The following is a 136,054-nucleotide window of genomic DNA, read 5'->3' on the forward strand; positions in this document are numbered from 1 at the left end:
AACTGTGATGTTCTCCATGATCTCTTCTTGAAATCCCTCATCTTGTATGTCCTCATCATCATTGACTTCCTCCACCAGCCTGTCCTCCTCCTCTGGGTTCTGGAGCACTGGAGTCAGTGTTTTGCCAGTCTGGTTGTACAAGTACTCCATTCCCAGCAATTCACCTACAAAAAGCAATATAGCACTTGTGAGAGTGGGGTTGGTAATGGATAATCCACCGGTGTTGTTCGGGCGTTGCCACAAGGCCAGAGGCCGAGTCGCGCGAGGTAACAACACAACAACAACAACAACAACAACAACAATTAACATTAAACTACATCCTCCGGCAACTATGTATGTCGCAAAAAGTATTAAAAAGCCAGAGTATAGTAAGTTGAAAAAAGTCATAGTATAGTATGACGAAAAAAGTCATATTATAGTATATTTAAAAAGTCATAGTATAGTATGTCGTTAAAATTGATAAGGCTTAGTATGTCGAAAAAAGTGATGAAAAAAAGCCATAGTATAGTATTTCGAAAACAAGTTATAGTATAGTATGTCGCAAAAAGTCATAGTTTAGTATGTCGAAAAAAAATTCATATTATAGTATATTTATAGTATATGTTGCTAAAATTGATAAAGGCATAGTATAGTATGTCGACAAACGTGATGAATAAAGCCATAGTATAGTATGTCGAAAAAAATTTATAAATAAAGGCATAGTATAGTATGTCACAAAAAGTATTAAAAGCCAAAGTATAGTAAGTTGAAAAAAAGGCATAGTATAGTATGTCAAAAAAGTGATGAATAAAGCCATTGTATAGCATGTGGACAGAATGACAAAAAGCCATAGTATAGTATGTCGCTAAAATTTATAAATAAAGGCATAGCTCAGTATGTCAAAAAAAGTGATGAAAAAAAGCCATAGTATAGTATGTCGAATAGTCATAACATAGTATGTTGCAAAAATTTTGAAATAAAGGCAGAGTATAGTATGTCGAAAAAAGTATTAAAAAGCCAGAGTATAGTAAGTTGAATAAAGTCGTAGTTTAGTATGTCAAAAAAAGTCACATTATAGTATGTTTAAAAAGTCATAGTATAGTATGTCGCTACAATTGATAAATAAAGGCGTAGTATAGTATGTCGAAAAAGTGATGAATAAAGCCATTGTATAGTATGTCGCTAAAATTGATAAATAAAGGCATAGCATAGTATGTCAAAAAAAGTCATGAAAAGGCATAGTATAATATGTCGAAAAAAGTTATATTTTATAGCAGGTTAGGCTGACAAAACCAAGACACATTTGCAGGTTTGGTGCATACTATACTATGACTTTTTGTAATTTTTTTTCGACATGCTATACTACAATGACTTTATTCATCACTTTTTTTTTCATACTATACTATGACTTTTTTCAACATACTATAATTTGACTTTTTCAACATAGTATACTATGACTTTTTTCAACATACTATACTCAATATATTTTAACAAGAATTTATCTGGTAGAAAATGATAAGAGGATATCAATGCAGCCAGTTTTGTTGTTGAGATCTAGTTGAAGAAGAATGGACCCTTGTTCGACGAGGATGGGATTCAAACCCACGCGCAGAGCATAATGGATTAGCAGTCCATCGCCTTAATTCTTACATGGCTTCTTTATACATAATTCTTATTATTGAACATTTCAATGACATTCGTAGAAATATAAACCCACTTCTCCAACTATTCTCACTACTTCACCCTTCTCCTCACGCACTATGCCAGCCAACTAGTTCAGCTTAAGCAATTACGCTTTTCAACATGTACAAGCATTTTCTGCAGGAATTGAAATTTCTAGTTCGATTTTAAGCTTTCAAACACAGTGTCAACCTTGCAATGATTCTTTTTTCAATTATGAATCGGACATAATCATCCCATACCCTGCTGTCTGCTGAGAGAGGTGTAAGAGATCGGCTTGAGCCTAGTTGTCCCATGGAACAGATAGCAACTGAGAAAACCAGAGAATGCCCGAGAGCTCCACGAGTGGCCCAGACAAGAATCAGCTGCCCCGGCCCCTCTACCTTAACTTGTCCCCTGGCCATTGGAACTGCCAGCTAAATTTTTACTTCTCCTGTGATATTGGGGTTGATGTTATCAGTTACTAAGAGTAATTAAGAAGAGTTAGGTCATTAGTAGAATCTCCCATCCATATAGTAATGATACTGAATTGATTCATGTGTGTACTTTGTGCTTTCCAATCTCTCAGCTAAATGGTGAAAAAGGTGCATGAAGTTAATTTTAATTGTTTATTGTTGATCTAATTAGTGGCCTTCTGTGTTTACACGCGTTAATCCATTTTACCAACATATCATTCACTGCTTTATCTGGTCAGTGGTCCTCCTTCAGTCATTAATTGTTCCTTGTTAGATTCATTCACTATTGACTTTAATCATCCATCCATCTTCGTCCGCTTATCCGGTATCGGGTCGCGGGGGTAGCAGCTCCAGCAGGGGACCCCAAACTTTCCTTTCCCGATCCACATTAACCAGCTCCGACTGGAGGATCCCGAGGCGTTCCCAGGCCAGGTTGGAGATATAATCCCTCCACCTAGTCCTGGGTCTTCCCTGAGGCCTCCTCCCAGCTGGACGTGCCTGGAACACCTCCCTAGGGAGGCGCCCAGGGGGCATCCTTACCAGATGCTACCTTACCGAGCTCCTCACGGATAACTGAGCTTCTCACCCTATCTCTAAGGGAGACGCCAGCTACCCTCCTAAAGGAAACCCATTTCGGCTGTTTGTACCCTGGATCTTGTTCTTTCGGTCTCATGACCATAGGTGAGGGTAGGAACAAAAACTAACTGGTAGATTGAGAGCTTTGCCTTCTGGCTCAGCTCTCTTTTCGTCACAACGGTGCGATAGACTTTAATCATGGCTGCATTTATTCATTCATTTGTATGTCTAGTCATTATTAGTTGTGTGGTTAGCTAGTAGTTCAATGAGTAGTGTCATTTATAAATAAATTGATTGGTTTATGTGCATTAAGTATTACTGCCACTGTTGACAGTCTGGTGGCACGTTGGTGCAGTGGTTAGCACTGTCATCTCTCACCAAGAGAGTTCCCAGTCGGCTTGGGCCCTTCTTTGTGGAGTTTGCATGTTCTCCCTGTGTTAGAATGGGTTTTCTTGGGGTTCGGTTAATTAAATAAAATTGCCTGTAGATGTGAATGTGAGCGGAAATGGTTCTTTGCTATGTGTCAGCCCTGTGATTGATTGGTGTCCTGTCCAGTCCTGAAGGGTATTGCCCCCCAAAGGAGGTGAATTTAATGCTAGGTAAACTCTTTGACTCAGTATGAATACTGACTACTTCTGAAAGCCCAAATTTACTCTACTTCATCGTTTGTACCAATTAATGTGTTTACAATTCATATTCTTGGTGACCTTTTGTGAAGCCCTATACCTCATGTTAACTACATATTAGTTCCTCATGCTTAATAATTATCGTTAAATATGTTGGTACCCTTTAAGGCATTCATGCTAAAGTTTGGTTTAAACGTGGTGGGGACATTTTTCCCTGACGATGAATATGTACATGTGTACACCAGCTCTCTAGCTGTGTGTGCACACAGGTACTATACACATATACACTATACACGCAGAATTTTTACCGCAAATCGTGAACTGTGATGAGCCTACTTTTTCTAAATCCTCCTGGGGTTTTCGGCCGATCTGCCTGACACTTTGCATATAGCATCTTCGGAAAGACCTGACAATAAATTATCTAAATCATTTAGCTGGGTTCAAAAGTGCGCAAATTACGAAAATGTTTTGTAGCTAGCGAACAGAACACACACATTTGCTTATCTCGTCCAAAGTAAATGCTGTCCATGCAAAACTTAGGATTCTTGTTTGCCATGCCACTCTGAGGCTCTCGACCAAATTTGTTGAACACTGGCCATTAGGGGGCGTTGCCAATATGAAAAATGTATAGCTCACGAAGGGCTCATGCAATTTTTATGAGATTTGGAGGCTACGATCTAGGTCCACTCCTGAGGCCAAGCCTACAATGTTGCACTGATTAGTCAAATGCATTGATGCTTTTAGAATGGATATATAAAATGAATGTAAAGGGGAAGTCTGCATTTTCAATTTTCAATTTACCTTGCAGCTCACAGGCTTCCTGCTGTTTGCCTCACCACCTTCACGCTTTGGGTTCGACTTACGCAGACTCCACGGGTCTTCAGGAGGGACTTGCACGGAGGCTTGGACCCCATCATAACGGCTTGCAGTTCTAGTTCAACATGTATTAGCTTATAAAACAGGCCATATAGCATGGGAGCAGTTGAACATCTGGTTACTGGTACATGTCTATAAATATGTCTCCAATAATACCATTACATTCATTTCACTTGATAAATAAGAAGCTCATTTGTAATATGGAGACTCACCGTCATAAACCTCCTGGGGATGTTTGTTTACAATAAACAAATCAAACAGTCAATACACAGACACAGGGTTACTTCTGTCCATTTAATGGAGACATTGTTGAGGTAACAGTACACCGGTGACTGTTGTAAGAGAGAAGAAGAGTAAAGTTTTTGTAATATTGCACACACCTGACACTGTATCTACCATACATATGCCTTTCACACCAATACACTGTTGAGGCTATAACTTCAAGACAATCAGTGATTACTGAATTATTGATTGTTTGATTAATCAAGTATTTAAAATCATTTCCTCTCTTCTAGCATTCTGTACATGGGATATGCAGAAAAAATATGAACAGTTTGTATCACTACAGTATTTACATATAATTCCAGTGAACCACAGTTTCTATCTTTAGGATACATGACACTGTACATTGATACTAGGGGTGGAACGGTACATGTATTCGTATTGAACCAAAACAGTACACATGAATTTACATGGAGAATACACGGTATAAAAATAAATAAAACTCACGTGCAAATTAATTAATGTAATGCGGAACGACTGTTAGATAGGTGCTTCTTTAGGGACACCTAAAGAAGCCCCCCCTTAGCTCTGAAGCTCCCGAGCTCCGCCTACAATACATCCATGCCTACCTACAAATGGCCTTCAGGCCCGTTTGCTTCGCTATTTGCTCCGCTGTTAGCTGTTAGCTCCCCGTTAGCTGTTAGCTCCACTGTTAGCTCTGCTGTTTGCTATTAGCTCGGCTGTTAAGCTAACGCCAAAACTCGTCAAATGCTCGGTGTAACCGAAGCTGCTTTTTTTAACATCCCTGCTCTGTGCATTCACATATGAGAGCAGCGCTTGTCTCCCATATCATACTAGCTGATTGTTTTATTTTGTTTACAAGTTCCAGATGGAGTCTGGAGATGATGTGGGGTACTTACTGTTTACATCTTACTTTATACACTCAGGCTGTTGCAGCTAGCTCAGGGGAGAGACTGTATGACACTAGGTGGTACAGCCTGAGACATGCACAATAAAAAAAATTGCCTTCTGCATTTTTGTTTTGCTTTTCCCTCTATTGTACCGAACCAAACCGTGATGTCTGAACCGAGGTTTGAACCGAACCGTGACTTCTGTGTACCGTTCCACCCCTAATTGATACATTGTTATTCTCTACTTCTGCATAGTGCTTTCAGTTCACATTGCAAATTTGTTCAGGCTGAAGTAGGACGAGCATGCACCAGGGCTGAGACACAAGCCAATCAAGAAAACAACTTACATAAACATCTTTGACATGGCTACCGACACATTGGAGCCACTCAGCCATGGTGGTTGCTGCTTGTTTGGAACTAGTAAAACACTTATTCATTTGCCATATTTGTTGTGATGCCATGTGAAGAAACTCCTAAATGTGGAAACTCAGTTTGTATTTTCTACATTTCTAGCCAGTTTCAACCAGACATATAATTTCATTTTATGGAACATCTTACTTGCTGACATGTGTGCAGTCACTACACAATTCATGGGCAAAAAGAGAATATGTTCACATGCAGTCTACTGCTCTGGCAGCCTCTGTGAGTGTGATGCTTTCCCAAGGCTCCAACCACTACTGTCAATGACCAACAGCCTTTCGATATATTTGGCTTTCAATAACTCACCAATGAATCTCAGGAAGCACTGAGATAACGCAGCTTACATATTAACATAATTCAGTGTACACTAGTTCACAAATATTGACTATGGTATGTGGGTGTGTGACACCTTGGGAAACACACTTGTTTTAGCCACAGTGGCATATGAAGGTATGATATATTTAGTCTAGTTTAGCACAAAGACTTGAATCGTTACTTGAACCGTTACTATGTTAATAGATGATTGTGGCTTTCTGAACCTACAAGTTGGTGTAGAAGGCCCTCTAAAACATATCTAACTCATAACCACTGAGAAGGCCCATTCAATCAAGTGATAACACTTGAAAGCACTGGAAACAGTCTAGCTGAATTAAAAAGGAAAGATACATCATTGTAACAACTTCATAGATGTCTTCTACAGGTTGAATCTAGTGGTGATGTGCACCAGTTGTGTTACTTTGACTTTGTTCATTCTTAAACCAGTTCAAAAACTGCAAAACCTTAAACATTTTGTACACAGTCACTGTGTCTAGCAGTTGGTTTATTTATTGTACTAACATTAAACTTTGTGCTAAGATAGACTGTACATGTGCCGTAGACATATGTGCTCAATGCATAGACATTAAAAAATGATTTTGTCAGCTGACTCTGGGGAGACAGCAAACAAGCAAGCTGTATTCACAGCCATAATACCAAGGTTATGAGTCAAAATTCTTCTAATGAAACCCACCTCTCCTAATCCTCCAAAATGTATCTCCGAACATACACACATATATATATATATATATATATTATATTATATATTATATTTTTCTAAAAATATATTGAGTCCAAAGAAATATAACTAACATTAAGGGCATGAGCTATGTGTCCTCAATGGTAACACAAAGCTAATACATGTATCTCTACCCTGTACTTCTTTATTTCACAAAAATATGTATTCATATCTGTTTTTGGATTATACCAGGCGTGGGTACGGCCAATACCATAAGTTGTCTAGACTGCTTCATTTACTAAATTAAATGTTGTCTTTTGATATTTATAAGATGATTTATATTTGAATCCCACTGTCAAAAAAAAAGAAGAAAAAAAAAAGTAAAAAGCCAGTCCAAACTGAGTGTAAGTAAAAGCTGTGTAACTGTTGATGGTCAAAGGTTGAGTTTTTAAACTAAAAATACAAGTCAGAACTGCAGCAGGTCATATTGCATGATATTCTTTGAAAACCTGGAGGTTGTGTATATAATGAGTGGAGGCCAGACACCACTCTGATGTTGAACACCAGAGCCCCCCATGGCAGTGTGCTCAGCCCCCTCCTGTTCACGCTATACACCCACGAATGCAACTCCAACATGGAGAGAACTCTGTTTACCAACGACATAGTCCCGCATTGCAAGACCTATCTCCACAGCGCTGCAGAGGAAGGTCTGGCTAGTCCACACAGCATTCCTGAATAAGAGGAAAATGTGCTTTGGTTTATTGGCATTTCTTTAACCCAATCACAATCGTCTTGGGCAGCAGTAAGCACCGGACGCAACAATGGTACCTCTGTAAAATAGCCTCTGGAAGGAACCTGTTTTGGTGGAACATGTGCATGTAGGTAGGCGAGCTGTGGAATTAAAAAGGCTTTCAAGTGTGTGATGAGAATTTTACTCAAAAAAAGATAAATATAGTTTGACTGTTGGTTCTAGCTCAGAGGATGTTTCCCGAATCGATCAAAGTTTAGAATGCCAACACAAAGAAAGCGAAAAGTGAGGGTCATCCGGCCGAAAATGAGGGACATCCGGCAGAACCGGAAACAATCACGTAAAGGAAATGTCACCGTTATAGACTACAAACGACACTACCATCATCGGCCCGATTACAAACAACGATGAGACTTCACATCGAGAGGAAATCACTCTGGTGCCTAGAGAACATTGTGCTGCTTAACAAACTTAGCAAAACCAAGGAGCTGATCGTTGATTTTTTTTTTTTCGTATTTGTTTGCACCCCAAGAAGCTACTGTCTTGGCTGGATTTCCTAAAATGTTGGACTGTTTCTAGAAGTAGGTGGAGTGTAGTGCAGTGGGATGGGTAGTTAGGTGTGTGTATACTCACACTTTGGCAAGTAGTCAAGTGCCTATTTGTGTGATGTGATTTTGAGTATTAAGACCATGAGCACATGGGAGTTTATCAGAGCCCACTGGGGCACGCTTGATTAAAAAGGACATCCCATTACTCACGCAAATACTGTACATGGCACAGTTGGGCTCAGATGTTTTGTTGGAACAAATAAGTAGGATTAACCATCCAGTATTACATAAAAACACACATTCAGGAGCTGAGAAGAGTAATACAATTAATAAGGCAATTAAAGCCACGTTATCTAGAACCACTCACGTCTGCTGTACATAAAACAATATTATTTTTATGTTTAAGTAAGGAACATATTATATCGATAAAAGGATATGATACTTAAAATGTATGTTGACGGTACCAGTTATGCAATATCAATCTTATCAGTCAGTGTTAATATAAATGAGTCCGTCCAGTGCCATGTGACCGGCTCACAAAACTTGGACCAAGCTGTCAAACAAGGCAAGGCAGTTGTAAAATAAAAACAAAATTCAGCTGTATCTAGCCTATTTCTCGCATAAAATGTTTTTAAGAAATGGATTTTGGTGGATTGGGGGAACATGGGACACTACCTGTAGGTAAATGCACATTTTAAGTCCTTAAAGAAACACTATTTAACTTTTCCCGCTTCGGTTCCCCTACAGGTTGGAAGCGGAATTGTCCATTACATTACATTGTCCAGGTCATTCGAACTACAGATCCACTACCCGATCTGGCGAACTTGCATAATGTAATGTAATGGACAATTCCGCTTCCAACCTCTAGGGGGGACATTTACATAGTGTTGCTTTAAGGTCAAACAAACAAGTGTCGAGTGCATTAAGTTTTGATAAAACATTTGCAAAGCCAAGAATTTTAAATCCAACATTGTTAACATCCATGTTTCCTAGCATGCAGTCTTCTTCCCTGCCTTTGCTCACACATTGCAGCATATCGTGACGTGTAAGCCCTACCTGTAGATCAGAGGAGTAGTGTGAATCCATTGGCAGGAATGCATACGACATTACTCGTCTGCATGTGCACGTGCATGTCTGTGCATCCTCATTCTAAACAAAACAGGGATCCACTGATAGGAAAGAACTGCTCCATAGAGCTAGCGGTGTCAAACTGTACAGGGAACTATTAAGCGCTCAAGACTGCAAGTGTAGGACAGACCCTCACTTTGGACGCAGTTCTTGCAACCGCCGTATGAAGTTTAACACTTTCCTCTTGCACCAAGTGTTTCCCTGAACGCCACCCAGCAGGCATCAGAAAAAAACTCATCAGGGGCCTCCGTTAAAATCATGTTTTTCAGATTTATTTTTACCAAACATTGTTCCTCTCTAAAGCTTGACATAAATCAAGTTCCCTTCTCTTTTCTGGACAAAACACATCATGGGTAAATAAGGCTAAAATTCTCATATCTGCATTTATGAAAGCAATTGAATAAAACTTTAGAGGAAGTGGTGCTACAAACCGATGCTGAGGAATCACATTATTAGATCATGATTAAAATTAAAATCAGAACATGAGAATATAAATAAATCTCGTAAAACATTTAAGTGTTGTTTGATTACATGTAATTAAAAATAACTATTTTATTAATGATTCTATTCTATAAAAGAGGTAATTATGTTTATAATGGGAAATATAATCTGTTGTCAGTGTATCTTAATGCATTTCAAGTGTTGCCAGCTTTACCTTGCTATCTACATGATATCAAAAAAGAAATAAATAAACCACAAACGCTGACTGAAGGCTTTCTCGTTAATTATCACCACGGATATAGTTTATTATACTAAGTATTGCACAAAATCCACCACAGTCAGTTTTTAGAACTGCCCACTAGCTGCTGCATTTCTATCAGATTTGTATCTTTTCCACTTACTTCTAGACAGACAGCTCGATTTGTTGACAGGTAGCTTGCGGCCCAATCAGATTTAAGAGTGATGATGATAACTCATTTCTCTTAATGCTGTCTCTACAAACACCTCATCCTGGAACTATAACTCAAATAACAGCACTAGGCTACATGTAGGCTACATCTTACTGATGTTTAGTGAATCTCTACCCTCCCCAACACATGCACAAACACACTCCTCGCTCTCATCTTCTACCTACCACCATCACTCTGTGACAGGACTACATCAACACAAAGACATCAGCTGTAAGTTGTTAAGTGTGACGTAATGGTATGAAGAGAGGATATGGTTTGATCTCACAATTCAACCATTTCACTGATGCTTTTGTCCAAAGTCACTTGCAACTTAGGACAGTGATGTTAGCAGGATGTAGAAAAATGAAATAATATGCAGGTTATGAAGGCTGATTTTGGATATTGGTTTGTCCACACGTGTTTAAAAGAGAAAGTCTGAGCGTCTGATTGGTAGAGGGCAGATTTGTAGAAGGACTGAGGCCTTTAATAGCTGAGGGCTGAGCACGTATTGCTGTCTAGTCGGCGTAGATGATGAATCCGGAGAAGGTGCTGTACTTGTTGTTGTTGCCTCCATGCGCTTTGCCTCCGTCGAGTTTAATGTAGACCTCGTCTCCTGGCTCCAGATGCAACACAGCGCTGTTACTGGCATAGTCATAGTTCTGGTCCGCATCCTGGGCGATGGCACTGGCACGCACCTGCAGGAATGCACACACAAACACACACACACACACACACACGCGCACACACACATACGTTAAGTAAACATCTCATAAGCACAAACAGTCTGAAGCCCCGCTTATGTCCATTCGGAGCTGATATTTTCAGTGTTGCACCCTATCTACCCAAGCCGCTCTCCAACGCAAAAATCTCCCTTTAGCTTCTGTATGGACAGCGCTGTAAGATGACGTAGTATTAAGAGCGACAACGGTAGAGTATGAAAGACCAAAAATCCGTACAAGGAGGTTGGTTGGGAACAACACAGGACTTTCACTCAGGAGACCAGGGGTGACTTTCACCCAAGAGACCGGGGGTTTGTGTCCTGTTCTTGTCCTGTGTGTCACTTAAAGTCCATTTTGTAACCCCACCCACGATCTTTTCCTAAACTTGTCCCGTTATTGTTCAGCATGTCAGTTAAACGTGCATTTCTTTTTAAAGAGAAACAAGGTCCAATGCACTCTTGTGAAAAGCCTTTATTTAAATGGCTATTTTATATCGAAATCTTACATAAAAAAGAAAACTGGGCAGCAACCCAAGCGTATCGGCACAAAATGACCTTCTTCGGGGTGTTTTGTGTCCCCTTTCCAAAAGAGCATCTTCATGATTTGTTTTGACCTTCCGAGCACTCCAGACCCCAGACTTAATTTCTTTTCTTTTTCTTCTTAAGGTACATTTTTTTTAAATCTGTCAAAAAAGTAAGGCCAAGAGTTCCGACCAAGCACGTTGTAAAATGACGCCAAAAGGGAAGCCCCAATGCATCTGACTGAGACACTAAATGCAAAAGGAGACTTTTTGCGTAAGTAACAAACACCAAAGGCACCTGACCATGCGTCACTTTTTGACGGCAAGCGGTTCTGACCGAGCGCTTTTAAAATGATGCAAATGATCCTGACCAAGCATCCGTATGTTGACGGCTTGGAAGCAATTATGTGTGGGTCTACCCCCGGACCCTCTCAGCCCCATTTGTCATTCAGCCGTCCAACAGATGTATGCAAGGTCTCAAAACATCTCGCCAAAGGACTAGAGTTGAAAACTAGCCAGCTGGCAAACACTGGCACATTTACAGAAATGTTGAATAAAGTGTGTTGTCCTTATAAATAAAATAAATTAAAATGCATGCAAGTACACGGACTGAGAGTTAAGGCTATGCATGCAGTCATAAAGCCTGATTGACAGTAGTATGTGGCTGAGCATGTGCACTAGACAATGACGACTACTTGCGCGGAGTGGACAAGGTCATCAACAAGTAAAATGGAAATGGAAATGGAAAAGGGTTCTCCGTGGAGGAGCCTAAATGGGCTCAGTAAATGTCTCCCAATCGGCCCATTAGATCTTGATATTTTTTGTGTACAACAAATAGGGGGAAATGCTGGAGGAAATGTCAGGTGATCAATACAATACAATATAAAACAGATATAAAAATTCCATTCCAGGTGACCTCATGTTTATGACTGCAACCTCCCCAGTTTGTGTCTGGGGAGCTTAGCTGTATGTCGTATATTCTCTCCATGTTTCCTGTCTGTTTCCCAGCTGTCACTATCAAAAAAGGCAAAATACCAAAATAAATAATACAGGAATGAAGAAAAACATCTTCACAGTCTTGTCAGTAGTGGACGAGGTGTCTAGTTGGTAATCAAAACTTTTTGGACAGACTTTTTTTCCTTCCACACATAAATTACAAGAATGGGGCCTCATTTATACAACTGTGCGTAGATTCTATTCTGAAAGATTTTGTGCGCCAAAAAGTCCAAATTTTCGTACGCAAAAACAAAATTCTGATTGCGGTGCACACCGGTACGCACTCTTCTCGTTATAAATACGGACGTGCATTACCTTATGCGGTCGTGCACGAGCCTCACGCTCCTCCCAAGGTCGTCCCATATTTGTCCTAATAAGGTCCATGTTAATCAATCAATGAATATTGAAGCCCTTGATGACCAATCATGAAACAGAAAAATGGGGAAAAAAACACGATTCAGTGATTGTGAGATCGATGTGCTCCTAACAGAGGTAGAACATCGAAACAAAATCCTTAACCCTTGTGTGGTGTTCATATTTTTGTTACACAGCCTTAATACTTAGCAGATTTAGCTCAATTACCAATGATATATACATCATTTATGGTTCATATTTGCCATTTACCCCTGTGAGATCACATTTACGATCATATGATCATTTTCATATAGTGTGAGAAAACAAGGAAATTCAATTATTAAAAAGGTAAAAAATAGAAACAAGATTTTTAATCATTATTGGTGCTTATTTCTTAGAACTTAATCAGAACAGATGAAAGTGCTTGAAATGTAACAATTTTGTAACTTTGTGTGGAAATAGCAGGTGCAGAAAGACAACATTCCCACACACAGACACCTACAATCAGACATGCCCACATACAGACGCACAGACACACACACACACACACACACACAGCAGGCCCAGTTAGGAGGACACAGTTAAGTTTCATAGCACCTACCATTATTATACTCGGGTCCAGTAGACCCGAACACCTCATATGTAATAGTTATGTGTAGGGGGGGTTGTACTGTGTGCAGTCATTGAAAATAAGTTTTTTTATGTTCTTCACAGAAAATGAGCTAAGGCCAATGAGTTTGAGTACGAAGAAATAATAAATAGCATAATATTTCTTTATTATTAAAATTTAGAGTGTACTCACATCAACAGATTCTCACTCCCATCTCGTGCCTTTGTCGTTCTTATTGACGCTAAAAGTCTCCTTTAGTGTTGGCTGCACGGTGTGGGAGGATCCCCTGCCTCTCCCCGTTGCTGGCAGCCCCTCGCTGGGCCTCACCGGCTCTGGGTCGGCTTGGAAAGAACGGTATTGTTGGGTTCAGGAAAAGAAAAACTGGGTTGGGTTCGGAAAAACGGGGATACCATCAGAGTTCACTAAAACGCAGTCTACAAAACCTTGGGAGCATTACGCATGATCATACGCATGGTCAAAAGGTTGCGGAAAACTGGGCACATTTTTACACATGGAAATTCTTTACAAATCCCAACTTTTGCGAGGAATGTTGCGATGGCAAATTTCACCCTGCTTCACGCAACTTTTTCTTGCATAACAGGTTTTTATAAATGAGGCCCCAGGTCATTTTCAAATACAGACACATTAACAGTTTCTCTACCTAAGGTAAGGGATAGGTCTGGCTGCTATGAGTAATGAGTAAGTTTGCAACACACACACACACACACACAGAATTAGAACTTAGCAAAACCAATGGTACCAAAGAGGTAGCTGCAGCAGTAAATACTGGATTCATGGTTAACCCTCATTAGCTCTTACCAGTGTATCACCGTTTGTACTTCGTCCACAGCAATCCCACCAATTGGTCCCAAAACGTCCCAGTTAGAGAGGAAATGCTGTAAACATATTCTTTGTAAATCTTCACAATAATTCCCAGAAAGAACCAAGCAGGCCTGCCTTGTTGCACCATCCAAATGTTCTTCAAAACTTGCCATTTTCAGTGTGTAGCTTGCTGGTTCAAATTGTGTTGTTTCCAGAAGAGAACAGAGTTTGAATACGGCAATACAGAGAGAGGAATGTGAGGGACATCCAGCAGGTGAGCCACGCGCCGGATGTCATTCAACTATCCTGGAAATGTACTTCCATTGATCCAGACTACTGGACACCTTCCAAGGCAGGCTGAAAACCACCACTTTCCCAATGGTTTAAAGAAATGCAAACAAGCCAGAGCTTTTTTTATCCCTGAATGATAAGCGCTGACACAACGCTGGAGTGTGGTCGGCTATGCAAGACTACTTGGAGGCCAACTCTCTTCACTTCACCCAGCAGCTGGGAGCAAGACATAGAAACTTTACATACTTTACTGGGTCTTGATGGAATAGGAAAACACAACGGCAAATATGAAAACACGACAGCAAATAGGAAAACACGACAGCAAAATAGGAAAACACGACAGCAAATATGAAAACACTTCAACAAATCATAAAACACAACAGCAAAAAGAAAAACACACTAGCAAATATGAAAACACGACAGCAAATAGGAAAACACGACAGCAAATATGAAAACACGACAGCAAATATGAAAACACGACAGCAAATATGAAAACACGACAGCAAATATGAAAACACGACAGCAAACATGAAAACACGACAGCAAACAGGAAAACACGACAGCAAACAGGAAAACAAAACGGCATTAACTTCTACCGGAAAAGGTAGGGCCTATCTAGCAGAGGACGGAGCCTCCTGATTGGACAGACGGACTGTCTCTCTGTTAAAATTAGGCGCTTTTCCGTGTTTTTCACCTCTCCTTCCTGTTAAAAGACAGACAGTCCGTCTGTCCAATCAGGAGGGTCCGTCCTCTGCTAGATAGGCCCTACCTTTTTCGGTAGAAGTTAATGCCGTTGTGTTTTCATATTTGTTGAAGTGTTTTCATATTTGCTGTCGTGTTTTCATATTTGCTGTCGTGTTTTCATATTTGCTGTCGTGTTTTCCTGTTTGCTGTCGTGTTTTCCTGTTTGCTGTCGTGTTTTCATGTTTGCTGTCGTGTTTTCGTATTTGCTGTCGTGTTTTCGTATTTGCTGTCGTGTTTTCCTATTTGCCGTCATATTTTCCTATTTGCCGTTGTGTTTTATGATTTGCTGTTGCGTTTTTCTATTTGCTGTTGTGATTTGCACTTCAGGGCCACCGTAGTTCTGAGCCAATCCACCGTCTCTCGCTCGACTCACTACGCTCACATTACCTACTCTTTAGTCTATATCCAAAACATTCCAATTCCGGGATTGCTCCAGTGCTGCCAGAAATTCAGCATTCCTCTTTCTTTGTGTTGGCGTTCTAAACTCTGGTGGATTTATGAGAACTATGGTTAACTTCTCTCTCTCTGCAGGGTAAATCCAGACAGCTAGCTAGACTATCTGTCCAATCTGAGTTTTCTGTTGCACAACTAAAACAACTTTTGAACATACACGTTCCACTAAAACAAATTCCTTCCAGAGGCTATTTTGCAGAGGTAGCGTGGCTCCGTCCGGCGCTCAGCGCCGGCCAACATGATTTTGATTGGTTTAAAGTAATGCCAATAAACCAGAGCACGTTTTTTTCCCATCCCGGAATGCTAAGTGGACTAGCCAGACCCTCGCTGTGGAGGAAGGTCTGGCAGCATGTGTGCACGTGAAGCCGACAGGCCCAGGTGTTTCCAACCCTCTGGTTGGTTAGATTGTGTATCATACATTCTTTTTGCTGTTTTTGCAATATAAAAAAAGTGGGTTCTATTAACTTGCGATATCAAATTGAATCTGATTAATTGTTCAGCCCTGAGTATAATAGGGATAGAGATACTATACAGGGCTTGAACCGACTTAGATTCTATCCTATTTTAAATTTTGATTAGTCTGATTAAAATCTGAGCAAGTCACTTTTACCACATTGCCATGCTGCTGTCATGTTTGGTAATCCTCTCAGAAAGATGTTCCTGACAGCCTGTTCTTGACCAGGTAACATCCCTTCCCAATAACACACAGGAAGCAATAAAGGCTCTTCTCTGACAAGCTTAGTTAGTTATTTTTTCAGGAATACCATTCTGTTAAATCCGCAATTATTTTTTACCAGCCGTTTGGTTTATAACAGTATTCTGTGGCTGATGAGCACCGAGGTGGTTTAAGAAAAAGTTTTTCCACAGAAGGCAGACCTTTAAATTAGTGCTGTAGCTAATCCATATCGATCATGGTGACCACAGTTACTATCCTTTTTAAAAGAAATGCTAACTTCTGCCAACTACGAGCAAATGGCGACAACAGTACTTGGCTAATAGCCGATCAAATTGCAGCAGAGCAACGGGCTAAAACACAATTTATAAAATCATGCCAACAATTATTGTTTTAATAGCTTAGTATTCTATGCACTAAAAAGGTATAAAGGCTTTAGGCCACCCACACGTTATTGTAGGCCCAGTTTAACATGCAACTTCACACATTTTAGAACTTCACTAAACTGATTTTTTAGGAGAAAGTTGATTATTTACCTCTGATCAGGTACCTATACCATGGCCACTTCATATACCAATCAGATACAGCTGAATACTTTGAGTCAGCCAAAGGGTTAGTCCTGGGACTAACTGTTATTATTAAAGCTAGTATATTACTAACACCAGCTGTGCTGATTTTGTTGCTGTATGTTTATTCATCATTAACTGAGCTGCTGATAAAGAATGGTGTCATTTTCAAAATTGAAGGACTCCACATAATCAACCGATCTACTCTCAAGCCTCGAAAACCATGTCATTACACAAAACCAGATTTGGGGATTTGAAACCTATACTTTATACTTTTTATACTCTTTTTTAAAAGATCTCATTATTTTGTTATTATAGTGAGTTTGTTGTGTTGGATTACAGAAAGTGTAGCTTAGTGTTATCTAAAAGATTTTAAATGTCATGGCTGAATATGTAGCTGATTTGGACAATGTGGAAGAGGCCACACGAGATTTCAGAATGAGACTTCTTCTCAAGCAAGACTTGGTTAGACACAATGACAATCAGACCAGATCAAGGGAAAATTGAAGAAAAAGGTTTTATTTTTCTGTAGGCTCCTTTCCGTAATGTAGTCAGACACTTATGATATCAATCTGAGCCTGTTCGTGGGAACAACAGCACTTTTAGTGGACATATATTGATGCTGCGCATTTGCACCGAAGGATTACATTGCAGACCGTTTCGTGGCTGCAGGCTGAAGATCTTTCGCTCAATACCGGACCAATTTCAAAACTTGTTGTCCCCCATAGTCACTTAAACACTAGTCTTGCATTGCCAGACCTTCCTCTACAGCGCTGCGGAGGAGGGTCTGGCTAGTCCACACAGAGGGAGGATTTTATTAAAAAATAAAATAAATATATATATATATATATATATATATATATATATATATATATATATATATATAAATTAAAATAAATATAATTTGATTGTCGGTTCTAGCTCAGAGGATGTTTTGCCAAATCAACCGGATTTTAGAATGCCAACACAAAGAAAGCAGAAGGTGGGACCTCCGGCAGCACCGGAACAATCCTGTCGATATAGACTACTTAAACACAAAAACATGGGTCCTGGTTAAAAAACACAGATGTTTCCCTTTAAACATTTGGCTATCAGCCTTTATTTCAGATGTTACATTTTTCAGTGCTGTCCAGAAGAGACGATGTCAGATGCAAACATCTCCCTGAACTCCTTGTGTAAAAGTAATCTGAAAACCTTCATCAGTGTTGTAATGTAACGAAGTACAAACACTTACGTTACTATACTTAAGTAGAATTTTCGCGTATCTGTAGTTCGTTATTTATATTTCCGGAAACTTTCACTTTTACTCCACTACATTTCCTAAGTGTAAAATGTATACTTTCACTCTGATACATTTCCCATAAGCATCTTAGTTACTCGTTATACAATATAAAATCAGAAGAACAAAAGGTCCCATGGCATAACAATTTCACTTTATGAGGTTCTTTTAACATTAAAGTGCCCATATTATGAAAAAAACACTTTTTCTGGGATTTGGGGTGTTGTTTTGTGTGTCTGGTACTTCCACACATACAAACTTTGAAAAAAAATCATCCATGCTGTTTTGAGTGAGATACGGTTTCTGAATGTGGCCTCCCTTCAGTTTCCGGGCAAGCTGTTCAAAATCTGCACAGCTTTCTACGTCACTAGCCGAGACGAGGGGCCTAGGGAGCTAACCGTTAGCATGCTAGCTCGTTCTCAATGGCAAAACACTGCTACAACACACACAAATTCACCCTAATCTACAAAATAAATTGTATAGAACTACTTACATGTCCCTGTTCTGCAGGTATTCCACGCAAAGTTGGAAGTGCGCCCTAGTTTAGAAGAAGTCTCCCGGCTAATCCTTGTACAGGCCGAAGTTGGAGCTAGCTCATGTAATCCTTACCTAGCTACTGCGCATGTGCAACTGACAACAGAGATGTTATAGAAGTTAAGAGGTCTCACTCTGTAGCTAAAACAGAAACCTGACAGAGTGTGAAAGGAGGAGCTGCAGCAATGTGCAGTAGAACAAAAATATGATGTTTTTTGAAAATTAAACCATGTAAACCTATTCTGGTACAACCTCAAAATACAATTATGAACCTGAAAATGAGCATAATATGGCCACTTTAATATGAGTTCCCCCAGCCTGCCTATGGTCCCCCAGTGGCTAGAAATGGCGATAGGTGTAAACCAAGCTCTGGGTATCCTGGGCCTGAAATCTTCCCTTTATGACGTCATAAGGGGAAAGGTTACCTCCCCTTTCTCTGCTTTGCCCGGCCAGAGAATTTGGCCCGTCCATGAGAAAGAGAGAGACATCATGGCTTGCAAACGAGCGAAGCATGGCAGTTGGTCAAGGCCACACTCCCACCCTCCACCTTGCCCCCCTCTCTCCTCCTCAATAGCATTTAAAGCTACAGACACAGAAATGGCACATCCTAAGGAAAGCTCATTGTGGGACTGGCTCTAGTGACTGTAATTCTGCACCAAGGCTGAATTTTGGGAAACAGACTTCAGATTCAGTATTAGGGGACCACAAAGGCCTATATAAAAGAGACTTCAGATACAGTATTAGGGGACCATTGAGGCCTCTATAAAAGCATCCAAAAAGCAGCATGTCATAGGACCTTTAATGCACGCTCCATTCCAGTTGGTGACGTAATGCAATGTTTGTTGCCAAGCGGAACATTGGCCAAAACTAAAGAAGAAGAGGAGGAAGCATAATAACTGATAGTGTCATGGAAGCACCTGGTGCAGGCTCTGCCGCCATGGTAACAACAGTGGTGAAGATAACATTACACACCTTTGGCCAAAAAGTTCATAATCAAAGTTTATTTTACTTTTACTTCTACTTCTTATAATTAAGTACATTTAATATCATAAAACTACTTTTGATACTTAAGTTCAGTAAATATCAGAGACTTTTACTCAAGTAATATTCTGAAAGGTGACTTTAACTTCTACCAAAGTCATTTTCTGGTAAGATACTTGTACTGTCACTTACGTATTACTTTCAAGTACTTTATACAAGACCGATTGGAATTCACTCTTGTTGGACATTGTGACTCCCAACTGTGAGAGACAGAAGATCCTTCAGCAAGCTTTGAAAGTGAACAGTTTTAGATGTACGTGTGCCAAAAATGTTTTAATAGTTCTTTAAAGCTTGTTCCTGTGTGCAGAAGGTTCAAGACTATGATTCCTGTATTTTCCTTTCCAACTCAGATGGATCATTTGGATCATCGTCACATTCCCTTCCCCATTAAACGCAGCACACCAATTAAGAAAAGCCTGTCTTTGAGACAGAAGGTTGTCATGTTCATGTACAACTCTTTTTGTCTCCACATAATCTACCCATCTACTCTCAAGCCTCCAAAACCATGTCATTACTCAATGCCAGTTTTTGGGTGTTAAAAACCTATACTTTATAACAGGGATCTTCAACAGGGGGTCCAGGACCCCTAGCGGGGTCCTCAGAGTCAATGCAGGGGGGCGTCCAAATTATTAAGTGTTTTCAAAAATGTGAAAGTCCTAAAATGAATCTAACATATTATTAGCAAATATAAATCCCCACTGATGATAGGCTTACCTGTAGGTAAGGTAGTAACAGATACATATCAAATCATGCCAATTATTACAAGGCTTCAGGCCGCCCTACACGTAATTGTAGGCCCAGTTTATTATGCAACTTCATTTTAATACAATCCAATTGGCCCCCATGTATCGTGAAAGAATCAAACTGTGACGAAAGTATATGGTCCCAGCCCTATGAGCTATTATTGTCTATAGCTTTCTCATTTCTTACCATGGACACTATGACTTTACATTCCTCTGGGCCTCCCCACTATTACATACATAAAAACATTTATACGGCCCAATGACATTCTGACTTGTTTTTCCCCCACTATTAAAACCTCCTGTTGTCTTTCCACTCTTGGTGTCTACCCTGGCCATTAACACGTCAGACTTTTCTGTTTCTGAATGTGGGATTCAAATACAAACCATGCTTTACTGTGTAGATTTTATATTAGGTACATGGTTGAAATATTTGTATCTGGTATTTTGTATATTTGTTGGCAGCACACCTTATTTCAACTGGAGTGTGAATGAAGAAAATACATGGCAGTAGAAAACAATTCAACTTAGAAAATGAAGCAGACTAGACTTCCACTTGCGGTATAAATCTGAATTTAAAAAAAGAAAATGTGTTAGGTTAGGGAGGATAGTTGGTTCAACAAAGTCTCTCTTTGAGTCTCTCTTTGAGAGACTTTGTTGTGTTGTGTGTGTGAATAATTTCTTTTGGAAATTGGTCCAGTTTTTAGCGAGAACGCTGTACCTTGCAGCCGCTAACCACACTGCAATGTAACCCTACAGGACAATGTTCAGTGTCAGCTAGCGTCCTCTTGAAGTTCTGTTTTTGCCGCCGACAGGCTCAGTCAGTGTCTGACTGCATTCTTTTTACACTGATTCTTTATATTTCTTGTTTTGGCATACTTTCTTTTCCTTTGTTTTAAGGTTTTTGTTGCTTTTTTGATTTTTGTTGGCTTTGTGTCTTTAACAAATCGCAAAAGACTGCAATTTAACTAAATAAGTATAAATAAAATATTAAGTATAAATATATTTTTTTAAAAGTACCCCGCTGTTTAAAAGTAACTAAGTAACTTTGACTTTGAGTAAATTAGCTAAATTAGCTACTTTTAACTTTTACTTTTAACTTTTACTAGATTTCTATACCGGTTATTTTACTTGTACTTAAATAAAAGTTAATCAAAGTAATAGTATTCAGTGGTGGAAGAAGTATTCAGATCTTAAAAGTACTAATACCACACTGTAAAAAATACTCTGTTACAAGTAAAAGTCCTGCATTGAAAATGTTACTTCAGTAAAAGTCTGTAAGTATCATCAGGAAAACGTAGTTAAAGTATTAAAAGTAAAGAACTCTCCTCCCATTCTAGAAAGTGGAAAGGATCTCAATGGTGTTTAAAGCCCCCAAAGTCGACTTCAAGGCAACGCTGCGACCGTCGACTTCAAGGCACCTAACCCCAACCATAACCATAACCTTAACCCTAACCCTAACCATAACCATAACCATTGCCTAATCCTAGTGCCTTCCAGGCAGCGTTGCCTGGAAGACGACGTTCGGGGCTTAAAACACAAAACACCGATCCAAACAGTTGTGTGTTTAATGGTCTAATCATCTCAGCTAGACTTGTAGGCCGTTATATTGTTGGCTAGTTTCATTTAGAATAAAACATCAGATTGCCTCTCCGGGAACCATCACCTTATCGTGGTGGTCTATGGTGACCGTGGTGGAGAGGTTTGTGTGTCCCTATGGTGACCGTGGTGGAGAGGTTTGTGTGTCCCTATGAACCTGAGGGCTGTGTTGTCTGGAGCGTTGTGCTCCTGGTAGGGTCTCCCAAGGCAAAGTGGTCTCAGGTGAGGGGCCAGACAAAGAATGGTTCAAAAACCCTATGAGTGACCGAGGAAGAGATGGAGTGACCCTGCCCGGAGGAAGCCCGGGGCCCCCGTCTGGAGCCAGGCCCAGATGGAGGGCTCGTCAGCGAGCGTCTGGTGGCTGGGTTTGCCACGGAGCCCGGCCAGGCACAGCCCGAAAAAGCTACGTGGCATACATCTCTCCATCCCATGGGCCCACCACCTGTGGGAGGAACCGCTGGGGTCGGGTGCACTGCTACACGGGTGGCAGTGAAGGTCAGGGGCCTCGACGGACCAGACCCGGGCAGCAGACGCTGGCTCTGGGGACGTGGAATGTCACCTCTCTGTGGGGGAAGGAGCCGGAACTTGTGCGGGAGGTGGAGCGCTACCGGTTAGATCTGGTGGGGCTTACGTCTATGCATAGTCTCAGTTCTGGAACCATACTCCTGGATAGGGGTTGGACTCTTTTCTTCTCCGGAGTTGCCCAGGGTGTGAGGCGCCGGGCGGGTGTGGGGATACTCACAAGCCCCCGGCTGAGCGCCGCTACGTTGGAGTTTAACCCGGTGGACGAGAGGGTCGCATCCCTACGCCTGCGGGTTGTGGGGGGGGAAACTCTGACTGTTGTTTGTGCATATGCACCAAACAAGAGTTCGGAGTATTCGGCCTTCTTGGAGACCTTGAGTGGAGTCCTGCATGGGGCTCCAGTGGGGGACTCCATAGTTCTGCTGGGGGGACTTCAACGCGCACGTGGGCAATGATGGAGACACATGGAGAGGCGTGATTGGGAGGAACGGCCTCCCTGATCTAAACCAGAGTGGTTGTTTGTTGTTGGACTTCTGTGCTAGTCATGGATTGTCTATAACGAACACCATGTTCGAACATAGGGATGCTCATAAGTGTACTTGGTACCAGAGCACCCTAGGCCAAAGGTCAATGATCGATTTTATAATCGTTTCATCTGATCTGAGGCCGTATGTTTTGGACACTCGGGTGAAGAGAGGGGCAGAGCTGTCAACCGATCACCATCTGGTGGTGAGTTGGGTCAGGGGGTGGGGGGAAGACTCTGGACAGACCTGGTAAGCCCAAACGGGTAGTGCGGGTAAATTGGGAACGTCTGGAGGAGGCCCCTGTCCGACAGACTTTCAACTCACACCTCCGGCGGAGCTTTTTCGTGCATCCCTGTGGAGGCTGGGGGGCATTGAACCCGAGTGGACAATGTTCAAAGTTTCCATTGCTGAAGCTGCGGCGAGGAGCTGTGGTCTTAGGGTCTTAGGTGCCTCAAGGGGCGGTAACCCACGAACACCGTGGTGGACACCGGTGGTCAGGGAAGCCGTCCGACTGAAGAAGGAGTCTTTCCGGGATATGTTATCCCAGAGGACTCCGGAGGCAGTTGCAAGGTACCGAAGGGCCCGAAGGGCTGCAGCCTCTGCCGTGAAAGAGGCAAAGCAGCGGGTGTGGGAGAAGTTCGGAGAAGACATGGAGAAGGACTTTCGGTCGGCACCAAGGTGCTTCTGGAAAACCGTTCGCCACCTCAGGAGGGGGGAAGCGGGGAACCATCCAAGCTGTGTACAGTAAGGATGGGACGCTGTTGACCTCAACTGAGGAGGTAATAGGGCGGTGGAAGGAGCACTTTGAGGAACTCCTAAATCCGACTAATACGCCCTCTATGGTAGAGGCAGAGCTGGAGGATGATGGGGGGGGATTGTCGTCAATTTCCCTGGTGGAAGTTGCTGAGGTAGTTAAACAACTCCACAGTGGCAAAGCCCCAGGGATTGATGAGATCCGTCCAGAAATGCTTAAAGCTCTGGGTGTGGAGGGGTTGTCTTGGTTGACACGCCTCTTCAACATTGCGTGGAAGTCTGGGACGGTGCCTAAGGAGTGGCAGACCGGGGTGGTGGTTCCCCTTTTTAAAAAAGGGGGGACCAGAGGGTGTGTGCCAATTACAGGGGTATCACACTTCTCAGCCTCCCCGGTAAAGTCTACTCCAAGGTGCTGGAAAGGAGGGTTCGGTCGATAGTCGAAACCTCAGGTTGAAGAGGAACAATGCGGATTCCGTCCTGGTCGTGGAACAACGGACCAGATCTTTACTCTCGCAAGGATCCTGGAGGGAGCCTGGGAGTATGCCCAACCGGTCTACATGTGTTTTGTGGATCTGGAGAAGGCGTATGACCGGGTGCCCCCGGGAGATACTGTGGGAGGTGCTGCGGGAGTACGGGGTGAGGGGGGTCCCTTCTCAGGGCCATCCAATCTCTGTACGACCAAAGCGAGAGCTGTGTCCGGGTTCTCGGCAGTAAGTCGGACTCGTTTCAGGTGAGAGTTGGCCTCCGCCAGGGCTGCGCTTTGTCACCAATCCTGTTTGTAGTATTTATGGACAGGATATCGAGGCGTAGTCGGGGTGGAGAGGGGTTGCAGTTCGGTGGGCTGGGGATCTCATCGCTGCTTTTTTGCAGATGATGTGGTCCTGATGGCATCATCGGCCTGTGACCTTCAGCACTCACTGGATCGGTTCACAGCCGAGTGTGAAGCGGCTGGGATGAGGATCAGCACCTCTAAATCGGAGGCCATGGTTCTCAGCAGGAAACCGATGGAGTGCCTTCTCCAGGTAGGGAATGAGTCCTTACCCAAAGTGAAGGAGTTCAAGTACCTTGGGGTCTTGTTCGTGAGTGAGGGGACAATGGAGCGGGAGATTGGTCAGAGAATCGGCGCAGCGGGTGCGGTATTACATTCAATTTATCACACCGTTGTGATGAAAAGAGAGCTGAGCCAGAAGGCAAAGCTCTCAATCTAGCGGTCAGTTTTTGTTCCTACCCTCACCTATGGTTATGAAGGCTGGGTCATGACCGAAAGAACAAGATCCAGGGTACAAGCGGCCGAAATGGGTTTCCTCAGGAGGGTAGCTTACGTCTCCCTTAGAGATAGGGTGAGAAGCTCAGTCATCTGTGAGGAGCTCGGAGTAGAGCCGCTGCTCCTTCGCGTCGAAAGGAGCCAGTTAAGGTGGTTCGGGCATCTGGTAAGGATGCCCCCTGGGCGCCTCCCTAGGGAGGTGTTCCAGGCACGTCCAGCTGGGAGGAGGCCTCGGGGGAGACCCAGGACTAGGTGGAGGGATTATATCTCCAACCTAGCCTGGGAATGCCTCGGGATCCCCCAGTCAGAGCTGGTTAATGTGGCTCGGGAAAGGGAAGTTTGGGGTCCCCTGCTGGAGCTGCTACCCCCGCGACCCGATACCGGATAAGCTGACTAAGATGGATGGATGGATGGATCAGATTTTATAAACTACATTTGTTTTGTGTGCAGAAACCTTAATGTGTAAAGTAACTAGTAACTAAAGCTGTAACAGATGAATGTAGTGGAGTAAAAAGTACAATATTTCTCTCTGAAATGTAGCGGAGTAGAAGTAGAAAGTGGCATGAAAAGAAAAGACTCAAGTACAGTACAAGTACCTCAACATTTGGACTGTAGAACAGTAATGGAGTAAATGTACTTAGTTACATTCCAACACTGATAGTGCTTTTACTTAAGTAGAATATTTTTCGACTATTTCCACCTCTGCTCTTACACAGCGGTGTGAGCAGCATTGTGATTATTGAAATAAAAAAAAAAGGTTTGGCAGCTCGCCTGATCGGCCCGTTATTCAGCCCTCATTGTTGTTTTTTTAAGGTTGCATGTTCCTGCTGTTCCAGTTTTAGAACAAAGGGAATGTCTGGAACACATTTTGATTCTTCCATGTCTTTAGCCTTTTTGTACTTCGGTCTGATTTAAGTCCTCTGGTTGTATACATATTTCTGTATGCACATTGTATAAACAGTTGTTTTAGTAATGCGATGGTTGAAGAACTATTGAGATCATTGACTGAAGTTAAAGTACCACAATGTAGAAAATAGTCGTAGAAGTCCTGCATAAAATGTATTTTTACTAACTTATTATGAGCCTAATTTACAATTAGCAAGAAGTCATTATGCAGCAGAGCTGTCATATTTATATTTTTATCATTTATATGATTGGAATTACGGCTGGGCAATAATTCAATATGACAAGTTTATTAGGGGTGCACGATTCAGAAAATGTCACGATTCGATTCGATATTGATTTTTAGGCTCAAGATTCTATTCAAATCGATTTTTGACTCAAAAACGATTCTCGATTAAAAAAACGATTCACAGTATGTAAATGTAGTTACTTTTCCCATGTGATTGCAGTAGACATACAATTAAAAAAAATATCTATATATATATCTATATATATATATATATATAGATATCATATATATATGAATCAATTTTTGGAATTCTATGAATACCCCTACCCCTACAAGTTATCATCTTACAATGGAATCATATCGTGATCATATCATATATCAAGATATGGTGATATACAATCAAGTTGTCTAAATTGACAATAACAAGCACATACTAACTCCGTTTTCTCAGGAAATCTGTAGTGAAACATATTGAGAGAATATTTGAAGAATTGCAGATTTGTTTTAACATCACACTATTTTGATAAAAAATATTTTGTGAAAGCACCAATAGTCAACCCTACTATTCTATTACTGTACTACTGTGAACCAAAGACTTTTGTAAACTAATTTCAGGCACTACAACAATGTTTTTACATGATTAGAGGAAATTCCAAAAACCAAACATTTCAGCTTTAGGGCCAAATTATCTCTTTATACATTGCTGTGGAACAAATTTGGGCTTCACTATACAGAAAGCTGAGTTTTTCCTAAACATTTTGATATGCAACACATGGGGAGCACATGGTAGAGCGAGCGTCCATATATAGACGTTTACTCCTCGACGCAGCGGGCCCGGGTTCAACTTTGCTGCGTGTCATTCCCCCCCTCTCTCTCCCCTTTCATGTCTTCAGCTGTCCTGTCAATAAAGGCCTAAAAATGCTCCCCCAAAAAATCTTTAAAAGAAGAATTTAAGAAGATATGTATACATGGAGAACGTGCCCTTAGACCTTCAAGGGTTAATATGGATCAGAACTCAAGGCAATGGGCATCCTGTCAATCATTTACACAGAAATGTGTTTCCCCTCTGACCGTGTTTTAAAAAGTGTCAGCAGCAGTATTCCTAATTGAAACGTGTCTTTCGGCAGCATCTGATTGGTCACAGTGTGCAGCCCTGCGGGTTTAATCCCACACATGTTTGCAGCGTTGCAGTGTGCTGACAGGCGGGGGGGATCTGCTCGCTGGAGCGACACGGCAACACCGCTCTGCCCCACGGATTAGATCTGCTGCTGACAGCCTGAGAGCGGGACAAACACACAGCACAGGAGGGTCGGGCATCCTTTTCATTCTAACCGGGGGGTGATTCTAGGATCAGAGCTTTAAGGGTGCCTGGAACCCTTTTAATGTAATTTTTTTAAACGTTATTCTACTGTGCTGACTGTGCATTTTAACATCATTTTGGAGCATCATGATAGGGGAAACACTGAATTATGTAACTAGAAAGGCACCAACAATTCTGAGAGAACTTCCTTTAATGCTGAGCCACAGGGCCATCAATACAAAGGTGAGGTGGTATTACATATGAAATCAGATATTTATCTATGGAAAAAAGCAGACATTTCCAAAATGCAGTATCAATAACTATTGAAAATCAGAGATTCATGTGTTATTTTGACGAATGGCTGACAAGCACTATTTTCTGAAAATGGCTCATTTCAAAAGCTGAACACACATCTTCATAACACACATAACAATATTCCAAAAGCCACTGAACTAAACTGGAATGGAGCAGCGTGACTTTGCTTAATGAATATGTGTGTGTGTGTATATATATATAGGGCTGGACGATTAATCGAATATTTCTCGACATCAAAATTCTGAAGCTGGTATCGACGTATTTTTCCCATGACGATAATTTTGATAATTTATTGCTGTTGATAGGCCTACTTTCTCCATCATTCGTTTATCGTTATTGAGGTAAATTGTGCAAATAATAAAATTATTTTTTTTATTTTAGGTCATATCATGCAGTGTATTTATTTTCTGCAAACATGCAACCATCCAGGCCAGGGGACTACCCATGACAAATAGCATTTTAGTTAATTCTGGCATTTGAAACCCATGTAAAATCATGCGTTTCATTAATTTGCACTGTCCCCCTTCTTAACCCATCTGTTGTACTTGGGTCAAATTTGACTCGTTTTCAAACTTACTTATTGAGAAATTTGGGTTTCTTTTAACTAAATAGCCCAAAAATAACTGAATGAAGTTGGCAACAAGCCTTGGTTTGGCACAGAATTGGTTGATCATTTATATATTCATATTTTACAAACCGGCAAGCCGAGGAAGACAACGGCTGTGATTATGTTGTGCCATTTAAAAAAAGAAATGATTTAAAAACAATACCCTGACTAGACTTTGACATAAACACGTTCCTCTGATCTCAACCATTAGTCAAATTAATTCATAATTTCTGCTTTTTCTTACTCAAATATTACGTATTATTATAAATGAGGTTTATTGACCGTGAATTCCAAAAAGAAGTGTAAAGCTAGGGGTAATACGTTGGAATGAAGGTGTTTAAGAAGGTGTAATCCATGATAATGCATACTTTATGCTTAGTACACAGGCAGAGGAGGACAACAGGTGCATGGTGGACAGGAAGACAACATGAGGGTTAAATAAACTGAATAGCATTAAATGTGATGCATTTCTCCAGCACACATTATGTGAGGTGGATACAAACTTACACCTCTGGTATTATGCGTCATTATAATGTATTCAATGCATAAATCATGTAGCTACTCTGGATTAGCGCTGCACATTATATTGTTTTTTTCATCGTCATCATCATATCAACCAGCGCAATAAACACATCTGGAAAGGCTGCGACATATCGTGAAAGACACTCGTAGTTGAAAAAAAATATCCGCAGAAAACATGCACTTTAGAATGTAATTATTCATTTAGTGCTGCCTTTTATGTTTAATTCAATGTTCAATTTGTTCAATAACAGAAAGTTGGAAATGATTTCCTTTCATTTGATTAAATCCAACAAGCAGTTTGTTGTATTTTAGCAGAACACTGAAAGCAGCAGAACTGAGAACACTTTCATATGTGTTTATTTATCGCAAGTAATATCGTTATCGCAATATTCAACGTTATCACGTATTTCCCTCATATCGTGCCATCCCTACTCTGGAAGGAACTCTTTTACATACTCAAGGACAATTCTTTATGAAGACCTCTTTACAGTCGGCTTACAGTTTGTAATGCAGGACTGACTTGAACTTTTTACATTTGTTTAAGGCCTACTGTGTTTCTGTTTCACCAAATTTAAAAAAAAAAATATGTTCACCGTGATTGTTGGGTGAGAAAGAGATGGCTACGGAAAAGATGGAGAGATGATGTCACAGATAAATTGCCCTTCTTGTTCTTAGATAGATAGATAGATAGATAGATAGATAGATAGATAGATAGATAGATAGATACTTTATTGATCCCCAAGGGGAAATTCAAGGTCCCAGTAGCTTAAAGACATCACACACAACATACACACACATCACAAATGATGTGATAATGATAATGATGATAAAATAACAAATCCACATGAATAATATGGACAATAAAAGAAAAGATACTAAATAAAAAATCCACATGAATGTACTAAGGGATGTATAAGCATGAGACGCTTGCAGTGACAGGGCAGGGACTGACCCTGTGATTCAGCATGCATGGTAAGGTGCTCTATGAGAGTGTGTGTCATGGTGGTAGTGCAAATAAGTCCAATAGTGCAAGGATAAAGTCTAGAGACCAGTATTAAATATGATGGGAATAAGAGAATAATGTAGACATAATAATATAAAAAAAATAACTATAGCAGTGCAAGGATAAGCTACAGAGGAAGCAGATTAAATGAGGATCATATATCAGATGCAGAAAAACCCACGGGCTCGTGCTACCCATGTGGGACTCCGTTTACAGAGAGTCCAGGGAACGTAATACTCCCCTCTGACTGAGTGCTGCTCACACTTCTCTCCGTGCAGCTTTAGTGATGGAGAAATCCAATCATTAGCCAGCTCTGCTTCACAGGCTCACCTCAGACCCATTTGTCCCGTTAAACCCACCAAGCTATGGTCCATGACCAGTCATACACACACATACACACACACACACACACACACACACACACACACACTGTCAGTTAGTTAATGACTTTATATCAGGCTGTCTGAATGGAGATATGTGTAGGCTGCAGGTGATTTAAGAGCAGTGTAAACTCCCTTAACTCACGTAAATGAGTTTCATTTTTTATTTTGTTTATTTATTTTTTACAAACAATGAATTGTTGTTCAGCTAACTGCGCGCAGTGTCGTCGTGTTTGCTGTGTTACCTGGTTGTTTTTGCACAGGTCAGCCCACATGCTCGTGCCGTCCCCTCCGCGCATCAGGACGTGGTAGGTGAAGAAATAGATCCCGGGGATGGAGCACGTGAACTTCCCGGTGGTGGGGTCGTAGTGGTTCCCCAGGTTGGTCACCACGTCGTCGAACTTGAGCAGCTCGTAGCCCTCGTGCTGCTTCTTCAGCCCTGCGTAAAAGGCGATCTTGGGCACGGTGCTGTAAGTGGCCGCGCTGATCGCACCGGCGGCTGCGCTCGGTCCCGGCGGGCCCGGTAAACCCGGTCTGCCCGATTCGCCTTTCTCTCCAGGTGGCCCCGCTGGACCGGGCAGTCCCGGCTCGCCGGGAGGTCCCCTCGGACCCGCCTTACCCGGACGCCCCGGGTCCCCTTTCGGACCTTGGATAAAAGTGGGCAGAGACTGCACGAGGCCGCTGTCCCGGACCGTGTCCGCCGCGGCGGTGCTGGTCGGGGACTTGGTTCCGTACGGGTCGCACACCATCCTGCAGGTGCCGAGCATCTCGTAGTGCGCCGCCGTGCCCGCGGAATTGACCAGCACCGGGATGAGGATGACCAGCAGCAGGACCATGACGACCCCCAGGACCCCCGCCGCCACCAGCCGCTTCCTGCCGACCAGCCGCGTCAGCGCAGCGCGATCCGGCTGTCTGCTTTTGGGCGGAATCTTGCTGGCTGAGAAGTTACCCTTTAAAGGAAGAAAAAAAACTGTAGCGGAGCTACACTTTGTTGGGAATGTTGAATGGACTTTGAAGCGAACAGAGCCCCCCTCCCCTCCCCTCCTCTCCTCTCCTCTCCTCCACACTTTTTCTGCTGATGCGCTGCTTCCTCCTGTCTCTCTCAAACTTCTTCACTGTGCGCTGATTTCCAAAAGCACTGGATTCAGCATCTCTGGGATCCAGACGTGGGGGGAGGAGGGGGTCTGGCCCCTCTTTGATCCACAGGTCCCCGAGCAAAGTGTTTGGACAGCAGCTGGACCCTTTAAGGTGGATCAGGGCCAGTTAGACCAGTCTGTCTGATATTAAGCCTCAGAGTCAAAGGCACAGATAAACAGCAGGAGCATCACAGAGACAGAGAGAGAGAGAGGGAGGGGAAGAGGGAGAGAGAGAGTAACAGAGAGCGAGAGAGGGAGGGAGAGAGAGAGATGATAACATAGGATCCTGATCTGTCCTCCAATAGAAAAAGGGCAGGGATGGGGAGATAGCATTTTATAGAACCTGAATTCAATTATTAATCCGCTTGGCCTATGGAATTCCTTATTAGGGCTGCACAATATGAGGAAAATATATGATACGCAATAAGATTGTTGAACATCGCGATAACGATATAACTTGCGATACATAAACAGATGTTAAAATGTTCTAAGTTCTGCTGCTTTCAATATTCTGTTGAAATACAACAAACTGCTTGGTAAATTTAAAACAAATGAAAGGAAACCAATCACAAAAAAAAAAAGAAATGACGTTATATTTTAAAGTGCAGTTTTTCTGCTGATATTTTCTTTCAACTAACAAAAAGAGTTTCTGTCACGATGTGTTTATTTCGCCGGTTATTGCGATGACGATAAAAAATAAAAAAAACAATATACTGTGCAGCCCTATTCCTCAGTGGTGCAAAAAGTGGGTATGCGCTATATGCGGCGCATAGGGGCGCAGCACCATGGGGGGTGCCAAAGCAAGGGCGCCAAGCGAGCAGGTACGAGTGAGTTGTCAGTGAGTTGTCGTGGAAAAAGATGGATAAACCAAAAAAGTTTTGGGGGTTGAAAATAGAAAAAGAAAGAGGGAAAACGAGATGACATGTCAAGGGATGCGACAGCAGTTAAATAAGTGGATGGTGAAAGGCAACAGGTAGGATTTAAAGTGTGACGTCTGTGCTTGGAGGCTTGCAAATATTCATGTTAACGGACCAGCTAGTGTTTGCTAACACTGGGAATGTAGCAGCCAAATGGGGGTTTACTAGCCTAGAAATCTAGACGCACCCTAGTGGCAGCAAATTTATTTTGCAGCCAGGGGGGTATAGGCACTCTCCGTTGGCTTGCGAGCTGCCAAACCAAACTCTGGTCAGGCCAATCACATGGTGTATAGAGTCGGTAGGCGGGCTTATGGCTGTTGCTGCTGGGAACAGCGGTCTTCTGGAAACTTGGAGTTAAGCTTTTCTTTGAGAACAAAGAATGGCACTGAAATCATTCTTAAAAAAGGAAGATGTGTTCGGCAAAAGTTGAATCTATCAACTAGCTCCGCTATCTTCTTCGTTGCTTTGCCTGGTTGTAGCGCTATCCTATTGCGTGCAGAGGGAATTTGAAAGACAACCGTTTATCCCATCCCTCGGATTGAGCTCCGTCAATGGTGAGTTCCCAGACCCAACATCTTGATGTGGGTCTGGCTTGTCAGGCTAGGGGTTTACAGCTAGCTTAGAATATGCAAAACTGAGGTTGCTGAGCTGAAAACTGGTAAATATAAGGTAGCATGTACAATAAATGACAAGAATCTGGAAAACAACAAATGCAATATCTGTGGTTTACCATGGAATCATGCATAGATTTGCTACAAAAATATTCATGTTAACAGACTGGCTATTGTTTGCTAACTTAATGCAAACCAATGTTGCTGATAGCTACATTTAGATTTTGGTTAAACTCTATGGTACCAATCCCATGCATGACATATCTCAATTTTATTAAGGTAAAATAACAACTGGTAAATTTAAGGTAGCATGCACAATAAATGACAAGAAGCTGGAAAACATAACTTATGCAATAGCTTAATCATTAATAGATTTTGTTTTACGTTAGCTGTTAGCTGTGCTGTCAAACATACAGGCTATAGTTACATCTGTTGGGTGACATGGAAGCTGTAATTACAGGGTCACATCGCTCTCTCTCTTTAAAGGTCTGTGCTATATTATATATATATATATATATATATGTGCCATATTTGTACTTTTTAAAATCCAAAATGTGAATGTAATTTCAACAGCAGCACAACCTTACTGCATACTAGTTGTCTTATCTGATGCCATCACTAGGCTGATTTAAGAATTGAATTTAGGCTGCTATATTTAATAGTGAGTTCATTTCATTCAGGTGTGAGGATGGTGGATCAGGAAAAGCAGGGGAAGGCAACAGGTAGGTCTAACATTAGGTGGAAGTGTAGGGGGAGCCACTTGATAACAACAGATTAATTTCTTAATATTATTAATATGGAAAAAGTAATATGTTAAATATATTACATAATGTTTGTTTGACAATATGTCCTAGTGGAGAAGAACACAGGCAAGGAGTAAGAGGGACAGACATGAGGTCGGCGATGGCATCAAGTAGAAATGAGACCAGTGATGACATCAGGTAGGAGTTCAATTAGACCATACAAAACTAAATGTCCAGTATGTTTTGAAGTTCTGTTGACCAACCTATTCACTGTGTCCTTTTTGGGTAAAAAATAGTGCAGACAGAGGTGGAAAGCCACTCACCATTGAGGAGGAATTGGAGGAGAATGTGGAAACGAGAGGTGAAGAAGAGGTGGAAGAGAATGTGGAACAGAGAGGTGAAGAGGAGCGGGAGGTGGAAATGGAACAGAGAGGTGAAGAGGAGAGGGCTGAGACAAGGCCTTACTCAGAAGATCCATCTGACTGGCCACCACCACACCAGATTGGGGACTCATTTAGGCAGCGTATGGTTGAGAATACCCCACAGAAATGTCCTGATTGGCCATATCCAAGAACAGAGAAGAGTAGGTGTTTTTTCAAAGCATACTGTTTTCGTTCAATGTCCAATGGAGAAAAAGTGCAGCGGGATTGGTTACTGTACTCCAAAAGTACGAATAAAGTGTATTGTTTTGCATGTAAGCTTTTTGATGGCCCTAGAGTTGTTGACACACGCTTTGTGGTGGGGTACAATAACTGGCAGTGTCTTTCAAAAACGCTGCAGCACCATGAAACCAGTGGTGATCACATCAATCCTTATCTGTTGTGGAAAGAATTAGCATCCCGCTTACACCTTGGTAAAATTATTGACAGCACATTGCAAAGAGCCATAGATGCTGAAAAGGCACACTGGAGAAGTGTGTTAACGAGAGTGATCGACTGCATACTCTTCCTTGCAGAAAGGAACTTGCCACTGAGAGGGAAGAATGCTAAGTTAGGAGATCCTAAAAATGGAAACCTGGGTGTCCTTGAGCTCATAGCACAATATGATGTCACACTAGCAGAGCATCTTAGAAAGGTAGCCTCTAAAGAAACCACAGGATATCTTTCCTGGTGCATTCAACATTAATTTTTTGATTCAATTTCAGAATGTGTACTTGGTCAAATTTGTGTCCAGGTCAAAGCCTCCAAGTACTTTGTGGAGTTGGATTGCACACCTGACATTTCAAAGCAGGAGCAGGCCTCAGTAATAATCCGGTATGTTCATACAGACGACAACGAGAATGCCACCATCAATGAGTCTTTTGTTGGCTGTCTTGAAGGACACAACTGGTAAAGCCCTCACAGAAACATTGACCTGGATAACCTGGGGTTGGAGTTGGCTAACTGTAGGGGGCAGAGCTATGACAATGGCTCAAGATTGTCAGCATGGAGTTCCTCATGTGCCTCTTGGTTTGGTATGATCTATTGTCAGAGATCACCTATGTCAGCAAGGAAATGCAAGCAGTGAATATATCTCGATGGACATTGCCATTAGAATGATAGATGACTCTCTTAAAGAATTCTTGCTTAAGTATAGAGTGGAGGGCTTTCAAAAATCCCTTGACATTGAACGCCGAATAGCCATTGAGATGGATGCTTCCCCTGAGTTTAGAGAGAAATGTTTCAGAAAGCAAAAGAGATTTCATGGTGATGATTCCAGCACTGGCCATTATGAACAGGAACCTGAGACCCATTTTATGGTGCATGGTTTTCAATGCAATTGTTGAAACAGTAATTCAGGAGTTGTCTGACAGATTTTGCAATCTTCAGCTTGTGTTTTAAAATTTTAAGTTCATCTTTAAAATGGAAAACATGACAAAAGCTGAGTTGAAGGAATCATTGAGAATATATATCCTAGCTACCAATGATGTTTCAAGGGATATCATTCAGGAAATTTACCCAGCGAGCCGTCTACTTAGGGCTCATGAAAAGACTCTGGATAAATTAAATTTCCTCCTACAGGAGAACCTTGATTTGGTTTTTCCAAATGTAACAGTAGCCCTGAGAGTTTTCCTGACAATGCGTATAACAGTTGCCTCTGCGGAGAGATCGTTCAGCAAGCTAAAGCTCATAAAGACATACCTTCGTTCCAACATGAGTAACCTAATTAGCAGTAATTTCAATTGAAAACAGTGTGGCACAAACTATTTCATTTGATGCAATACTAGATAAATGGACAAGTGCAAAGGCACGCCATGTTACAATCTAGTAGAAACTAAAGAGTGCCGTAGAATGTTTGGTAGCAACATTGTTACTAGGATTGGGCATCGAGAACAGGTTCCTACTTGGAATCGTCATAAAAATTCCAATGGAATCGTTTCCAAATTTAACACGCGGAAGCTTTGGTTTCCGTAGTGTCCAAGCACTTGTTGTGTTACAGCCATGGAACACAGTAAGCAGCACTCTGAAGTGTGGCTGAAAAAGCCCGGTAAAACTTTAAATAACCATTGAATCAAAATAAAATGTTCCTCTTATCTGTGAAATAAGCATATGACCCGTCTCAATTCCACCACTCAAAGAATCGGAATTGAGAATCGATAGGAACCGGAATCAAAAGGAAGATTCTGAATTGGAATCAGAATTGTTACAATCAAAACGATGCCCAACCCTAATTGTTACATTAACGACATCATAGTTAACATAGAGGGTTCTAAAGGATCTTTGTAGGCTTACTTTTGCATTTTAAGGCATTATGTTGCATTGATTATAATGATAATGTTAATGTTTGTCAATTTGTAACTGTTTATTATTTGTTAACAATAACAATAACTGCTAATAACAAATAATATATTTTATTTTTTAGGGGGGGGGGGGTGCCAAAATTGTTGCTGCATACCCCTCTGACACTGGGTAGTTGCACCCCTGCTATTCCTAATCATATCTTTAATTTGTTTATTAAGGAATCCACTCGATATATAATATATATATATATATATATATATATATATATATATATATATATATATATATGTTAACAAATAATAAACAGTTACAAATTGACAAACATTAACATTATCATTATAATCAATTGGCCCGCAGGAACCAGAACCCATCCCTACCCAAGTATATATACCCATTAGATTTTTTTCAATTCAGTTTAATTTTTTAGTTAGAGTTATCTCAGGACACTTTGCAGATCTTGACCATACTCTATAATTTACAAAGACCCAACAACCCCCCCCCAGATATACAGAAATATGATTCATAACAATTATAGCAGTTGGTATGATGAACAGTGGCAATTATAGTAACAATAAAGATAATAGAACTATGACTAGAAGTAATTAGTAGTCGCAGTACAGGCCGTAGCAGGGAGTAGCAGGGCGTTGAGCTAGGTCCACAGCAGCAGCTGCAACCACGATCCAGGTGCCACCACAATCCAAGGAAATCTGTGAGCCGAGAAAGCATAAGGACTCTGGGGAAGAAGCTCTCGGGAGCTAAGTTAGTAACAAGCATCACACTCAGCAGTGAATTGTTGTACAGTTTGATTGTATGTGGCAGGAATGATTTCCTGTAGCGGACCGTGTGACAGGAAATAAAACGAGCCGGATGATCCGCGTTGCTTCCTCACTGTGCGGCCCATAGAGCAGGCGCACTAGAGACCTCCAAAGGCCGAGCCGGCAACTTCCTGTTTATCCACTGATTTACAGATGTCGCTTTCACCATGTAAGTCTATAGGAAAGTGTTTTTGGGCCCCATGGCATCAAGTGACAGACATGAAGTCGTACTACCACTGTTTGGCCATCAAATGTCAAATTGGCTTTCGGCGCACTTCCTGGCGGCCTGCAGTAAACTCACAAACCTGGCAACTCTGCATAGAGGCACACTGTTTGGACTTAAAATGACAAGTTCTTTTCAGATCTGTAAGAATATTGGTCAGGACAATTCCAGCAGTCCAAGAACATGTCCCTACTGTCCATACCCAAATCTACGCCTATGAACAAAGTCATTAGTCTTGTGGATCAGGAGAACACAGAGGCAGTATTGATGCCACTAAAAATCAAACTAACCTCGTCTTCTCTGGCTTCATTAGGCTTCCAAACGTTCACTTATCGAGAGTCCCTGAAAATGAGCTGTGAAGGTAACAGGATCATTGCATTGGCACTTCACTCAATATCAGCACGCTGAATGATGAATTGCTGTGGAGGGATTATAGGAGGCACAAAACGGCGAGGGACTGAAACTGGACGGAGTAATAATAATGATAATAATCATTAACTTTATTCATAGAGCACTTCTGAAAAGAAATGTTGGAAAGTGCTTCACAAGGCAATAAAAGCTAGATAAATGAAGCAAAAGTAAAAACAACAGAATAACTATTCAAACAGTAGCGCCAAAAAAGATCAACAAAAATTATAATAGTAAAATATGAAAGTGGAAAGGCAAGGCGATGAAAAAAAAAATTTATATACACACGTGTAAGTAAATGCATACACACAGGCGAATATATATTTATCTTCTTTTTTTTCAATACTGTAGAATAATGTTATACTTTATTGCCATGTCAACACAGTTGATAGGAATTTGACACATTTATCAGAATAAAGCATAGACAATCTGCTTAGAAATATGGGAAATATTGGATAGGATAGAACAACACAAGGTAATTCTGCTAAATAAAACATTACATTCATTATTAATTTATTGGGTGATCGCAAGATGCCATAAGCAGTATTCCTCTCAAGGGCCGCTCCACATAATCCAATCAGCTTCTTTCTCCAACATTGATGTGTATCTCTGTTAGGGCTGCAATAGTCTCACACTGCCAGATCTTCCTCCACAGCGCTGCAGAGGAAGGTCTGGCTAGTCCACACAGCATTCCGTGATGGGAGAAAAACATGCTCTGGTGTATTGGCATTTCTTTAAACCAATCACAATAGTCTTGGGTCGTGCTAAGAGCCGGACGGATCGACAGTCTCGGAAAGGAACTTGTTTTGGTGGAACGTGTACGTTCAAAAGTAGTTTTAGTCGTGCAACAGAAAACTCAGATTGGACAGATAGTCTAGCTATCTGTCTGGATTTACCCTGCAGATATCTGAGGAGCAGTTAACCATAATCCACAGCAATTGTATGACTCGATCCAGAAAAACTGTTGGTGGTGATGGACGCTGCTATCGCTGAACCCATGTACAGAGCTAGCATGTTGTTTGAGTCATGTGTGTTTTCATGGACATGGATATTCCGGTTATGATGCTTATACCGTTTTTGATCATATTCGGGATATGATGTTTACATGGCACTCAGAGATATCGGGTTATTCATATCTCCATACAGGCTCATCAAGAGCAGGCTCGTCCGTCTGCGCATCCATCTCTCTTTTCTGAATTTCTACTTTTGCTTAAAACAACAACTTCTAGCCTATCAGGGTTTTACAAAACCCTTCAGCATAATACTTTCATGACCTGGTCATTATGATATGATAAAAGTATGCTTTGGGTAGGTGCACACTCGCATACACATAAATATTATAAGAACAGCTGATTTCTGGCGCAGTAAACCGTTTCAGCGGGCGGTTCTTGTGCGAACTACAAAATAGAATCCTGCCGGCGCCACTGTTACAAGCCGAAGGTGAAGTTTGATGGTGTGGGCATTTACCAGGCAGGGAGCCTGTTTTTGAAACTTGACCGGTACAGAAACTAAAAGCCCGGATAGCTTTACCTCTGCTGCACAGAATTTCTTTTTTGTTTTTCAAACTGTCTCTCGTGAGTCCTTTTTAAGTGCAACACTAAATCACTTGAGTGCCATAGTTTAGAAGTGTTGTTCTTGTGTAGCCTTTCATTTCCCATGACAACAGCGACAATCCAATACTGACAAGGATCACAACAATAAGACCAGCTGCTACTGTTTACAATTTGGTTTTTGCTTTTCTATATTTCAAAGCCCATGTAGAGATGGGTGCTGCAAAACTAGCTTGGGCTGTAAATGCAGTGGTATGTGGCATTGGTCCATTTATTTCTCCATATAAAAAATAAACATTCAATTAATTATGAGAGTCAAGACGGTGAACCAAATACTATTTCCTGTTTTCTTTGTATTAATCTCAAAAGCAATAATATCCTCTCGACCACTTTGTTTATGCCATGTGGGTGCTGTTCAGGGCTTCCCAAATTACCTAACAGAGCTTAAAACTGTATCATCAAAATTAGAGGCAGATATGCAAGTTCAGGTATAGGAATCAGTATCGGGAAGGAAAAAATGGTATCGTAGCATCTCTAGTCAAAATATTTTATGATGCATTGATTTGGTGTATCTGTACGACATCGTCGGTATAGAAAGTAAAAAACATGGCAAAAATCTCCCATTGTGGCAGATGAAAGGGTTTTGTTCACCTTTATGACTCTGTTAGTTGACACCAAAATGTTTGATGTGTTGTATTGAAAGCTGATGAAAAATCTAGAAAGAGGGCTCTTGCATAGGTGTTGGGTTTTTCTTAGTCTAAATCAACAACGTTTCATTTACAGGATAGTTCTGGTTTCGCCAGATGTCCCACATTTTCAGCCGGATGTCCGTCACCTTCCTCTTTCTTTGTGTTGGTGTTCTAAACTCCGGTGGATTTATGAGGACTATGGTTAACTGCTCCTCAGATCTCTGTAGGGTATATCCAGACAGCTAGCTAGACTATCTGTCCAATTTTTTTTTCTCCCATCCAGGAATGCTGTGTGGACTAGCCAGACCTTCCTTCACAGCGCTGTGGAGGAAGGTCTGGCAGTGCGAGACTAGGTTTGTCTGAATGTCAAGAGATAATATGAACCAGAGTGGCAACTGCGTCTTCTATACCTCAACCTTGCTTATGTACTAACATATGGATCAACTTTATCTTTTGTTGTACTGACAAGATGTTGGAGTAGAGTTCTATCTAGAGATCTGATCATCCCTAACGTAAGGGCTATGAGTCTAAAATCCTTACGTTCTTTTGGACATTGTAATTTGGGTAATGGTATTATGTGCAAGGTTTTCCATAACCGAGGAACAGTGTGTGTGTCTACATAGTCTATATCCTTGACGTTCCACTTCTGGGTTTGTTCCGTTGCCGCCGGAAAATCTGCCGGATTTCACTCATTTAGGCTTGATATCCGTTGCCTTTGGCTTCCTTTGTTTTGGCGTTCTAAACTCTGGTGGATTTATGAGGACTATGGTTAACTGCTCCTCAGATCTCTGCAGGGTAAATCCAGACAGCTAGCTAGACTATCTGTCCAATCTGAGTTTTCTGTTGCACGACTAAAACTACTTTTGAACGTACACATGTTCCACCAAAACAAGTTCAGTCCCGAGGCTATTTTGCAGGGTCACCGTGGCTTTTCTCCGGAGCTTAGCACCGCCCAAGACGATTGTGATTGGTTTAAAGAAATGCCATTAAACCAGAGCACGTTTTCCTCCCATCCCTGAATGCTATGTGGAGTAGCCAGACTCTCCTCCAGCGTGCTTTGGAGGAGAGTCTGGCAAAGCGAGACTAGTGTCTACGGAAGCATGAACGGTTGGTTGCCGCGCTGGAGCCAGCTCAGTTGCAAATTTCTTCATAAGAGAAAGCGCTGCACTCATCCGGCCCAGCTGCTTTCTTGGTATTTTATTAATTGCCCATTAACGTTACAGCGCAGCTTGTTTCGCCGCTGCCGACTGCAGCGGTCTTGCTTAATACTGGAACAGTTTCAAAGATTGTTCTTCCCATCAGTCATTTAACATTGGAAAATAGTGTCCAGGTAAAAACAAAAGGAAGTTACCCTTTAAGTCTAGTCATTCATGAGGTTCAGGGGTTTTGAGACGTGGCAATCTTTCATCCAAACATTCAAATAGTTCTCATATCAGTCTCACTCAAATCTGTTGGCTTCAAATGATTTGTCCAGAATTCAAATAATTCAGTTTTATTACAAAATGGGTCTTTGTTGGAGTCATCTCAGCATTATTCTTGGCGAGTACTACATATCATAATTGACAAAAACTATGAAAAGTTACTATGAAAAATACTTTTTTCAAAACCTTTCTATTATCAAGTGACATTTATGATAGTAGTTCTTTTTCAAATGATGGAGAATTGAAAATATAATTTCCCCCCAATAAATTCATAGGAAAAGATTTGAAGAAAAAATGTGAGAGCTGACTTTAGAATAAATGTTTGAAGACGGATGTTTATTTTAAATGCTTTGGTTGTTAAGTAAAGCAGCTGTATATTAGTGGCTCATGTCGCCCTGTGGGAGGCGGGGTGCTTGCTCCTGTGTCACTACCCTTATTAAAGCGCCACTGTGTAGCCCCCCACCCCCCTCCACCCTTACACAATCAAGCCTGCCCTAACACACACGCCACCTATAAATCACCTCGCCAAAATCAATGGGCTTTAGTTAGCCTGGGACTCATTGTGTCCTTGGAAAAAGTGTGAGATGAATTGAGATGAAGCGAAAACAAAACAGGAACAACATCCATCGAAACACCAGAGTGACTATTGTTGGACTGGGCTTTAGGGCGGAGGTGACAGTTGCTGATAGGTCACAAACTCATGTTTTAACACATTCTCACTGTGCGTCAAAAAGAATGCTTGGTCAGGTGCCTTTGGCGTTTGTTATTGACGCAAAAAGTCTCCTTTAGCGTCATTTTAGATGTGCTTGTTCGGGACTCTTGGCGGCACTTTTTGACGCTCTGGCTTGGGACGTACGTTTCACTGACATGCGGCACAAGAACGGGACAGTTAGGTTTAGAAACAGATGGTTGGTGGGGTTACAAAATGTATGTTTCAGTGACATGCGGGACAAGAAGTCCTGTGTTGTTTGACCCATCCACCCCCCAACCTGCCTCCTTACGCGGATATTCAGTCTTTCATACTACTCTCTACTGTTGTCTCTCTACATACTACTCTCTACCGTTGTCTCTCTACATACTACTCTCTACCGTTGTCTCTCTTAATACTACATCATACTTCTTCCATTGTGGTTTCTCAAAGCTGACCAATATCCCTCTGGCCTAATGATGCATTCCATGGCGCTGCTCATTTCCACCCCAGGCTTTGACTCTCAAACAGACTCTGATAAAACAATTGAAAGGCCACAGAGGATGAGTCAGGCTGCCATTATTACCTTTCTCTCAGAGATGGATGGAGGTGTTTAACTAAAGCTACCATATTGAATGTTGTTTTCTTCCAGGAAACCTTTGGACACCCTGCCCTCTGCATCTGCACAACTTTTCCAGAACATTCTTCCTGCTCTGTTGCTTAAACTGGAAAAAAAACTGCCTCATCTCCACAGAGCGTACACCCATCTGTGTGGCTATCTCAAAAGATGCACCTAGAGATGATGAACATGCACCTCCTCATAGTAAGTTAAGAAAAAGAAGCCAAAACAGCCGCAAGAGGAACTACAAACTTTCATTTAAGGTCTGCTCATTTTATTTCATCTTTTAACTCTTTATCATATTATTTCATGCATCACGGCTAATGATGTTTAATAATTTTATTTTTCATAATAACCCAATGTAAACCATAAACAAACAACATTGTCCTAGTCTATATCGACGACGTTTCATTAAGCCGGAGGTTCCGAAAGATGTCCCTCCATTTCCGGCTGGATGTCCGTCCCCTTCCTCTTTCTTTGTGATGCCGTTCTAAACTCCGGTGGATTTATGAGGACTATGGTCCTCAGATCTCTGCAGGGTAAATCCTGACAGCTAGCTAGACTATCTGTCCAATCTGGGTTTTCTGTTGCACGACTAAAACTACTTTTGAATGTACACGTTCCACCACAACAAGTTCCTTCCCGAGGCTATTTTGCAGAGGCACCGTGGCTCTGTCCGGCGCTTAAAAACGCCCATGACAATTGTGATTGGTTTAAAGAAATGCCAATAAACCAGAGCATGTTTTTCTCCCATCCAGGAATGCTGTGTAGATAGGTCTGGCAATGTGTAGTCTGGTATTGCCAGACCTTCGATGTGGAGGAGGGTCTGGCTAGTCCACACAGCATTCCAGCATTCACTCAAATTTTCTTAACATCGTTGCGTCAGTAGATGCACCTGATATTTCTGTGATGGAGGCGGGTGTGCCCAGCATCATGTAAACAAACAAAACAGAAAGACTTCTTATACGTCCCTGAAACAAAGCGAGCACTCAGGAGAATAGTAAAAGGTTTTATGGTATATGTTACATTATCACTGTTTAGAAACAAAAGACCGCTCCATTTTTTCTTTTCAGTTTTCACGGGTGCTTTTGCTTTTTCTTCTCCTCCAGGAAAACCACATTGCATTGTTGGATACGGTCAAATGTCAGGTACATCGTATGTACACTCAGATTAGCTGTGCATCGTGGGTATTTTATAGGGGACTACTGTATTTAGTGAATGAAATTAACTGCGCAGAATTCAAACACCACCTCAAAATAGCGAACGCACTATAAAGTGCACTATTTCAATGATAGGGAACAGTTTTGAAAACAGCTAGTGTGACAAAGTGAAAATAAGAACACTCAAAGTGATAATTATATTATTATTATGATATTCAGACCCCAAACATGACTGTAGCACAGACACAGCTTTCAAATTGCATGGCTTATATACAGTATTTATGAACAATACAAGAGAAGACATTGATTTTAATTGTTTTATTTGTAATGTATATGTGTTCGATACAGCGAGCACAATGAACTTTCAGTATATTTTGGCCTGTGATAAAAGCACAATGAATTTTATGAATGGATTATATTAATTTAGCTTTGCAAAAGGCTGAAATGTGACAGACACTTAGTGAAGCTTTGAAAAATAACTTGACAAAAAGAATGTGGAAGGTACAGTGAGTCACTTGCATCTCTTTTCTCAGCTGTGCTATCTTTACATACATACTCTATTCAGCAACACTAGTTTCTGCTTGTTTGTAAGCAAGAAAGAGAGCGAGGAGACAAAGGGAGAGAACGAGGGAGTGTAATATTCAGGAAATACAGACAGTGTGGAGTAGTATAGTGTTCAAACTGAGTGAAGTACAGTCACAAAGTATCTCTTAGCACATCTAAATGACGAAAAGCAAATGTGTTTTGAGCATGCGTTGTAAAACCATAAAAAGTAACTAAACAAAAAAATGCATTTTGTGTAGAAAATGTCTGAATACTGAGAGCTGAAATAAAGTGCAAAACATCGCTGAAAATGCAGAAATCTGAAAGCTATAGCCTGAAACATATTAAAGCTCAGTGCATTGACTGCACTGCTGAAAAAAACCTGGAAGCTAATCCTTTACCTAAAGAAGCTCAGAGCTGAAAAGCTGGAAGTTGAAATGAATTGTCTGAAAGAAGAATTGCTTTCTATTAGGCCTGCACAATTAATCACAGTTTTATCGCAATTTGGACTAGTATAAAATATTAATCACACATTTAACAATATTTGTTAAAGGCAAAATACCATTATGAGAGAAGTATTGTAGTGCTGTAGAGACAATCGCATTCTACAGACTAAAGAAAAAAAACTCTTTCTTTGGTACAAATACTCGCCAAAATTCTCGCCATGATCATTTAAATAGATTTTTCAATGAAAATGAGAATAATGATCGCAATTGCAATATCGGTCAAATGAATGGCAATTAGATATTTTCCTCATATCGTGCAGTCCTAGTTTGTATTAATATCAGACAGAGGAACTGCATTGCTAAACACTTTTGAACAAAAACAGCATTACCTTAAAGGAACACACCAACTTTTTGGGACTTTAGCTTATTCACCATATCCCCCAGAGTTAGAGAAGTCCATACATACCCTTCTCATCTCCGTGTGTGTCGTAAATCTGTCTGACGCCCCAGCGCTAGCTAAGCCTAGCACAGATCCTGGAGGTAACTGGCTCCAGCTAGCCTACTGCTCCCAATAAGTGACAAAATAACGCCAACATGTTCCTATTTACATGTTGCGATTTGTATAGTCACAGCGTATACAAATAGCAAGGTCACATGAGACCCAGCCATCTTCTAACCGTATACATACTGGGAACTACATTCTCAGAAGGCGAAGCACTGCTACTTCTGCTACTTGGGTGGAGTGATTTGCTCGCAGCACCTGAGAAGCCCCGTGGTGAGGAGCAGAGAGTAACAACGGTGCTTTTCAGGTGTTGCCCAAGTAGCAGTGCTTCGCCTTCGAGTTGGAGCCGGTTACCTCCAGGATCTGTGCTAAGCTAGGCTAGCGGTGGATGCGTCAGACAAAGTTAGCCTCTTTCCGACCAAGTAGTTACAGGAACGTAGTTATAGGAACAGTCCACTTCTAAACAGTTCTACTAACTACTCTCCCCCAAAACCGTTTTTACCATTTGCATTCGCACTGGCCAAGTGGCCATAGGAACTGACCTTTTGTTATTATAATCACATCCATCTAACCACCACTATGCGGGAAAGGGAAAAGGGAAAAGACCCTGCCCTGAAGTAGGAGCTGAAAGAGTTACAGGAACTGCGGCCAGAGGGACTTAATAATCCGCAAATTGGTCCAGTCGGAACAGGAGAAAAAAAGGGTTCTAGGAACATTATGTTCTAGGAACTGCAAAAATTCCTCCGGTCGGAAAGCAACTAATAAGACAAAGTCCCAATAAGTCGGCGTGCTCCTTTAAGAGCTGTGAGCTGAAATGTATTGTCTGAAAAGAAGGGACTGAACGGCACTGGTGAATAGATCAAAGCCTGGTGATTTTTTTAAAAGCAGATGAGGATCAGCGGGTGACATCACAGGTCATGTGACACACTTTAAGCAGGGCAATACACGCCCCTTATAAACTCAGCCATAATTCAAATACTTAAAATATACAGGAAAAACTGAAGTTTAAGTTAATTTCAAAGTCTTGTGATTGTTCAAAGTTAAAATGAAGTCTGTAGCTGAAGTAGTAGAACTTCAGAGTGGAATGGGTTGGAAGAGAACTTGAAGATTCCTCCCATTCACTTACAAAATGATGTTGAAAACAGCATAAAAAGGCAGAAGAGTTGAAAACAAGGATAAATGCACTTACAGAGCTGAACATTTTGTCTGGTTTTGAATGGTTTCCGTAGCTGAAAGTATACAGTAGTAGTAGCAGTCGTTCAAGTTGCGTCTCAAACATCTGTGAGCATCTGGACTCACCCATGTTAAATGTTCGCCTTTGGTATCATAGCAGTTCAATAGTTTCGCCCTGCAGGACGTCTTGATACTGATGTCCTACAATGTGAAGTTACAGTGACTCTGTTTGCCATCTGAGGCCACCAGCATATAAAGCGACTAAGGATGACATTATAATTAATTCTTAACATTGCTTCTAAATGACTCTAATCTGGTAGTTACGCAGCTGTTACCAGTAGTCACCTCTGTGTCCAAGCAGTTAGGTAAGTAGCACCAAAACCAAGACTTAAACTGTTCACAACTAGCCTGGTTGACACCAGACCCTTCTCAGTTGTAACTGAGAGTGGGTCTGGGCAAGCTTCACTCACAGCCCATTTCCAAAGGGGCGTCACCAACGGACGCCTCTCAAATGTCTCTGGGCGCAATTGGATAGTCCTTCAACCAATCAGACCAATGATCCGGTTGACGTAGCAGCAACAGCGGCATCAACGGGTTGCTGCGCTTCAGTGGCCGTCATGTTGAATGTAAACAAAAAGCTGCTTGCCGTTGCTGCGCTACCATCATCGTGTAAAGCCCGCCTCAACGGTTGGGATTGGTGCCTCGATTTGGAAAAATTGGAAATGGGCTTGAATGGGCTCTTGGCCAGACTGACTTGCAGAGCAAATCTCAAATTTGCCAGAAGTTGGTCAGGGTTTTCCCAGGCTAGTTCACAACAGTTGAAAAAAAACAGCATCCATCTATACTCAGGCACAGTGGAATACAGTCCAAACTATATGTAACACTACATATTTAGAAACATAATTCATACATGTCATTGTAATACAAAATGTTTATTTCTATACAAAATAAAAATAAAAGAGAAAAGAAAAGAAGGCACATGCAGTGAGTTTGACAGGCTGAGCTTGCATTTAACTCCATCCTCTATCTTCTCTTCATTTGTTCTTGGCGGCCAGCGGTTTGCGGCTGATCTTCTTACTCTTATCGTTGTTCTTCTTCGGTGGTTCGGGGTTGGCCTGCATGTGTCTGCCATAGAGACTGAGGAGGAGAGGAGAGGAGTCCCTTTATTAGACCATTTTCAGAGAAGAATTACAATCACAAAAATCTAAAACAAAGTCAAGGAAAGAAAAACATAAAAACACAACAAAACCTCCCAAACAAATACAAATGTGCTTTCTTAATCACAAATTAACCACCAACTCTCCATCCTCCCCCACAGAGCATACCACCTGTGTTTGTTCTATTCTATTTCTATTTAATATGTATTTTCTTCATTCTGTTGTGAATGTCTTGAGCTGCTGTAACAAGGACATTTACCCAGTGTGGGATCAATAAAGTCAAGTCTATCTTATATGTTTGGATGTGATCACGCAGAGGCAGAAACTGAAGCTCTGACTTCCTATTTTTCAGCCATTGGGGCACATGCACTGCCACGCCAAGCCACAGATTTCAATAAACAGCTGCAGGTGTCTAATGGGGTCAACAGCATCACTGGCACACAACCACTGGGATCCTCAGCAGCCAAAGACTGATGGATAGACAGTTTTCATGGAAACAAATACAGACAACACACACACACAACTTGTACTTTACTTGAGTCTTTTCTTGAGATTTTTTTTAAATGACCTGCTTCATGTAGTTCTACTCCAACATAGGGTCAGTTTCAGCAAATATGCTAGTTTTATAAGTCTTACTTAATGCAATCTCAAATATTGTACTTTTTACTCCACTACATTCATCTGTTACAGCTTTAGTTACTAGCTACTTTACACATTAAGGTTCCTGCACACTAAACACATGTAGTTTATAAAATCTGATGTTTTATTCTAAAGTAAACTAGCCAACAATATAACGGCCTACAAGTCCAGCTGAAATGATTAGACCATTAAACACACAACTGTTTGGATCCTTTACACTTTCTACAATGGGAGCAGAGTTCTTTACTTTTAATACTTTAACTACATTTTCCTGATGATATTTACTACTACTTACAGACTTTTACTGAAGTAACATTTTCAATGCAGGACTTTTACTTGTAACAGACTATTGTTACAGTGTGGTATTAGTACTTTTACTTACTGTAAGTAAAGGATCTGAATACTTCTTCCTCCACTGACACCCCCCCCCCCCTCCCTTACCTGTCACTGTTTCTATCCCATGGGTGTGTCATGCTCACAAGTGAAAGAGCTCATTGGAGTGGAAAAGACTTTTTCTTCAGCTCAGTGTCTCTGTGCTTTTCCCTGCAGCCTGATAATAATTGTCTTCGATTTCCATTCTCTTACTGTATTCATGCTCCGCCTGGGTTTAAAATAAGCTTACTTGAAACTGGGAAATGTTGGAGCATGTCAGTGACACCAATGACTAGGATCCACCGATCACATCATAACAATAACCAGCCAGTAGAGTGTATACTGTTTGTATAGATCATTGGTGGTAGGCCTAATTTTGTTCATCTGCTTTTTGGCAGTAATGAAGGTTTTTGTTAATTTTCAGAAAGGTCAACCCATTCTTTAAGGCCTATCTTTTTATCACCATCTTTTAACAGTTACAGCATACATGACTGGATTTAATGAAACCACAATTCCTCATTTTTAAGATTCATATCAATATATACTTTTGTGTAGAATATAATTTAGTAAGTTAGTTAGATAGTTAGGGATCGGACTATTTGTGGCTGTCATATTCAGTATTTTTAACATTATCAAAATCGCTATTTTTTTTTATTTTTATTTTTTTAAATCTGATTGCCGACAAAATAAATCAATAAAAAAAATGTGCTCTTCAGTTCTGATGCAGCTGTCCCTCTCTGTCTATACTTGCTCAATGCCCGGCCACAGCATTATCTGATTGGTTAAAGGTCCAAAGTAATAGCCTATCAACACTGAAGGATACTGTGCCACAGACGGGCAGAGACCAACGCAGACTGGAGCTGCTCCGCTGACGTCAGGCAGCAGATATAGCTCAAGTTACAGATGTTCCAATCCCATTTTTTCCTTCCCAATACTGATTGCGATACCTGAACTTGCGTAACGGCCAATACCGAGTACCAATCTGACACCAGTGTGGTAAAGAAATTTATATACATATATTTTTTTCTTCTTTTCTTGAGCATACACCCCTAGTATAGTATAGTATAGTAAGCAGGTGTATCAGTGTATCACAGCAGGCTGAGTAGGTGGCCACTTGATTTACCCACCTCAACGTCTACAAAAACGTATGCTTCTGCAAACATAGTGGCAAGAACACTAATATAAAAACTTCAACGCAAGGGATGGGTGATAGGGACGATATGCAATATAAACGATACAAAATTGGCCTACGATAGAGATTTTAATTATCGCGATAACTCATGTTGATGACGCAATCTACCTGCGAAGTTTAGAGCCACGAGCTGCAACGCATCATCGTCATCTTGAGTAAACATGACTGAAAGCGAAACAAGGGACTGGTGAAAAAGACCGGTGCAACATCCATTATTTGGACTTGGTTCGGATTTAAGCCGCTACAACGGACCTGTGGTCGAGCCGTACCATGGAGCCTTTCACCAGCCTGACAACTCACTATATAACGGACGATTGGAATCTTGGCAGCCGGTGTTTGCAGACGTCATACTTCCCCGCTGAACATACGGCCGTGTGTGTGTGTGTGTGTGTGTGTGTGTGTGTGTGTGTGTGTGTGTAGCGGCGGAGTGGGACCAAAAAAATGTACCGGGACGTTTACGGCCCCCACCGTACCGGTTGAGCAGAGGCTGCACAGTTTGACCAGCAGGCAGCGGCGCCAGGCCACCGGATGGTGTTGCTAACAACTTGCAATGTATAACTATTATCAGACCGTCCCTCCAAGAAAAGTCCCGACTCTCGTGTGTGTGTGTGTGTGTGTGTGTGTGTGTGTGTGTGTGTGCGCTCAAATGCGTTACATTAGGCTGCAGGTAAGAAACTTTGTTTGAAATATGTTTTTATAGTATCTGTGCATCTTTGCCTAATACTGAAAGTATTTTCAGTAAAGTGTGTTCCTTAACTAAACAGACCAGTTTTTCCTGTTCTCTGCATCTTGGGTGGCATTTAAGAACCAAGGACTTAAACTAACTAAGTGTAGTGCCTTTTAGAATGGTTTGCACTACAGAGAAGACACCCAATACTTTAAGCTTTTTCTTAGTCTCTGCAACTAGTGTACTTGAATGTTATTTATCTGCAACATTATATTGTATAATTACAGTTTTGTAATAAAAAATAAATTCTCAAAACTACATACTACTTTTCTTTCTCTTTAGAAAATAATAATACATTTAGCAGTTTGGCTTTCCTTAGGGTCTATGTAACCAGGTCTGAAATGGTTCTATTATAATTTATATATCGCGATATATATCGTTATCGCAAGAGGCTGCAATGTATATCGCAATATGGATTTTAGGCCATATCGCCCATCCCTACGCACGCCTTTCACAACCTGAATGGCGTATGACCATGCTTTCCTACATTCTATGCGCATGCACGCGCATGCACATACGCACACACACACACACACACACACACACACACACACACACATATTTACAGTACAAGTGGAAGTGTCAGTCTATGATTGAAGTGTCTTGTATTCTCCTCTCCTCTTTCTGCCCCCATCCCATGTCAACACTTACAACTGGGAATTAAATGCTGCCAAACCCCATAATATCTGCTGCCCATCAAACCACAGCAGGCCTACGGCAGAGGCAGGCAGAGACAGAGAGACAGACAAAGACAGAGAGAGAGAGAGACAGACAGAGAGACCGACAGACAGAGAGAGACAGAGAGAGATGGAGATACAGCCGGTGGAGGTTGAGTGTTGGCGTGCTGGCACTATAGGTGGCTGTCTTCTCTTAGCTCACACACATTCAGACTGTTCACCTTTGAAAAGCTCACCACAGCTGCTCTCCAACTCTGTCTAAGTGTTACATTACTGTCAGCCACCTAGCTTTATTTCCCAGATTCCTCTTACTTTGACATGTCTGCCAATTTGAACTCAAAGACACACACCCCACCCCAGCTCCCAGTGTGCAGGGATACATATATGACATAGAGAGGGGGTGAGACAGAGTGGGAGACTGGGACTCTGCAGAGCTGCACTCAGCTGGGCTGCCGAGTCCCAGAGGAGAGGGTGGGACAGGGGAAGGGTGCGGGGCAGCTCCCAGGAGCAGCAGAGTGTCTGGAAGCAGCCGGGCCTTGAGACGGTTGACAGTTTTTAGCCATGCCTGCTTGGCTCTGTCTGTCTGTTGGCCGGTCGGTCCACCACTTTGGCTGAAATATCTCAACATCTACAATAGGGATGTTAATGATTAACCGAAAGAAAGAAAAAAAAAAAGAAAAAAAGACTGATTAATACTATTAGTTAAACAGTTAAAACAAATTATTAAAACAAAAAAATATTAAAGTAATTTTAAAAAGTTATTTTGCGTTGTAAAAAAATAAAATAAAAAAGGTTATACAGTCTATTTCTTAACGGCTAGTTAGCTTGCCACTGCTGCATTGTAAGCTCTTTTCTGCAAATTTCGTGGCTCTCTGCTGGACAGCGCTCACAGCGGAGAGCTACGTTGCACACACGTTGCTCAGAGACTTGAGACTTGACTTGGACTCGAGCTCAGAGACTTGAGACTTGACTTGGACTCGAGCTCAGAGACTTGTGAGCATCTCTGGTATGTACCTGTTTGTTGAAATGAATGGTAAATCACAAGCAGCTAGCAATCCCCAGTCTAGCAATCCCTTGGCGACTTTGAGTGGCAAAAGTCACCAACATTGGTGATCCCTTAAAGGCCCCCTCTAGTGTATTTAGACATTTTTATAATTCATATTTCTCGGTCATTTTCTGACAATGTTGACTAACCCCACTGTTCATCAAATATTCTTTGACAAATAATTTTGTGCTCAAAGAAGGTTGCTGCTAAAATAATAAAAGTATGTATATATATATATATATATATATATATATATATATATATATATATTTTTTTTTAAATAGCTCCAATCATCTCAGGAAAGAGGGACAACTGTTGAGCATTACCCACACAATCTTATTAAAATGTCAGGGCAAGAAAGTGAACATTATTAATTTCCTTGTTTCTTCATGTCATTAACCCTTCATTTCCTAACAGTGGGTTTATTATTAGTTTCTACGTTTTGTCAATATGTGCCATGCCATTACGGCTGTTTGTATGTGAATAAGAGGCAGCAGGAAACAAGAGAAAGCAGAAGCAGATGGGATCAGGACTGTGCTGAATGATTGTGTACGCTCCCTTTAAGAAATGCAAGATATTTCATTTAGTCAATAAGTGGCCAATGCAGCACACTTGGTGCCATCATAACAAGCTAGTGTTAGCATAATTGTGGGTTCTGAGCATTGATGGATGAGTTGAGGAAAGAAGGATGTGAAGGGAAGATGAGGAGGGCAATGATCAGTCAGTGTGTCATAAAGGAACAAATAAATCAATGTGAAGAGGAGAGAATAATGCAGCCTAATTGATGATGGAGCGTTCACTCAAAAGTCAATGTTTATTCATGTTTTTTGAATCATTTATTTTCACCAGTAGTATGTATAGTATGTGTTGCTGTGATGTTTAGTCATACTCAATCAGCTGGGGCCCTATTTTAACGATCTAAGCGCACGCCGTGAAGCGCCTGGCGCAGGTGCGTTTAGGGCGTGTATGAATCCACTTTTACTAGCGGAAAAAAGGGTCCGTGCGCCGGCGCATGATTCAAAAAGGTTGTACTTAGTGTCTTAATTAATCATAGGTGTGTTTTGGGCGTAACATGTAATAAACCAATCCGAGTGTCATCTCCCATTCCCTTTAAAAGCCAGGCGCCTGTGTACCTTGGCGCATTGCTATTATGATGGAGGATTTGCTGAGCAGGAAGATTTTCAGGAGAAGAAACTCAGGGTTTCCTGCAGCACTTTGCAGCTTAGGCGGCTGCTTTAGCAAGACACGCCTGCCGCCTTAACTATCGGCACGTCGGTACTACCGAGGATGGATTCACTTGAAATCAAACTGTGCCAAATTTCGGTAACTGAGAGCGCATAAGCGCGAGCTTATCTGACGTCTCTGCATCTTGACATAGAGCGGAGCACCGACTGCCGACACACACACACACACACACACACACACACACACACACACACACACACACACAGGTCCCTGAGCTCCTCTCAGCCTCTTTCAAAGCATTGGCAGGTGAGACAAGAGAGAGGGCGAGGTCTCAGAGGGAGAAAGAAGTTCAGGAAGCACCTGAAGTTCCAAGATACAAATACACAACACCCACAATATGCTGACAGTGTTAGATTGGAACAGACAGCTGCTGTATGTTGAGATGTATGGGAGGAACATTTCTATGGCCTAACTCCAGGTCCCAGGATAACACTCATGTGGATGATATTATGGGTAAATCTCTTGTGTTCTGATGCACATACTGTATCAATCTGCAGTGGATGAATATGAAGCCAACTAAAATGGGGCCAAACTCACACACAAGTGAAAGGTGTTTTGTGGTTTTGACATGGAAATTGCCCTGCGTCTGCAGGTTTGAACGCAAACACAATTTCATGCCAAAACAATCACCAAAACTGCACTGTGCCACCTAATCAGCATAGACACAGCTCTACAATATTTTTACCATTTTCTGACATTTTATAGACCAAACCAGTAATTAAATAATCGGGAAAATAATCGACTATGAAAATAATCTCTAGTTGCAGGCGTACTCACCAAGGCAGAATTCTATCACCTTTAATTGTGTCAGTACAGTAACTCAACAGAACTAAAAGCAGTTAAATTGAGTCTAATTTCCTATAACCTGTTTCTATTCATATCATGTCACTGTGCATGGTGTATTTCGTCTTTGAAGAGCATTACCCTGTAACACATACTGTACATGTAGTGTCCTGTGCTGCTTTGTTGTCCTTCTGCATGACTACCCCTGTAACATGTGCACAGTCTGAGATCTGGAATAAGTGAAGGCTTCTTCTTACTGTCACTTAAACTCACTGAAAATCTCACACACACACACACACACACACACACACACACACACGTTTAATTATGCTTTTATACAAGCAATACAGAGCACTAACAGTTCTAGTTAAAGATCAACATAAAGTTTTCCCATTTATTTTAAGTGTGTGTGTGTGTGTGTGTGTGTGTGTGTGTGTGTGTGTGTGTGTGTGTGTGTGTGTGTGTGTGTGTAGCTCTGTGATGAACTGTTAGGGCCAATTAAATGCAGAAGAAGAGAGGCGAATGGATTCAGATTCCCAATGATGTCTTTATGGAGCTCTGCTATTCCACACGGCTTAATTAATCATGGCAAAGTTCTGTGTGTGTGTGTGTGTGTGTGTGTAAAAAGATTGAAAGTTGGTATTTTCTTTCCTTTATCGGGATGTGTGTGTGTGTTACAAAGATAAAAATATGTACGTGTGAGAGCGTGTGTGATAAATGCACAGGGAGGCCAAAGGCCATTGATCGGATGGAGGCCTTCCTCTCACAGCCACCTCATCATCACCAGAGCTGCAAAGCAATTTAGTTGCTTCCTTTACAGCCAGAGAAACATCAGAAGGGAAGGAGAAGATGGAGGAAATAAGGAGCTGTAAAGAGAAGGAAGGAAGAGCAGGGAGGGGAGGAAGGGGTAGAGGAAAGGTATGGGAAGGGAAGGAAGGAGTAGAAAATATCCTGATTACGATTCATGACAAATAACTAAGGCTTTTAGCCAGATCTCTGCCCTCACCATTAGTTAGTTACAATTCCTGCTGACTCACCCTCTCGGAGGGATGTGTGCATGTATATATAGTACTTGAGCACTATTTCATCCATAGGTGAAATCAACAAAATATTCTCTAACGCACACGCACACATGATTACAAACGTACCAAAAAAATGCATTTACTGTAACTTTTTTTTTTTTACACATCAGTGTTCACAGTGTGCATGCCACAATAACCATTCCACTTTGAGGGTTGGTGGGGGTTCTATAAGAGCATACATTTTGCATTTAGAATTTCGGACACTCCGGTAAAACGCGGGCAGTAATTCCACCATAACGACTTTTAAGAGCGGAGAGACTTTCCACAGTGCAGCATATTGAAGACACTGTCATGTGTACATCTTGAACATGTCCGCCTTAGGAACCTCTCAGTGGTAGTATCAACAAAGGAACAAGTAGTTTGATAACCTACCCACCTCATTACCTTGTCTGCATCTTACAGTCAGACCAAATCTCTAGGAAACCATGAAATATCACTCTTTTCTTTTTTAAAGAATTCATTTTTGTTTTTAATCAAAAGAAGGTCATTATAATTTAAGAAGGTTCTCCATCTTTGAAACTGGTAAAGTGAGGACTAATGTCAAATTTAGATGTGTTTCAGCTTTGGGGGTTAAATTATGGAATGAACTTAAGGTGCCCTGCCACACATATTTCATTAATTTGTGGTAATGTCTGAAGTTCTACCATGGACTCTAACATTTTTTTTGTGCCAGTTCTCATTAATATTCAACTATATGCTTGACTCTGATTGGCTAACAGCTAGCCAATGAGAGCCTGGCAATCAGCATCCTTTACCCAGTGCAACTGGGTGAGCTCATGAACAGTAATGAGCTCAGGCAACATGATGTCAGACTGACCAGCTTTTGTAATTGGCCTGATTTCTCCGCTTATTTCTTTTCAGTGGCTAGAGCTGACAGAGGAGGTAGCAGTTCATTTTCACATTCACGACATAACACAAACACATATGGACCTATCGTATTTCAAAAAAATACAAGTAAAAACGGTGTTGTGTGGCAGGGCACCTTTAATGATGAGTTGAAAATGTGTACGTCTCTGTTGAGTTTCAAAAAAGCTTTAACATCTAAAATAATTAAGGGCTATGAAGTAATTTCATTAAAACAAAAAATAACTAGGATTGCACTCAAGTGTTTAGTTTCATTTAGTTGTGTTGGATTTCTGAGTGATTCTATTGGGATAGGCAAAAATAAGCCTTGGCTTTAGCCTATTCCTTTTTCGGTTAGCTACGGTGGCAAATTGTGGAAAATAATTGTTTCTTTTATGTATGTTAACCGAAATAAAATTATTCATCCTCATCCTCATCATCCTGTACAAAGTACAGTCCATACTGACAGTAGGGACGAGCTGGAGACTCAAACAGCTGCTCCAACACTTACTTTATACAGTGACTTAGCACAGCGGACATCATGCAGGGAGGCAGTTATGGATGTAACAATCAATCGACTTATTTGCTGATGTTTGAAATATGTCTTTGGTGATTGATAATTGTTACTTGTGCTTTTGTGCCACTTGACAGTGACTGAATACGCTCATTATTTTTTAACAGTGCACGGACTGTTTGCATTATAGTGGTCTATTAAGGGACTCATTTTGGGCATTCCAGTAAAGAAAGTTGTTGCAAATCAGCAGAGCCTCTTTGAGTGACACCTTTAGAAATCAGGTATGTAGACCCGTAGTACATTAGCCGCTTTCCGACCGGAGGGATTTTTGCAGTTCCTAGAACATAATGTTCCTAGAACCCTTTTTTTCTCCTGTTCCGACTGGACCAATTTGGGGATTTTTAAGTCCCTCTGGCCGCAGTTCCTGTAACTCTTTCAGCTCCTATTTCAGGGCAGGGTTTTTTTCTCTTTTCCCTTTTCAGCATATGTACCTAAGTCAACGAGGGTCGGGTTTCCAGTACAGACAGACCAACAACGGGACAATTTTAACAATTTTCGTCACTTATTCATCACTAATTTCACTAATTAGTGATGATTTCTCGCCTAAACGTTTTAGGCGAGAAATTAACTGTTTAGATTTCGAATATAGGCAGTCTTGCGAAAATTGATGCCGAATTGACAATTTGCTTCAAAGTTTTTGGAATTTCCATGAAGTGAGGCGACAGCAAGCAGGCGACAGCAAGCAGGCGCCTGCCCAGGCTGCTAGCTCGTCGCTCGGCCAGTCGTGCTCAGAGACCCCGCTGGAGGTCTCTTAAATAAGAGGCTTTTATTTCGCCGTTGATGGTTCGTTTGTTTAAATATCACAACACATGTCCATCATAAGATTAACGGGAACCTGTGGTTAACTGTCTTTTTAGAGTTAAACTGCAGCTGGCCGGCCGTCTCACACACACACATCCACAGTGCAGCAGGCAGAGGCGGAGAGAGAGATTCCCGTTTCTCTTCGGGAGACTTGTTTAAATTATGACAAATATTCATTTAGATTTAGTTCATACTTTTTTTGGTGTATTTGTTTTCTGATTTTAACGCTATAAAGACCGTTGCCGTGCCTCCATCACTCCCTTACCCCTCCTACCAGTCCCTATGGCCACTTGGCCAGTGCGAATGCAATTGGAAAAAATGGTTTTGGGGGAAGAGTAGTTAGTAGATGTGTTTAGAAGTGGACTTTTCCTATAACTACGTTCCTGTAACTACTTGGTCAGAAAGCGGCTAATGATGGCATGATGAACGGAGCAGAAGATCACAATATCACACAGACACTCATAGATGCTAAAAGTAGCGTTTGATCACACCAGTGAAAGGGGATCCGGCGATTCACCACAAGGTTGTGCGGCAGTGGAAGGGTTAATGGAAATGCCCATTTGTGTGACGTCCTGTTGTGTTCTTTAACCCCACCAATGTTGCACAAGATGACAAGGTACTGTTTTCTGTCAGATCATTTAAAGATCTTGAGCTTTCCAACCGCACCGACAGAGGGTGTCACTACCCGATGTGAGTGGTGTGCAGATGTGAGTTGCGCAAGCGTCACTTTGCGACAAGCAGGTGTTGGAGCTTCGCAAAGGACGACTTGTGAGTCTCGTTCAAGTTATACAGATATAGCGCTCACATCTGCACTCCACTCACATCGGGTAGTGACAGTGTCTGAGTCATACTGAAATTTGTGAAATCCATAAAATAATAAACTTTTCTCATTACAAACTATAACAGAAGATGGAAATCATTTCAAAAACGTTTTAGCTATCTATGACTGTTTGATTGCTAACGTTAGCTCAAAACGTCATTCAATTAACAGCCTTTGTTGTGTTTGATTGCTAACTTGTAGCCAGCAGTGAACCAACTTCGTTATGTAGGTCCATTTTTATTGTATTGACATTACAAAAGTCTCTCGTTAGCAGTTTGCATCCGGATCCGAATCCGGATCCCTTGGCGTTATGCCGTAAACCGTTTAAATCTGCGCAACTTGGGTAGTGACAAGGGACTGAGGAAACAGTCAGCTGTTCCACAAACTCCCGGGCAGTTCAGTGCTTGTGTTTGACGTTTTAAAACGTTCTTGTGGCAGCGATAGAGGCAGTGATGTTTCCTGTTTCCTGTACGGGACTCTCACACCGCCTCAAAACACTCCACCGCAACAACACGTGCTCAAACAAACCTGCTCACAGCGCCGTTTCACTGTTCACCCGGGAGTGTCAGCTGACAGGAAGGCCACATTATGCTGCGTTACCGCAAAGTGTGGTGGGGGAGTCAACCCCAGAGCCTCAGAATCAGTCAGAGGCGGCCAGAAGTTTCCGCCAATGATGAGACTCCGCCAATGATGGTGTTGGGAAAGTTACTTGGAAACTATAATCAATTACCCATTGCCCATTACTCACTGAAAAAGTAATGGTATTACTTTACTACTCTGCAGCAAAAGTAATGCGTTACATTTCTCATTATTAATTTCCTTTCATCACTCAGTCCAGGTCCATGCAAACAGTGCATTTAAACAACTCTAAATCCTTCTACTTATTTTAAGTAATGTCACCGACTGTTGTTTAGTAGGCCTACCCTTAATTTTTATTACTTTCTTAAAAAGTATCGGTTCAGGCACCGTTAATTATGTATGCGATTAATTTCGATTAATTAATCACAGAGTATGTAATTAATTAGATTACATTTTTTAATCGATTGACAGCCCTAATAAAAACACAAAAGTTATGGGAAAACAACAAAATAGATTAATAGAATATCAAAACAACATCACAACAAGGGTTTATTTAAACTGCAACGTATTCTCATGAACAGGTCCGTATAATATCGTACGAAAATTTATGCACACCAAAACGTTTGATATCCTACGAAATTAGGAGACCGCCGGCTGGGCACGTGTACGCCGGCGTGGTGCCGGCTGGCTTCGAGCTCCATGACGCTGAGCTGCAATTGCTAGTTGTTTAAGCTGCTACAGAGCTTTGTGACGCCAGCTACAGACCTCCGTTGTATCAGCAGTAGTTGGTGGTTCAGTTACCTGAAAATAGGTGACTTTGAGCCAGGTACAGAGCACCGTGAGCTGCCGCTCGTTTCGGCAGAGATTGCGGTTCAATTTAGTCCACAAAATATGAGCATTTTGCCACCACGAAAGTTAAGATTAGGCACCAAAACGACCAGTTAAGATTAGGAAAAAGATTGTGGTTTAGATTGAAATACTGCCAAGGAATACGCATTTCCTGAGTGAAAGGCTTTTCCCCGGGAAGCGATCTCCGCTCTCTGGCTTGAAAGTCCTGTATGGTAATGCCCACCCATCCCCCCCGACCTTCCCCCACGTGGCCAGCTGTGTTCTTACACAGCAGTAGTCAATGTAGTGACTACAGCAACAACAACAAAAAACGTGAAATGCTTACGATTTACAGGGCTTAACTTTTCGTAGCTTTTTTGAATAAATGGTTCATGAGAACAGGCTGTAAACTGACAGTAGAACCTGAATAAATAAAGTTTTTTTTCGGGGCAGTACTATAGTGTCTTGTGGTGGTTTCTGAGGTGAGGAAAGAGGCTGGTTGTATTGCCTTTTATGCCCTGTACCACATTAGCTTGAGCAACACCTGTTGGCTTAAAGCCAAAGTACTTCCACGCTGGCGAGGAGGCATTCTTTTTGGATACTAATATTTCCTCTTCAATCTTCATTATTTCCTCGTCTCCCTGAGCCACATTCATGTTCTTACTTTTCTGTCTCTTCTTTCCTTTCGCTTCACACACCTGCTTCGCAGTTTGCACTCTCTCTTTCTGTCCTTTCGCTTTATTCGCTATCTCCACTCATGCTGTCGAAGTGTGCACATGTGACAGGGCAACTGGCCAAGAAAATATGAGGGCATATGCGCATCTCTCCACAAAATAAACGGAATATCACGTACTTTTCGGGACATTTTCGATATTGATATTGCACAACGTGATATTGCACAAACGATATTGAGTGGATATAGCGTGCACCCCTATTACTAACACAACAGGAATAAAAACAGATATGTGGTGTAAACAAATGCCATATTCAGTGTCTTTCTGTGGAACAATCCAGAGGGTTTTAATCAGGTTGCAATATCAGCCCTCCAACTGTAAGACCTGCTCACTGCAGGGCCCTGGTGCCGCCATCTCTCATATAATTAGACAGCAGAGAGGGAGGGACTGCACACTGCATCCAGCAGAACTAATCAGGCTAGCTGAGCAGAAGTGGCTAAAACATGACATGAAATGACAAGAAAGAGAGAAAACATATCTGCCTGTTGCCGTGAGGATGACGTAAACTGCAGAAAACTTTGCAGGCATTTTTTATAAAGCATGCCAGATGTTTCTAGATATGAGTACCGATACTCCTTGGAGGCCAGGGGTGTCAGTTCATTTCAGTACACTGTGAAAATAGCTTTAAAACTCTAACATTGTTCATCCATATTTTCCTACTGGCAGCAGGGAGAGTTGGAGCGAGTAAAATAAACACAAAAAAAAAAAAAAAAAAAAAAAAAAAATCATTCCTGCCACATTCCATAAAACTGTATTGTACAATTCACAGCTGTGTGTGAGAGAACTACCTCATTACCTCACACATTACACAAGATTGCACCTTATTATGCTACTTGCACACTGGTTACCTAATATTTAAATATTATACAGATTTAATTTTGTTACATATACTATGTATGTAGGTTGTACATTGTATTCTACACTTGTATATACATGTACATTCTTTTCAAGTATATTTTTTTCAGTAGTTCTAGCGTTTTTATCTTTGCTATCTTATTTTGTGTGTGTGTGTGTGTGTGTGTGTGTGTGTGTGTGTGAGAGAGAGTTTGGGGGGGGCTAACGTTATTCACATTCATATTTAGAGGCAACAAATAATATATCCATTCTGTACACACATTTTGTTTTCCCTAGCCGAATGGAGGGCCTAAGGACAGAGGGTGTCCTATGTTGTACGGATTGTAAAGCCCCTTGAGGCAAGTTGTGATTTCTGATATTGAGCTATAAATTACATTGACTTGACTGACTGCTGCAGCAGAGGAAATTACATTTCCCAAATGTGTTTTATCGGGCACAGACCGATACAGGGAGACGAGGAAACAGCCAATGATTAGACAATGTTAGCCCTATTTAATCAGGTAAAAAAATAACTTCACAACTGGGACGAACCGAAAAAAAAAAACGAAACAAAAATAGTGTGTGGTGTGCTGTTTTGGTTAAATTGTTGAACTAAATGGTTTTGGTTAAATTGTTGAACTAAATGACTAAAAAGGAATAAAACTGAACAGCTGACCGTGACCTCTGACCTGCCTCAAACACATTCATACGGTTTGATAAAGTACTGACTTTAACTTATCATTGCACTTACAATAACAATCGCAGCTGTCTTCAATTTAGGTCATCGTGTCGTCTCATCTCCTTTTTCTCCTGCATCCACCGTGTGTGTTGTTTGTGTGTGTGTGTGTGTGTGTGTGTGTGTGTGTGTGTGTATCTGTGTGTGTTTGTGTGTATGTAAGTGTCATTCGCAGGGGGAACGGAGCAGTAGCCCCGCCCGCTGCAGAGAGCTGACAGCCAGGATGGAAACGGCAGCAACTTCAGCAACTTTTAAATCGTTACAGTCTACATTGATGTTAAAATGTATACAGGTTGGCAGGACGGTCTGAAATGTTTTGCACGGTCTTTCGCTGTATGTTTTGTTGGTAAATGAGTCACACACACGTCTCGTCTTCATATCAAAAACAAGGAAATGATCAACCCCGTTCTCACTCCCGCTTGGTCATTGGCTCTCAGAGTGCACGTGGGACTGCTGTGATTGATTGAAGTCGCGTGAAACTTCAGGTTATTGGTCAAATGTGCGGAAAAGTTGCGGTGATTGGTCAAAATTGCGAGTCGCACCGAATTCGCGTGAATTGGCACGATCGCGACATCGCGAAATCCTGGAGGGACTGCCTATTGGCGCCACGTTTCGGTACCCAACCCTATGGAGGGGGCATGACAAAATACCATTTCTCTACCAAGAAAAATAGTAGAGCACAGTATTATTACTACTTTCACATTCAAGATACATCCCACTAAATTAGACAGAAACTGGAGGTGCAGACAGGCAGGTGTGTAGGTGTGTGTGTGTGTGTGTGTGTGTGTGTGTGTGTGTGTGTGTGCATTCACAGAGTTGGAAGATGAAGGACATTTAGTCAGGTGTGAATGAAGCTGTGAAGACACAAAGATCTCTTTGGGAAATTGTTTAACACCTGCCGAAAGACCGGCTGCTGCTAGCCGTGTGTGTGTGTGTGTGTGTGTGTGTGTGTGTGTGTGTGTGCCTTGTCTTTCACTGTTGCACTTCTTTCCATACACTTATACAGCTTTCTCACCCTCGCACGTTCTCACAGTCAGTTTATACAGGGCATATCTTCAGTGTGATGGCCATCATGACAGGAAGAACAAACTGAAAATAGCCAGTACTGAGGCACGTTAGTGTTCATCACTTCAAAAGTAGTCTTGTATTGCCAGACCTTCCTCCACAGCGCTGCAGAGGAAGGTCTGGCTAGTCCACACAACATTCCTGGACGGGAGAAAAACGTGTTCTGCTTTATTAGTATTTCTTTAAACCAATCGCAATCGTCTTGGGCGGTGCTAAGCGGCAGACAGAGCCCCGGTAGATCTGCAAAATAGTCTCAGGAAGGAACTTGTTTTGGTGGAACATGTGTACATTCAAAAGTAGTTTTAGTCGTGCAACAAAAAACTCAGATTGGACAGTCTAGCTAGCGGTCTGGATTTACCCTGCAGAGATCTGAGGAGCAGTTAGCCATAGTCCTCAGAAATCCACCGGAGTTTAGAACGCCAACACAAAGAAAGAGGAAGGGGACGGTCATCTGGCCGGAAATGAGGGACATCCGGCAGAACCTCCGAAGGCATCGGAACAATCCTGGAAATGAAACGTAGGCGACATAGACTACTTCAAGAGTTACTCAACACCACCTGAAAATCAGCATTGATCAGATCAGCATTGTGATCCCGTATCTGCGCTGCAAGTAAACCCCTCCCCGCTAATGGAGCAGAGTAGTAAACTGGTGCTGCCGTTTCTATGGGGATCAAAAACACGATCACAGTTGGCTTTGTGAGTTGTCAGTGTCAGTTTGGCTAGGGAGGTGTTCCAGGACTAGGTGAAAAGATTATACCTCAACACTGGCCTGGGAACGCCTCGGGATCCCTCAGTCAGAGTTGGCGAATGTGGCTTGGGAAAGGGAAGTTTGGGGTCTCCCTGCTGGAGCTGCAGCCCCCGCGACCCGATTTGAACCCAATTGTACGTTCGTCAAATCACATTGATGCTCTCCACATGATAAATATGATGTTGGAAACACCATGAGCTTCAACAAAACCCAGAGTTCAAACGCAATGGCTGTATTTATGGTCAGCAAGCATCTGTGATGCTAGCATTTGTTTAAATGTAGGTGTGATACACACACCTGTTACTAATTGGCTGCGACATGGGGAAACAGGCCTAGTGCGCTGTCAGATGTTCTATTGGCAACTGTGTGTCGGAATAACTCATATTGATTTAACAGCACTGTATGGAAAGATGTACACACAGAAAGAAGACTCACTCCCACACATTGCTCATACAAGTATGCAGACATAATATGGGGGGGAATATGGTCTTTTCTGTCTCACTCACACACAGTCACACACAATGCAGGGATCAGTTCCAGAGCCTGGCTCCGAGCAGCAGTTTGAAGCATTCACACAGAGGATTTGCAGCATCTCCTTCTGCCTGGAACAAAGAATTAATAGCAGCCTTCTGCTTCACAGTGCAGCCCCCAACACGTTCTTCTCCACCAGAGAGAAGACTGCTTACACTTAGATTTCTGTGCTCGAACATACACACGTGTTGAAAGCAGTCACCCTTGCAGGAACAACAAACATTTGTTCCTAAACACTCCTTTAAGACATTTGGTCGCTGGTGGAGAGCTTGAATTGTAAAGCAGCAACACAATGTGTTATGTTAACGTTAACAAACACTTCCGTGCAGCTAAAAAAAAATAAGTGGGTTCGTAATTGTAGCAGGAGCTCTCTCTCCCTCTCCCTCTCTCTCTCTCTCTCTCTCTCTCTCTCTCTCAGGTGTGCTCTCCACACGCAATTACAACTATCCAAACTATTGACTATTGGGGAAAAAAGTGACAGCCTGAGTGTCCACCTGCAGTTACACTCCCAAAATCCAACACATTGATAAAACTGATTTGTTACTTTATGACCATACAATGATCGCCATTAGCGCCACTGCAAACCCGCGCCCCGCTGTTGGTGTGGGTGGAGAGATGGGGGTTAATCACGACGTGCTCAGTGGTCGATGACTGTCAGCTGGACAAGTCCATCGCCCATCGACCTAACCGTAACAAGCAGTCTTACCTAGACTGAACGCAAACCCTGACATAATGAGAAAAGGTGTTCACCTGACTTTCTGCTATTTGGACATAATGTTCATTACCTGAACCATTGTGAAAATTAGATGTGTGTAAACATTGTTGCATCAGCATACAAAGTCTTTTACTATTTTTATTAAAGTGGCATCAGCAGGGTCTGTAATTGCTGCTGTTTAATAGAGGAGTGTAGTTTGCAAACATAAAGACCACCTACCATGATATAAATACGTAAAGCAACCAAACTGAATGAGAGATCAGGATATTGACATTTGGGAAATGCATTTATCGTATGCTTATTTAAATTGTATGGAAGTGCTCACCACATCATCTGTGACGGCTAGTTGCATGATTTTTTTGAGTCGGCACCTTAAGATTCCAAAGACTAATCGAGTTGAAGCCGCCACTTCGTTTGTTTGAAAAGTCCATGTGCATAACTGAAGAGAAGCTGTCAGTGTGCATGTGTGTGAGCGTTAGTACTTACTACTTATAAGTCTCGGAGCGCACGTATTCAAACACATGGGAGACGCCCAGCTGGAACTGGTCCGCAATGGGAGTGACCCAGGGATTATTCTCTGCTTTAAACACCTGCTTAGGACCGGTCAGATCCAGATTACCTGCAGACATGTAGACACACACAAACACATATAACAGAGCTGATTACACTCATCACCTGTTTATTTGTGTAAGGCTGGGTTCAGACAGGGAAACAGCAATCTGGCGAATTATCGCACTGTTGTGCGGCGGGGGGAATGTGACGTCCTCTTTGCCCAATGTAGACTAGGGCTGCAACTAATGATTATTTTCATAATAAATCTGTAGATTTTTTTCTTGATTCATCGATTAGTTGTTTGGTCTCTAAAATGTCAGAAAATTGTGAAAAATGTGGATCAGTGTTTCCCAAAAGCCCAAGACCTCAAATGTCTTGTTTTGTCCACAACTCAAAGATATTCAGTTGACTGTCACAGAGGAGAGAAGAAACTAGAACATATTCACATTTAAGAAGTTGGAATCTGAATTCTTTTTACATTTGTCGTAAAAAATTACTCAAACCGCGGCGATTAATTTAAGAGTTGACAACTAATCGATTAATCGTTGCAGCTCAACACAAGACAACTTTATATTTCAAAACTACTGTTTTCCGTCAGATCGTTTATAGATCTCAACATTTCCAAACGCACTTGAAGGCAGCTTCACGGAGAAAGAGAGAAAGAATAGAGACAATAATGCGCAGTTCACATTCACACAGGAGTAAAGAGCTGTCAGTGTGTCGGGCACAGGGAAATAGATTTAGAATCTCTGGAGTAGGTCTCCTCCGCATTTCACTGCACATGTTGAAAATATGATAAATAGATCTTTGAGCCTTTGAAATTTGAACCTACGCAGTTCATTATTTTAAACTAGCACAGGCAGTAGCCACTGGTTTGCAGATCTTAAAACACCCCTGCTGTAAAACCAACAGCCTGAGTGTAATCCTCTGTCCAAAAGAGATATTAGGTAGGTGTTGTGGATTTTGACTGGATTCCTTCAAGAGTTTGTGTTTGTGTGTGTCTGTGTGTGCATGGTCAGTACCGAGTTCAGGGGGTAGGACGGTCAGTCGGTTGCCCTGGATGTGAAGCTCCTTGAGTTGAGCTAAGTCCCCGATCTCCTTGGGCAACGAGATCAGATCGTTATCCCTCAGACTCAACTGGAAAGGAGGAAAACCAGAAGAAGAACAGGACACACTTGTTTAACACACAATATCTGACACTTACACAGGAAACAACAGCATTGTTAATTAGTGTTAAGCACAATGCTGGACTAACATATTCCTGAATGTTCCTAAAACACTTTACTACTGGGACTAAATGATTTTTCTTGTTTTACATATTTTGCATTATTGCATTTACACTACAAGTGGTTGGTATGTTTCATGCTTTCATTCGATAAGTCTGTTTCCATTGCACCTACTGATAAACTGCTGTTGGTACTGTGATAGAGAAACCAGCAGGAACTTTTCCTTCTCGCTCTCAATGCTTTACTGGTAACTTATGGATGCACTGGATTGTAAACTGACTTGACATTGTGTCACTTGCGTTGACATTAACTCACTATTTGCAGCTTGGTCAGCTTCCCGATGTCGGCGGGCAGGGCCTCGAAGTCGTTGTCACTCAGATAGAGAGCGCGAAGTGTGGCTGCAAAACAAGCATCTCCTTAGTCTGTGTGTGTGTGTGTGTGTGTGTGTGTGTGTGAGTGTGTGAGTGTTTATGGGAAAGTCCTAACCAGACAGGAATCTGATCAATAGCTGCAGTCAAGCCTGATTAATAATACTGCCTCACAAACTGGACAGAATCAATCCACACAGACCTTCTGCTGGTCTGCCACGACAGCAGACACAGCAGACAGCTTTGTCAACGTGCAGTGAACAAAGGGTCAGCCCTGTCTTGTGTGTGTGTGTGTGTGTGTGTGTGTGTGTGTGTGTGTGTGTGTGTGGGGGGTTCACAAACAGGAGCTGACAATGTGGTCTTTACAACACAGAGCCAAAAAGCTGCTTCTGCTGTGGAGTCCTTTTCATCTTTTAATGTGAAATCAATATTCCACTGTACATGACCAATGCAGGCTGAGGCCCAGCTCCCAGCACTGTGACCCCTTCACCTGTTAACCAACTGAGGGGGAAAAAAACACTGCGTGGGCTAGAAATATGAACCAAAACATTGTAGTTGGGATACAAGTTAAAACAGCGGAGCAGACCAGCTGTCCATCACTGTCAGCATGTGGACAGCCAGGGCTATGGGTGTGTGTGCGAGTGTACTCACTGAGGTAGAAGAAGTTTCCCGGCAGGGAGTTCTGGTCCAGGTTGTTGTAGGTCAAGTCCAACACTTCCAGAGATGGCAATGAACCAAATCCTCTGGGCAATCCGCTCAGACGGTTCATTCTGCGTACGCACACCCACGCACACGCACACACACACACACAATTATTCCCACAAAGCCACCACTGTAAAAATACACTTCATGGGACGCGTGGATAGCTCACCTGATTGAGCGGGTGCGCCCCATGTACTAAGGCTCAGACGTTGACCGAGGGGCCGCAGGTTCAATTCTGACCTGAGGCCCTTTGCTGCCTGTCATTCCCCCCTCTCTCTTCCCTTTCACATATTCAGCTGTCCTGTAAAATAAAGGCCTAAAATGCCCCCAAAAATAATAATAATAAAAAAAAAAACAGCACTTAATTTTAGCCTTCCACAGCTTTCAAATGCATCGCCTTGTTTCAAAATGTAGCCTTTCAATCAATGATCAATTCAATTAGGATTATTAGACAAGACGCAACCTTTTTAAATAGTATAATGACCATTTGATCACAATTTACTGACAATTCATCATTTATTTATTTCAGAATAGCTTTACTGCTGGTTTAATACAGACAAACCCAACAGCTCACAGAGCATGTGCTTCCACCCGGTCACTCATGAAATCAAACTAGTTCTTAATGAAGTCTCCATACGCTCACAAGCAGCAAGACTGTCCTGTCAACAGGGTTAGGGAAAATAGTTCAGCCTAGCAGATCTCACACTCTCACACTCTCACACACACACACACACACACACACACGGCTATCTGTACGGGTGGAAAATGTGTATGCATCGTGATTTCCAGCGTGGAGGTGAGACAGTAGACGGGGTTAGAACTTTTCTCTATCTTTTTCGATACGATTTCTGTCACTCTTCATAACAGTTTCATTTTTTATTCTGTTACTTTTGGTGTGAACAACCAAGTGCAGCACCATGGAGGTCTTCGAGGAGATACAGAATGTGCACCCCTGTCTCCATTAGCTTTCTTCATTACATCTCAGTCTTTGAGTCTGGACATCCAGAACAAAACACTTTTGCAACACTCCGTACAAACTAGCTGTAACCCATTTTTGGGATTTTCATTTGATCTATTGTCAATTACAAAAATGGAAAAATGGTAGGGCTGGGCTCGTGATTTTTTTTTTTTTTGGAAAAATTAAAAATGTGACTTTTTTTTAAACAGATTTGAATTGAATTTGAATTAAAAATCTTTTAATCAGGACAGAGACAAGGGCTGAGCGCCACAGCACTCTCCAAGGTGTGTGTGTGTCTGTCTGTCTGTCTGTCTGTCTGTGTGTGTTGTAACTGCTATGCAGAAGCCTAGCCCCAGATGAACACATAATGAGCAGAGTAGTTTGCTGCCTGTATCAGCATTAATATTATTATTGCACATTTTGAATGGCAGCATATAAAAAAAACTGTTATTGCAAGTTTAAGAAAATATAAATACTGTTATGGCATGCTTATAAATAAATACTATTTATGCAGTGATAGTCCACATGAGGCCCGCTGCAGGGGGTTATTAAAGGGGGGTTATTTTGAGTTCAGGAGTCTGATGGCTTGTGGGAGGAAGCTGTTGCAGAATCTGGCCGCTCTGCACCGGATGCTGCCAAGCCTCTTGCCAGAGGGCAGCAGAGAGAACAGTCCATGATGGGGATGGGTGAGGTATGTTGTGATGGTTTTGGATCGGGCCAGACAGCATTTGTGTGCGAGGTCCTGGATGGAAGGCAGTGCCGACCTGATGATCCTTTCCACTGTCCTCACCACTCTTCCGTACAGTCTTCACAGAAAGTGAAGACGATGCTGTGCTCTCCTCACAAGAGAGGCGGTGTGGAGGGACCATGACAGACTGTCCGTGATCTGCACCCCTAGGGACTTAGTGCACTTAGCGTTAGGGCTGGGCAATATATATATAATCGATATAATATATATATATAATATTATAACTATATAACTATATATATATATATATATATATATATATATATATATATATATATATATCTATATATATATATATATATATATATATATATATATATAGTTATAATATTATATCGATATTGAGATATGAGACTAGATATCGTCTTAGATTTTGAAAATCATAATATCGGGATATGGCATAAGTGTTGTCTTCTTCTGGTTTTAAAGGCTGCATTACAGTAAATTAATGTAATTTTCTTCACTTACCAGACTGTTCTAGCTGTTTTATTATTTGCCTTTACCCACTTTGTCATTATATCCACATTATTGATGATTATTTATCTAAAATCTAATTGTGAAAACATTTTGTTAAAGCAACAATTGTCAAGCCTACAATATCGTCGCAATATCGACATCGAGGTATTTGGTCAGGAATATCGTGATATCTGATTTTCTCCATATCGCCCAGCCCTACACCGCGGTGTTGTTGATGAGGAGTGGTGTGTGACTGTGCTTACATCAGCTTTAATATCTTGGAGACATACTGTAGTCCCTTGGTACCGACGGGGTTACAGCGCGTGCCACATTACTACAACATCCCGGGTTCAATTCCTGCTTCGAGACCTTCGTTGCTTGTCATACCCATCTCTCTCCCCCGTTTCCAATCTGCTTAAACGTTAAATGGTTAAACACTGCTTTGTTTACCGAGGACACCTCAACATGTGGACAGGAGGAGCCAAGGATCAAACCGCCAAACCCTGTGATTGGTGGATGACCCGCTCTACCCCCCTGACTAGTCTCGCTTTGCCAGACATTTCTCCACAGCAACTACAACGCTTATCTATTCTGGGAAACCGGAGGAAAAAAGGCTCATGCTTGTTTGTATATTTTTTTTTTAAACAGCTAACCCCTGGAGCAGCAACAGAGCCCTTGCTAAATAGATAGCGGAGATAGTGTGTGTGTGTGTGTGTGTGTGTGTGTGTGTGTGTGTGTGTGTGTGTGTGGGGGGGGGGGGGTCAGGCTTTATCCCAACAATGTACATCCGTTGAGCCAGACTAACCCCTGAGCCACAGCTGAAAGTAAGGTGATGGTTTAAGAACTAATGTCTCTTAGATTACAGTGCATGGCTGTGCTATAGTGGCATTTAGCTGACCAGTATTTTTTTGTTTTGTTATAATCTTCTATAATCAAATGTGGCACCATATTACTAAAATCAGGATCTTGTGTTTCCAAACTTGCGTTCGGGTCCCCCGTTGTTCCCGGTTTGTGCCGTTTGTTTGCTGCTTGTCCTTGTGGACTAACAATCATCCACATCTGTGACCAAATCAGTAGGAAGCAGCTCAGAGGCCTGGACAGGCAGATTAGCAGACAGGGAGGATAAGATGATGTCAGAGACACCAGCTTCAGTTTCTGCACATATATGGCTATGTGTTTGTGTGTGCACGTAACCGACAGGTCACAAGGACGACGCTTCTATTTCAATTCTATTATGTGTGTTTGACAAATGAGATTAAGCACTCGCGGTACACACACACACACACACACACGACAAACAAACAGACGATGAAAAGTGAATGCACAGTCTGAATAGCAGTGGGAGGCTTACACTATCCAGATGATGTTTGTCTATGGATCAATACACACCAAGGCTCCGCTCCTAATCCTCCTGTCACTGACACCCTGCCTGTGGAAGCCTGCACTCACATCTAACACGCACATAAAGCATTTCTCGCCAACAGGTGAGGAACTGAACCTGACCACACCAATTTGTTGCGCACATGCACAAACACACTTCCATATCGTTTTGAGGTTGGATTACTCTTAGCGTCAGTATGCTCTTTAATTGTTATGCATGTTTGAGCGTTAGTACTTTGCATACATTTATATACTTGATTGATACTAACATTAACAGTAGGGCTGCACGATATGAGGAAAATATCTTATTGCAATTATTTTGACTGATATTGCGATTGCGATAGGAATCACGATATTGGAGGGAATGATCATTTTTGTATAATTATTCCCATTTTCATTGAAAAAAGAAAAAAAAGATTGAAGTGTGAAGTTTTTTTTTGCGAGGATCTGTACCAAACAAAGATTTTTTTGTAGGATAGGATTTGTAGGCCGGGATGTCTCTGCAGCACCACAATACCATATTTTAGAACGGTTTGACAGATATTTTGTGCCCCCCCCCTGCGATTTGGATATTGCACTAGTTCATATTGCGATTTCGATAAAATTGCGACTAATTGTGCAGCCACATATGGATTTTAAAAAAAATTTTGTTGCTATAAAATGGAATAAATCTTGTTTTATTGTAGAGCTTCGCACAGTGCGTTGATTTGCTCAGCCCCTTCTTTCTCTCTCATAAAAACAAACGGGCCCATCTATGAACATCTACAGGAAGGGCTTTCACATGTTCACCTGGAAATCTCAAACAGCAAGTAAGTCTGTTTCTCTCCGTTTCTCTCTTAACTTACGATAGCTGACATTAGCGCTTGCCCCAGTGAACCTCTGCCAGACCAGCATAACGTCAGTTAACATCAACCTGCCCGGTTCTATGTGAAAAAAACACCTGCACAGAGAAACAGGCTTGTTTGATTGGAGACATGCTGTTTTGGAGTTCCAGATAAAATTGTGGCTATGTATGCTAGCTGTGTGCTGACGCAATGCCTCGGAGCAGCGGACTGTGGGTCCAGGAGACGGACGTTCTCTTCGGATTACTTGTAAATCACCCTTGGGCCGGGTCTGGCCGATATTTCCCGCCACCATCCTCGGGCCCTTGATCAAGCATTTGTGTTTTTTTAAACATTACTTTATTAGCCTATTTGGGTGGGGAGAAAGCTATGCAACAATAATGCGCAGCGTCTCCTCCACTCGCACGCATCACACCGGGCCAACTGTGCTGTATTGTGTAGCTTAAGTGCAACATGGAGCTTGAAGATGTAAAGAAAAAAATAAAAACCGGAGAATTAACTTTGAGCAAGTTTGGAGGAAAGTCGGAGGTATGAAACCATTTTAAACAAGTCGTGGGCAGTGACAACATATGTCTTGGCTTTGTCGAGTGCATTAAGTGCGGCACGCTGCTCGCCTATGACAGCAAAAAAAAAAATGGGGACTTTGATGATGAACAGACACATGAAGCAGGCTCGCCATGGCAGAAAGGATGATAGTCAGCCTTCAACGTCCTCTTTTGTTACTTCTCCAAGCATACCCCTTCTAAACAGATTTCTGCAGTTCAAACAATTCGGAATTGTAGTTGAGAACGTCAGTTATAACGGCCCACATATAAAAAAATTGTCGGGTTTAAATCGGGCTCGGGCTCATAATTACAGTTAATGTGTCGGGCCGGGCCGTGCTCGGACACAACGTGCACGGGCTCGGGTAGGGTCAGGCTTGATTTTTTGGGCCCAATCTAAGCTTTAGTCTGTACTGAACACAATGCTTTCTCTCAGAGACCCAACTTTTCAAATAAGCAAGCATGTATTGAGGCTAGCTAATATAGCTCTAGGTTAGCGTTATAATACAACTTATATTTGGTATTATTTAATAATGAATTAAAGAAAGCGTGGGTGTGCCTACTTCTACGTGCACACGCTGGAGTGCGTCAAGCTCTATGACCCATTGATGTCATCTAGCCTTATTAAACAAATGTAGCAGAAAAGCTCTGATCTGCAACCGTCTTTCAAGCCCACAGCACGGCAGTTGCGACTTGCGAGTGTTCGCGAATGCATTCAGTATGAAAAAAAGTGTAAAAGGCTGGTCCAAAGTCTGCGCTTTTTCAGGGTTTTTTCAGAGGACTTGCTGTTAGCTGTGATGGGAGCTTTGCTTTCAGGGCCCGTGAAATAAAGTCGGAAAAATACATATTTGACCGACCCACAATGCGTATGACAAGTATGACAACAAAAATCAAATGGCTAAAGATAAATATAAATTTTACTAATACTGGAACAATAGATTTGATACATTACAAATATGGTGCAAAGTGGATGATTTATGCTATTCAACTGAACTAGTTGAGACATGTAGAGCATGTTGTTTTGCTACGGCTCTTAAAATGAATGTGAAACAGCCTATTTACATGTCCCAGGACCTCCCTAGATAGTAGGTGGAGTCAACTTCCGTGTTTTGGTACAGTTAGTTTCTACACCTGATGCAAACCGTGAGGGAGAACACATCAACTGTAAAGACCACCTTTTCAAGTGGACTTTGGCATGGATGTGTTCACAATTCACTTCATCAAACGAGCAGAACTTTGGGGTCAACTTTAGGATCCGGGCCCTGATGTAAAAGCCCCCTTACTGCCATATATTCCATTATATTTTTATATTTTGTATTGACACTTGTAATTTTCTTCACATAAACAAAAGGTATTGCCGACATAAATTGGTGCATAAGAAATGATCAAAATGCAGAAAATGTATTTGACGCTGAAAATATTCTACCCCCCACTTTTATATGTTCCCCCACAAAGGCACATTCTGAGCCAGGAAAAAAATAAATAAATAAAAATAATATATATATATATATATATATATATATATATATTTATTTATTTATTTATTAGGGCTGTCAAAATAACGCGTTAATTTCGACGTTTGCATACAGACGGAAATCTGGTGCCACTGATATGTCTGCGCTTCTCTCTGATGCTCTGAAACGGACGATACACAACACAAACCCCGCTGCACGTGACGCTAGTTAACACTATACTCGACAGCAGCTAAAGTTAGCCTACCGCTAGCTAGTAGCTGGATAAACACGGTTACAATCCTGACAGCTAACGCTAAACGGTGTAAAGTTTGACTGTGTTTCACTGCAGAGGATTCAACACCAGTATGTAACAATCTGCAGCTGCCGTCGGAGAAACAACACAGACGGTGCGTTCAATGAAACTGGTAAACTACAGCCTCGTGGTGCATTTGAAGTTATTGTAAATGTCCTTTACCATCTGGAGGTTGTTTTTGTCGTTCAACAGCAATTTACTAGAGAAATAAGTTATTGTTATACATTATTATTAAACGTTTAATTTTGACCATATGGCCTTAGCAATAAACAAGCCGTTCTTTAATGTCACCAACTGTTGTTTAGTACCCTTTTTTTTTTTCCTTTTCTTTTTTTACTTTCTTAAAAAGTATCGGTTCAGGCACCGTTAATTATGTATGCAATTCATTTTGATTAATTAATCACAGAGTATGTAATTAATTAGATTACATTTTTTAATCAATTGATAGCCCTAATATATATATATATATATATATATATATATATATATATATATATAATAAGACTACACTCCTGGGTGGAGATCTCAACCCCCCTAATGTTAAACCCAAAGGTACGCCATTGCGTGCATGCGTGCATTTATGAAGAAAACAGGAGAATAATCAGACAGTAGACAAGCCTGGCCTCGGAGCAGCAGTAAATAAACAACAGTGTGTGTGTGTGTGTGTGTGTGTGTGTGTGTGTGTGTGTGTGTGTGTGTGTGTGTGTGTGTGTTAACCAATTTAGAGTGGGACATACCCGAGGTTGAGGTGTTTCAGCTTCTGAAGACTGCTGATCTGGGTGGGCAGCTCTTCTATCTGGTTGTTGAACATGTTCAGAACCTCCAGGTTCTTCAGCTCGGAGATGTTAGCAGGCACCGCTGGGAGACACACAGAGGAAGGAAATGAAAAGCATATCAGACACACACACACACACACACCTTCAAGATGTCTGTACCTTTCTACAGTGTCTACAGAGTGTGGTTAGCACTCATCAACAGCCCCTATTCCTGACAGTCGGCGTGTTGTCATTAGCTGCGGGGCTCTGACAAACCCGCTGTAATTGATGAGTCCATTAGCAGCTGCATGCTACATGTTCCAACGGCACACATATTGCACTCTCTCTCTTCACTTCCATCTGCAGTTTTATTGCCCCGTGGTCTGCGGCCACAGATCAATGGGCTGATAACAAAGAACACAAAGTTTATCGGATTATCACACTGATCAATGGAAGGAGAGAGAGAGGGAAGCAGTGGAAGACAGGCGGCCAGGCCCTGACCTGAATGCTGCCAGGAGAATGAGTGTTGGAGAGGTGAGGTCTGGGCATACTGATACTGTATCAGTTGGACCTGGGTGTGTGTGTGTGTGCGTAGTAGAGCTGTAATCGGGCCTTAAAAGTTAGGCCCGTCAAGGCCCAAGCCCGACAGAATTCGGCCCGAGCCCAACAAGTACGTTTTGATTGACAGCTTTTTAAAAGCCCGAACCCGTTTACAGCCCGACATTATTCAAATGTGCGCACGTACACAGCTCTTTTGTCAAGAATGAGTCATTTATACATTTTTTAACATCATTAACATCAGCCACTTAGAAGTTGGAACAAAGAAATAAAATAAGTCCTCCAGAGGCCAGCCTCCGTTTCACCTCCTCAGTATCCATTTTCACGCCAATCGAAACGCATGACCTGATCGCTCATTTACCGTGCAACCCGGAGCGCCAGCCTGAGCCCAAGCCCAGCCTGAGCCTGTGTAAAATGATAGAAATGAAGGCCGTCCAGGTCCCCTAGTGCGTAGATCACACCACAGATTGTTTAACCTTCTGGGTATCGTTCAAAATTGTTTGATACCGCTACCAATACCATGACTTCGATACCTGTTCCTGAAGCATTTTTTTTTACTTGAGTTTTTCCTGCGTGTCTCTACGACGTGTAACGTTCTCACATGAACCCTAACTCTAACCATAACTTGTCATGACAAAAACCAAATGACACTTACTAAAAGTAGTGGCAGTGGTGGCCTGAAGGTTAAAGAAGCAAGCTTGTGACCGGGAGGTCGTCGGTTCAATTCCCAAAGGTCGTCGGTTCAATTCCCAAACCAACAGGATAAAATCAGGGTGGGGAAAATGAAAAGAGCAGCGCTTGTCCCTCCCTCATTACCACCACTGAGGTGTGTGTGTGTGTGTGTGTGTGTGTGTGTGTGTGTGTGTGTGTGTGTGTTTCAACAGACCATCTTAGTACACACACTACGACACGATCCACCAGTGTTGATGTCGCAGTATCAGTACATGGAGTGGAACAGGGACACGATGCCAGTGCTTAGAGTACAACAATCAACAGATGGACACTCTGCCATATGTCTGAGGGTCAGTAAAGACTCGTCCTGGTTTTAAAAAAGGTCCCACGGTTCACGGAGGATGCCAGAAATCAATTTCATGTAGCCGGCCTCCTCCCCTCTGTGGGCCACTGACAACAGCTCAATCAATGGAGCACCACAACCTCCGATCCAAGTTGACGGACCGACAGTATTTATAAGGTCCTCCGTACTATATATGATATTGATTTCCATATGGGCTCCTCTGGCTTGTTGCGTTAGTGTGACCAGGGGGAGCTGCGGGAGTATCGTGTTATATGCTGGTTTGTTTGAGGAGGAAAATCCTGCAGCCCTGCGTGAAGACAGTGACACGGCAGGTGGCATTTAGGGTGCTTTTAAAACCTATAGTTTGGACAACTCAGTGCGATTCAGGGGTGAAGTTGCAACATTTTTCAGTTGGTTCAGTTTGTGTTCACACTGCGCTTTGTCAAACACTAAACATTGTAAACAAATTTCACGTGGAAAATGGTCACTGGTCTGTTGGATTGTCACTGGACAGAATATCTGAGTGAAACTCGCCGACACTTCTGCTCATTTTAGAAGAAGGCGAACAATGAGCAGCGGACAGACAGCGAGTGAAAGAGAGGGTGGCCATGATGAGAGAGATGATGTTGTCACACAGACGACCAGCGATGTGTGGTCATATTAGAATTGTAGGCTAGTAAATGCACTGTTTTTTGGTTCACTTCCTGTATTCGTCAGGATGGTTGGGATCACGTTTTCACCTAAAGGCCCGGACACACAGAGCCGACGGCCAAACGTCGGCAGAAAAGGCAGTTGGACTGATCCGTCTCCCCGAGTTGGTCAAAAAAGTCACACCAAAGTGACGAGACGTAATACGTCTCCCTAACAGCAGGCAACGCTAGTCTGTATTGTCTCCCAAAAATGAAAACCGGCAGCTGATTGGACGAACGCGTCACATGGGTCTGGTTTCTCCGGAAATTCAAAGATAGACTGTCATGGCGGCTTGTTCAGAATACAATCTCATATTGTACTAAAGTAGTTCACCGAAACGTGTTCATGAAAACATTTTAAGCGAGAAATAGGCCATGCAGCTGCTGAATCTGTCTTCATTTCAGATCAACAAAGATCAGTTTAAAAGATTTTCATCAGATTTTGAGAGACTCTAGTCACGCTCATTCCGCTCCCCGTTTCTGGGTTAGCACTCTACCAATCAGATGGGTCACTTCAGTCCGACTGCCAGCAGTGCCCGCCCCACCGATTATACACGTCAAATCGGCCAAAATGAAGGACGACAGCCCCTCGGACGGACGACGGAACCGAACACACCGAACAGTCACTGACCTCGCCAGACTGTCCAACGGCCGATTATCGGCTCTGTGTGTCCGGGCCTTAAAGGGAACCAAACCCTATTGCACTTGGAAGCGAACACAGAGTCCCAGCGGAAGCTCTCCCTCTCTCCCCTTTCCAAATTTTACTGGAACTCTTGACCAGGGCTGGGTATCGTTCAAAGATTTTCCCATATCTGTAACGATACCAATACTTTAGGTCTTTATAGACCAAAAAGAAATTACAGCAATACACATTATGGCAGAAATCTTTTTATATATCTTTCAGCTCCTACTACGTGAGCCGTCTCTGTGTAACGTAAAGTTTTTCCTGCGTGTCTCCACAACGTGTAACAATAGGAAGCCAATCACAGACATTACTAGATCTTGGTGGAAGCATGCTGCGTGCTGATTGGCTCAGTGACGCTGATGAAATTTGCTCCTTAGGTATTGAATGACGAGGCACTTTTCGATACTCAATACTTATAGAGCAGGGGTGTCCAACTCAACTTCACTGAGGGCCACACTGGATAATAAGAATCACATCAAGGGCCAGACCCAGTATAGTTCATTGACATGCTTTTATTTCATCGATATAAGTCAAACATCTTGGGCGCCCGGTTAGTTCAGCTGGTAGAGCAGGCGCCCATATATAGAGGTTTACTCCTCGTCACAGCAGGCCCGGGTTCGACTCCGACCTGTGGCCCTTTGCTGCATGTCATTCCCCCCCTTTCATATCTTCAGCTGTCCTGTCAAATAAAGGCCTAAAAAGATTCTTTAAAAAAAAAAAAAAAAGTCAAGCATCTTTGACTGTATTATTGCATGTCTCATATAGTCTTCTCACTTCCAGTTTGGTCGACTTAAAGCCCCAAAAAAGTAACTTAGCCAATCAAAGATAAAAGCGACAAAAAGTGCCAAAAACTTCCGAAAAGGCGATAAAAATGTTGAAAAAGCGAGAGAAAAAAAAACTAGGTAGGCCAAAATTTATTATGAACCTAAACTGATGTGGGCCGGATTAAATTCTGCGAGGGGCCCGATTTGCCCCAAGGGCCTTGAGTTTGACACATGGGCTTTAGAGGTAATTCGGTTGGTGCCTAAAAAGTATTAAAATTCGGTTCCCAGCTCTATTCTTGATTACAGAGCAGCAGCGTGCAGCCCCGTCCTGTCTGACACGGTGCAGCTGTGTCTGTAGGATCAGACTGCTGTCCTGGCAGGACAGCTGAGAGTTACCGAGCATACCTTGAGAGTGCCTGCAGGTGGGTAACTACACCAATTACGTTATCGCCATTTCTGTCTGATCTGGCCTATAAATAACCCAGATTGTGAGATGTGTCTAATCTTTCCATCTCCAGCAGCAGATTAGAAAACACAGCGGAAGGTGAGCATGTCCCCGAATCAGCGAGCACTGACGAAAACGTGCATGTCAAATGTTGTTTTATACATACCTGTTGAAAATCAAAAGGTCAAGTTAAAGTGGCAAACCATTTATTTCTAAAGTTCATGTTCACACTTTACTACCAGAAATTATTTTAATACATAAGCGAAACGTCATGTGGTTATTCAGTTATTTAAATGTTTGCTAACAGTTGAAACCCAGGTTAGTGTGAGAGTGTTGATGGGGGTGTGGTGACATCTGCTGGTGCAAGACGCCATCGCATCCCTTCCAATCGGCTGCTGCTAAACATGTGCACTCGACCTGTACATTGTTCCCAATCCAGGAGTAACACAAGTCAACTGGGACTTTCTAACAATTCCAAAATGTTGCTGTACACTTCACTGGCTCAGAAATAAAAAGGCGATTAACAATAGAATCGCTTCTTTCATTCAAATTTAAAAACATTCATTTAGGTATGACTTTTTCAAACAAAGTTAAAAGTTTTGAATGAATCCCAGGATCCATCTTTTGGTTATATCCCTGTCATGTGACCCAGATAATGTAATGACACAGGTACACACAGGGCTGTAACTTTGGTTTTAGAAATGTGTGTGTGTGTGTGTGTGTGTGTGTGTGTGTGTGTGTGTGTGTGTGTGACACACAAACAGCGGGTCTGGGGGTCCTCCGCCAAAAAGATATTTTCAATTTGAATCCCATTTCCATCATTTCTCCATACATGTTTAGGAACTATGGTGATACAACATCCAGGGAGTAATAAAAGTTGATGACAATGATAAATTCTTCCAGAAAGAATAGTACTAAACTACGTAGAAGAAAAAGCCTTCTTACTGTCTGTAATGTTTAAAATAGGGGCCAATCACCCAGAATTATAAATAAAATAATATCAAAACGAAGGTGGAGGGGACACTAACTGGATTTTGAAAAGTGTGGTAATCACACCCTAGAGTACACAGCCTATGCAGTAAACCACGCCTCTTTATTATCATAAAAACATTGAATTCTTTTCTTAAATGAACATAAAATTGGCAATTACCATAGGACCTGCATGTCTGCAAATGGCTTCCACTGCACCAAATTACTGCTGATTCTAATGCCCTGCATAACTCTCCATGCATTTCTCTTTTTTTCTGCCTTTTTCTTAAACATTAATATATTCATTCAGCATAAGGGTCAGGGTTTGGATGCTGACATTATGTAGCTAGTTACTTACAAACCTATTCGGATATTCATTCGTTGGGTAGATATTCAATTTGGGGATTTGAATATTCATTTTTTGTTCAGTTTTTTCCTTCAATACTCTTAATAAGTTGCGACAGATTCAACTGTTGGAGAAACGCAACCCCACGTCACGCTGCGGCGGTCAGTCATGTAACCGGAGATCAGACTTGTCAGTGTGTTTTGAGGCGGTGTGAGAGTCCCGTACAGGAAACAGGAAACAGGAAACATCACTGCCTCTGTCTCTGCCACAAGAACGTTATAAAAACACCAAACACAAGCACTGAACTGCACGGGAGTTTGTTTAACGGCACCTTCAAGTGAGCGTAGACATCTCTAAACGATTAGGGCTGCACATTATATCATTTTTTATGGTCATCGCGGTAACTGGCGCAATAAACATCGCAATAGGCTGCGACAAAGACACGCAGAGATTTTTTTTGTTAGTTGAAAGAAAATATCAGCAGAAAATTGCATTTTAAAATGTAACCGTCATTCTTTTTTTAGTGGTGTCTTTTATAGAGTTCAATGTTCAATTTGTGCAAGAATGTCGGAAATGATTTCCTTTTGTTTGTTTTAAATTCAACAAGCAATGGGTTGTATTTAAGCAGAACACTGAAAGCAGCAGAACTGAGAACACTTTAATATCTGTTATTTATAGTAATATAGTAAAGTAGTATAGTAAGTTATATCGTTATCGCAATATTCAACATTATGGCATATTGCATATTTTCCTCATATCGTGCAGCCAATAATTACGAAATATAAAGTCTTCTTGTGATACAATTGGGGGGCTTAAAGAACACAACAGGATGTCGCTGAACTGCGAATATTCCCTGTTGATTAGTCCCGAAGATTTGAAACACAAAAAAATGGTATTGAGGACAGCCCTAAAAAGCCATGGTTAGAAACAACAGTTCCACATTATTACTAGTCTCGCAGACCTTCCTCCACATTACATTACTTACAATACATTACTACTGACAGTGTGTGAGAGGCTTACCTGTGAGCTTGTTGTGGCTGAGGACCAGCTGCGTGATGTTAGACAGAGTGACTGAAACGACATGGAACATCCAGTCAACACAACAGCACTGCAACTCACTCGGCACTATCTTACTTGTACACAACATTTTAATAAAGGACTGCAATTAATAATACACTTTTTTTTTTTTTTATTTAATTTATACTTGTATGTGGAGTAAAAAGTGCAATAGTTCTCTCTAAAATGTAGAGTAGAAGTAGAAAGTGGCATGAAAAGACTCAAGCAAAGTACAAATTTGTAACCTCCTGTTGTCCTCATTTTCAAAAAGTTTCTATATCCGAAAATTTGGGTTTCTTTCAACCACATTGTCAAAAAAAATTAAAATAACGCGGATGGTTCCGTAAAATATATGATCAGTTCACTACTTTCATTGAATTTGGGTGTTTTATTCAATTTTATAGCATTTTGAAGTAAACAAATGATATAAGAACATTGAAAAAATGGACAAAATGTAAAAAAAAAAAAAAAAAAAAAAAAAAAAAAAAAAAAAAAAACAAAAAAAAAACACAACATGACAAAAATATCAGAAAAGTGACAAAAAAACTTGGAAAAAAGTGACAAAAATGTCGGGAAAAGTAAGAGAAAGTGTCGACCAATTTTGACCCAGAAATACAAATACAGTTGCAGATCGACGGGAAGACAACACAAGGGTTAAAGGGATACTTCACCGATTTAGCATTAAGCTTTGTATCAGTAGAAACCCGGTAGTATTTTTGAATGACCGTGCTTCCCTCCCTCATGTCCCCCTGAGACGAGAGATCTCTGTATTGTGGGTCTGGAAAAAAGCCTCTTGACGCAAAAATTCATTTTGCGTTATAAGAGGCTTTTTTGCCTCGCGTAGCTTAGTGGCTTCTCAGCATCAAAACTTTAGATAGATTTATTCATCCCGAAGGAAATTTTAGAACAACAATTATGTGCATTCAAACTACCGCACACGTGTACCAACAGGATACATTGGTACAGATCGAAGAATATGCAGGACACTTTATTACAGACCGAATACTCGACACAGCTTCGCCTGCCTGCTATGGAGACCAGCGGTGTTGCTCAATGCCTCTGGTCTGAGCTGTGTTAACACGGACTGCCTGGTGCAGAAATGGGGTGCTTGTATCCAACTAACTGCTAACTGCTGGTGGAGTTTGTGACTATTAAATGCCGACCATTCTACATTACATGCAAATTTGTATACTCGGTGATACAGCCCACCAAGCGCTAATGCTAGTAGCTAGCTATGTGTTAGCTGAACTTTACGGAGCATATCATGTGTGTGCACTAAATGTATCCTGTTTCGTATGTCATTTTCATATATTTTAATTGTGTAACCAATTGAGCCACGGTGAAACGTTGTTTCGTGTATATGGTTGAAATGACAATAAAACACACTAAAGTTGAGTTGACTGTCTCACTGTCTGTCTGTAACGGTAGGCGTGGCTTGGAAGTAGACGCTAAAGCAGCGAAGCAAGTGCATTCTGGGATTTGGTGTGTTTCATCCACATGAGCCAAAAACACATTTTCTGGCTTTTCTCGGCCTAGAAGCCACCAATTTCTAATTTTTTTTTTCTTCACATTTCTACTACATAGGTGACCCAATTTAAAGACATATTCATCTTTCCAATGGTGAAATATCCCTTTAACAGTAGCCTACTTGAGTAAATGTACTTAGTTACATTCCAACACTACACCATGCCTAAATACATTCATAGATCCAGGACACTATGCATCCTGATAAAATTCCCTTGGCCTTTGGAATTAAAATAGCCCCACATCATCACATACCCTTCACCATACCTAGAGATTGGCATGGGGTACTTTCCATAAAATCATCTCTCAATGCAAATCAGGCTTATTAGGCTAACTGAAATAAAACCATGTCAATCTCCAGGTATGGTGAAGGGTATGTGATGACGTGGGGCTATTTTAATTCCAAAGGCCAAGGGAACTTTATCAGGATGCATAGTATCCTGGATCCATGAAATAACTGGCCTTTAAAAATATAAATCTGCCTGCCTCTATGGGAATGTAACATAGGGGTGTACTTACTTATGCCCCCTGTATTTTAAGGAAAAACATATTTTTTATTTACAATACATTATTCATTCACATAGAAAATTGGTGTTCTCAAAGGTTGGATTTTTCCTATTTTTTTCAATTAAGGCATTAAGATCAATTTCCAAAAGATGATTTTTTTTAATTCCTCTTTTTAGTCAACTTTAGCAGGGGTTCCAATACTCAATACTGAGCAGCACTGTAATTCGTTTATAATCAATACTGATCGAAAAGGTGGAGGTTGAAGCATTTGCTTCTTACACTACCCTTTTTACATTCTACCTTATTCTTATTTTGTTCTTAAGTCCCTCAGGATATTATCAATTTATATAAAATGTATTATCATTAATTTCTGTATTTTATATACATACTATCACACATATGTGCAGAAGTAAAAATAAACAAAGCTAAATACATTCCCATTCATATACAGTAGTAGTAGTAGTAGTAGTAGTACACATTGCCATTCATGCCTGCTTTTATATTTGTTAATCATCCTACTTTTTAGTATTTCTTTTAAATCTTTGTAGTGTGTAACACATTTTTACTTCCTCATCTAAAAAGGTTCCACGTTTACTCCTTTTGCTGATATACATCTTTGTTTGACATTTGTTCTAATCTTTATCTTTGTGAACATGCACGTTCCCCTCAGTTCATACTTGCTCTCTCTAATCTGAAACTGCTTCTGGATAGACTCTGGAACCATTCTATTTGAATGAATTTTGGTGGTGAAATGGAATAAATATATCTTACATAGTCCTGGGATGTCCAGCATGTTGGAAATGCCCCTGTCGCACATCTCCACCTCTGGAATGTTCTTGTCCCGACTCTCCTCCACTATCTTCTTCAAAGACTTGGACATTTTTTTTTCTGTAATCACTGAATCAAAAAAAAAAAAAGCACAGCGTGTAAGTTAACGTTAGTTGGAAAGGTTACATTGTAGCGTTGAAATGAGAGCCACGACAACAAACCAGCAATCACACGGTTAGCGGCGGGAGAATGTGAAGGCTCGGCTGCTACGGCGACACGAAGAAAAACACTGGGATGGGGGAAAAAAGGAATGAAAAAGAGAAATATACTGGCTTTGAAAATTCTGATAGAGACTTCGCTTCAAGCTGACACCCAACCGGAAGTTTATGTGAGAGACACCATTCCTTAATAGGATACTTCCGGTTCCTTCAGCCACTCCTCTCTCTCTGTCTCTATATTTTTTTATCTTTTTTCTTAAAGCAAAAACAGAAATACGATTTGCTGGAATGATTTTATAGCCTACAATATTGCTTGTGTGCCAGTGTCTTGAATAATTATCTGACGAATATAGGCTAGATAGTTGAAAGTCTTATATATTTCTTTTATCATACATTTTGTCTAGTTAGGTTTTGACTTCAAATGTTTTCTCATGTATTGGGAAGATGCACATTTGCTCATAACCTTAATCATATTTTATTATTATATATTTTATGCAAAATATTTTCCTTAAAAATATATATGTAAATGCATATGGTATATGTACGTGAAACTATGACTGTAAATAATCCCTACATTGTGGCAGCAAGATATTTCAGGAAAGTTTTTTTCTGTAACAATGAATTAACTTGTGTGCATGCAAAATGTTGCCATAATAATGACATAGTGTTATTACATATTCACTTATGTATAATTATTTACCTAAATGTACCTATTTATTTATATATTTATTCCTGTGTTTCAAATGTTTCTCTATGCATTGCTATTTGGTTGTATAGTCCCTGAGGCTAGGTGGACCTAATAAACTGACAGCTGCATGGGTGCATGTTACAATATAATAATATATATTAATATTATATTATATAATCCCACTCCAGTCTCCAGACCAGAAAGGGGCGGTAATACGCCATTTCGTTGTTGACAACCTCCATGAAACATCACAAAGAAGAACTTGTCAGCTGTTTAAATGTAGAAGAAGAAGAGGAGGAGGAGGAAGTGTCAGCAGTGACGTGCCATGGAGAGTGAGCGGGTGCCATGGCGGGTGCTCGAGCTCTACAGTGGGATAGGAGGGATGCATTATGCTTTAAAGGGTAAGCTTTGTCGTCCCTAGATTGGTCTGAAGGTTTAAAGTAGTGGTATTTCTTCATAAGTTCCAAGCCGTGACAGTTCTCTCTGCCACGGTGTGTTGTATTGAAGGGGACTAACGTTAACAGTTATCGTTACCGTGAACAAATCCTAATGTTCTATGTTCGGCGGGTTGTCCAAATGGTCCAAATCCACATGGAGCCTCAAGCGGACTTTCTATGGCCAATCCACAATCCATAGCGGTATACACGTAAAATATTAATAATCACTATTTATTTTTTTAAGACTTGCTTCGTCAGTCTTGTTGAACAACATTGGGTGTATTAAAAAACAAAACAAAAAATACCCCTTAAGACCTTAGCTAATGTTAGCAATTCATTTGCTTGATTGTGTATACAAATATTGACAATTAGACAATTATGTAATACTTGTTACAGGTCTATGTATGTACAGTGGGGAGAACAAGTATTTGATACACTGCCGATTTTGCAGGTTTTCCCACTTACAAAGCATGTAGAAGTCTGTAAATTTTATCATAGGTACTCTTCAACTGTGAGTGACGGAATCTAAAACAAAAATCCAGAAAATCACATTGTATGACTTTTTAAGTAATTAATTTGCATTGTATTGCATGACATAAGTATTTGATACATCAGAAAAGCAGAACTTAATATTTGGTACAGAAACCTTTGTTTGCAATTACAGAGATCATACATTTCCTGTAGTTCTTGACCAGGTTTGCACACACTGCAGCAGGGATTTTGGCCCACCCCTCTATACAGACCTTCTCCAGATCCTTCAGGTTTCGGGGCTGTCGCTGGGCAATACGGACTTTCAGCTCCCTCCAAAGATTTTCTATTGGGTTCAGGTCTAGAAACTGGCTAGGCTACTCCAGGACCTTGAGATGCTTCTTACGGAGCCACTCCTTAGTTGCCCTGGCTGTGTGTTTCGGGTCGTTGTCATGCTGGAAGACCCAGCCACGACCCATCTTCAATGCTCTTACTGAGGGAAAGAGGTTGTTGGCCAAGATCTCGCGATACATGGCCCCATCCATCCTCCCCTCAATACGGTGCAGTCGTCCTGTCACCTTTGCAGAAAAGCATCCCCAAAGAATGATGTTTCCACCTCCATACTTCATAGTTGGGATGGTGTTCTTGGGGTTGTACTCATCCTTCTTCTTCCACCAAACACGGCGAGTGGAGTTTAGACCAAAAAGCTCTATTTTTTTGTCTCATCAGACCACATGACTTTCTCCCATTCCTCCTCTGGATCATCCAGATGGTCATTGGCAAACTTCAGACGGGCCTGGAAATGCGCTGGCTTTAGCAGGGGGACCTTGCGTGCACTGCAGGATTTTAATCCATGATGGCGTAGTGTGTTACTAATGGTTTTCTTTGAGACTGTGGTCTCAGCTCTCTTCAGGTCATTGACCAGGTCCTGCCGTGTAGTTCTGGGCTGATCCCTCACCTTCCTCATGATCATTGATGCCCCACGAGGTGAGATCTTGCATGGAGCCCCAGACCGAGGGAGATTGACCGTCATCTTGAACTTCTTCCATTTTCTAATAATTGCGCCAACAGTTGTTGCCTTCTCACCAAGCTGCTTGCCTATTGTCCTGTAGCCCATCCCAGCCTTGTGCAGGTCTAAAATGTTATCCCTGATGTCCTTACACAGCTCTCTGGTCATGGCCATTGTGGAGAGGTTGGAGTGTGTGGACAGGTGTCTTTTATACAGGTAACAAGTTCAAACCGGTGCAGTTAATACAGATAATGAGTGGAGAACAGGAGAGCTTCTTAAAGAAAAACTAACAGGTCTGTGAGAGCCGGAATTCTTACTGGTTGGTAGGTGATCAAATACTTATGTCATGCAATAAAATGCAAATTTAATTATTTAAAGATCATACAATGTGATTTTCTGGATTTTTGTTTTAGATTCCATCTCTCACAGTTGAAGTGTACCTATGATAAAAATTACAGACCTCTACATGCTTTGTAAGTAGGAAAACCTGCAAACTCGGCAGTGTATCAAATACTTGTTCTCCCCACTGTATGTATTTATGTTAATAAAAATCTTAAGAAAATCTTCCACCTGTTGCTTATTATCTATTGTTTATTTCTCCAGAGAGTGGCATACCTGCCCAGGTAGTGGCTGCCATCGACATAAACACCACGGCCAATCAAATCTACGGGCACAATTTCCCTGACACGGCCCTGTGGAACAAGACCATTGAGGTGGGTGAGAGTGGATCTTTTGGATTCTAACTAGAGAAAATGGAGAAAATCAAACATCACGATATTTTTGACCAAATGCATCCATGTTGATGTTGTAAGGTTGACTATTGGTGCTTTCACACAAAAAACTACACAATGAGAGTTTTGATAAATAATCACCAATGATGTGGGTACATTGACTTAGTGGGTAAAGGCAAATAACTAAAGGGGCGCTATGCAGTTTGGGCAATTTTTCCTCCTGAAGCACAGTGCCATCTCATGTCAAGTCCGTAAAAAAATGTTAAACCGGGGAAAGGCAACATGTCATATTAAGATATCCAAAATGTAAGACAATATTGAGTCTCGTATATCGATATAATATCCATATATTGCCCAGCCCTAGTTCAAACCTCTGTGATCCTGAGCAGGAATATTTAAGATGAAGCAATGGATCAACACATTAATTTAACCACACACACGCATACATATATATATATATATATATATATATATATACACACACACACACACACGTAGAATGATTCACAGATGAACCAATCCTCTGGGCTTTATTTTTAACTTTGCCATGTTCTAACTTTTGAAACCTTGAATAGTTTTCCTTCATTTCCAGGGCATATCACTAGATGACTTCAATAAACTATCTATTGACATGATTTTGATGAGTCCTCCGTGCCAGCCTTTCACCAGGTAGGTTGGCTATGTTTTGTGTGCACTGAGCAGTGGTGGAATGTAACTAAGTACATTTACTCCAGTACTGTTCTTCAGTCCAAATGTTGAGGTAGTTGTACTTTACTTGAGTCTCATGCCACTTTCCACTTCTACTCCGCTACATTTCAGAGAGAAATATTGTACTTTTTACTCCACTACATTCATCTGTTACAGCTTTAGTTACTAGCTACTTTACACATTAAGGTTCCTGCACACTAAACACATGTAGTTTTTAAAATCTGATGTTTTATTCTAAATGAAACTAGCCAACAATAGAACAGCCTACAAGTCCAGCTGAAATGATTAGACCATTAAACGCACAACTTCACTTGTAACTTTTACAGTGTGGTATTAGAACTGGATCTGAATACTTCTTTCACCATTGCGATATGCAATGTAATCCAACAAGTTATCCAAACTAGTCAGACAAACCTTTTTTGTGGAGTTTAAATGTTTCATCCAGGTTCTCTCCGCACCTTCTAAAAGAAATAATTTGGAACAAGAAATTGTCCAAATGCCGGGTGCCTGGGCTTTTTTATGTTTAGGTCTTAGTTAGTGGGTGCCTGTGTCATTTGACTGAAAACTATACATTAATACTTGATTTTGGACCATAAACAAATAGCTAACATATTTGTAAAGAAAGTACACTCTTTAAATGTATTTATCATAATAAAATTGTGTTGAAAGGAGTAACGAGACATTTTATAGTAATAAACGTTTTTCAAATCAAGTAAGTTACAACAAAGCCTAACAAACAAGAAATGCAGCAAAGAACCAACAATGTATAAAATGAAAATGTACCAATTACAATATAAAAACTCCTAACAAAGATGGTGTAGGGTTGGAAACTGTAATAACAAAACGGCAGAAATGGGAAGTCATACGACCACACTGCTCTGCAGCTCTCTAACAGAAGCTGGAGTTACTGACCGAGGTTATTGGCATATGTCCCAACCGTGTCACTTTCTGCGCCAGCTCAGGAAGTTTGGTGTAGCTAGGTATGCAATGCTCCAATTTTACAGTGCCACAGTGGAAAGTGTGCTAGTCTTCTCCATCGCTGTCTGGTATGGTAACTCCACCTCTTCAGAGAGGAAGCAGTTGGAGAAGGTGGTGCACACCGCATCCAAAATTATAAGTCATGCTATCCCATCTCTCTCCCTCTTATCTACGCTTAGTTGTTTAGACTGAACAGTCGAAACAACTGTTGCGTCACACCTAAACCCGCCTCAAAACCAACGGTGATTGGTCGGTCGTTTGGCGAATGGCTCAACATTTTCTTTATCTAAAGATGCCAGACTGATCTGCGAGTGGAAAACTGGAGCTCGCGAGATCAAGACGGTCTCACGAGGCTAACGCGGACCAGCCATAAAGCGCAGAAAGTGCTAGACGACCCCTCCCACCCTGCCAGGACCCTCTTCCAACTACTGCCCTCTGGAAAGCGAGTTCAAAGTCTCGGAGGCAAAACATCCCGCTTTTGTAACAGTACTTACCCTGCCACTATTAGGCTCCTTAATGCTCTGGCACCTTGCAGAGTAAACCTGTACTAAATGCACCTTATTCAAATGCACTTTATAGACTGCACGAGACACTTTATTTTTATTATTTATTTTTTTATGTACTGTATGTTCCTGTGTATGTATTGCCTTTTTTTTTAACCTGATTGGCACCAAGACAACAATCGACTGTGTTGACATGGCAATAAAGTATTGAACTTGAAGTATAGGGAACATTTCTCTTAGTTTGTTCTCTGTGCAGGTTAGGACTTCAGGGGGACATTGCTGACTTGAGAACCAAGAGCTTCCTCTACATCCTCGATCTTCTGCCAAGGTCTTTCATCTCCACGTTTTGTTTTTATACTGCCCTCTGGTCGGCCTGGACGAAAACACATTTTCATATTGGAATCTCAATTTGTAAGAATGCAATTTTCTAGCCACGCGCTGTTTTTTTGTTTTGTTTTTTTCTTTCCCGAATCGAACCCACGCCAGCTGCAGCAAGGACTCAGCCTTTGTATATGGTGCGCACGCTCAACCAGTTGAGCTTCCCAGGTGCCCCAAATGTCTGCAGATTAAAATAGGAACAGATTTGTGTTTCAGTATCAACTGCACAATAATGCAGCCGATAACAAGGTGGAATTAACATTAGCAAAGCTCTTCTTCAAACTTCACAAAAAGTTTTCTATTGTGAAGTTTGTAGCATACTATATACTATGACTTTTTGACATGCTATACTATGACTTTTTACAACTCTATTGTAAGCAATGTTAGCCTGGCTCCGCCCTCCTACGAACTTCCACTCAATTTTCATTTTCCTTCAGTACTCCGTCTGGGTTTGTGGTATATTCTTGGGTTTTGTCCCAGGGAGTGGCTGAGAACGATGACGTTGAGGTTGTGCGCTAGTTTGAGTTGTAGTTCTGTAATGGCGGCGGAGAAAGATGCGAGCGAAACCATTCGGTCCGTTGTGGCAATGCTGCAGAATATCCAGAAGTTAAAGCCCGAGCAAGAACGAGTTTTGTTGGTGGCCATGATGTTGTGGCCCTCCTCCCCATTGAGTTCGGGAAAAGTTAGATTTTCCAGCTCGCTCCGTTAGTGGTGAAGGAGTTGGATAAGGCGAACACTAGCGATGCTAAGCCGACGTCACGACCAAACGTTAGCGATTGGTTATGGCAGATCCAGAGTGGCTCTGGGCAGATCCAATAGTTTTAAACTTCAACAGAGTACCCGCCTTCAAGGAAGTTAACACTTGTCAATGGAGAGTGGCCAGACTCTCTGTACAAATGAAATGTAGGACCAGGCTACTGTACCAGAGTCTGGTAGGACCAGCCTACTGTACCAAATGGAAGTTTGAATCATTCAATTAAAAACTATTACAAATGTAAATAAAACATTGAGTCAATAAAGCCTCTGATCCCTTCTTCCCTCCATGTGATGGTGTGTGGCCAGGCTGCGCAGGCTGCCGCGTTTCATCCTGCTGGAGAACGTCAAAGGCTTCGAGAGCTCCTCTGCCAGGTAACCATGGAGACAATGCACGGTGCATTCAAAAAGCCTGAAAGGTCACTGTGCCAGTAGGCAGGGAGTATTGAAATCATCTGTATTGAAAAATGTGCACATTTTCTTTGCTTTTAAATACCAACAAGCATACTTGGGTCAAAATTAACTCTCTAATGATTAGTAGTACTAAGTACTGAAGTCTTCATTTTATAATATTGGACATTTTACGTGTAAGTCATTTTGTTTTTAGTTTTTTCTCACTAATGATTTGGAATGACTGTTAAAAGCACTGCAAGGTGAAGGTGTTCCTCATATTCTTCTTCTACTCTCCAGGGAATGTTTGGTGAAAACACTCGTGGAATGTGGATACACTTTCCATGAGATCATGGTCTCACCCACAAGTGTAAGAAAGAGCCACTATGACTCATTTCAATAAATACATCTGCACTGCAAGTTCTATTTACATCACTGTTCTATCCATAAATCCAGGTCGGGATGCCAAATTCCAGACTGCGTTATTTCCTGATTGCCAAGATTTCGACAGAAAACTTCATCAGTTCAAAGGTGAGGCATGCCAACAGTAATCCTGGTGTCATGAAATGTATCAAAGAAACATTTTAGCGCTAGCTCTCAGTGTCAGCCGAAGCTGCAGTTACAATGGTAATATTTCATATTTTTTCAAATCCTTTTGGTACAAAACCTTGTGACAGTCTGCCATTTCTGTGTGATTAGTTAAAGTTAATTAAAATAATTTTGTAAGTAGTAAAACAATACAAACGGGGCAACATTTTAAAGTTTAAAAACATCTCCCAACATGTTTTCACTGGTTACAGAAAATGAGTCGGCTGGTTAGCTAGTTAGCTTGGTTGCTAGAAGGTTCGGTTCTCAGTTCATCTGTATTAGAGAAAAGAATCACTTCATCTGATGTTTAAAGTAGGGATGCACTGAATCTTGGATTCGGCCGAATATTGGGCTTTTTGACGGGGATCTGTTTCTGCCAAACCTTAGAATTTTTTCCCACCGAACCCTACGCTTGCACTACGCTGGTCGATGTAATGACGCCGCCGTTGATTACAGGAAGGTGTTTACATAGGTGGACCGTTCAATGCAGTAGGCTGTGAGAAAGTGAAAATGGAACTCGTGAGCAGAAAAAGTGTTGTTTGGCAGTACTTTCAGTCAAAAGAACCATTCAAGTCCAGCTACATGTTCAATTTGCAATGCTGATTTGTCTCGTGGTGGCAAGGACCCTAAACAATACACAACATTGTTAAAACATTTGGTATGAAACATCCGAAAGAATATGAGTTGTGCATGAAGGAATCTACAGACAGCAGCCAAAATGCTGCAACTTCAGGTACAAAAAATACACTGCTGTGGACATTGTTTACTTCATTAATGTGTTTACTGTGTTAATGGACTGAGGATGGCAGTAGGATTCAGATTCGGCAGAATCTTAACCAGTGGATTGGGAATTCGGTGCATCCATAGTCTAAAGTGAATGAAACCGTTCGCCAGCCTACTTACTGGTGTCCTCTACAGCTGTACTATTTTGTATGTATTATCTGTGTCCCCTTAAAATAGCTCTTGAGAAATTTCATATTTATTGTCTCCCCCCCCCCCCCCCCCACCCCAGCTGGTAGATGAAATTTACGCCCATGCCCAAAGGCTGACGCCCACAAACGTCCCGCACACAGCACAGAAAGAAGAAAAGAAGATACAGACACCACCACACACCTCTAGTGGCTCATAATGATTGAGAGGGATTACTTTCGTAGTATGTAATTTTGTGTGAGTCTATATTTTAGTTTTTGAGGAACACCCTACTCATGGTGCCTTTTTTAAGGAGTCTAGACGGATCGTTTCTGACTTGCCTCTATTGGTACCTACAGTAGCCATGGAAACAGTTTGGGCATATTTGTCCTGGTTTTAAAATGTCTGCCTCTACCCTAATGTTAGAGAGGGGAATTGGATTTCAGTGAGCAGCAGTTGCTCCGGATAATCAACAGAACTCCCTAATTAGAGATGGTCCGATACCATTTTTTGCTTACCGATACCTGAACTTGCGTATCGGCCGATACCAAGTACCGATCTGATACCAGTGTGTCATATTTTATTTTGTTTTAACAGCTGTATACTACTATCCCTGATGTGATATTATTTCTATCTTTGTTGTCAGTCTGGCTCAGGTTAAACTCTTTCTGAAACATGAACAATGAACACCCCCAGAACCTTCTTTTATTCTGCAGTTTGACAATCAGTTATAACGGAAAAACAACATAAATAAACTACTTTAACGTAGATTTTCTTTAGGGCTTTATTACGTGGTATCGGATCAGTGTATAAACTCCAGTATTCCCCGATACCAGCGTTTTAGGCAGTATCGGAGCCGATACCAATACTGGTATTGGTATCAGAACGTCTCTATCCCTAATGAACTGTACCAAAGACATTGTCCCGATGTAATGTTTGTTTGTAATTTGAGGAAATCAAGTTTGTTGGGTCTTTTTATTCTGTTAGGACTTTGTAGTACTGGTACTGCAGATGTAAGGCTTTTGATACAGTATGTCATCTTAGATTTTAGATGCCTTCCCACATCCCGCTGAGAGGGACTTCCCTGAGCCGCCCACAGTGTCGAGCCCTCCCTGCTCAGGTACCTGGCAGCCAGAGGAGGGAAAGCAGGGGGGTCAGGTTCTGTATAAGCTCGAGACCACAATGGATGCCCAGAGGAAGAGGAGTCAGAACAACGATCTGTCTGTCAGGCAGGTCCAAGACTTCCTGCAACCACAGACGGAAGTAAACATGGAAGACTTTCTCCTTCCTCCTAAAACTCTGCTGCGATATGCTCTGCTCCTGGACATAGTCAGGCCCACATGCAGGAGGTCTGTGTGCTTCACCAAAGGGTGGGTGCTCTTCATCTCCCTGTCGCTATCTTCACTTGTCTCACTAGTACTGCAGTTTTGCACAAGAATAGTAACATAGTAAATGCAAATCGGAGATGAAACCTCAGTGAAAATTTCTCTTTTCTGATTTGTGATCAGAGCTGTAATTGTCACCCCTATTTTCCACCGGGCGCGTCTGCACTGCGTTCCTGAGGCGCCGCGGCCCACATGGCCATTCAAGACGATGCTTGATATTCCACCAGCCGCGCCACGGCGCGTCCCAGAAGCATGCGTGAAGCGTGCGTGAAACTGGAAATGAAACCGCGAGAGCATCCAGTCAGTTTACCAAAACACCCCCCCCCCAAATATTGTATATAGGCTATGTCTCCTTAACAACACCACTAACAACAAGTGGGATAGTGGAAACACATAACTGACATCACAGATTCTTTTTATCAGGACAACACCAGAAAAGAGAAGGCATGGAGTTTAACTGTAGGAGAGCTTGGAGTGGAAGATGGATACTAGCTTAATAAACACCTGATTGTTCTGTAAAGTACTTGTAGAGACAATAAACTCTGCGAGTCGGGCAGCAAGACTCTGCTTCTGAGACGCTCCCGGTGTGGTATGGCGCATGTTGGAGGACAGAACAAAACCGGAACGCAGCCTGAACGCAGTGCAGATGCCCTTGGTGGAGAATCTGGATGACAGTCAGCTCGGAGACACTCGCAGACCACACAGCCCCATGGCAGGAAAACCTGACCATACTTGACCCAATTTATACAGAGTATAATCAAAGAATTTCTAATAAGGGAAGAAGTTCCACTCTCTCGTTTCTTCCAGCTTCTGAACTGGTTGCAGTTCCACTCTTGATCCATATAGCTCACAGGCGAGTGCAGAATGAATGGGACTCTATGGAGCTATACCCCTCAAAACTATTTTTTGTGTAGTAATTTGAATGTTGCATTCGAAAGGGGAGGCTAAGAAAATACACACTGCAGGTTGTTGATTTTTTTTGTTCTAAAAAGCCTTTTAAAATGTCAATGACGTCATACACATCGTACGGCAAGTTTTGAGTCACTTCCTTTTTTCTCTCAAGGCATGGACAACACAGCTGACAGGTTAGGCTCTCCCTGTCAATACACGTGCTAGAAAGATCTATATGCTATAATCCATGTTGAACTTGCAAAAACTACAATCAAATCTGAGATTTCTCAACGCCAATCAGGCGGAAGAGACAAATTTAGCCGTCTAGCTCCATAGACTCCCATTCATTTTGCACTCACCTGCGATCACCCCCAGTGGAACTCTGGTGGAACTGCAACCAAATTCGGTACAATGGGGCTGAATAGGGAGCTTTCCGTAGACCGGCTTTGGTATAATTCAGACCAGTCCAATGTGGGTCCTGGGTCAGGTCTTCCTCTGATCTGAGCACTGTTGTTTCTCTGTCTGATTGGTTGATCATTCAGTAATGCTGTCATGTGATTGTGTTTCGTCCCTAGCTATGGGCGGTATGTGGAGGGAACTGGCTCAGTGCTGCAGTGCTGCATGGAAACAGAGGTAGGTTGGAACGTCAGCACAGGCATCAACAAGACTAACCAGCCAAGGTAACGGTCATGTGCGCCCAATGTCCGGCTGCGCTCCAGCTCAGTCGCGGCTCCGTCAGAGTTTTGAGCCAAAAGCGATCTCCGTGCACACGCGTTTTTATCTCCAGTAGAAGAACGTATCTCTGTTTAAACAAACACGCATAAATCTCATATCTCAAAATTCTTGTATACTGGGCATAAACAGGAGGCAACGTGGAGACTCCACCCGCTGCTAGTAGTTGCCATGGTAACGTTAGTGGCTTAGTCTCAGAACGAGACGCTGTGACCGATAAGACCTAATCAGGAGGAGAAACGTTAGCGTCAGTGCCAACAGTCTCCGTTTGTGGCCGTTGAGAATGCAACACAACCCCGCAGATTCCAAACCAAAACGGGTCAGAAGTGTTTCCAAATGTCTCTGGTTTAGGGGCTCGGAAACGCCAGAGCAGGGGGAATGAGAGGGGGAAACGTCAGAGCAGGGGGAGTGAGAGGGGGAAACGTGGCAAAAGATATTAGTTTTTAAACCAAAACGTAGCAATGTGAATGTAGCCTTAGTGTGATGAACAATGCCATTCTGTCTGTTAGTGTGTTGAAGGCCTTTGCTGTGTGTGCTCTGCAGATGGACCATGTGTTTGGAGGTCTGGACCAGTGCTCTGAAGAAGAGAAACTGCAGCGGCTGTTGAAGCTGAAGCTCCGTTATTTCACCCCGAGAGAAGTTGCCAACCTCATGGGTTTCCCCCAAAGCTTCTGTGAGTCACACATCTGTCAGCCCGTACGGCTGGATCAAGTTCTGTCTCCTCCATGCCCCTTTTTCTCATCCTGCACATCATGTGCATCCTTTCCAACTGCCTATCTTTCAAAACTCATGCTGGGGCCCAACACTGAGCGTGCTAAACAGGAAGTAGCTAACTTTTTTGGCTCCATGCACCACTGAGCAACTCTCACACAAATGAACAAGGCTCTGCATCCAAGTTTATTTTTATAAATCCATAGTAGGGCTGCACAATTAATCGCAATTTTATTGAAATTGCGATATGGACTGTAGTGCAATATCCAAAACGCAGAGGGGGCACATTATTTGTTAAAGGTAAAATATGTGTTAAACCATTGTGAATTAAGTATTGAGGTGGTGCAGAGTCTTCCTACAAAGAGACAGCCTACAAAAATCACACTATAATCCATTTTCAATGACAAATGCGAATACAAAAATGATCATTCCCTCTAATATCGTGAATCATATCACAATTGCAATATCAGTCAAAATAGATATTTTCCTCATATCGTGCAGCCCTAATCCATAGGGGCATCTCACTTTCATTGAATTGCATCCTCGACTCCTCCACTTGCCTCCCTTCCTTGCATCCCACCAAGGAAACGTGGGAAATGATGCGAGGAGAGAGGAAATGTGTTATCAGAGGGATGAGCCGTCCTTTCCATTGAAGCATCACGTTAATTCATCAGCTGTGTGGGCGGAGTTAGCAACGGCTTTCAGCTGCACGGCTTCCAAGAAGGCTGCTCTCTGTATCCTCGGTTATAGCTCCTCGTTGATCCCTCCTCCATCTTCTCTCCTCGGGGATCTCAATGTTTCCACAAGAATATAACCTACCACACCACTTTTTAAGTCTATTTGTCTGACAGTTTGACAGAGACTTAAGATTTCCATTGCTTCATCTTTCTTTTCCCAATTCTAGTCTTAATGTGATATTGAGCTTTAAATATATTATTGGATGGATTACATACCCACAAGTGTTAACTGATTTTCCTAATCTTTGAATGTATGTTGCAGCCTTCCCGGAGCAGATCAGCACCAGGCAGCAGTACAGAGTTCTAGGCAACAGCCTCAACGTTGTGGTGGTGGCCAGACTCCTCCAGCTGCTGGTCTCCTAGCAACACTCTGAAGGAAGATACCATCCCATTTGTCACTGTGGATTATTCATGATAATATATGTATAATGTAAATGCATATTACTCTCTGCCCAATGGCGGTGCTTCAAAATGTATAGTCTACTTTTTGTTGGGGATGTTAACTGGCCAAACGTTGCACTAACTTTTAAGTTACTTGTTTTATTACATTTCACTTCAAACTGTACAAGTCCTTTTTTATAAGCATAAAGTATAGATTTTTTAATATACTAAAAACGTACCTGTAAAGCACATTGTTTTGTGTTTGTCATGTTTTTACCTGATTGATCATTTAGCATTTTTTCCCGATTTTATTCTTTTTCAGCACTATCTCAAACTATTTATTTTTTTATTCAGCTCCTGCTGAAATGTGGAGGTGGCACCCACACTGGTGTTTGCATTTATAATTGGAACTCCCAAGTAACAAATAATGTTGGGCTGAATGGAACCTGGGTCCCTGCACTCTGACATAGGTTATCATGTATCCAAGTCCAAAATTCCTGGGGCCTCATGTATAAACGTTGCGTACACACGAAAAACTTGCATACACTGGTTTTCACGGACACTTTGATGTATAAAAAAATAACTTGACGTGAGAATGTGCGGGCCGTCACGCAAACTGTTGAGCAGTCGTGAGAATGTGCGGGCCATCCCCAAAGTCTTTTCTGTCTCTGTAACGTGGAGAATTCTAACTGAAAGGTGCTGAAAATCACCAAACTTGACAAAATAAAGTTTCCACTACAGTTACTGTCATTCGTCTATGACGTTGACCATTCAAAAACATAATTACCACCGCTAATAAAAGTTTGATCATTGATGTGGATGATTCACATCAGAATGCCAAAACCCAAACGGGAAAATATATAATCTGCCACCACTTAATAAGTTCTGTTGAACTTGAGGGTGTCAAACAAACGACCCTCAGGAAATGCATGTCACCCTCTGTATATAGTTAATATTGCACGCAACACGGATTATTTATCACATATGAAATATATACTCGCTGTGCAACTACAAGACTGGCATGTGAAAATGCAATTGGCTCTGTGAGCCTGACTCGGGCTCATACATGAGGCACGTGATGCTCAATTGATCTGTGGATTATGTGTAAATAAGTGAACAAGGTGTGGTAAATTAGGTGTAGCCTATAAAAGGACGCGTAAAAGATATTGCTATACTTGATGCGAAATGGCTGCTCTGGCACTGCTTGAAGACATCGCAAATAGGAGAATCCGGAGAGAGCGTGTATTCAGAGACCAAACTGATTTGCTGGCCCACGATGATGACTGGCTAATGAGTTGATTCAGGTTGCCAAGGGCTATCTTGTTGGAACTCTGTGCTGAGCTTGGGCCGGCTTTACAACGTGAGACAGTAAGGAACCACGCGTTACCTGTCCCCTTGCAAGTTCTTACCACGCTGGGCTTCCTCGCAACGGGGGCTTTCCAGAGAGAGCTGGCTGACCGATCAGGCATTTCCCAACCATCACTGAGCCGCGCCATGCCAGCTGTATGGAACGGTATCATCCGTATGTCACCCACGGGCCACGTTACAATGACCTACATACTCGGGCTCAGTCAGTGGTGGAGCGGACCATAGGGCAGCTGAGAGGCCGTTGGCGCTGCCTGGATAAGACTGGTGGCATACTTTCGTCCTCACCGATGCTGTGCGGCAGTCACAAAATGAAATTGTGAACACAATGACAGAATTAAGACGAATACATGATGGTCTGACTAACTTATGTGACGCAATAAAAGACCTCTAAAAGGAAATGCATATTGTCTTGCCTTTTCACATTCTTTGTATGACCTCCAACCGAAGCTGTAAGACTGCTGCATTGGGCCTAATGTTCGGTGGCCCCGGGTCGGGTTCGTCCATCTCTGCTTCGGGCTGTGGCGGAGGCACACCACGTTTGTTCGCCACATTGTGCAGCACACCGCATGCCAGCACAATGCGACACACCTTCTGTGGACTGTTTCCCGTTTGGGTTTTGGCATTCTGATGTGAATCATCCACATCATTGATCAAACTTTTATTAGCGGTGGTAATTATGTTTTTGAATAGTCAACGTCATAGACGAATGACAGTAACTGTAGTGGAAACTTTATTTTGTAATGTTTGGTGATTTTCAGCACCTTTCAGTTAGAATTCTCCACCTAACAGAGACAGAAAAGACTTTGCGGACGGCCCGCACATTCTCACGTCAAGTTATTTTTTTATACATCACAAAGTGTCCGTGAAAACCAGCGTACGCAAGCTTTTCGTGTTGGACGCAGAGCTCTCCGTCCGCCGGAGCTCTGACTGCTGTCTGTCACGGTCTCACGTCAGTTTGTGAAATGGTCACGTTATTTTTAATCTATTGATTCATGTACAAGGACACATTAATCTTGTTTATTTCGTGGTGGTCAGCACGTAATGGGAAGCATCTATACGGAGGTTGGGTTTAGGAAAAGAAGAACGGGGAAAGTTAACGTTGCACGTGGGACACGATCCCCGGTCTCCGGGGTGAAAGTCCTGAGTTATTTGACCCATCCATCACCCCAACCAACCTCCCTGCCCGGATTTTCGGCATTTCATACTACTCACTACTGTAGTCGTGCTGTGATCACGAAAGATGCTTCCCATTGAAATATATTAGTTTAAAATACGTGTTGACCACCACGGAGAAAACAAGATTAACGTGTCCGTTTACACGAATCAATAGATTAAATAACGTGACCATTTCACGAACTGCCGTGAGACCGTGTTGGTCTGCGCGGCGGGCTACACTGCCGTCTATCAGTATTACATTGAGACAGTTTCATAACCTGTAAAAATTAAAATGTCTTGTATGTCGCGTTAAGTTCTTTTTCCCATGTCCCATGTTTTGGTACAGTTGATTTTAACACCTGATGCGAGCCATATGGGAGTAGCCTATGCATGAAACTCAAAGCTTTGAGCGCTTTAGCGACATTGACCTGACTCCCTGAATAAGCTGCAAAGACGTCGTCTCGCTCCTCCTCTTCGCTGAGCTCCGTTCATACAGTAACATTTAAGTTTCTTTTTTTGTCTTGCATGCAGAAGGTCACAAAGAGGTGAACAGCATCTGGCTGTTAAACATAATTGCAACTTGTGGCATCTTTTGTTTTGTCAAAGACAAATTTATATTGGTTTTGTTTGCTGAAAGATTACATTGTGTGCTGTAACTGCCCCTGCACCCTTATAGCCTTGAGAATGGGACTGTGGACAGATTGTCTGTTTAAGCTGTTATACAAAGTTGCCAAAAATATTTGCAGTACAATTTACATAAGAATTCTGCACCTCTTTCCACGCGTGGACCCCCCACCCCCGGGTCAACTACCACCGCAAATAGAATCTAATTCTGTGGGAAACACTGAAGTTTATGATCATACATGATGAAGAAAACAATCAAAACTTCATATTTGAGAAGCTGGAAGCGGTGAATATTTAGCATTTTTGCTTGCAAAATGACTAAAAGGATGAAGTGATTATTAAAATAGTTTTAGTCCGCTGATTGTCACATCTCTATTCTGGCCCGTTAGGACTCTAAGGAAAGAAACACACTTCTCTCTGATGAAAATAGACGCAGCGCTGATTACAGCTCATCCTTCTTCTTCTTGTGGAATACTTTTCCATCGGCCTGCTTCCTCCAGCTCAGTTTGATGTTGTCGTCCAGACCCTGGGCCTTCAGCTTCTGTTTGAGCTGAGACACACAACTCCTCAACATCATCACTCACAGAGACACAGATCCCATTATTATTATTTAGATTGGACTCATCTGGGAGCTCTCGAAATATATTACATACAGTATATATTTAGACTCTATATATTAGAGCTTGTGACTTTCTTCTCTTGTACATACTTTTCTCAGATTGCTGGATTGTATTTGTACATTATTCCAGACAGTGTTGAATCATAATTAGTCCTTATTCTCCCTCAATAAGGCCTGCAGAGAGCCACGACTAGACTCTTTACTTCTGCACATGTCATGTATATATATGTATATGGCCATAATGTGTATAATGTAATAGCTTTTGAATTCTCTTATTTAGCTGTATTTATTATTTTAAATAGTTTCCTCCTCAGACTGTTCCTTGTTCTGCTGGAATGTGAATTTTTGCTCTGATCAAAAAAGTTTTGTCTTATTCTCTGGTCTGTTTTTGCATAAAAGTATAAAACATGATGTACCTGCTTCAACATGGCCTCCATCACAGCAGGGTTGTTCAGATCCAGGGAGTTCTTCTTCTCCAACCTCAGTCTTATCACATGCTTTGAAGCAGGCACTTTAAAAAAAAAAAACTCTATCAGATATAACATTTCTGCTTGAATAACAAACAGCATCCTGCTCATGTAACATTGGCATTCCTCATCATCAGTTTAAACAATGGCAAGGGAAAAAGTGGTAGTTCACTGCATGCTAACTTTCCAAACACTTTAATAAAAATGATCCACATCATGAGTGTTTTAATGTATTATCCAGAGCCTGATGTTTTGTTTTGTTTATTCCCATCCAACGCTGAAGTAACCCTGAATCTGATGTGAATCACGGGTTAGCACTCACCTGGACCAAAACAAATGAATGCTCTCTTTATTTCACAGTTCCAGTCTTCCCATTTTTCAGATTGACTGAAGGCTGCAGCCACACAAGTCTCGTTTCCATCGTTGTTGGGTTCCCCAGTGTTCCAGTACCTGAATGAGGAAGTACTTCCATCCGACCACTTCCAGGAGTCTCTGAAAAGGCCGATCCAGACTGATCCTCCAGTAGGTATCAGCTCCTGCACCTTCTGGTTCTCTGTGCTGTTTCTCACACTAGCCAGGTCTGTGTACTGTTCTCTGCAGTAGCTCTGGGCCGCAGGCCACGTCATGGAGATGTTAGTGAGGATAAAAGTCACATCTGGCCCTGAAAATAAAGCACAGAGAAGAGTAGAGGCCTCCCATCCATGCCACATCTGTGGCAGGATTTTCCACAATAATAAGAAATGTCTTAAAATTTACAAAACAATAGACATTATATTGTTGCTTTTCTATTATGAATATTTTTGACTATATTTTAAGCTGTGTGCATATGAACATGCACTAATTTCTACTGTTTTATTATTTGCCTGTCAGTCACCTTTAAAGCACTTTGAACGGCTCTAACCTAACTACCTAGGCCCAAATAATACAAACAAAGAGGCAATGAGGAGCAGAGAAGGGAAACGTCACTAGTTAATATTCTCACCTCTGACATGTATGCAGACTGCCTTCTTGGAGCTTTCACAACTGATGTCGTTCCATAGCCCATCATCACCCATCTCTGTGCATTGTTCTTTAGTGAATTTATTATTCGGTTTCCCAGTCTGCCATCGTCTGAACTCCGTCTCCCCGGGTTTGTAGAAACTTGTGTTCGTCAGTGACCACCGCCAGCTGTCCTCGTCATCGTACAGTCCTATCCAGGCTCGCTGAAAGCAACATTTGATTGTGATATAAAGAATTAGACCCTGCTCTAGCTTTTGTTCAAGCCATATTTAACACAAACTATTTACAGATTTGATACTAGCAGTCTGATCCGCAACGACTTACACACATAGGGTTTTAGGATTACTTTGGCTCGACTTTAACAACAAAGTTTCAGTTTGTAAAACTCTTAAAGGACAGGTTCACAATTTTTTTTTCAAGTCCATCTAAAAACTATTTTCAGGCGCCCATATGAGCATTAAAACAGGTATGCTCTCTGTAATAATTTCTGCTGTTCATTAAGGGTGTTGAAATTAATTATGGTGCATCGTGATGCTGACATGGACGATTCTGCCTACGATTATTGCCTACTGATGTTGCTTGTTGATTTTCCCAGACTCCGCTACATTCTGAAAGTGTCTTTCCTAAGAGCAGATACAATTAAAAGGGGAGTTCATATATATATATCGATGACTGCTAAAATTTGTCGAGGAAAACTTTGTGGAGCAATATATAATAATATTGAGGAGGTGACACATCGTGATGTATATTGAATCGTTGACAGGATAATCGCAATCGAATCATGACACCAGTTAAGATTCACACCCCTACTGTTCATATTCAATATTAAAGGCCTCGACACACCAAGCCGACGTTCTGCGGCTGCCTGAGAGGAAATAACTCTCCATACCAGCAGGCCCCGGAAGCGAATTTACGAATCCTCCTATGGCCACGCCAAGACCCGCCCTTCAATAGCAGCTTGATTGGTTGGGGATAGGCATTGACCTCGAGTGGTTAAGGTTAGGATAGCCGATTGTTCAGGGGATAGGACCTGTACAAATTGGGTTACGTTACCTTGCGTAGGCATGGGCGTCTGGCCAATAGTAGTGTGCGAAGGGCTGGTCTTGGCGTGGCCATAATAGGATTCGTAAATTCGTGCCCCGGATACCAGACCCGTAAGTTGCTATGATACCAACTACAAATAGCGTTTTGCTCGAATCAGCAGTGGCACAACAGAGCAGAGCCTACGGTCCGTCTGCTTCAGTCCCCGCTGGGAAGACAGCGGACACTCGGAGATGGCTAACCAGACTGTGCCTCTGCCAGGCTGTCATCCGTTCTCTCTGCAAAAATTATCCCTATGGTGGGAGCGGGGCGGAGGGACCAAATCTGAACGGCCTGCCGCTGGCTAGTTAGCTAACGTTAGCTTCATGCTACATGGTTTACAGAAAATTAGCAGAACAAAATTGTCACTCATCTGGCGGTAGCAATGTGCTTTCCTACGATGTGACAAGAGTGTGTGAATGAAACATTAAGTTAGTTAGTTAGATTTGACTAATTTAGAGGCTACTGTAGAAATGATTATGGGTGCAACTTCTGGTGAGATAGCGGAAGTAGCCATTTCCTAGTTGTTGTTTTGTTTTTTTTATTCACTCATTCTGAATGCAAATATACGATCAAACAAGGCATATTTACATATCCACTACAAAAAAGAACGAAGCATATATATAACAAATCGACAAAAAGATTTAAAAAAATTTAAATAAAATAAGAGAAAATAAATAGAAGGGCCTATCTCAAATTAAATTATGAGTTTCAAGTAAATCAATCAATTCAAGGGCTTTTTTTATCCTTATCTCGTTTCAATGACTTACAGAAAAGATTTAACTCATTCTTCCAGCCGTTTCCTAGTAACGTTAACGTTAGCCCCAGCCAGAGTGATAGAGAAAGATATGGCTCTGTCCCCAGCCAGCCGTCAACCGTGTTTCTTTCTAAAGTAATTTCAACTATAGCTAATCTAACTAACACTGGTTTGTGTTTTAACATATGTTATTATTATTGTTATAAAATGTCATTGCGGAGCTCTGGTACCTGTTGCGCTGTTCGTGGCTGTACTAACAACCAGACTAAGCTTAATCTGTGGCTTCAACAATGTGTTGAACACACTCCCGCAACAAAAAGGGATTGTTCTTGTGACAAACGGTACAGTTTCCATTGCCTGCCAACAGATGAGGAATACAAACGAATGTGGCTGAAAAACCTAGCCTTGAAGAAACCACCCAAAACCCTGTATGTGTGCTCATTTCATTTTGTGGACAAAAAGGCCGATTGAGGAAAACCCGCATCCTACTTTGTGGTTTGGCTACAAAAGCCCTCCACAGAAGAGACGTCGGGTCCTCAAACGGATTGACAGCAGTGCCAGGAGAACATCAGGTAGGCTATGATTTGAGGTGTACAGATGACACAGCATTGTAGTGTTTGTTTGGTAACGTTAATGACAACCAGTTAATTACTGTTTTCTGTACAATTTAAAATGTAAGGCAGTTCATGGTACGAAGTGCAGGGCAGCCTTAAACTAAAAATAGTTTATTATGATTATCTGTGTGTTGAAAAAAAATCCAGATAGTAGCCTAACATTAGTTTTAAAAAAAAACTCTCCCCAGATTTTTCATATAGCCTATCCTCAGAAACTAAAGCTACAATAGGCTACATGTCATCAAAACTAAATAGTATTAGCAGCACAATCCAATAATGATAGTGCTAATGTCTCATACCCAAATAATTGTGAACTGTATGGTTACCCTCAGAATGGATCGGGATGAGGAGCCCTCTACATCAAAGCTCTCCTGTGATGCCCAAACACAGTGGTCAGACCCAGAGATGGAGGACCACATCTATTCAAAAAGCCCTACCATCACATGCAGAATGACTACTACATCACCCCCAGAATTACCTTGTCCTGTTGCAGATTTGATTTTGGAGAATGATGCAGACTCCCTCTTGTATACAGGGATTCCACTCACTGAGTTTCACACCCTTGTATCCTGCCTACAACCATTTGCCCCGACTTCTTCATCCATGCCTGTTGTAGACCAAATCCTAATGACCTTAATGAAGCTAAGACAAAATTTTGTCATGGCTGATTTAGCACGACAATTTAAAACGTCACAAGGTCAGGTCAGCAAGACTGCTGGAATTTGGAAAGACATAATGTCTGAACACACCAATGACCTTGTTATGTGGTTGCCTCGTGAAACAATCAGAGCAATGTTGCCCCAAGCTTTTAAAGAACACTTTTCAAACATAACCTGTGTAATTGACTGCACAGAGACTGTCTTACAGAAAGCCAAAAATCTGAACAGTAGAAGTGAATCATACAGTCACTACTATGCCAGCAACACTGAAATATTTAGTGGCAATTTCTCCCTCTGGAGTAATCATGTTCATTTCAGATGCTTATGGTGGCAAATGCAGTGACAGGTACATATCACAGAACTCTGGGTTTCTGGACTATTTGCGTGCTGGAGATGAAGTGATGGGTGATCGTGGTTTCACAGTTAGGGACTTGCTGGAGGAGGGTAGAGTGAACTTAATCATTCTAGCATTTACACGCAAAGGTTGCCAGCTGACCAATGAGGAGGTCACTCATACACAGCGCATTGCTCACGCCCGCATTTATGTTGAACGTGTAATTAGGCGTCTTAAGGTGTACAGGATTCTTTCTCAAACAATGCCAATCAACTTGGTCCCAAAAATTGATAAAATAATCAAGATCTGTGCGGGTCTAGTGAATTTAATAGGTGAGCTTATTTCAAGTGAAAAGTAAGAAGACATTTAATATATTGCACTTCAACACACACACACACACACTTCATTAATTTAACATTTCAAACTGTAATTAAGTACAGCTACAATCATACTTATAATACATAACAGGTACAGTGCTGCAAATTCCTTTACTCTAAAAATAAAAGAAGCTTAAACAAAATGTAATGTAATATACTTTTCTAATGCCTGAAGTTTTTTTATAATAATACAGATGTCTTTTGATATAGCTTAATGTATAACTTATTCTGTTTAAACTGCCTTCCTATGTGTTTTATTAAATGAACCTGGTGTGATTGAGAACACTCCTCCCTATATTGGAGCATGCCTGTGTTACAGTATATTCATTTATTGATTGTTGAGCTGTTGTATACTGCAGTGCCCTAAATAAAACTGTTCTTACTTTACTTTTTAGTTTCTACTACTGCTTTTCTACAGCACTCTTGGTGTTTGTTGTGTGCTTACTGTATTTCCAACAGATTCAGGTATTTGGGGCAGAGCTTCAGCTTTTTTTGCAACAAAGTCATCTACTAATCTTGGAAGCATGTGTGAAAAATAAAACTTGCAAAACTGCATAGTCTTTGTCAAATGAAATGTCCAACTCCAGGTGCTCAGTTGATGTCCAGATAACGAGTTTGCAGCTCTGTAGCCCCAGGAACATCACTGTCAGCTGGATCTGGAAGAATAAATGAAAAAAAGGCTCATTCATGTTTTAATGAAGGTTCACAAATATTTGTTGCATTAGTTCACACATAAGTAACAATATTTGTCTACCCACCTGGAGGTAGTATCCACTTTGCCCATTGGGAAGAATGAGATAATGTCCATCACTTAAGCATGACTCTTTTGGGGACACTTAATCTCAAGGAGCTTTGCTGAGTCCAAAATTCCATCTGGGCTGGCTCCAAACCAGGGATGTTCAGGACAAACTACCAGGCTTTCCTCTCCACAGTGTGCCCTTGAGCCTCCATGTGCTGTATGGCTATGTGCTCATTTTCTTTTCCCTATTTAGTTGCAGTATTGCCAGTAAAGGTGGGATGCAAGTGTTCATTTAGGAATTTTTGTGGGTTAGTAGTACCCCTTTTGGGGCCTCTCTTTGCTGTGTTCACAGTCAGTCGCAGCTTCCTTGCATCATGCCACAGTTGTGATGCACTCTGTACCTGGGTCTCTTCAGTCAACTTCTCCACCTGAGCAGGACTTAGTTGTATATAGGTCTCATAAAAAGTAAGACATTTCTTACAGGTTAGTGTTGTGCCGTGTTCTGTATGTGGTATCTGTAGATCACACGGGCTCTGAGTAGACTCATTCTCTATATCTAATCTGTAACACCGCTGAAGGAGACCATCCGTCTGTAGCTGGAATAGTGGGGCCATCACAGAGGAACTGACATAACTTTTAAATTCTGAGTGATCCTTGAAACGTTTGGGGCAGCCTTCTGTAGATGACACACTTGGTGATGATGTTGATGAGCCTGGATGAATGTGGTCTGGTTTGTGACGTTTGAAATGTATATGCTTCACCTTTTTCTGCTCTACATTCTTCCTTGTGCCTGCATTCCACTTCCTCTGCACATCAGTGCATGATATCCCTGTCTTTCCCTGTCTGACTGCATTCTCAACCTACATTAGAAAATTGTCCATTATAAAATAGTTGTTAGTTGCAAACTAATATTACAAAATACATTGGAAAAAAAGAAAACTATCAAAAGAATCAACACTTTACCTTCCAAAGTATTGCACCTGCATGGCTGCAGGATCGCCCTGGTCCAGCAACACATGAGCACCCAGCTGTTTGTATTTCACCTGACGGTGAAACTAAAACCCAGGTCCGGTGATGCGAGACTTTAAGGCTCTGACTATGCTCTATGTCTGCTTTAAGGTAGACAAGGTTGTGTCTCACCTCCTTTATTAAAACGCGACCGACTTTATTGCTGTGGAGGTACCAGAGATGGGGACTCGAGTCGCACAAACAGCTGACTTCAGACTTGACTTGCGACTCGACCCAAAAGACTTCAGACTTGACTCGGACTCGAGCTTCGAGACTCGTCAACAACCTGTTTTCATGCAATTATTGCTTTTTAAATCAAAATGTATTCATGTATTTCTATTTTCTTTTATTGGCGCATATACGGGGAAACGTATGACGAGCTGTATGTCCCCTGCCCTTTGCCATAATGTGCAACGTAATGCATGCGCCTATGTGCGCGCACTCACATATCAAAAAAGGCATTGCCGATGGCTACACCAAATCCTCCTGGAGTTGTGCCTTTTCTCATTAGTTTTGCTTTCAATAACTTCGTAAAACAGTGGCAGTAATCTAACAGCTACATGCAAAGTGTGTGGCACCAAGATAAATGATGCCGGATCAGCAACAGGCATCTCAAAACGCACCTAAATAGGTCAGTCACTCACACGCTAATGTGAAAAGAGACGTTACATTTAGCATATATCGTCACAGGTAACAAGCTAACCATCGCAAATTGTTGTGCTAATTCTGTGAACAGGCAAATTGTATCTTATAGTTAGTGGTTGCTGAGGCTAAGAAATCCATGGCGCACAGGAGGCGGGATGCACGGATCCATCTCCCCAGGAACAAACGCTGTGTCGGGTGGGCAAACTCATGTGATGCGTAATTGATCCCGTGGATGATTTGTAGGCTATTAAGTGAACAAGGTGTACCTGGTCCACCAAACACTGGGCCGTCTTGACTGTCTTAATTCTGCACATAATTCTGTCGCTGTAGTCCTATTTACTATTTCATCCATGCGTGGCGCAGCGGATCCGTGCGCACTGTCACCTGCCGTGGAGACGCTGGCCTCATAAACCTCTCCTCCTCTGAGTCGGATCTCCCTCGCGCTGGACTCAGTTTCACTGAGCCTACTAACACTTAGAAAATAAATGGCATTACATCAGTGAGTTCGTACTGCTTATTGTGCGTAATTTGGACTGACACTGAGATGCATGTTCTGTAACTGGTGTGGCGCTGCCACTATTCTCTTGATTTCCACTTCGACATTAGACATTTTTTTGAGTGAAAGAGACGTTACATTTAGCATATATAATCACAGGTAACAAGCTAACCATCACAAAGTGTTGTGCTAATGCTGGGAACATGCAAATTGTATCTTTATAGTTGTATCCATATGATGTAACAGACTTAGGTTAATATTTCACCAGGTCCGAGGTCTAGAGGGATGTGTTAAGTAGACCCCATAACGTTATCCTACAACTGATTTTGATACTGTACTGTCTGGATGGTAGCTACAGGACATGTTTTGAATTCATAAGATTTAACAATACAGTGTTAGGGACAGATCAGATGGCCGAGTCTCAGACTCGAGTCCCCATCTCTGATAATCACATTGTCCCATTTGAGGTGTAACAGCCGACTTCCAGCGAGTCGCGGGGCTGAGGTTTTGTAGCAACGGACAAACAAGCCGTGGAGTAGTAACGTTATGGGGCAGAGAGCCAGCCGCTAAATGAGTCAACTTAACTCAATGTTTCATCCACACAAAGCGCATTGCTCTCGCCATGGGTGACAGCTTAATTTGGCTTGTTTTCTGTGAACGACGTGGTAAGGGGGTAAGGTGGAGTTAGCAAGCCAACACTAGCGAACTAACACATTGTTCACCTGCTGGCTGGTTACGCTGTGCGGTCACGCTGCATCGGTTACAGAGAATGAGCTTAACAGCTGGCTGGGTCAAACGTTAGAGGTCCTCTGACCCACTGCCGCTGGGTCTAACGTTAGCGGTCCTCTGACCCACTGCCGCTGGGTCTAACGTTAGCGATCCTCTGACCTACTGCCACTGGGTCTAACTGTTCCTCCTCACTCCCTGCAACTCCAAGAACAGCACAGTTTACGGCACCACTCGCGTATTGTCACCGTGACAACAACAATCGCCATTTTGTTGTGTACCAATCAAATGACCACGGTAAACAGTCCAATTGTTACGATATGCGGGGAATAGTGGACCCAAATGCAGAGAGCAGGCGGAAGTTTCGTTGCTTGTCGATTTATTAACGGAAAACACAGTTGACATCAACAAAAGGAGTCCGAAATGCAGAGGGCAAAAACTTATTCCAGAGTGTAGAGCAACCAAGAGAGCAGGGAATACAAAAAGCAAAAGTAGTCAAAAAAACCAGGAACTTGAGACAACAGGAAAACCAGGGAGCACAGAACTGGACTTGACAACTAACACACAGAAACAACGATCTGACCCAAGACAAAGGGAACACAGGCTAAATACAAGAGGTAACAAGCAAATAAGGGACAGGTGACACAACAGGTGAAACACATCAGGGCGGGGCAGAACAATCAGACAAAACTAGCAAAACTAGACAAGACAAGACAGAAAACCAGACTATCAAAATAAAACAAGAAAAAAAGGAAAGAGAAACATACCCCATCATAAGAATTATCAAGAACAGGAAAACAGTAACATACAAACATCATTCACAATCAAAACAGGAAAACAGAAACCTACACCATCCTCAGAATGATAAAAAAAACTACAGGAAATATACAAAACAGGAAACAAAAATATAAACAACCACAACACCAATGGCCTTTCTATCCATTTTATTTCTATGGTGTGAATGCTATTGAAGGGTGGGCCTTGCCTCGAAGTTGCATGGGTTTCATAATTGCGTGGTGCAGAGAGAGGGTCCATTACGGTCCTTATATTAAATTTCACGGTTTAGGATATTAGTTTATTAACGTTTATTTTTTATGTGAAGGTATGTAGATCTTTTAAAAGAAATGTTATATAAATAATAATAATAATAATAATAATACATTTCAATGAGGAATATTGTACTTTTTACTGCAACACATTTAGTTGTTAGTTATGTAAGGTGAGGGTTCGTTATGTGGTGTATCACTCTAAATAAAGAGAAACAGCTGGATAGAGACGGATAACTTTTTTAAGCAGCACTTTACTGTTCTTCCCACTTTATCAGCTCCACAACAACAACACTTATTTTACAACAACCCATTTGTTGCAGAACTCTGAGGTAAATGTGAGGTAATCCACAGAAGTAGATTCTTAACTGCTGATAAATAAATTGTAAATATGCAAGTACTGACTGTTTAAACACAAATATGTAAATAGTTACCTGCATAAACATTGTAAATCCATTTTTGTACATTAACTTAAATATATGAATTAACTTGTAAATGTTACAGTTACTATGTAGGGTTTTGCCCCACCTGTCACTGACATGATTGTCGAAAAAGACTTTGAAATGAAAGAGAGAGAAACGGGAACTCACATAGCTGTAGTATTCTGAGTAGTAGTAGAGAGAGAAAAGTGAACTTACATAGTAGTAGTATGTTTGGTATCCTGGGTAGACCATTTTTCTTGAATCTGCCATGTTATTCAGGGTCTTCACATCCTCCATGTTGTCTACAGTGGCCAGGTCTGTGTATTTCTCTCTGCAGTAACTTTTTGCTTCAGTCATGTTCTTCTGCTCATAGACAAAATGGTACTGCCGTCCAGCGTGTGATGACACAGCACTCAGCCCTGTGGTGACAGACATGCAGATTGATTTTTAATAACTTTTCAGCGGACCCCTGACCCTCTAGGGGTGTCCGGGGGTATGCTCCCCCAGAAGAAAATTTTGTACATTATAAAGTTAAATGCATCAATCTGCTGCACTTCTGCTACACACAAATGAAAAGGCTAGATCTATGTAGAATTAGTGATCTTGTAAACAATGTTGTGTTCTTGTAAGCAATTTAACCATAAACATATTTTTGTATAGCATACATTTGAGTCATCAAAAGAAATTAAACAAACAGGATTAACTGTGTTGAACTACTATTTTACTGATGCGCTTTTAAAATAACAATGAAATGCTGCGTTATTGACTTTAGACCAGGTTTTTGTTGGTCAATGGCGCGATCACTTCCCAAGATAGCAATAGGCCAAGAATGCACCTGAACACACCTCCCTGTAAGACTAGCACGCCCATGGGCGCACAGATGGGCGCAGGTGTATTTGCTATTTAAACGACGTGGGCGCTGGACGGTCTTAAAATAGCAAAGACACTTGCATCGGGCTTTGTACCGCGCTGCGCCGGGTGCAAGATAGGGCCCTTAATGTTCCTGGGCTTTGAGAAGAACAGCTCTAATGCCCTCTGGGCTCGACCCAGTGATGGAGACCCTCAGTCAGGCAGGCAGCCAGCTGCTCTCCTTGCAGCCTGTTAAGGCATTATTTGACAGAACACCTTAGAGATGTAAAAATATTTTCTGTTCATTATAAAACTGTGGCCGGACCCACCTACCCCCTCAAATATTTTCTCATCGGATCTGCACAAATCACTTAGATGACCCATTTTGGTTTTAAAACGGCAAATTTTGCCAAAAGATAAGGAGTTTGCATGCCTGATCAGGGCAGATCTACCAGGGGCCAACATGCCTGAGGGCCCCTGCATGTGAAGGAAAATAAAATACAATCAGGTCTTTAATCACTAGTATTCATTAGTGTAAGTATAAAAGGCAACCCAGCAGTGCATAACACAGACTCTGCTACATTTTCCTTCTTTTATCCCTAATTTAATTTCTAAGAAAATGTGAGAGCTGTGATTGGTTCCTGCTTTTCTTTCAGACAGATCAGTGTGATTTTTTTGTTTTTAAAGTCAGTTTGGAGGTCTTTATCCAGCCATATATGGATGTCATCAACATAAAATAACCACTGTATTCAGTTAGAAGTCTGTAAATCAACTATAATAAAACTGAAGTGCATCCTAATAGTGTTCTGCCACAAGGATGTATCAATGTACTGTAATAGAAGAATATAAACATTTATAATATACACTTGCCTGATGCAGCCATGATGAGCATCTTGTTTACTCTCGGTTCGTCTTAATGTGTGACTTCAGACTGGCAGCTGCTGATATGGTAAAATTTCCAACGGCTTACAGAAGATCAGTATCAGTTGACATCATGGAAATGTTATTTTAAAATGATTTGCATGTAAGGCAAATGAAATGCATATAGTTCCTCTTTGTCAAAAACATGTTTGATACCGTTTTTGTTGGACTACAGCCAAAAACAAATAGAAACCACAATCTGTAGTGAATGATCATTAGCCATTTCAAGGCAGTGATATGTCCATTACATTCAGGGGCGAGTCCATTATTTATTTTTAAGGTTTTTATAGCATTCTGTAGCTTCCCAGCAGTGTTCCTCATGGATTAAAATGCCAACATTCACATTTTGGTATTTATCAAAATATAAACATACTGATAAATTGTATTTATTAATTGTCATCCGTACACAATGTTACTGTGTTTGAATCTTGCTAGCATAACAGCTTTCTGGCTCGTAGCTGAACCAAAGGGTTCTACGAGCGGGTGGGTGCCATGAGCGGCAAGCAAGCCGGTACGATTAGTGAGTTGTCGTCTATGGAACAAGATGGATAAATCAAAACAGTTTCAGGGGCTAAAAATAGAAAAAGCTTTTTGTTAAATTAAACTTCAAGCTCAAACCATCTCCTCCAGCCTGCCTGTCTCTCCCTGCATTTGGGTCCACTATCCCCTGCTCCTCATCTCAATATTGACTTAATTTCTCAAAATATTGACTTAGTATCGCAGAATATAAACTAAGAATCTCAAAGTAATAAGGAACTTTAAAATATTGACTTAGACTCAATATATATTGACTTAGTATCTTAATATATTGACTTAGTATCTTAACATATTGACTTAATATCTTAATATATTGACTTAGTATTTCAATATATCGACTTAGTATCTCAGAATATAAAGTAAGAATCTCAAGTAATGAGAAACTTTAAAATATTGACTTAAAATTTCAATATATTATATATATATATATATATATATATATATATATAATATATAGTATCTCAATATATTGACTAAATATCTGAAAATATTAACTTATTATCTTAATATATTGACTTCATATCTGAAAATATTAACTTATTATCTTAATATATTGACTTCATATCTGAAAATATTGACTTAGTAACTCTGAATATTGACTAAGAATCTCAAAGTAATGAGAAACTTTAAAATATTGACTTAGAATTAATATATTTACTTAGTATCTCAATATATTGACTTAAAGGAGAAATCCGGCCAACTTTTACCTGAATTTTGATCGCTAGATGTATCCGAGTACTGTCAATGGGAAAAAAAAAATCGGTGCTACAGTGAGTTGTTAAAACCTTTCTTTTTAGTAAACTCTGTGTACACAAACAATGTTGTCAATGCTCGAGTTCATGTGTAGAGCCCCTGGTGATACTTCGAGCAAAGTTTCATGTTGTGTCGAGCCTTCTTAGTGTTTTAAAAATAGTGATTTTGATGCGATCATAGTAGTGCCCCTAGCACTCCCACTCACTCAAGGCCATTTGACCAAAAACGAGAATACGGTAAATCTTAAAAGTGGCGATTCCGTCCTAATTATGCTTTTAAACGAAAGTTTGACTCGGGTACATTCACAAAAAGACCTTAGGTTGGGTGTTCAGAGGCTTTTTAACTCACTCAATACAAATGCAATACCAAGGGTGGCCCACCAGATGTCACTATTTGTCTATATCAAATACTTGCAACACACCTTCTGGCATGCCTCTCAGTGAGTCTGTGCTTTCTCCTAAAGACAGCAAGATTACTAGTTAGTAGCATGCAGAACCGCCCACCACCTAATCTTAATCAATACTATTCTGACTTATGAAAGTAACATGCATGGGTTGTTGATATTGTGTCAGCTGTGATCTGACAGCCAGGTTATTCTCTATCAGAACTAGTTTGAATGACTTGTTGACCTCATTAGAAATCAAGTGTTTAGAGCTGCTCCGCACTGATAGACTGGAAGGCTGAGTGAAAAGCCAGGCCATAATGGTGTACATTCTCAGACAGTCTCTCCTTGAAGACATTCATAGTGGTGCAGTCAGTTGTTAGGGTTAATTACATGAAAAGTGACAGAGCAAGTTGTGTTAAAAAATAAAAAAGAGCTACAGAGATCAATGGGTTCAAACCCATCGTTTTCAGAAAGTTGCAGAAATGGTCGGACACAAATAGACTATTCAACTGTTATTCATAAGTTTTGGATATTCGCGTCAGGTCATCTACCATGTTGGAGGGACAGTTAGAGTTCCTTCTGAGGACGCTGCTGAAGAGAGCGAGAAAGTGAGAGGTGTGAGCGATGGAGCAGAGGAGAGTATATGTTTACCGATGAAGATATCAAGCAAAGGTACAGTAGCTTGAGTCTACAGTTTGACCACAAATAATTGCTGCAGCTCCTCAAAACCACCAGAGGTGTCCTGTTGTGTTTCCCCGGCTGCTGAGTGGAGTGACATGAATTGTCTCCAGAAACTCCAGCTTGTCTTTGGTAAACTCTGCCTTTGTCAAGGGACAAATGGGACAAAGGTTGGCTCTACCAAATATAAAAAAACAGGGTCTTCCAGCAAAGACATTGAATCTGGCTCAATGGAATGTCATCCGAAAATACACTGCTGTTAATTAAAAGTTCCAGGGGCCTAAGTCTGCTGTTTACCATGTAATGTCCAAGATGGACGATAAAATTATTGTAGTTTGAGTCGTAAAATCCTGTCTCATTGTATTATAAACTGCAGTGCTTAGGCATCTGATAAACCTTCAAACTCTGGATCCCCTTGTGTTGTCATTTCAGATTTCCCTGTTTTATGTATACAATAAAGCCTTATTAAGAGAATGAGAGCTTTTGTGCAGAAGTTAATACTTCGGCGGAGGAGGTGAATCAAATTGGATGTCAAATTGAAGTTCACCAAAGCTGAACTCAACATGAAATATTTGTGGATTTACTCTGACTGCTGATGACGGCAATCAGTTTAAAAAACTGAAAAGTATTGATTTTGCCGAAAAGATGTTTAGTCTTTTGTACTGTTAATGTAGCACTTTTGGAATGTTATAATGCAGACTACATTTAAAACAAGGGTGAAAAAATAACTAATTTGACTCATATCATAAGTAGGCCTAGTATATAAAGGCTAGTTGTAGGCACATTTACAGGGTATTTAATATTCTAAAAAATAAGGCCTTAAAAGTCTTAAAAATTGTTCACAAAGGTCTTAATTTGTTTCTTGTCCTTGTCGTAGGGTTAAATAAATACTGTAATGTCATAAATATTGTGTGTGTGTGTGTGGGTGACTTTACAATTTACTTAGGTGTGGGTGTGACTTGGATGTTATATGACAGTACAGGTACGTTTATGTCAGTCTTTTTGCTTTAAGCTCTTGACTGTGGAGTGTGCAAGACACATGGATGTATAATAATAACGGTGCGACATGGTCCTTTATTATACATCCACGTGCACGTTCAAATGTTGTTTTAGTCGTGCAACAGAAAGATTGGACAGATGGTCTAGCTAGCTTTCTGGATTTACCCTGCAGAGACCTGAGGAGCAGTTAACCATAGTCCTCAGAAATCCACCGCAGTTTAGAACGCTAACTCAAAGAAAGAGGAAGGTGACGGACATCCGTTAGAATTTCCGGCAACACCGGAACAATCCCGAATGTGGAACGTCGTGGATATAGACTAGTCTAAAGAAACGACGGAGCTGGAAGAGCCATCTGCAAGTTCCTGATCAGCTACAACAACAACGGAGAGAGAGTTGTGTAACTTTATAAGACGAGGACGGTGTGTTGGCGTCGCTCCACCGTTGTAGGGGATGTGAATGGAAACGCATCCAACATGCTAACGCACATTCGATGCTGACGACGTCCCCTAGATGTTGTGATCACCGGGACGAGAAAACAACAAACCGGAACTCGACTCCTTATCCCCGGTGCTTTCAAGCAGCCTGTAGATGCAAATTGGCAATTGGCATTTACATTGGCTTATTATGCTATATTACATTACAAATTTGTTAGGTAATATTTATATAGCCAAGATTAAACTAATTGGACACATTTTTTTATGATGCTATTTTGTATTTTTTGTTTCATAGCATGAGAGCTCTTAATGCAACAAATATTTTATTTATTTTATGTTGTGTATTAAATATGATTGTGGACTATTATAATATCTTTTATTAAATTCAGGTAATGTTACTTGGTAAATAGTCTATATGCACGACGTTTCACTTCCAGGATTGCTCTCGTTCTGCCGGATGTCACTCTTTTCAGATGTCTGTTTTCCTCTTCCTTTGTGTTGGCGTTCTAAACTCTGGTGGATTTCTGAGGACTATGGTTAACTGCTCCTCAGATCGCTGCAGGGTAAATCCAGACAGCTAGCTAGACTATCTGTCCAATCTGAGTTTTCTGTTGCACGACTAAAACTACTTTTGAACGTACACATGTTCCACCAAAACAAGTTCCTATTTTGCAGATGCGGTGCTACTTTGCACCGCCCAAGACGATTGTGATTGGTTTAAAGAAATGCCAGTAAAGCAAAGCACATTTTTCTCTCATCCAGGAATGCTGTGTGGACTAGCCAGACCTTCCTCCACAGCACTGTGGAGGAAGGTATGGCTATGCAAGACTACTTGGTAAATAATTATTTATCATATTATATATTTATAATTATTTCCCATACTATGGCTGTGAAGTTGGCATTACATTTTATCCTAGGTGGTGATAAAAAGGTTTTAAAAAGTCTTAAATTTAACTTGAATCTTTGGGGTAGCCTGAGTTTAGGAGCAGTGCCCTCAAAATGACCTGTAACCATAACAGATTTACTGTATGTAGTTTGCTGCACTCGTTTTAAAGACATTTTCCAGACATAGTGAATCACAGAGTTGAAATTGGAGAGAGCATCAGGAAAGACAGAAGAAGAAAGTCACAGCTGTTCCGGTGAACACTGTTAATAGAAGCAAGAAGCAGTGACTCTTGCACACGTGTTGTGGCAGAAGGAGAGCACCCATCCCCCCTTTACACACACAAGCGCACACAAATCCCCGTGCATTGAAATGTGTATGATCTGCCAATAGCCTTTATGGCCCCACACTAAATCAATGTAAATGTCGTCCATCACATCCTTCTCCAGGAGGGACACACTTCTCTACCATCCTCCTGAACGTCATCAAAACATCCACATAATAGCAATTCAACACATTCCCACCCATATTTTCTATAATGCTGATTAAAGAACACACTCATACAAGCCGTGGGACTCAGTGAGCGGTGACATTCCCATGGACTTCCAGATGTTTTACAGTGTGTGGTTTGTCAGATCAGATCAGTCTGCTATTCAGGCAGAGAGCTGCACACAGAGCAGCTAGGCGTAAAAGGCCATCACCACACACCATTAATCAATAATAATGAATTAATGCAGGGGTCTTCAACATTTTTTAAGCCAAGGACCCCTTAACTGAAAGAGAGATGCAGCAGGGACCCCCTACTACATATATTGTACAAAATGAAGTTGCATATCAAACTGGGCCTACAATAACATGTAGGGCAACCTAAAGCCTTTAAACATACCTTTTTTTTTGCAGAGAATACTAAGCTATTAAAATAGCCTAATAATTGTTGCCATGATTTAATAAATCATGTTTTTTTTTATTTATAGATTTTTTTAACAGAAATGTGTCAATTTTCCATCATATTATCTATACATTCAAGTCCAGATTATTGTCCATTCCCAAAAGTTCCAGTGGCCTCTTCCACTTATGCAGACAAATATGAGTCCGTTTCTTGATGTAGTGTCCAAGTTTTTCCAAAGTCACAACCTCTGAAATAAGAGATTTCCACATGGAAACAGTAGGACTGTCATCACCGACCCACCTGATCATTATGGCTTTCCTGGCTAGCATTAAAAGTGACTGAATCACATCATCTTTTTTTAAGAGAGACAGGAACCTTCCCAAGCAAGCAAAGAAGTGGTTCTACTGATACCTGCTGACCTATTGCTGTACTGACATCTGTGCATACCCCCCTACAAAACATTTGTTGCATTCCCACAAACAATGCAGCCTGGTACCTACATGAGATTTACATTTGGGACAATTTGGTGAGGCTCCAGTTGTATACTTACTATAGATATATGGTGATATGTAGACCCGATGCAAAATATTGTAGTGCAACTCTTTATATTTGTTGCAAATCTAAATTTTGTATCTCGTCCCACTCATCATTATCTATTACACAATTCAGCAAAGTACACCGTCAACCATAAAAAAAACACTAGCTTTTTCACTTTTTTTCAACATTTTTATTGCTTTTTCTGATGTTTAGTCACGTTTTTTCCGACTTTTACAATGTTTCAGGCGCTCTTTTTGATGTTTTTGGTGCTTTTTCATAGTTTTTGATGATTTCTTCCGTTTTTCTTTGTCATCGTTTTTGTCGCTTTTTCCAATGTTTTGTCATTTATTTATTTTTAACATTTTCGGCGCTTATTTTGAGGTCCCATATTGTCTGATATGAATTTTTTTTGAAAACGGGTCAAATTTGACCCAAAGACAACATGCGGGCTAAACATGTACGTTTACCTAGGTTAAAGCTTAATATTTCAGAATATAACTTGGATAGAAAGTTATCCCCCCCCTGCATTAACTGTGAGGACACCCTAGGGGCTTAGTCTATCTATCCCAGAAGAAAGAAACGTTGGTTTTAGGTCCATCAGGGGACAAACACAAATAGACAGCAGTCAGCTCACACTCCATTCAGGCCTATGATTATATTATTTGGACTGTGACCAATAAGAACCATGCAGAATGAATGTTTTCACAACAAACAAGTAGAAATTAGTGCATTTTAAATGATGTATTTATGGCGTCTTTTTATGAGTCTCTGTCTCATTTGAGACCAGTGGACTGATGTTGGCAGCCAGCTCCAGTAATCAATATTTTTATATTAACAGTGGATCAAATAATGTGCATGTGTAAAGCGTTGCTCCACGTTATGAACCCGCAGAGAATTATCCCCAGCTCTGCAGTTCCGCTCAGCTCTCCTTCCACTCAACTCATCTGTACAGCGATGTTTAATCTCTTAGCTCTTTTCTTTCCTTTTCCGATCTCAACGCCATCGTCAGCAGCAGGCAGTTGTTTTCAGTTAAATAACCCACTGTACACTACCACGGAGAGAAACAGAGACTTACTAGTGAATATAGTGGACCATTTATAAGATGAAGCGATAGACCAAAAACAGTAGTGAGTGTCATGAAGCATTTTCTTTATTTTATGACCTCATAAGGATCAAGATTCCAGATTGGCCCATCTGAGCTTTCATTTTCTCAAAGGCAGAACAGGATACCCAGGGCTTGGTTTATATCTATCACCATTTCTAGCCGCTGGGGGACCATAGGCAGGCTGGGGGAACGCATATTAATGTTAAAAAACCTCATAAAGTGAAATTGTCATGCCATGGGACCTTTAAACCTAGAGTGCCATTTAGTGGGGTCAACAAACACAACTAATACTGTCCGCACTACAAAGCAGAGCAAAAAGGATATTGGACTTATACATTGTACTATGAACTGCAAAAGAAATTGACCTCTGTCATGGAGAAGTGCAATGGAAGGGTCATTTAAGTCTGATAGCCGGGCAAGATCCATGTAGCCCAAATTTGTTGACATAAACACACCTGACGTCACAGCAACATGGCGGTTCACAGTGAACCGAAAGCAGAATGACCGTTTCATCCATTTTTTCTGTTTGCCGTGTTTGTGGTGGGATTTTTTCAAAGTTTTCTAACAGTGGCGGACTTGTTCAACGGTGCTAACACAGCCTCCCTCTTTCATTCCTGCAACCAGCTTCTTGAAAGGTCAGCGTTGCAATGTTTGTGCATATCGAAAAACCTGTTAATATCCAAGTCTTTGATAATGTTTAGAAGTAGCTGTGTTTCTCCTTTTCTTTTGGGCCTGCATCGCTACCTCAGCCCTGGAAACTGTTGGCTAGTTGGCTTGTGTACAGTAACCATAGCAACGCACAGAGCTGACCGTAAGCTGTACCCAGTCAAGAGGCCATAAACCTTAGGAATGATTGAATAAAGAGATGAATGAATGATGGCGTTGGGTAAGTGGATGGATGGAGCTGTGTTTTAAATAATTCCTCTGTGATGCTGAACAAGCATTCAAGATTCATTCATACATCGCACAACTCAAGCTATATATACACACTGTGCCTTAATTTGCATTGTTTCTGGGTCAACCTACTTTTAAATTAAACATGACTCCTTTTTTGGGTTATACGAAGTAAAGAAACAATTCTGTTATTTCCTGTACCATTGCTATGTTAGGTTAGGCCCTGACACGCCAACCATCCAAGTTGGATGGTTAATCCAGTGAGTGACGTCTTGAAAACGGCTGTTAAGCAAACAAACGACTGGGAGAGCGCACACAGAAGTCTCTTCTAATTTTTCATCCAATACACGTAAGAGCTGTCAAAACTGGCCAAAAATTACGTTTGAATGTTCTTTCTAAAAAACACATAGGTTCAAACGATTACAACCTATTATTATGTTGAATATCAGCAGACTATATCAGTTATTTATGCTTATATTACACTCCTCACATTCTGAAATGAAATGTACAATGACATGTGAGAGATATAAAACGCATTCTAATAACACCTAATATAACCCCAGGTTCTTTTCCCTCTCCCGTAATAAAGGAAACTGTACTCATTTGTTTTGCAATGTAGAATAGAATAGTGCTACCAAAGGAACACTATATGCTCTGATAATTAAACTCACACTTAAAAAGTACAAAGAAAAGCATACACTGAAACAACTTTGTCCCAATCCCAGACATTTACTGCACGTCATTTTTATAAGGTGCTGAATATATAGGTCCCTCATTATAGCTGCTGAACCTCTAACTAACCATACCCCCTTGAGATTAAACATCTCTTTCTCAAACACAGGTTCATATAATCAGAATCAGAAAGTGTTTTATTGCCAAGTACGTTTTTTAACACATACAAGGAATTTGTTTTGGTGTTGTTGGTGCACGTCACACATTCTTTAGATTGACTATTAAACAATATAAGTATAGGTACAAACAATATAAGTATAAGTATATTTACACAGTATGTATCAAGTTAAAAATGAAGAATAAATGAAGATATAAATAAAAAATAAAGAGCAAAGAGCATTACAGCAGAGAGAGAACAGTGGCATGAAGGTGGAGTGTCAGGGTGGTTTCCGGGCCTTGTTAATAAGGCTAGTGGCGGAGGGGAAAAAGCTGTTCATGTGACGTGAGGTTTTGGGCCTGATGGACCTCAGCCTCCTGCCAGAGGGGAGTGTCTCAAAGAGTTTGTGTCCGGGGTGGTAGGGGTCGGCCACAATCTTTCCAGCACGCTTCAGAGTCCTGATGGCGTATAGGTCCTGGAGCGGCAGCAGATTGCAGCCAATCACCTTCTCTGCTGACCGAATGACACGCTGCAGTCTGCCCTTGTCCTTGGCCGTGCTAGCAGCGTACCAGATGGTGATGGAGGATGTGAGGATGGACTCAATGATGGCTGTGTAGAAGTGCACCATCATTGTCTTTGGCAGGTTGAATTTCTTCAGCTGCCGCAGGAAGTACATCCTCTGTTGTGCTTTCTTCACGAGGGAGCTGATGTTCAGCTCCCACTTGAGGTCCTGGGAGATGGTAGTTCCCAGGAAGTGGAAAGACTCCACAGTGTAAATTGTGGAGCCACAGAGGGTGATGGGGGCAGGTGGGGCTGGGTTCTTCCTGAAGTCCACAACCATCTCCACTGTCTTTAGAGCGTTGAACTCTAGATTGTTTTTGTTCCAGTTCCAGTTTTGCTTGCACCAGGTCACCAGGTGCTCAGCCTCCCACCTGTAGGCGGACTCGTGCCCATCAGAGATGAGTCCGATGAGGGAGGTGTCATCCGCAAACTTCAGAAGCTTGACAGACTGGTGACTGGAGGTGCAGCTGTTGGTGTACAGGGAGAAGAGCAGGGGGGAAAGAACACAGCCCTGAGGGGATCCGGTGCTGATGGTCTGTGAGTCGGAGACATGTTTCCCCAGCTTCACATGCTGCTTCCTGTCAGACAGGAAGTCAGTGATCCACCTGCAGGTGGAGTCAGGCACGCCTAGCTGGGAGAGTTTCTCCTGGAGCAGAGCCGGGATGATGGTGTTAAAGGCAGAGCTGAAGTCCACAAATAGGATCACACAACACGACAGCTAATCACACGACACAACAGCAAATCACACAACACGACAGCTAATCCCACAACACAACAGCAAATCACACAACCTAACAGCAAATCCCACAACACAACAGCAAATCCCACAACACGACAGCAAACTCCACAACACAACAGCAAATCCCACAACACAACAGCAAATCACACAACACGACAGCAAATCCCACAACACAACAGCAAACCACACAACACAACAGCAAATCACACAACACGACATCAAATCACACAACACAACAGTTTACACCAATGGATGATCTTGTGCCTTTATACTCACATAAAGAATACATTAATTTGGGGTATCTGCCATTTTTGCAAATATACTAAATTAAATACATAAAATAAAAAAATAAGTGTAAAATACCCCAAAATATACTATATGCCACACAACCAATCAGGACGTCAATCAGTGTCCAGTAGTATCTACCCTTTACGCTTTAGTATCACCAATGCTGTTGAGTTGTGTGATTTGCTGTTGTGTTGTGTGATTTGCTGTCGTGTTGTGAGAATTGCTGTCGTGTTGTGGCGATTTGCTGTTGTGTTGTGGGATTTGCTGTCATGGTTTGCACTTCAGGGCCACCGTAATTAATAGTATTATAATATTAGGCACACGTGTTTTACGTTAAACTCTACACCAAGTTACAAGATTACATTGGTAATAAATTGGTTTTATTGGTAAATTCACATTCAGAGTCTAGATGGCAACGGTGTCTATGCTGCTAAAGTTAAGGATCACCTGCTAAATGGCAGATTGATGATTGGGAGATGGAGAGAAGCGAGACATCTCTCAGAGAGGACTGTGGGTAATTGTGAGGATCTCTGGTGTTTTCACTGCTTTGCTTTCTCACTCTTTGCAGTCAGAGAAAGTAGGGCAAGGCCAGCAGCTGTACTGTAAACCCCACAGGAGAGGAAGGGAAGCACATGTTCCTCTCCATTCATTCTTAATACGACCTGCGCTCAATCTGCTTATTTTCTGAAAAGGAATACGTTTTTTCTTTTGATTCTTATAATGCCATTGGAGCTGGCATTGGAGCTGATCGTTTGGTTTCCACTTTACCACTACATCAGTTAAAGGTGTTGGGGTGGTGGTTTTAAAGCTTAAGCACGCGTTTCATGAAAGAACTCTGTTTCACCCCTCCATGCTATTTCAAGGGCAGGGATTTTATATTTTCTGCAACAATTATTCCCTTTTTGGTCGTTGGAAGCGCGAGTCCTCGCGTCTCTGTGTGCTTCCAGTTCAAGGCACAGCTTTTGCTTTTTCATTTTGGAGACAATATACACTAAGACAGGGACCCTGTTACTATAGCAACCTTGAGGTAGAAAGATTGAGATGGCTACAAAAGGAGGAGAAGTAGGGCTTATTCAAATAGAGAATGCAAAGGGAATAAATGAGAGAGAATATTTGTTTCCGGGCTCTGTGTTATCTGTCGGCTCGCACTTCTGTCTGATTCGGTGACACTTTTGTTCAAACTAATTAGCTTCGAGTGCTTTTAAGATAAAATAAGATAAGACACACTTTCTTGTCCTGTAGGAAATTTGTCTTGAGCAATAAGTGCCGAAAACAGCCTCATACATACACTAATTATCAATCCTGCAGTTTGTAACAGACCGTACAGTACATGACAATATATAACAAGAAAACAATGCACTTTACACTGTAAATATTCTCACCGTAAATTGACAGTAAAATGCTGGCAGCTTCGCCAGTAAACTACTGCTTATTTACAGTAAGCATACTGTTTTTAAATGTTAAGGTATTTTACTGTAAATAGACATACACTGTGATGTATTATTTGAATTTACAGTAATATACTGGCAGCAGTGTAATTCCCACCTTTTCCTTTATTTTCCAAAGATGCATTGGTATTAACAGTAAATACCTGTAATCTGTAACATTTGCAGATAGAAATATGTGAGCACACACACACACACACACACACACACACACACACACACACACACTACACACTTAAACCGACTTCTTTCTCTGGTCTCTGCTCTGTGTTGGTTTTAATCAGGCAAATTTTTTTACCTAAGGCTTTGTGGGTAACAGCAGTCGTTGCATCTCAGTGTCCTTTGAGTTTCTCTCAGCATCTCTCCCGATGATTTCCGTCCATACTCTTGCCTTTTTCTATAGTTATCAACCAATTGAATATTGCATGCATTGGAGGCATACTTTTATTTTCAATATGAACGCTATGAACTAAATTACTGATTGTAGTTCCGACGTTTCATGATGGTTATAGAAATGTTACTGGTACATGTATACAGTAAGCGATTTGATTGATTAGATGTTTTAATATATCTTAAACAATCAACAGTATGTTGTAAAAGAAGAAAAGAGAGGGATGGCACGTTAACAAGGGGGACAAATGATGATTTTGCTAGCAAGTCCATGAAGTTACCAGTGAATACGCTCATACCTTCACACATACCTTCCTGTAACTTTTACATTTCTGTTGGTGTACCATTTAAACAAACATGAAGACAACAACAACAAGGGGCTATTTGTGCTGAAGCACCCCTAAAAAAAGTGTGTTTAGTCTATTGTGAGCTAAGGAGTTCAGCTCTAGGAATATCTCAGCATCATGAAACTGAACCCAGAATCAAGACGCTGAGATCACTCAGAAAAACATTCAGAGCCATTTTCAGAAAATAGTGCTTGTCAGCCATTAGTCAAAATCACAAAAATCTCTAATTTTCAAAAGTAATTGATACTGCATTTTGGAAAATGTTGAAATAGATAGCTATGCGATTTCATATGTAATACCACCTCACCTTTGTAGTAATGGCCCTGTGGCTCAGCATTAAAGGAAGTTTTCTCAGAATTGTTGGTGTCTTTCTAGTTACATAATTCAGTGTTTTCCCTACCATGATGCTCCAAAATGATGTTAAAATGCACATTCAGCACAGTAGAATAATGTTTTAAAAAGTGTACTTTAAAAGGGATCCTAGAATCGCCCCTGACAACAACAGATCCAGTTGTCCATTAGTACACAGACACTTTGCATACAGCGGAGAGAACAAACTGAGGCGTAACCTTTGGCTGCTGTCAGCGGGGAGTGCCTATCAGCACATGTATCCTATTACAGCAGGTCATCAAAGTCTGACACTGAGATGACCAATCAGTGTGAGTCATGGTGTCTGGTCCAGCCATTTAATACGGTCACTGACCAAAGCGCCATGACAAATGTGTGAATGTGTTTTATTGTTTTAAATTCTGTATTGCTGATATCTTGGCCAGGGCCCCATGGACAAAGATATTTTGTAATATCAATGGGATTTAATAAAGGTTAAATAATAATAAAAGACTAAATTCATTCTGACACATGGTTACCATGCTGTAAATAAAGCACACAAGTAAGCTGCCATCCACTCTGCATTTTACATTGTGTTCCACGGAGAAGATCTGTAGATCTGGATGAGCTAGATCAGAATTTACTGGAGCTGCTTCGTTTGGCAAAAACCCTGTTTCGTGTCACTCGTGTTCTCAGAGCTGTGCTTTCAGACATCAACTCACAGGGAGTCAAGCCAGTAGATGATAGGATTCAAACCACCAAACAATCCTGATCGGATTGTTTCACAACATGGGTAAAATCATATTTCATTGCAGAGCTGCGCGTAGCACATTGACCTCCTCAGCCCCTCCTTGCCTCACTCTCTCTCTCTCTTTCTCTCACACACACAAACACATTTACAATGGGCCGGTTCGTGAGTAGCCCCTTCTCTCCGTGCACACACTGATGGCTTGACCACAGTAGCTTCGAAATTCCACCGGATTTGTATTTCCTCTGATTGCTAAGGCTTGGGAAAACATTTTCCAAAAGCCAAAAGTATTGTTCATTATTGTTCTCTCTGTGATTGCGATACCTTTTTTTTTGTTTGTCTTTTCTTTTGTCTTTATAGTCATATAATAATTCATACACTCAAGTGACATCCCTGCAGCATACAGTACATATCCTGATAGCCCAGGTTGTCCTGGAAAGAAATCATGTATAGAACTTGATTGTGCATAGCAGGGTTGAGGTTATACAAGCGTAATTACACAAGGAGACCAGGCGAACATAAAGATTGGAGGGAAAATGGCTTAGACCCCAGAGGGTTAAGATAATTTATTTATTGTGACATGCTGGAACAATGCTTGAAAAATGACAATGTATGAATTGTTTTCAGGTTGATAAGAGTGGAGTCTATTTGCCGCTGTAGAACCAAAATGTACAGTATGTATAAAATAACTCGTACTTTAACTATTTCATCTTATTAACCTTTTAATATTGTATCACGATCAACTGTGCAATACTGCAATACTGTAAATACATTTTACTATTTATTTTCTTTACTTATATTTATTTATTGTTTGTTCATCTTCAGAGTGTCTTTTACTTTTCTCCCTATCCCTCGCTGCTGCAACAGTGTGAATCTCCCTGTTGTGGGATTAATAAAGGATTTTGAATCTTGAATGAGTGATGTATTTTATTTCATTGTTTAGTGTCATTGCTCATTATGGTTGCATGGTTCAAGGAGTCTGCTCTAATCAGTGTTGCTTGGCTGTGTTTTGTTGCTTGCACGGCTTCATGTGCTGAATGTGGATACTGTTGATGTGTAATTTTACTAATGTCTTGCTGCTTCCTGTCGCTCTGAATGGCTTCTTGTGAAAGCTTATTCTGTTGTTCTTATTCTATGGTGTCTTATTGACTTCTAGGGCTGGGTACTGAATTCAATACTTTTTTAGGCACTGACCGAATTGCCTCTAAAGTATCGAGTATCGAAAAATGCCTCGTCATTCAATACCCAATTTCAATACCTAAGGAGTAAATCTCATCAGTGTCACTGAGCCAATCAACATGCAGCATGCTTCTACCAAGATCTAATCATGTCTGTGGCTGTCTGACGTTACACGTCGTAGAGGCAAGCAGGAAAAACTCTGTGTTACACAGAGACGGCTCCTGTAGTAGGAGCTGGAACATAAAAAGATTTGTGCCGTAATGTGTAATGTTGTCATTTTTTTTTTTTTTTTTTTATAAAATTGGTATCGAAAAACTTATCGTTCAGGAACCAGTATCAAAGTCACGGTATTGGTATTGTTACCGGTATCAAGTGTTTTGAACTATACCCAGCCCTATTGAATTCTGTCTGTACATTTAAACCTGTCCAAATGTCTTGCTGTTTCCTGCTGTTCATCTGGTCTCAAAACATCTGGCCAAAGGACTATAGTTGAAAATTAGCCAGCTGGGTTAGGATTAGGGCTGGCTGCCGCTGACACATTTACATAAATGTTGATTAATGTGCGTTGTCCTTTATAAATAAAATAAATTAATATAAATACAGTAATTCTAAAAGCTGCATAGAGCTGCTGAGTTAGCTGTTACTGTCATTCCCAGTTGCTTCGTCACTACTATTAACCCTTTCTTGTTACATACAATCATTTGATTCATTGTGAATGTACAAAAGACTATGCTATACAGATTTAATTAACAGTTTGGATGAGTGTGAACAACTTGGACCAGCCAAATCTGACACTGGGACCAAAAACTTTTAACGTAAAGCAGACCATCATCTGCTTATACCACAAACCGTGAAGGTGCATCTGTTCTCTTTTTCCCCAATCAAAGCAGAAATAAATCTCTACAGACCGAATGTAGGACAACGCAATGCACCTTTGAATAATTTGTCAGGCCCTCCATCTTTGTGAATGATACAACTTTGGCATCTCCAGTGTGTATTTTTAAATTATTGATTCCAGGTGTTTGAATTATTCACTGTTAACTTGACATGACTGTATGGCTTGAGAGCAGTCTGTTCAACTTCTCAGAATGGTAATGCTTTAGGTTTTCTTTCTTTTTAAATCTATGTAACTCTTTGTAAACCCATCCATGCATTTGTGTAATCTCTTCACGCTAAGGAGAATTCAATTTCTGTACTACTAACTGCATTGAATACAGAATGCTGTTAAGCACCTGTGAAAAAGGAAACCTGTTCTATGAATGTGACAGTAAGTCCATTACCTTGGTAGTGAAAGATTATGCACTGTGGTGTAAAATGTTATTCACCTACAGTACATCTCTCAATTATTCCTAAAGATGGAAGCTAAACTGAGCAGCTACTGCAGACAACAAGACCAGTGAACACTGAGGTTGTTAGAGACATACAGACATGAGCCGTGTCATCATTTGAAAGCCACATATCAAGACTGAATACATCAGGATGGGTTAACATATCTTTTCTTTCTCAAAGCTTCTCTAAAATTGACTAAAAGTGAATTTAGAACAGCATAATCAAAGTATTCTTCAAGGAAACTTTCCAAGTGTTTTTTTCCCTCGTTTGGTTGCTTGCAGCGTGGCTGGTGCGTTTTTGTTTCCCCTTTTCCCTAACGTCATTTTCCACAGTGTCTCCTGCTGCCTTCTTCTCGCACCTGGTTCCAATTCACTAATCAACTCACCTGCTACTCATCAGCTCATCAACCTCCTTTAAGATCAGTGTGACCTTCTGCTTGATGCTGGATTGTTACTTACCTTGAGTATGAGTTCTTTGCTGCTCTCGCTAGTGTTTTCTTATTCTGAGTTTTTGCCTCAATCTAACTTGTCTGTTTTCGTGTCCTAGAAGAAATACTCACCTCCAGCAACCACCAGATCTTGGACCCAGTCAGCTCCACTCCAGTCTCCTGCTTCTACAAACCTTGATCTCCTCGCCACACTCCGCTACCAGTTTCTACTGCTACGGACCTGTTCATCTCCTACCACAAGTTATTTTTTTGACAAATATTTTTCTTTTTTCACTACTCCAGTGTCCGCGTCTGAGTTCTGTCCCCCAAACCTGACAAAAGCATTTTTTAGTTTGTTTCTAAGGTAAGATTCTAGTCATTTAAAACTTCTAATGCTTACATAACAAGTCATATATTACATGTAACCTGTTCTGTCCACATTTGTTGAACAAATTGATATTAAACACATTAGATAAATATTGTGACATATTTGTCACATCGGGTTTTTAACCTTAAACCTAATGTGATGCCTTGTGTCACAATAAGAAATTATAATGATCTGCTCAGTTAATAGTAATAGTCTAATTTTTGTATGTAATATGTATTAGGAAACCAACAAACAAGATTTTACTACCCTATATCGATCACATCATAATGTAATTTTTAATTTTTTATTTATTTTTTTGGTCTTGCCCAGAGCGGCAGATGATCTGTTGATGAAAGGGTGGGGGAAGAGGAAAGCCTTGCCATTGGCAAGTGGTATGACGACATATGTAACCCTGCTCTCATACTATTATACAACTAAAGGAACACGCCGACTTATTGGGACTTTAGCTTATTCACCGTATCCCTCTGAGTTAGACAGTAACGACACGCACGGAGAGAAGGGTATGTATGGACTTATCTAACGCACCCACCACTAGCCTAGCTTAGCCCAGATCCTGGAGGTAACTGGCTCCAATTAACTACTGCTCCCAATAAGTGACAAAGTAATGCCAACATTTTCCTATTTACATGTGATTTGTATAGTCAGTGTGTACAAATAACAAGGTCGCATGAGACACAGCCATCTTCTTACCGTATACATACTGGGAACTATGGTCTCAGAAGGTGAAGCACTGCTACTTGGGCAGAGTGATTAGCGCAACACCTGAAAAGCACCGTTGTTACTCTCTGCGCCTCACCACGGGGCTTCTCAGGTGCTGCGAGCATGCTAACACTGTGGACATTAAAAAAGACCAACTTGTTTTGGCTGTTCGTGTTTTCATTTTAAACTTTGACTTTCTAATTGTGTGTTTACACTTCAAGTTAACTGGAACATTTTGGTCGCTGTAGAATAGACTTGAGTGTCTGCCGGGGTAATTTGAGGAATGACTTGCTTCAGAAGGGTTGAAAATCAGCATTTTCCCCTCTTTAGCAGTTAGCTTAGCGCAGAGTATGAATGAATTGTATTGTTCGTAATGAATTTATTGGTCATAACCAAAGGGTAGGGTCAGAAGCTTCAGCTTATATAGGGCCCCCCCTTCTCACATTTTTTAAGAGTAACAAATTGGCAAGGGAAAAAAGACAAGAAAGATGAAAATAAATTATACAAAAAAATTAAAGAACATACTGTATGCACTTTACCCATATAACTTTGTACATACATACATATACCCGTAAGGGTCAGTACTTGTATACAGTAAATTGCCACCATAAGGTGTAAAACATCCTAAATGATAACCCTAATGGTAATAATGATCATCCTCCCCAGCCTACCCTTTTGTCCAAATATGGTCATTTATGGCTCCAAAATACCAAGATTGCGATGGCAAAAATACAAACTCCTGGCTTCAAAATGGCAGTCCACGAACCAATGGGTTTTTACAGTCTATTGTTGAAACACTTGCCTGTCTACGCCCTCACCAGGTCAACAGTTAGCAGTAACAAGAACTGTATTGCAAAAAAAGCAACATTCCAAGCTTGCAGGAAAAACACATTTAGTTCATTCATGTTTAATAATTAATTTTCTCTTGAAATAGTCTCAGTTCATATTTATGAACAGCCCCAAATGGTGCAGTTAGGATCTGAGTCCTGGTGGCTTTTCTAAAAATGGAAGCGCACAGCTTCCTCAGTCAGTTCTGTTCCGCCACACTCAGCTCATGGCAGAGAGAGGAACAGGAGACTGGGGTATCAGGTCGGTGTAAAACATTAGCTGTGAACGGGACACTGACAAACAAGGACTTGGCTTGTCTTACTACAAAAGTAAAGTATAATGTTAGCATGGCGTGATTAGTTTATACATAAGTTTGCTTTGATTTCGAATAAAAATAGCACTACACAAATAGTGAGATTTCAGTTCGTCAAGCAGGGCTGTTTCTGGACATTTTGGGGCTGTGGCCCTTAGGGGATTATAGTATTTCATACCAGTTATAATAGTCTCATATTTATTTTAAATCAGATTTTTTCAACTTCATTAAACACGTATGTATAGGTGTTTTAAGCCCCCAACATTGTCTTCCAGGCAACACTGCCTGGAAGGCACTAGGACTAGGCATTGGTTAGGGTTAAGGTTAGGGTTAGGTGCCCTGAAGTCGATGGTCGCAGCGCTGCCTTGAAATCAATGTTGGGGGCTTAAAACACCATCAAGCGTATGTGTCTCCAACATCACATAGGCTTTCACATCCACATGTAACACCCACTGCAGTACTGCAAGCAAGGAGCCAAAGATGTCCAAATGAAGCTTCATGAAGCATTTTCTTCATTTTCTGAGCCCACCAGATGGCGCTCTCTGTTCAACAAAGGTTTCAAAGCACACTGAATTGTCATTACTTGAACCTTTTTCTTTAAAACCATCTAGAGGGGTCAATAAGTAACTAATGGTTATCTCATGAAGCTTCATTTGGACATCACTACAAAAGATCACATCACAGAAAAAGGTCAGAATTAGCTGTATTGGCCAAGTATGTGTACACGTACAAGGAATTGACTCCGGTTTCAAAAGAAAACAAAGCCGGACAAAGGTAAAGGTAAAACATAATTTAACTACTATGTACAGATACAGTCTGCGATTTGTTCATTTTAAACAGAGGGGATGGCCCAACCCTAGTGATGAGAAGACGATTCTTTTAAGTAAGCCGCCACATAAGGTTTAGAAAATGTAGAAGACAAAACTGACAGAAGGGTGGGGCTGAGAGACAAATTCACAATAACAAAGATGATTTTCTGGAAAGACAGACAAAAACATGCCTAAATATGTGTGAAATTAAGGTTTAATCTTAAAGGACACATCTAGGGCAAAAATGTTTGCTGTATGAACAGATTAATCCGGTGAGGTCAGAGATAAATAAATGATGATATGGAGTTCAACCTGCAGTGAAACTCGCCCACTTTTCTAAACCACGCAAAACAACTTCAACAATCTGGAACAGAGGTGTCTCCATGCGATTTTATATCTGTATAATCTAATGTGGATTTAAAGTTATAATCCTCAAGATTTTTTATGAAATTAAACCTCATTTTTGATACTATTTATGGTATGCATTTTGTTCTGCAATAGCCATTTAGTGTATTTCATTTCAATACTTACCTCTCTACATGGTAGTTTTCATTGTTGGTGGCGGAGGACTTTCTGCGTGGATTGCCTGTACATGCAGGAGGGATTAAAATGTGCAAATGATGCAGTTTACCGGCTAGTAGCATGCTGCTAAAGACACAGTGTAAGTTTAGCTTACAGGTTAGTAACATGCAGCTAAAGACACAGGGTAACTTTAGCTTACCGGTAGCCTCAAAAGTGCAATTGGGAACTGGGAATGAGCAGTAGTGTACAGGCTGGTAGGATCGGAGGCCGCAGCAGCAATGGCGGAGGTGCGCCCAGCTGCCGCCGATTCAAAATAAAGAACAAGATATGTGGGCAACACTGCACGTCTGCACGATTCATTCAGTTATCAAAAACAGAAAGCTAAATGCTAGTCCTTCCAACATGTATTCAACCCAAAAGAAGAAATATAAAATATATTATTAGACATACAACAATGCCTATTGTACTTCACTTTATTTCTTTGTTTTATTTAAATCAAATCAAATGTGACTTTATAATTCAAAGGAGGAAATCTATTTGGTTAGACGTGCATACAGGGGTGAAAACAGCACAGAAAAACTTTACACAAATTTTGAAATGTTGGCAGTTTACATTTTCCATACTTAGTCTATAAAAGGGGTGCATTATTATAATTAATCTGCATTTTGAAGTGTTAACTTTAACCTATTCCCGTTTCACTGTTTCTTCAATAAATTGCAAGATTAGATTTGGTAATGGACTTGAGCTTTGGAGACTCCATTTCATGTCCAGTAGGTGATTTCGCAGTGTAATAACCTGCAAGGCTGCTTTATTAAATGGATTTTGGTTTTAGGCCAGAGTAAAATGAACTGAATCTAAAATGATAACAAAGACATGGATGAGAGGACATACAGTACATTGATTGGTTTCAATAGCAAACATTTATTCCAATCATTTGGACAATGCACAATTTGTCATCTACCGTGATCAACATGCTCTGAATACTCAGTGTCATTGCTAGCTTCAACTGTCTTTAAGCAATCAATACTTAGCTATTTTGACTGGTACACAAAAATGTAACTATTGAGCCTTTTTTCTTCTTTTTGAACTCAACTGATGGTAAATCCATTTTTACAGTTTTTTTTTCTTGCTGCATAGAATTCATACAGCTGATCACAGTATCAGAAAAACATGAATTATTCATTTCACAAGAGGCTACACATGCATAGAGCATCCATTCACAGTTCTACTTATTGGATCTACATTTCTACCCACGTGTCACAT

At 41.2% G+C, this 136,054-nt stretch overlaps 4 protein-coding genes across 11 annotated transcripts; 1 reads left to right on the forward strand and 3 right to left on the reverse strand.

Annotated features, from left to right (window-relative positions):
- Positions 1-9,531: 9,531 nt before the first annotated feature.
- Positions 9,532-31,176, reverse strand: c1ql3a (complement component 1, q subcomponent-like 3a). Its single transcript, XM_078280560.1, has 2 exons — positions 30,562-31,176; positions 9,532-10,748 (listed from the first exon to the last, which is right to left on the reverse strand). The coding sequence occupies exons 1-2, from the start codon at positions 31,150-31,152 to the stop codon at positions 10,569-10,571; spliced, it is 771 nt and encodes a 256-aa protein (XP_078136686.1). The 5' UTR covers positions 31,153-31,176; the 3' UTR covers positions 9,532-10,568.
- Positions 31,177-44,319: 13,143 nt separating this feature from the next.
- rsu1 (Ras suppressor protein 1) lies at positions 44,320-85,429 on the reverse strand. Of its 3 annotated transcripts, none has more exons than XM_078280233.1 (9): positions 85,261-85,429; positions 85,033-85,158; positions 82,195-82,245; positions 75,686-75,806; positions 68,205-68,323; positions 67,501-67,583; positions 66,982-67,096; positions 65,894-66,026; positions 44,320-47,817 (listed from the first exon to the last, which is right to left on the reverse strand). In XM_078280233.1, the coding sequence occupies exons 2-9, from the start codon at positions 85,139-85,141 to the stop codon at positions 47,715-47,717; spliced, it is 834 nt and encodes a 277-aa protein (XP_078136359.1). In that variant the 5' UTR covers positions 85,142-85,158; positions 85,261-85,429; the 3' UTR covers positions 44,320-47,714. The 3 variants fall into 3 exon arrangements, with proteins under 3 accessions (XP_078136359.1, XP_078136357.1, XP_078136360.1); XM_078280231.1 differs by having other exon boundaries at positions 85,251-85,429; XM_078280234.1 differs by lacking the exon at positions 44,320-47,817 and adding an exon at positions 55,218-55,383 and having other exon boundaries at positions 85,251-85,429.
- Positions 85,430-86,204: 775 nt separating this feature from the next.
- Positions 86,205-98,875, forward strand: trdmt1 (tRNA aspartic acid methyltransferase 1). Of its 5 annotated transcripts, XM_078280698.1 has the most exons (12): positions 86,268-86,336; positions 88,263-88,322; positions 88,453-88,562; positions 89,173-89,249; positions 91,026-91,097; positions 92,210-92,275; positions 92,591-92,660; positions 92,747-92,821; positions 94,832-95,157; positions 96,639-96,696; positions 97,339-97,468; positions 98,506-98,875. In XM_078280698.1, exons 4-12 carry the CDS (start codon positions 89,212-89,214, stop codon positions 98,604-98,606), a joined length of 936 nt encoding a protein of 311 aa, XP_078136824.1. In that variant the 5' UTR covers positions 86,268-86,336; positions 88,263-88,322; positions 88,453-88,562; positions 89,173-89,211; the 3' UTR covers positions 98,607-98,875. The 5 variants fall into 5 exon arrangements, with proteins under 5 accessions (XP_078136823.1, XP_078136821.1, XP_078136824.1 ...); XM_078280695.1 differs by lacking the exon at positions 88,263-88,322 and having other exon boundaries at positions 86,206-86,336; XM_078280694.1 differs by lacking the exons at positions 86,268-86,336; positions 88,263-88,322 and adding an exon at positions 86,363-86,573.
- Positions 98,876-100,816: 1,941 nt separating this feature from the next.
- Positions 100,817-114,562, reverse strand: LOC144537378 (macrophage mannose receptor 1-like). Of its 2 annotated transcripts, none has more exons than XM_078281058.1 (6): positions 114,479-114,562; positions 112,976-113,178; positions 103,840-104,059; positions 103,308-103,518; positions 102,807-102,901; positions 100,817-102,321 (listed from the first exon to the last, which is right to left on the reverse strand). In XM_078281058.1, the coding sequence occupies exons 1-6, from the start codon at positions 114,498-114,500 to the stop codon at positions 102,221-102,223; spliced, it is 852 nt and encodes a 283-aa protein (XP_078137184.1). In that variant the 5' UTR covers positions 114,501-114,562; the 3' UTR covers positions 100,817-102,220. The 2 variants fall into 2 exon arrangements, with proteins under 2 accessions (XP_078137184.1, XP_078137183.1); XM_078281057.1 differs by having other exon boundaries at positions 100,818-102,321; positions 103,180-103,518.
- Between the last annotated feature and the right edge of the window lie 21,492 nt (positions 114,563-136,054).

This window comes from Sander vitreus, chromosome 22 (assembly GCF_031162955.1).
Source record: "Sander vitreus isolate 19-12246 chromosome 22, sanVit1, whole genome shotgun sequence".
NCBI classification, from domain to species: domain Eukaryota; kingdom Metazoa; phylum Chordata; class Actinopteri; order Perciformes; family Percidae; genus Sander; species Sander vitreus.

Excerpts from the sequence above, each read along its gene's own strand:
- rsu1 (XM_078280233.1), bottom strand. The coding sequence starts at position 85,141 with ATGTCCAAGTCTTTGAAGAAGATAGTGGAGGAGAGTCGGGACAAGAAC. Across the intron at positions 68,324-75,685 it reads CTGAAACACCTCAACCTCGG|AATGAACCGTCTGAGCGGAT; the intron begins GTATGTCCCACT and ends GTGCGTACGCAG. Across the intron at positions 66,027-66,981 it reads CGTCCTACCCCCTGAACTCG|GTAATCTGGATCTGACCGGT; the intron begins GTACTGACCATG and ends ACATGTCTGCAG.
- trdmt1 (XM_078280694.1), top strand. The coding sequence starts at position 86,492 with ATGTTCGGCGGGTTGTCCAAATGGTCCAAATCCACATGGAGCCTCAAG. Across the intron at positions 92,661-92,746 it reads TCATGGTCTCACCCACAAGT|GTCGGGATGCCAAATTCCAG; the intron begins GTAAGAAAGAGC and ends CCATAAATCCAG. Across the intron at positions 95,158-96,638 it reads TCTGTGTGCTTCACCAAAGG|CTATGGGCGGTATGTGGAGG; the intron begins GTGGGTGCTCTT and ends TTTCGTCCCTAG.
- c1ql3a (XM_078280560.1), bottom strand. The coding sequence starts at position 31,152 with ATGGTCCTGCTGCTGGTCATCCTCATCCCGGTGCTGGTCAATTCCGCG. Across the intron at positions 10,749-30,561 it reads ACCTGTGCAAAAACAACCAG|GTGCGTGCCAGTGCCATCGC; the intron begins GTAACACAGCAA and ends GCATTCCTGCAG.
- LOC144537378 (XM_078281057.1), bottom strand. The coding sequence starts at position 114,500 with ATGCTCATCATGGCTGCATCAG. Across the intron at positions 104,060-112,975 it reads ACCAAACATACTACTACTAT|CGAGCCTGGATAGGACTGTA; the intron begins GTAAGTTCACTT and ends TGTTGCTTTCAG. Across the intron at positions 102,322-102,806 it reads TGGAGGCCATGTTGAAGCAG|CTCAAACAGAAGCTGAAGGC; the intron begins GTACATCATGTT and ends TGTGTGTCTCAG.